At 39.2% G+C, this 144,179-nt stretch overlaps 5 protein-coding genes across 28 annotated transcripts; 2 read left to right on the forward strand and 3 right to left on the reverse strand.

Annotated features, from left to right (window-relative positions):
- The first annotated feature begins 13,249 nt into the window (after positions 1-13,249).
- SRD5A3 (steroid 5 alpha-reductase 3) lies at positions 13,250-20,498 on the forward strand. Of its 2 annotated transcripts, none has more exons than XM_074866211.1 (5): positions 13,250-13,470; positions 16,387-16,542; positions 16,962-17,152; positions 18,458-18,580; positions 19,089-20,498. In XM_074866211.1, exons 1-5 carry the CDS (start codon positions 13,265-13,267, stop codon positions 19,346-19,348), a joined length of 936 nt encoding a protein of 311 aa, XP_074722312.1. In that variant the 5' UTR covers positions 13,250-13,264; the 3' UTR covers positions 19,349-20,498. The 2 variants fall into 2 exon arrangements, with proteins under 2 accessions (XP_074722312.1, XP_074722313.1); XM_074866212.1 differs by having other exon boundaries at positions 16,387-16,526; positions 16,958-17,152.
- Positions 20,499-21,270: 772 nt separating this feature from the next.
- Positions 21,271-31,851, forward strand: TMEM165 (transmembrane protein 165). The gene is made up of 6 exons (XM_074866240.1): positions 21,271-21,559; positions 23,083-23,308; positions 25,370-25,545; positions 26,354-26,536; positions 29,349-29,454; positions 30,920-31,851. The coding sequence occupies exons 1-6, from the start codon at positions 21,395-21,397 to the stop codon at positions 30,994-30,996; spliced, it is 933 nt and encodes a 310-aa protein (XP_074722341.1). The 5' UTR covers positions 21,271-21,394; the 3' UTR covers positions 30,997-31,851.
- A 6,379-nt stretch (positions 31,852-38,230) lies between these two features.
- CLOCK (clock circadian regulator) lies at positions 38,231-104,782 on the reverse strand. 23 transcript variants are annotated; one of them, XM_074866214.1, is made up of 26 exons: positions 104,143-104,276; positions 93,206-93,305; positions 88,613-88,700; positions 84,297-84,387; positions 83,278-83,336; positions 74,184-74,298; positions 71,621-71,714; positions 69,853-69,912; positions 69,291-69,439; positions 64,975-65,066; positions 63,549-63,638; positions 61,938-62,058; positions 60,700-60,813; positions 58,019-58,137; positions 54,220-54,302; positions 53,890-53,996; positions 53,095-53,242; positions 52,799-52,874; positions 51,723-51,864; positions 51,228-51,328; positions 50,613-50,702; positions 49,535-49,693; positions 47,801-48,007; positions 46,322-46,530; positions 45,769-46,036; positions 38,231-43,794 (listed from the first exon to the last, which is right to left on the reverse strand). In XM_074866214.1, the coding sequence occupies exons 7-26, from the start codon at positions 71,668-71,670 to the stop codon at positions 43,612-43,614; spliced, it is 2,568 nt and encodes an 855-aa protein (XP_074722315.1). In that variant the 5' UTR covers positions 71,671-71,714; positions 74,184-74,298; positions 83,278-83,336; positions 84,297-84,387; positions 88,613-88,700; positions 93,206-93,305; positions 104,143-104,276; the 3' UTR covers positions 38,231-43,611. The 23 variants fall into 23 exon arrangements, with proteins under 23 accessions (XP_074722315.1, XP_074722318.1, XP_074722317.1 ...); XM_074866217.1 differs by lacking the exon at positions 84,297-84,387 and adding an exon at positions 87,571-87,671; XM_074866216.1 differs by lacking the exon at positions 84,297-84,387 and adding an exon at positions 87,571-87,674.
- Positions 104,783-107,531: 2,749 nt separating this feature from the next.
- Positions 107,532-113,943, reverse strand: PDCL2 (phosducin like 2). Its single transcript, XM_074864932.1, is given in 7 exon segments — positions 107,532-109,037; positions 109,370-109,438; positions 109,441-109,568; positions 111,180-111,220; positions 111,222-111,390; positions 112,509-112,633; positions 113,869-113,943. Coding segments are annotated over 7 exon segments (741 nt in total). The 3' UTR covers positions 107,532-108,903.
- A 5,661-nt stretch (positions 113,944-119,604) lies between these two features.
- NMU (neuromedin U) lies at positions 119,605-136,068 on the reverse strand. The gene is made up of 9 exons (XM_074865066.1): positions 135,924-136,068; positions 132,521-132,579; positions 128,612-128,659; positions 128,454-128,513; positions 127,878-127,907; positions 127,721-127,771; positions 125,573-125,647; positions 120,911-120,964; positions 119,605-119,640 (listed from the first exon to the last, which is right to left on the reverse strand). The coding sequence occupies exons 1-9, from the start codon at positions 136,066-136,068 to the stop codon at positions 119,605-119,607; spliced, it is 558 nt and encodes a 185-aa protein (XP_074721167.1).
- Between the last annotated feature and the right edge of the window lie 8,111 nt (positions 136,069-144,179).

Here is a 144,179-nt window from a genome sequence, read left to right on the forward strand (position 1 = left end):
CATAGACTTGGAGCACACATTTCTTCAAAAATGTTAGCTTGAATCTATGCCCTGTATGAATCTTTACTTTCTTAAAATCCCCTTTTCCAAAAGCAAAAGAGCTCCACTCTAGGCAAAGAGACCCTCTAATAAAAACCCAAAAGTGGACCTAGGATATAACCCAGTTATTTGTGAACACAGTAGAAACCCACTGACTTCACAAATTTATCCTCATACATTTTTAGTGACATATGATGTTGTCATCCAAAATTTCTGAGGTTTCAATTCAACTATCAGACAATTAGGTGGACCAAAAGAACACTAAACTGTATTCAGGTATTAATGGGGTACTGGCTGACAATCATTTAAACATGAACTCCTATTGCAATAGAATCGTCTTGTGCAATTCTTGGTCATATAATATAAACTGAGTAGGAAGATTAGATTTCTTCTTTATCTGTGCCATGGATGAAAACCAGCACACTGAGTTATAATAAGTCCATAGAGTGAGAAGCTGAAGCTGCACAAATTCAGACTAGAAATAAAGTGCAAGTTCTTTGCTTGTGAGGATAATTAATCACTGGACCAAGTTACCAAAGGCTGTGGGAATCCTCAGCACTGAAAATTTGTAGGTCGAAAGTGAATGTCCTTTTTTTCCTAAAAGATGTTCTAGGTCAAACTTTCATGGAAGTCTCACATCTTTGCTGGAGAAGAAGGGAGCCTGTATGCTCACAGTGGCTTCAGAGTCCATGGCACTGTCAAACTGAAGTCACAAAGACCCATTTTGATTAGCTTTATTTAAAATACCGTATAAGGAGAAAGTAAAAACAGAAACAGAAATTATCTATTTATTCTTTTCTCAATTAAATATCATGGAGGTGTTCACATTTTCACAAAACATTTCACCTGAAATGAATCCAAAAAAGTGTTTCTAAGTGCCGCACTGGGAAATTTTGGCCAGCTTTCGTTTCAAAATACAGCTTGAGCGCTCTGTGCTTGCTATTCCTTTTTCTATACAAGCCTCCAGTTGAGAGCAATGCAAACTGTGATGCTACAAGAAACTCAGGACTAAATTCTATAGGCAATTTCAACTCAGGCATAAAATAATAGAGGTGATATTTTATATGCAGCATCACTAATGTTCAACAGCTTCTTTAAATACAAACATTTTAAAAAATTAGTGTTCTGATCTTTTTTGTTATTTTGTCTCATTAAGAAACAGTTTAAAATTTGAACAAATGCTTTTATGTCTCCTCCTGAGATTTATCTTTTCATGTCTCTATGGTCTATATTTCTTTTGTTCACGCCATAAATCTAGGTTCCAAGCCAGATATTTGTAATAAGTCTATAAAGAAAACAGAGAGAGGTGTGGTAAGTTTATCAGCTTGAACCACACATTTAAGTTTCTGGTGTACATAAAAATTCCAGACTTAAGTCTCTTGACTCTCCCTTCCAAAACATTTCCTGCATGGTTTAAAAAAAAAAAAAAAAAAAAAAAAAAAAAAGACAGGGAGCAAAAAAGAGAAAGAGAGAGGGAGATTTTTGCACAGGAAATACACAAAATACAGGTCAATATTTTTAAAAAAGCTATAATAGCAGAATTTATTGGATCCTCAGCAGTGGTATGTTCAAACTAGCCCCACTGTCCTCCCATGCAGGTCAGGCTGGCTGCAAGACCCACCAACCACATTTGATTTCCAAAGCAGAAAAAATGGAGGTAAGAAGCAGTGGTATTTCTTGCTAAGATTATGCCTGTTCTTTATTTCCAGTGAGAAATGAAGACAGACATCCCTTTTGTTTCTCTGGGAGCACACAGGGGTTTTGGTACAGACCAGACTGGAGCTCCTGCAAGGTGAGATGTAGGGACCCAGCCCCCTCCGTGAAAGAGCACGGTGCTGCTGGTGGGCAGCGGTGGGATAGCTCTGTGTCAGTCCCACAAAGAGGAATCCAAAACCCCAGGGTGGAAAACTTAGTGCTACACAGAAACCACTTTCTTTTTCCCTCCCTGGCATCTCAAAAATCCTGTGTCATAACAGCTTAGTACTAGTCACAGAAAGACTTGAGGAAGTAACAGAGAGCTGTGTAGAGTTATTTTAATTTCCTCCTAAGCAGCCTCTTCTGATTCATCAGATCACTTTCCAAATCTCTTTAGATGTAAGTGGAAACAAATGCTGCATGCAGATAAAAGGAAGGAACCAAGCAGAGAAAAACATCCACTGTCATTGCATTTTTAGGTGTGACGAACGCTAAAGCTGCCTCTCCAGAGCAGACATCACTCCAGCACGGGTCACTGGTAATTAAACTATGCTTTTCCTGAAGTCCTCAAACAAGTTGGAAGCTGTTGATTCCATTAGGAGGTGAATGAGGCAGGACAGAAGGCTAAAACTGTCTGGATCAGGGTGAAATGAAAAGCTAGATGTTAGATGCATGTCGGCCAGGATGGATTTTCCAAGGAGCTCATTGAGCAGGTCAGGAGTTGAATTTAACCAAACGGGTGGCCTTTGTAGGAAATGCCAAATCCAAGGTTTCCACCAGACCCTCTGATCACTGAGAACCAGTAGACAGAGGGGATACTGTTAAAACTGATATTTGCAGAGGCAGGGAGGAAGCGAGTGCTGTTGTCTGCCAGACACCAGGCCAGGCAGGGGCTGAGGGCAAGCAGAGGGACTTGGCATGAGTGTTGCACAGATGGTCCCATCAAAATGCAGGAGTGACAAGCAGCAAGGTGGCCATTCAGTGGGCCTTCACAGTTCTTACATACACTGCTCATGACAGCCAGACCTCTGATTATCATGCTAATAGATATGATGAAGATCGTGAGCTTAACTCTATCCCTGTTCAGAAAGCCACTCAAGCTTGGGTTTAAACCTTTGCTGAATAGGGAGAGGCTCCTGAATAAGACCTAAGTCAGCCACAGGATAACTGAATTTGAAGGATCAGGGAAAATCACTCTTGCCCAGTTAGAGCTGTGACGTGCCACGGTCTGTCCTCCTGGCTAGCAGCATTCGTGCACCTCACCAGGCCAGCCCACCCAGCACCGACCCCTCATGCAGGATGCCCAGTGCTTGTGTCCCTACATCCCTGTCAACGAGAGCATGAGACAGGGCTACTTACACCCTTCTGAAATGGTGTAAACAACTAGCAGTGCAAGAGAGGTCTTTATCACTGATTGCCCTGTGCCCTGTCTACCCTGAGCACTGGCTCAGACAAGCCAGCCTAGAAGGTTTAGTGATCCTACCTTGGCTGTATTTCTTCTCGCACCTATGGGCTGCATGGTTGGAAAGAAAAACCTAAACTGTTTACATATTGGTCCAAATTGTTGCCATTTTCATTTCCCCCTTTTTTCTTCCTTTAACTACTTCAGGACTGGGAGTGAATTCAGTAGGAATAGTATTCTGCATGTAAATCACAGCAGAGCTAGAGTATAGCAGAGCCAGCGCATTGCTCTATGCTCCCGGCATGGACAGAGGCACATGCAAGCAATATGTCCCTATTGCTCTGACAGTTCTCTTGTTGCTCTCATTCCAAGGGTTTTCAATCCTGTCAGGGGAAGATTTCATTAAAACAGCCCAGAAATCAGCAGTCTGGAGAGCACAGCCTGCATCTCCTCCTAGGTAACAGTGCCAGCTCTGTGTGACCTCAGCTTTGTTTTGAGTGTGGACAATAAGAATATTTATTAACTGCTGTCTCCATTGCTGAATGGCACACAATGAATCTGGCAAGTAAGTCGTGATGTTAGCCAAAGCTGCTTGCAGTATCTGAACACAAGGGCTAAGATTATTTATTGTCAGGAGACCCCACACTCCTCATTCATATCTACCCGCTCATAACCGTTTATTTTTCTAGCCTCTAGTTCAGAGAGCAACAGAGCAGCCTATGTCAGTGCAAATCTGCAGGTAAGGCACTACAAGTAATTAACTTGCAGATGGCCTTTTATTTGCTTTTACCACATCCAGGCTTCTTTTTTTAAATTATTTTGCCCAGCACACAGACGCAAATGAAGTGGATACCAGCATGCTTGCCTAGCTGTATCACAAGAAGTCATTCTGGCTTCTCACATGTCTATCAAACTGAGAAGACTATTTCTTCTGGGAGAAGGTGCAGCGTATATTTAAAAGTGCTTTAAAACCAGTGTCAGCCCCCAGATTCCCTGGTTTGGCTGCTGCCATTTTAAAAGATTTGCCTCTTACTTCTGTGCCCTCAGCTCAGGAGCTAATCCTGTGCCATCATGCATATGATACATCTGATAGGTGAGGAAAGCTCAGCTCTCTTACCTAAAAATCACCAGGTATTTATCACCGATTAGCCACATCTGAACATGCTTGCAGCATGCAGTGCTCTTCAGGCACTGTTTCCCTCTCGGCTGTAGTCAATATTTATCACAATTCTACTGGGGTTTGTAGTGTTAAGCCTCTAATAGATATTTATTGAGAAAATTACTAATATAACACTTTCCTGATAAATATTTACTAGATATTTTCTGTCATGAAGCACCGGCAAAAAATTTTCCTTTAAAAATCTGTTACTACAAAAAATCAATTAGAAAAGCAAGCCAAGATAAAAATTAATTAAACAGCTGGCAAAAAGGAGTATGCAAAATTAAGCATATGCCAGCAAGGGAAGAAGTATGCAGCAAAGTAAGGGTTTGCCAGAATAAAAGAAGATGTGTGTTAAAGTGGAGCTGACTCCATTCCCACTCCCAGTGTCATTCAGAACTAGACTGGGATATGTAACCAAAAGCTACAGATAAACTTAATATTCTTTGAATAAAATTGCATTCTCTTGCACCTTCATTTGGAAATACTGCAAAGTCAGCATTAGTTTATCTAATTTTCAACATCAGACTGAAAGCTTGAGCTCAGATGTATTTAGGATCAAGTCCTGCTAAGATAACTTAGCAGTTTGAAGCACAGACCATGTACTATTAGCACACACCTTACACGCTATCTGTGCTATCACCTTTTTTGCCCTCTTACTTGTATTAATAAGAAACCAAAGATGTTAAATTATCTTTCTGATATTGCACCGAGTTAATCAGGAAGAGTTAATTTGCCAGAATGATATTTATACAGTAAGGATAAATGGGGAAAAAATTTAATATTCATAAACAGCTTTCATTTCCCCTGTGACATGTTTAAGTTTAGCAACACAAATGATTTTCTACAGCTGTTTTTACAGCTGTTAACTGTACTTGGTAGTTGAAAACCTGTATTTCTTTCTAGTTACAGGTCATGGACAGTAAGGGTTCATTGAACTGCTGTATCTTTCCCGAGGCAGGATCATTGGTAAGTATGAGCAGATACATGAATTAAGCCTATGTCTTCATGTTATGGCACAACTCAGCAGAACACTGATAACATATGGAAAAAAATACACATTTACATTCTGGAACGGCATAACAGCCTGGCATTTTCAAACCTAGTGTTTGCCTTGTTGAAGCAGGCAGTATCTCTGGAACACAGGCACTTTCTTTATTCTCCCATACCAAGGGAGAAGTACCCACTCTGGATGATGCCCAGCTGAGATGGTGTTTCTGATACTCAGTAACAGCATTCTTATAGGCCATGATAAATGTGGGTGATGTTCTTCATATGTCTTGGTACAGGATTTCTTATATAGATTTCATGTATAGATTGGGTATCTAAAATGAACTCAGTTGCATTCACAATTCTCTATGTTTATAACACTGCAATACAAAATAGGGAGTCTCTTCTTTCCAAATGGGGCCATATGGATATTTGAGATATGACCAGATCCACAGTTACATCTTGAACCTGTCTCTGTCTAGGAACACCAAAGCATGAGGACTTTTTTTTAAACCTTTTTTCTCTATGGCAGATGAAATCTCAGAGTTAGAACGCAAGTTCTACATAATATAAAGTAAATTCATAGCCAAGATTATTCTATAACAAATTTTAGGGAAAAAAAAATAGTGGTTTTCAGTCCTTGCTGCTGTGAATGATTCCCTTAGCTAATGAGTGGTAGAAGAGCAACTGCCCAAACTGTGCTCTCCATGACCTCTATGGACTATCTGTAGGCTCCTTACAACAGCCACTGTAGAGTTTCCCCAGGCTGTATAAGTCAAGTAAACTGTCAGTCTCACTCATGCACATTACAGGTCGGCTGCTCTGGAGTTTGGCCACACATAGGCCATGCTCTCAGGCTGTCCCTCTGAATGAAAAGCAACCTCAGAATGGAAAGAAGCCACAGAGTGGTCCACAAGGTGTGATCTAGACAAAGTATTTCTCTTCAGATAGTTTCAAAGCAAATTTTATCCTCCTGGAACAACTTCCACAGTCCCAGAGAACAGCAGCTATGTCCCAGACTCCCTTCTGTTTCCCAGCTGATTGTTATGAAACAGGTACCAGCATTAAAATACTTTCTGTTCACAGTCCCAGAGGTCATAGGAAAGGGCTGCTGATGCCATCCATTTCCATGGAGTGCATAAAGCAGCATACAAATAGTCTTTGTTTCCTTGAAGAAATTTTGATCCTTCCCAATTGTGAGTTATAAATGTTGCTATTACCTTTCTCATGGCCTGCCAAGTCTACTTAGAGCTTTCCCTCTTCAGCTGATAGCCCTCTTAAAACTAACTGCCCTCCATGGCTTTTATCAGCTTTTATCATGGTCTTTCTCCTCTGGCAGACAGTCGGTGCCCCTGAACTCTCAACTCTTGCATTTGAGTCTGAAAGTTTCAACAGGAATCTCAGGGAGAAACCTTTACTTTTGAACCCATGCCTGAATGCAGTCTGTCTACTCCAAGAAAACCCCCAGCAAATATGTTTCGGCATATTTCTAAAATAACATAAAATAATATACAGAAGACAGACATGGGTGAGTATGTCCTTTGAGGATTTTGGTACAGAGTCAGACAACTATTTGCTACTATTAAGGGCCTGAATTCTGCTCCTGCCAAGCCCTGGGGTTGTATCATGGGCCAGTGCCCTTTGACAAAGAAAGTATTAATGATTCATCCCTGAGAATTTTAAGTCATCTTCCCTGCTCTCATTTTAACCATAACTTACCTATAATCTTAAGACGTATATATTTTTCGTTAAGCTATTCTGCAAATCAAAATGATTCAAGTGATAATTGTGAATTTTAGGTAGTTTTCTCCCTTACAAACTTCCTTAGATAATGATAGTTTTTCAGGAATCCAAGTGCAGGTTCATATAGCAAACAACAACTTGCCCAGACTTAGCCTTCACAGCACATGACCAGCCTGCGATCAATATTATATCATACAAGCTGGAATAAAGCTGCTTTTATTCCCAGGGTGAAACTCCAAACTGTCTCAGACCCCAAGCTGACTATGTCGGCAAGGTACTTGCTAGCTATGATCAGTGAAAACTCAGCAAATAATATAGCTGAATAGTGAATAAATCATATATCTTAGTATCATGGCTCTAAAAGATGTAGAAGTCACACCTTGAAGTCTATAGATTCATGTGTATGAATTATGCATTAAGAGCTGTGCAAACATAAAGTGTTTATCCCAGGAGCACGGCACCAATCCTACACAGGAGCTCTCATTTTATCAGAGAGTAATTCCTGCTTTCCGTCTGCTAGTGGAAACACTCATTTTCTGATTTGAAAACCAAGGGCACAGTGATGCTTGAATTGTGGGAAGTGGGTTTCAGTGCAAGTTTCTTACATCTCTAAGTGCTCTTTTTTTGTGTGTTCTGATTTATGTTTTCTTGGCCCCAGTATCTCAGTATTATCTTCCAATGATAAAAACCAGTAAAGCACAGGCTAGTATTTTAATCTTCAAAATGTAACAATCTGTTGGTTTTCTTGCTTTATTTTCCCACAAATCACAGAAGTGTGTGACTTTGCCCCATTATGCTAATTAGATGAATTAAGGAATGCTTTAATAATTAAAGTTTCTAGACCTGCTGGTATGGACCAACTTAATTAACATAGATTATCATGTCCCATAGATGAGTATCTGGATTTTAGGATCCTCACACCTATTGGTTATAAGCATGTTCATAAAGGTCTGAAGGGCCGTGACCTCTAATTGTACTTTCAAGGTTGTCCTTGTGCTAAATTCACATGGAATCCTGTCTCACAGAAATTACCAAGAAACCCACCTGTAGCTATTTTACTCACAAAGCTTTTGGGGTTTTGTTAGAAAATTTAAATCTTTGTTGGAAAAAAATATCTGAACAAAGAAATCAGCAAAAAGTATGTAACTGAATATTTTCCCTATTCTTCCTTATAAATTAAAAAAATAAACAAAAACCATTACATATAATCAGTAGGTAAGTCTATTAAGTCTGGAGTTGCAGTGAAATCTGGTGTGGGCTGGCCAGTAAATGACGCTGATTTTTGTCCCTCACACAGACAAATTCCTTTGAATAATATGACAGTCTGATTTGGAAATCTCCAAAGCAGAGCTTTGCTCTCCCACCTCTACAGGCATTTCACAAAGCGCTATCAGACATTATGGTCCCCAGTCAGGAGTCACAGTCCAGCTTTGTGATATATAAATTTAAGCTCTTGTCTGTTCTCTTCAGCATTTTCTATATGGTTCAGCCAAACCTTGACCCTCCTTCCCACCTTTTGCACAACATCTTTCAGGCTCTCTCTCCATTCTCCTCAGTGAAAAAGTTTTGTTATAAGTGATGTCTCAGAGCAGCCCATAAACTGCCCGGTCAGGTTTCCTTTAACAGGCAGGAAACATGAAGCAGTTACATTTACAGATAACTCTCTTGTGTAGCCCAGGCCTTTGTGAAAAAGTGCTTTTTTTATCTCAGTGAAAGACTCTTTGCATGACTCTCATTGAACCAACTCTAGATCCAGGAGCATAAATAATTTATACCCATTTTTATTCTGGATCCTTTAAGATTCTTTTTCCATCAGGAGGATCTTAACCAGGGAGGACAATTCAGCTCAACAGCTGAGACATCTGTGTTTAGGAAGAAAAAAACTGGGACTCTGGAGGTACCTGTCTCCATCCATTATTTTAGGAATCCTCCTAACTAGTTTCAGCTAGATACATAATTTTTAGACGGGTAAAGTTAAGTAATTTGAACTCCACCCATCAAGATGGAATAAGCGTCACAGAGCTGAGAAAAAATATTTGCCACAAAAAGTTAACGCGCAGCCACAAACGTTTGCAATTGTCAAATTACAAAGCCTACAAATGCTATATCAACTGTTACAAACGGCTGACGCCAGGAGGGACTGCCAGGTGAGAGCCCCGCAGCGCTGCTGCTGGAAGGATGTTCGTAGGATGCTCGCGGGATGCTCGGGGACCTGCCGGGCCCTCCCGGGCAGCAGGAGCCGGAGCTCAGTGCAGGGCGGGCGGACTTCGGCGGAACCGAAGAGTGCTGGTGCCACCTAGAGGGAAGTATTCGCCTAAAACCTCGGAAAATCATTACCGCACATGGGTGATAGAATGTGCCACAGATGTACAGCACTGAGAAAAAATTCCTAGAGAGAAGGACTCTTACTGCTGTGCAAAAAATATACACAATTATGAGAAGCAGCAGCATACAACTTACATCTTCTCCTCAACATAACTTTCAAATATAAATATAGACGTTATATTTAAGATGACCAGCTGCTGATTCCTCTCACCTTCAAACCATTTCCCAGCCTCACAGCTGTATTCCTTCCCTTCTTCCTCCAATTATCTGAACTCTGAGGAAATAGCTGACAAACTGACCACATCTGAGGTCGGATCCTGCTTCCCTGTACTGCTGGAGCACCGGTGGTGGCTGGAGCCAGCTGGCAGCCAGCAGGGCCTTGGGCGTCCAGGAAGCATCCACTGAGCGGCCAAGAAAGCCTTGGGGTGCAACTTCACAGCCCTCTGCTGATCACTGGCTTTTCCAAAGGACCCACCTGAAGTCTGGCATTTGTTCATGTAACTTAAAACTCCTCTGCATTATAGGGGGAGAAGAACCAGCATCCATAAGCAAAGGAGGGATTGGTGCATAAATATAAGTCATCATCCCTCTCTCACTGTTAAATCTGTCACCTACAGCCTATGGTTCACTGTGATAACTACAGCGGCGATGATAACTTGCAGGGATACTATGGAGCTTGAGGGAGTGTTGCTGATGGGTGGACTCTGCAGCGCTCTCATAGCAGGTTGAAGTAATTCCTGAGCAAGTGTTCACCAAAATATTGTGGACCACAGTGCTTTCCTCACCTTTAAGCTGCTGCACATGGTTACTGCCATGGGTTGGTCTGCAGGCACAGCATTCATGCTGTGGCTTTTACTTGCCCCACAGGAAACCTCATGTGGTAGCAGTGCTAGATACAAGGAATAAAATATTAAAAGGGACCTGTTCTGGCTGTTACAGACATTAATTTCTCTCCCTTCCCACCTGTATATCCTGATAGAGTGCAGAGCAAGTCTTGGTTTGTGCCTACTAAATCCCTCTTTGCCTGGCTTTGCTGCTAGTAACATTGCAATCAATACATCATGGCTGGTGACACAGGGTGCCATGTAGAATTAGTGCCTCATCCTACCATGCACTACAGACCCATGCATAGAGGATTCATAAAGGTTAGTTGATGGAAGAGTATTTGATGTTAAACATTTCCTAGTTCACTGACTTCCATGAGAGTTGTACCTCTGAGGCTCTAGGTTAGTTAAATTTAGGATACGACTAAAAGTTGGGTACCTGTCACCCCAAAGGGGAACATGGCACGATGCACTGTGTGTTTCTGGGTGTGTGTGACTGTCCTGCTGGAGTCCTGCTTTATTAGCTTCATTGTCCAGCAGCACACCTGTAGGCCCTCTGGCCTCCACTGTCTCATGGGCACCATAATGGCCACATTTCTTATCCTTCACTTTACAAACACGCTCAAAGCCAAAACAGCACAGAAAAATACAACGTGAGTGCTGTGGAAGCCAAGGTCCTGCTCAGTATGCAGCAGGGCTATGCCATACACTCAGCCAGAAGTCTTCAGACCATGATTTCAAGAAAATGGCATCTGCACCAGCCACCAAAATTGCTGAGCTATTTTAAGTTTTATAAGTTTGCTGTTCAGACAAAGGAAGGGCCCTCTTTATGGACCAGACGGTTGTTCTCCCTTGCCTTATCTGTCTTGTAAAAGCCATAAAAGGACCAGCCTGCAATGACAAGGCTGCAATGTGTCTCCTTCATGTTTCAGAGAGAGCTGAGGCTGAAAAGAAAGAGGTACATCTGCTGTGCTTCACAGAAACATGCTGCAAGAGCGGACAACCTCCAGCTGTAGGTAATGTCCAGCACAAAAAGACATGGTGCCATGAGTCAGGACCTGCAGAAGCACATCACTGCCATGTCCCGCAAGCTGTCGTAGGAGGCTCCTGTGCCGTTGCTGCTCACAAAGCAGATGTGGCTGCTTCCTGCTTTCACACGGCCTGCTCTGCCCAAACCAGTCACCACAGCAGCACTTTCAAATGTGGGACGCAGAAATAAGCACTTGCCCACGCGCTCCCTGGGACAAGGGCACCCGCGGCAGAGCGGCTACTGCCTGAGGTCCCTGGGGCACGAGGCTGGAGAGCAGCGATGGCACCCCTCCCTCCTCCCCAGCGCTGCCCAGGCATGCTCTCCTTCCCCATGCCCTCACCAGCTGTGGGATTACCCGCACATCACCTGCTCCTCCCTCCCACTCCCCAAAAATGTCCACCCACTTGCCTGGTATTTTAATCTCCTGCTAATTACCCAAAACAATTAGCCGTGAAATCTGAATTGACAAGAAAATTAGACCAAACTCCAAACCTGGACATAAACTATATTGACATTAAAATATTTATTATAACACCTTATGCAGATACAACTGGAGAGCTACCAATTTATGTTTTAGCAGAAAATGTAAACTCCAACTATTTTTTCCTAAGCAATGTTATTGATGTCATCAGTGCCTCAGCTGAGCACGTGCTGCTTTGCAGGATTGATGGGATGGATTAATGCAGTCATAAATGCATCCTCAAAATAATTTAGGCAGAGTCTATACCTCTGTTTAGAAAGTACCTTGGTAAAATTTAAAAGTTTTCTTTCAATCAAGCCTGATCTACCCCCAAAAAAAGATACTATATGGGTTTGCTAGCTGGTTGGGATGCAATTAAAGTGCTTATGACATAATTCAATCCCATATGGGAAAAAGTCATCTACACCTTTAAAGACAGCTTGGGAGGTACCACTATAAAGGCAGCCACAGTGGATGTTGTGGAAGCACATCGGTATCAACAGAAGTTCCTCTTGAAGTCAAAAACCTATGTGTACTTCAGGCCTGAATCTCGGCGAGTTGCAAGGTGGTGGCCATTGCTTTATTCTGTTGATTTCATGCTGGTTTGAAGTAGCACTAAAGACTAATAAAATTAGGTTGCTGTGTATTTAAAGACTTGGAAATACAGTCCAACTATTTTTTCCTGAGAATCCTGATTTAAAATCTTAATTTACTTTAGAGCATTAATAAGTACTAGCAACTATACCCACACTAAACATCATTACTTCATATATACTCTGGAAAGTTTGAATTATCTTTTGTTATCTCCTTGGTGGCAGTGAGTTAGGTAATGGTCTCGGTGATATTTGGTGACACAGACCAACACCTGAACTCCTGCCAAGTAATGCTCGAGTTTCTCTGGCAAAGGGAAGGCTTGAGCCGCATCCCCACCTGCGTGCAAGAGGGGCACAGACTGGACATTTCCCACGGGGGGTCAGAGGAACTGTCCCTCTTTGGTGCCGAGTTGATTTGGCTTCTTGCTTTCTCAGGGCAAAAGAAAGGCAAAGAAAGCCTTTCCCTTCTTGTAATGACAAACCCAACGATAGTATTAGAATAAACTTATGAATGGGAGACGCCGCGTGCATGTAACACGGAGGAGGCGGCTGACGGGTAAGCAGGCAGTTGGGGTGACCCCCAAAGGGGAACCGGGTGAGCGAACGGGCAACTGCAGGGGAGTTGTTCCCGGGTTACCGGGGCGGACCGCGGCCGAACTACCGGGTTTGTCTCTCCCCGGCGCTGTTAAACCTGCGGCAGCTTCCCCACCGCCTCCGACTCTGGGCGCGGAGAGGCGATGGAGGCAGCGCAAACGCGGAAAGATGCACAAGGGAACGCTACAAACACAGATCCCACCCCCCTATTTTGGCAGCCAGCTGCAGGGACAGAGCGCAGCGGCCACCGGGCCTCCGTCCCGCGGGTCTGGTCGGTGCCGCAGGGTCCCCCCGCGGCCCGCTGGGGCGGGCCCCCTTGTCCCCGAGGGCGGGAAGAGGAAGGGGAGGTGCCGCCGCCACGGCGGTAGGCGGAGCGGGCCGGGGCCGGGGCCGGGGCCGGGGCCGGGGCGATGCCGGCGGTGCTGGCCGCCGCCTGGGCCCTGCTGGCCGCCGCCTTCCTGGCCGCGCTGCTGGTGCTGCGGCGGCAGCAGGCCCCGGCGCGGCGGCCCGGCGGCGGCATCTCCGGCCTCTTCCAGGATCTCCTCCGCTACGGGAAGACGAAGAGCGGCGGCGGGCAGCGCCCGGCCTGGCTGCGCCGGCTCCAGGTGCCCAAGAGGTGAGGGCGGGCTGGGGGGTGAGGCCGGCCCCTGCCGCCGTGCCAGGCCCTGGGGCGCGGCGGGCCCTGCGGCACGGCGGCACGGGAGGAACTGTAGATGCATTTCGGTTAATTCAACTGAAGATGTAGAAAATATGCAAACAGCTTTGCGTATTTTTATTTGGGCTCGTGGGGGGGTTTTTTGTGGTTTTTTTTTGTTTGGGTTTTTTTTTCCCAGAAGTGTTATTCTGCTTGTACGGGTGGGGAACTGAGGAGCATAGAGACCGCGATCATACAGAGTCTATATATTCCAAATTGGAACAAAAGCCTAATCCCTCCAATCCCAGTCCCATGCAGTATCTGCAAAACAAACCTTCTGGCAAGACTCGGGTGAGAGACCTGGAATACGGATTCCTGAGTGTTAACTGTGACTGTGCAAATATACTGCAGCTTTACTGTCTTAAACCGATTCTCAGTTGTCATCTCCTTTCTTCAAGGTTTCTTTTTAAAATGTGACTTAGGATACTACTAGCAGCATGTTAACACAACGATCTGGACCTAGCATAAACAGTCTCTAATAAGGTAAAAGAACCACTGCATTATTGAAACACATCTCTTAATAGGTGTTTAATAGGACGAAAGAGAGGGGAAAAAAACATTTACAGCTTTCTATACGTTACTGGTATTTCATCGGTTTTGATCAGCCAAGATTCACGACTAGAACTAGCCTTTGGCTTGAACGTAGGCATGACAGGATCTTGCAAGGCCAGCAGGACAGGACCATGAGGCTACTTAACCCAAATATCAGATCACCTCTAATGTAATGATCTTGCTATCACTGTCACATTTTATACACATAACTTTCAAACCAAGTGTTTAAAAAGAGTTTTATGACACAGCATGTTATTCATGGAAAGTTTGTAATGTAGTATCTTGGTTATCAGGCTTCTGGTTACAGAAAATACCCAGGGATGTGTTTAAGTTATGTGGTACCCTTGGTGAAAATAAGGGCTCATAAAGGCTTTGTCTTAATTTCAGTGTGCTGCAAAATGGCATGTTCTTAAGGTAGGTTCTTGTTTGAGTTGAGCTTTCTCCAACAGAAGTTTCCCGCCACCCCTTAGGAAAGATGGTGTCTGAAGAATGTGGCTTTTTCAGGGAATTGGTCTCGAGCTCTCAACATTTAGAAAGTGATTCTGTTACTTGAGTAGTTAGTGAACCCATAACCCTGCTAGCTGAAAGAAGAGAGAAGACCCTGAAGGTAACAGTTGAGGCATTTTCTGTTTCTATTCATCTGCATCTTCTTTCCAAACAAGCACTGTATTTTCACTAGCCTAGGCTTGTTTTTAACTTTCCTATTCCATCTTGTCAAATGTTATGATTCATTTTGGGCTTGTTTGGCAAATGGTGAACATTCCTCTCCTCGAGGGATGACGCATGTACTTAACTGCAGTGCTGGATTGCTCTGTAGGTCAGATACATCCTCAGCATAATCGGGATTGCTGAAAGCAATGGGATATGGGAGCGTATCTCTGCTAAGTTGTCAGGGCTTGTTTGTGCTGGTAGCAAAAAGCAACACGTGTGAAGAAAGTTCCCTGGTGAGTGATGAGACAGAATTCTATTGAGTAACAGGACAGCAGGGAAAGCTTGAAACTTGGAGATGGTGATAAGTTTTTATCAATATACAAGTTCTATTTGTTCTCTAAGCAGAAGATGAGGGAGAGGGGCAAAATTTTACTTCTGTTGCAAATTAGCAGAGCGAGTGTTGCTGTCTCTGCTTGGTAGAAGAAACCAAGGAGGAGAAGTGATCATCTGAAGGGATTACCAACTGCTAATGGGCAAGGTGCTCTGGAGCATGGCAGGGATGCTCGCTATCTCTGTGGTTCGGACTTGGCCTTTGTATTGCTGTTGAACCCGAGCTGCTCTGGGAGGGGATCACTTTATTTGGTTTCACTAAGTAAGGGTGTTGTACCCCTACACTCCCCCAGAAGAAAAGTTTGCATGTTCCAGAGAGATACGGTCTTCCCTGACTGTACAGTTACATCCTGGTTTTGTACCAATAGTTACATTGTCAAGACAAGGCCATCAGCACCTTCCCATGATACCTATTTAATCTCTTTGCAGGTGTTTCCAGAGGTCCTGGTTTTTATTCATAGCCGGAAGGACTTCTAGTTTTAAAAGCAAAAGGAAGTACTGGATCACCTAGTTTGAGCTGGATATCGTAGGCTGTTTAACTCATCAGGTTACCCGTCCTGACTGTAATGTCTTGCATTTCAGTAATGCATAATGTGCTTTTATAAGTGCATTATGGGTCTGGGGGATTCTTTGTTTTCTTCAAAAGAACGTGCGATCTTGCCTTGTAATCACCCAGTGGTATTGGTGGTCTCTCATTTTTTTCTGTATGACTGTTGCAGACCTTGAATTTGCAGAGGGACGAGATATTTTAGTGTACAGTGAGTAATTACTTCTGGGTGCCTTTTACTGTCTGCATTTGTCACTTATGAACTTTAACATGTCATGTAATGCATGCACTAGAACTGAGGAAAGTGGGAGTGCTGCTAGGTGCAACAGCCTGGAAATGCCCAGAAAATTAATTTGGATGTGCTTTCAGTGGTGTAACAACAAAAAAGTTGTGCACATCATGATTAATTGTAAGCATTGAGGAATACCTTTGCAATGTGTCATTTATGCTTTCTTCTCTTCAGTGCAGCTATGGTTAGTAAGGTAAGCTAAATTAGAGGTTATTCCAGGCAGCATTTTGCTGGAGGAAGAAGGCATTGGGGTTATTCCTGCTTGGTACCACTGGAGTCCTGAGTCCTCTGCTTACTGACGCGGGGACCAGAAGGGAATGTACTCACCACCAGGCAAGCATGGCCTGCAGCTACATTTCCAGCTAAGGAACAATGACAACATTAATGAAGACCCTTTTTTTTCCCACAGGTGGTTTACTCACTTCTATGTGGTTTCTGTGCTCTGGAATGGCTTTCTGCTGATCTGGCTTTTTCGAGCCGAGTTCCTCGGAGGGTCGCTCCCATCATGGATTCAGCACGTGCACCATGCTCCTGGCAGAGATTCTCAGAGTGAGGACACTGGCAAGTATTCCGGCTATTATGATGCAGCCATATAAATATTAGAAAGGTGCACTGCCATCCTGTGCTGAATTTGTATTCTTCAAGTGTTACTTGATTAGCTGCTTTTAAACTAGGCTTCAAGTGACTTTCTGGAATACCAAGTCCTTTTGTTATTATTCAAGGTAGAAATTATTCTAATTTATGGATATGATGGCTTTCATCAGCCCTTTTAGCAGAAAGGGCCATTAGCACCTTCTAGAAGTAATCTTACTGTGGTCAGCAGTGCCTCACATGTACCAATATTTTCCCCAGTGCTCAGTTAATTTAAAATGAGGGTAAAATTTTGCTGTGGGGAAGGGAAGAAATAGCCTTTTTGAAGCACTGTCAGGATTAAACTGTTTCTATCTGTCTCAAAGTTGCTATTTTTTATCTGCAAGCAGATAGTGAGCACTTCTCTGCGCTTCTGGTTCTCCTGCTGCTTTGGCTGCATAGCTGTCGAAGACTTGCAGAATGCCTCTGGACCAGTGTGTTTTCCAATGGCGTCATTCATATTGTGCAGTATTGCTTTGGACTTGGTTACTACATTGCCGTTGGCTCAACTGTGCTATGTCAAGTGCCTGCTGACGTCAGGAATGGTAAATACCTGCTTAGTTATTACCAAAGATGCAGTTTTGCTCCCATTTGTTTCCATCGCGGAAAGTGGTTTCATAGAGGGCTGCTTGTGTGAGAAGTGTGTTAACTCATGAGACATAAAAATACTTACTGGCATAGTTGAAAGTAACTATGTTTCAGTATATCACATAATCAACCAGCATTATACAGAAACACAGACAGACTTTCATGTTAACAATCCCTGTTATTTCCTGAAAGACATCTCCCATAGATACTTTCATGATCATTACCGATCGGTTTTGTATTAAGATACATACGCTCTGTGAAGGACAGTAATAGTTACGAGTTCTCAAATGCTAGTACACAACTTCAGTTATCAAACTGGAGTTTGTTTTTTTGTTGTAAGCTTTCCTGTAAGGTCAGTCTGCAAGGCTGCCCTGGCCACCTCCTTTGTTTTCCACTGAGAACTTGCCACTGCTCTGCCTTACATCAGTCAGTCTCTTCTTTCCCTCAGTACTATAATGTCTCCATTACTACATCAGAAATTTAAATTATGTGACTTGTTTCTGCCAACACATTCCACTGAGTCTCACAACTGAGCTGTTATTCCCCTGCACAGATGAACCATGAGCTGGTTGTAGCACTTCTTCCGTAACTAATTTTTGTGGGGTGGTCATTACCAAGTATGTAACTTCAGTGAAGTTTTTAACCACTTCCAAACACATCAGTGATTTTTTTTTTAAAAGAACCTTCAGATCTCCTATATGTAGATAAAGCCTTTTTCTTTCTTTCTGGACCTGTCTTCTACCTTTCACATCTTGTAGGTTCTTGGAGTTGGCGTATTGGTTTGTACATTGGAAATCATCCTTAATACAATTAACTTCTTTTTAAGGCTTAAGTGGTTCACAGTGTGCCTGTGTGTGTGTAGGTGTATATATGTATCTCACTTACTGTGAACGCAACAAACAACTGTGTACTTCTATGTTGACCTGAGCTGTGACAACATCATTGATTAGGATGATAAGAATTACAAACACCATTGAATAGTGAGGTCTTAGACTATCAATTATGTATCGGTCGTACATCATGCTGTACCTCAAGCTACTGGATTAAAAACTAGATATTTTTAGTATAGAGCGGTTAAGGGAAATGAACTACCAGCTGAGCATTTAAGTGATGCAGGATTTAAAAGCAGCTTTAAAGGTGTTAGAGGCTCACTACTAGAATTTTGTAAGACAGTAACATTTTGAAAATGTGTACGATTTTTGGGATGATGCTTAGGAAGGTGTTTGCCGGCTATATATATTAATGAAACATCTTTCATTCAGGAAAAGAGCTTTCTGTGCAGATCTGCTGGTATCACATTGTAGGAGTTACAATGTACATTTGGGCCTCTCTTCACCAACACAGATGTCTTGTGATTCTAGCTAACCTTAGAAAAAGTAAATCAGGTAAGATGTTTCATTTCTGCCAACCATTTCCTTAAGTAATTTTTTCCTTTCATTAGGCTTCTGTAGCTTAACCTTAGAACACGAGTATTTTTCAGTTCCTGTAATGTGGTGCTCTCTCTAAGACTTTCAGTAAATGAGGCTGTTGGAAAAGAGATTGGATGGCTGAATAGGGGGAATGTGTATCTGTATGTATAGTTTTATAGAACTTAAAATGAAGGTCTGGCTTCTAGTGTCTAAAGAACAGACACGTGCTAATGCTTAGGACTTGTGCCACTCCTCAGGAACCTCACTTCTGTCTCCATGTGGGCTAAAAATAGGTTTCCGTACTCTGTATTTGCACAAACAGCCAGAGGTGACATCTTATTTCATTAAGAAGTGCAAAGCTGCCAGATCAGATGGAGGTGGATGATGATGATAGCTGTAATGAGCATGTTGTTCTGTAATTGTGACTAGAAAAGTTTGTTTAATGAATGTTGTTCTGAACTAATTTCTTTCTGTTTGCTTGCAGGAAAGGTCATAAGTCTGAGCCACAGTATACCTTTCGGAGACTGGTTTGAGACAGTTTCTTGCCCTCATTATTTTGCAGAGCTCCTCATATATGTGTCTATGGCCATCACGCTTGGATTTCACAATGTGATGTGGTGGTGTGTAGTGATGTGTGTTCTTTTTAACCAGGCGCTGGCTGCTGTTTTGAGTCATGAGTTCTATCAGAAAAACTTCAGCTCCTACCCAAAGCATCGAAAAGCATTTATACCATTTGTTTTTTAACAAATGCTATTTCTTTTAAAGCATCTTTAGTGCAAACTGGGAAATGTTTTTTAGAAGGGAATAAGAGATATACAGTTTATTAAAGCTGAGGTAAAATCACACATTTTATCCCAATTGTAGCTTAAAAGCTCATAATTTTAATGATAATCTCCTCTGTGTTACCAGTTTATGTGGGGCAATGCAAGGTCTCTGCATATCATATAAGCTAAAAAAAGATTTACTGAAGACCTTAATTCAAACTGAAGAGATGCTAATTGGCTCTTTTCTGGTTTATAATTATATCTTAAGTGTAAAACGCTTGCTGTTGTGTAGCAAGCCCAAATAGAAATACGTGAAAACTGTAGTGAAAGGAGGGCGCAGGGAATCATTTGAACTACTGTATTTTATGCCTCGTCTAATATTTAAGCATATTTTTTCCTAGTCTCTTTTATTTGAATCACTTCAGAGGGAGGAAAACTGTGTATCGTCTTTCTGTGCTTCCCTGTTGATAATTAAAACCAGCCACTGCTTTATAACTGCAAGCACAAAAACTGGTGGAGAAAGCTGCGGTGGAGGAATGACTCATGCTCAGCAGTGGAGATAAACAGACCCATTCTCTGCATTATCTCTTCTGCACCAAACTGTTTTCATTCATTGATGAAAACTCCTTGTTTATCCCTGAAATGGGGAAATCATGGAAGGTTCTCTGTCTAGAGAGACAGTAGAAGAGAATTTGCAGAAAATCAGTGGTTTTGGTTATGGTTCAGTCACCCTTACAGTGTGTTATTGGAATCCCTTGTGGGTCAGAGGGGGCAGTTATGCAGGATGACTGTAACCACAACTACACTTTTTTTAAACAGCCTGTGAGAGCAGATGTAATGAACTGCCAAGGCAGAGAACAGACGGAAACCAGTACCTGACAAACATTGCAAAGAAATTCTTTACTGGGGTGATGATGTCACTCAGCACAGGGATTTTTTGCACTTAACCATTGAGTATTTTGATCCTTTTCATGATCATGGAGTGAATGATCAGTTTGCGTGATGTAGCGTATGGATGCTGGTATTCCAGTGTGTTTTCTTACATGCGTATATTTTGTATATGAGAATAATTTTTATATACTGAAGTATATCTTATGAATGATCTAATTAAAAGAGTTTATTACACCTTCTGTTTCTGTTTTGTATAATTTTTCGAAATTGAGCTCTGTGTTTGCAAAACATGAGCAATTACTTTGCACAGAAAGTTGTGCCTCTTCTGCCTCTCGCAACCTCCATTGACACGTCCGTGGCCTCGGTTCACCATAACATTCAGAAACAACCCTGTCTCGAGACCGCATCTTTTAATTTTTTTTATTTTTTTTAAGTGATTCTCGGGAGGCTCCTTGAGCCTGCCTCCAAGCGTCCCCCTGTTTTACTAACGTCCTGTTTACTAGACTGTGAATTGCTTCTCAGGGAGCACATTCCTGTCCTTGCCCTGGGGAGAGCACGGGGGTGCACGGCCCTCCTCGGGTCACGCATACCCAGAGCGCTGCTTCGTACCTGGGTTTTTAGAGACCTGGCCTGTGCCCAGGCCCTTCCTATACAATGTTTTTGCCTTCTGACGCAGCCGCTTCGCTTCCCGTCCCTCGGCGCCCTTTCCCTGCCCGCAGGCAACTCCGAGCGGAGGCGGGACGCGCTTCGACCCGCCCGCTCCCCCGGGAAAGCCGCACAGCCGCCCTGCCCCGCCCCGCCCGACGCCGGGAGCCGGAGAAGGGGGTAGAAGCCACCGCCTGGGTCTCCCCCCCGGGGCCGCGGCGCTGCCCCGGCCGCAGCAGGACCCGCATGGGACGCCGACGGGCCGCCAGCCCCTACCCGCTGCGGAGGGCGGGGCGTCCGCCCGCGGCGGCCGCAGCCAATCAGCGCGGCGCGGCGCGGCCCCGCCCCCCGGGCCGGGCCGCTGCAGGAAGCGGTCGGGGGACGGTTGCGGGGCCGCGCGGCTGGGGCGCTGCGGACAGGGCGGTGACGCGGCGCCTTTAAGAGGGGCCTCGTGCCCTGCCGGCCCCCCGCAGCACAGCGCTCGGCCGCCATGGGCTCCCCGCCGCTCCCCCGGGCCGCCGCGCTGCTGTTGGCCGCGGCGCTGCTGCTGCTGGCGGCCCCGGCGGGGCTGCGGGCCGCTCCGGAGGAAGAGCCCGCCAGGAAGAAGGAGCCACCGCCGCCGCCGGCGGCGCAGGGAGCCGAACCGCGGGCTGAGGTGAGGCAAGGCGAGGCGAGGCGGGGCCGGGCCGGGCCGGGCCGGGCCGCGCCGGCTGCCTGTACAACCCTCCCCTCCCTCAGCCGGGCCGCGACGGCGGGAGCGGCCCAGTCGCCCCCCACGGCAGCTCTCAGCCGGCGAGGCGGGCCTGGCCTGCAGGACGCCTGGCCGTTCGGAGGCCGTCGGAGTCCGAAATTCCCCTCTTTAGCAGAAAAAGGGAAAGCTGCAGGGCCACCTTAAAAGGCGGCTTTCCCTTTTTCTGCTAAAGAGGGGAATTTAGGTCCGACGTGAAAAATGGGCTAATGCTTTTTTTTTTCACCAGGTAAATATTGTCGTGCACCACTTGCTTGCATGCTGAGGGGGGAACCCACCTCTCCAGGTGCTCCTCACAGAAGCAGATGAAAGCACGCTTTGTTGTGACTCAAAACCTGCTAGTTTTTCCTGAATATTTAAGATTAATTTATTTGTGTTCAAACTTTTTAAATGCTATTCTCGGTTAGGGGATTCAGTGACAGGTGATCACACGGAGGGATGAAAAAAATCATTAACATATGGCTTGATGTAGCATGTAGAGCATACTAAGTTTTAAATACCAAAACCAAAAATTACAGCGCTGCTAAAGGTGAAGGAACTCTGGGAAGTCACTGTCAATCATAGAGAGCATGGAAACTTTTGAATACCAACACCAAAAACTTACAGCACTGCTGAAAGTGGAATGCCGGGAAGCTGCTGTTAAAACACGTTGCAGTCTGTCTCTGCTGGTAGATGTGCTGAAACAAGCTTGCTTAGCCATCTCCGGTCAAGCATGTGAACATCGACGTCCATGTTTTGGGTCTTGCTTTTGATTGTAGATATCTTAATCTCTGTAAAAGCAAACACTTCGGTGAGTAAGTGAGATCTGGAATGTGCAGGTCCGGTTTGACCACTGGAAAGTCTTAAAGCTACTTTCCAACAACAGCATGTACAAAAAAAGCTGATGAAAACTTGTGCAAAATTGTAACGTGGCTGAGATGCAAAGATTTTGCAAGGGAAGAAAGTGATTCTGACCATTTTTGAAAGGACTTTGTATTTCTCCTGAGGTATCCTAATCGCCCAATTTTACTTTGAAGAATTTAATTCTTAATATTTATATCAGAAAATTGCTTGTTTGGTTAAGGTCATAAAGTAAATGGCCAGGGATTATAAATACAGAAATATTAGAGCCGAACTAAAGCAGCTTTCCCCATGTTTTGTTGTAATAGTGGTTCTCATGTTCTGGTGATAGCGTGCATGGTAAAGTACTACTTTAATCAATGCGTGAGCTGATCTTCCTGCAAAGTGCCTAACTAGCAATTTGAGGTAGGTGGCAGCCAGTAACGAGTTAATGATCATTAATGCTGCGTGAGAGGTGTATACTTAAATGTCACACTACGCAGTATGGTATGACAGGAGAAATATGAGCCTCGGTACTTCTGTGAACTAACTATTCAAGCCTAATTAACTAGGGAGTTTTTTGTGGTTTTTTTTTTCCCGTCCTCTTACAGAAGGGGTCCTCGCAGGTTGCTCCAGTTCACATTGTCAGTGAAGAGTCAGCTGACAAGACTAATTTGGGCTTTATTCATGCGTTTGTGGCTGCTATATCGGTCATCATCGTATCAGAACTGGGGGACAAGACCTTCTTCATTGCAGCCATCATGGCAATGCGGTACAACCGTTTGACTGTACTGGCTGGTGCTATGCTTGCCTTGGGACTGATGACATGTTTATCAGGTTAGCACTCTTTTCATTTTGTTTCATCTCTTAAAGTGTTCTGGGTACGTATTTATCAGTAAATCTTAATTGAAATTAAAATGAAGGTAGTAGGTATATGCAGTTTTCTGTTTTGAAGAGATTGTGAAGGCTTTCCTAGGGACCATAGCTCAGATTGAATATTTAGGCTCTTACCTCTGGTGAGGTATTTGTGCTCCCTAGGCCTCAGTATGACTTTAAGGAAGAGGAATGGAATTGGGAGCCTAAGCACTTGCTTTGATTTTTTTTGGGCCACTGGTTTCCTTTTTATTTATAGCTCCTGTTAAATTAGTGTGCCTAAAGGGAATGTGGGAGTGACTTCTGTTTTTTCTCCTAAGGCAAAAGATTCTTAATATGATGACAAATTTGCCTTGTCTGACTTGTATCCCTGTACGTGTAGCTCTTTGGATTTGTGCTGGGAGCTGCATGTGTGGAAGATGACGTTCTACCACCATCGTTTGAGATGAGTGGTACTGACAGCCAAGAGGTGGGGGGGGCAGGGAAGTGAGGTGTCAGGTGGCACTTGAGGAACCTGTAGCTGTGGGTGCTTATGTAGCAATGATCATAAAATAGAGCAGCCTTCAGGTATATCAGATGCAGCATAAATTTATTGTATGTATGCTCATTTCTAACCATGCCCATTTCAGAAAAAATTGAAATAGTGTTTGTTGTTTTATATAGACTGGAAGGAGCCTTTTTTTTCTTTTCTTTTTTTTCTTCTCCCCTCTCTCCACTGCCCTTGTTTTATACAAGCTGTGTCTGGAAGTTTCTGGGGGTTTTGCCCAGCTTGATTTAATGAAAACACGCTCACTTAAACTCACTAGATCCAAGTAGTCACTAGTTGGGGTCTTTTTTCAAGCTGTGCTTGACAAAATAAGCTGCCTTACGGTTCTGGTCATTTCATTATGTCTATGCTTGTATATGCAAATAATGCTAACCAAAAAAAGAAAAAAAAAGCTTTTTGTATAGTTCTTTGCATTGCTCTACTTTAGTATTTTCAGTCTTTAAAAAGAAGTTTAGTTTAACTCCTGGCTTATTTAGCTGTGCAACTAATACTATTATTCATATATGTATGTGCCGTGTTTACTAATAGTACAGCTCAATTTCAGTCTCATAGTCTTACTTTTGGTAGTGGCAGTGAGGATTAATTTCCACATTATGTGGTAATTTCTGAGTGTGGTTTTCAACTAAGAAAGCGTGTGCAAGAAAACACACATGGTAATGCGCTTCCTTTTAGCTAATTGCATGTGGAGTAAAACAACAGAAACAGTTGTGAGTGCATGGTCCAAGCAGCCTTGAATGTTAGGTGTGGGATTTTAATTACCTCTCATTTATACAGGCCTTTTTTGTCCAAAAACACTTAACTAGTGTTACTTTGTGAAGAAGTAAGTACTTTGTCCTGGATACCTATTTCTTCTTATTTGAGAACTAGTTTTGACTTAGTTTGATCGTCCTCAATACATGTAAAAGTAGATGCACTGTGGAGGTAGCTTTTTGGTGTTTGAGTGGGATCAGAGCTTTTAAAGTAAAGGAAGATCAAAGCTGGTCACGTGTGTTTGGGGGGAGTGTGGGAGAAGAGGGAATAGTAATGTGCAGGTATTTGCACTTGGCAAAAGAAGACAGACATGGATTCACACAGCTGGATGATTTGTGGGTATGTCTAGTAGATTTAACTTGTAGAAAATCTTACTCTAACTTTATCTGATAAAGTAAATTTTTGGAAAGAGATGCCAATTCCATTTTTCTATATGAAACTGGACTGGCTTTTGGGAATAGCAGCACATCACCTTTGCCTGGTGTGCCTTGTCTGTGTTAATGGACTTCAGTCTCTGGCATGACCAGTAATGGTTGGAGTTTCTGGAGTGTCATTATCTTGCAAAAAAAACCAAAAGAAAATTATATAAAACTAACAAAAGACGCAATATTTATTTATCAGTGGATATTTGAATTGCAGACTTTGATGGCAAGCATTTCTTAGATGTGGGAAAAAGAATTACGATCCTCATGCTTATTTTTTAAATGACACATTTGTTTTCTTTTCAGTTTTGTTTGGCTATGCCACCACAGTTATTCCTCGTGTGTACACATACTATGTATCAACAGCACTGTTTGCAATTTTTGGCATCCGAATGCTTCGTGAAGGCTTGAAAATGAGTCCAGATGAGGGTCAGGAAGAGCTGGAGGAAGTTCAAGCAGAAATTAAAAAAAAAGATGAGGAAGTAAGTCATAAACTTTCTGTGGATTATAGCTGATGAAATAGTTACAGCCATGAAGCTGCAGAACAGCGCTGTTGTGTTTGGGGTGTTCAGCTGTGTCTGTGATTGATAATCTGACACAGAAAACGGGTGGTAAATGGGACAGAAGTGGCTGTTTCAACAGGTGATTTCAGTTCTGTAGCAAGCCTGGCTTCTCAGGAGAAAGGGGATTTTCTCCATAGAGTGGAGTTTTTTGGTTAGTTTGGTTTTTTAAAATGCATTACCAGCAGAGAGGACATCAACGGTTTACTCTTGCCTCTGCTTTTATTTCTTCTTATGGTCAGGCAGATTAATGCTGAGGTATACAGGGTTGCAGCAAAGTTCTGTGTTAGAATAACTTCCTAAATATACTGACCCACTCCTAAGGAATAGTGTAGAGTATTAATCTTATTTCTTTTAAGATTTTCTTTTCATTAATTTTATCAAATGCACCACTTGGGAAGAGGGGGATCCCTGCTTTAAAAATAGGAGGAAATCTGTGGTTAAAAACCAGGTGTCATTCCTACTGAAAGTGCTGTGTCAGTGCAAACAGTACAAGATGGACAATAACTGGAGGTTAGAGGTGATTACAAGTCTATATATGTATGTAGCTAGTTTTTTTAAATGATGTCTAATATAAATAATACATTGATAATGCAGCAGTCGGTGGCAAATACTGTTCCAGATACTAAATGACTAGCTTTACTGTTTAAATACTTCATTTGGGTTGTTTAGATGACATTTCTAATGTTATGGTTGGTTGTTGTTTTGCTTTTTTTTCCCTTCTTCACAGCTTCAGAGAACTAAACTGTTAAATGGGCCAGGAGATGTGGAATCAGGGCCAGGCACCACTATACCTCAGAAGAAGTGGCTACATTTTATTTCTCCAATCTTTGTTCAAGCTTTTACTTTAACGTTTTTAGCAGAATGGGGTGATCGTTCCCAATTAACAACCATAGTCTTGGCCGCCAGAGAGGTGAGTTTTGCGGAATGCCCGCTGTTCTTCTGCCCTTTTTGGGTTGCCTGCAGAGAAGTGGGAGAGACAAAATACTCTTGGAGGAGGTATCAGACCCCTGCTGCCTTGCTGTGCCTTACTTAGGGTTACAGCTGTGCCAAGACCTGAAAATAAATGCACTGAAGCCCTGTGTAGTGTGAAAACTATTGTTACATGGTTGGGACTACACAGGCATTTCTGGAAGTAGTTGGTTTATACCATGCATCTGAATACAGTTGTTTTTTGTTACAGAACAGATATTTCTTTGATCTGTGTGGTCATACAGTTTTAACACAGAGCTTTGAAAAGAGACCTTCATCCCAGCAAACTCACAGCTGTTAAAAAGATACCTCTTTTTTAAAATCTAAGTGAATATGGTATAGTGTATAGAACTAAAATAAACTCTAAACTGCTGTGCAGTAAGTAATACTGTAAATGAAATTATATTCAGCATGATGATTGGAATGTATATAACTATTATATTTAAAGGAAAATTAAGGTTTATAGTCATCCTTTTAATAAACATAAGTATCTTGCCTGTGCTTTTTCATGCATTGAGATAATTTACATTTTTTTCACTAGGACTCATGCTTCCTTCAGTGCATTTTCAGACCTTCCCTAGGGATAAATCAGGGCTATGTAATGAAGGAGGTATAATCTGTAGGAACCTCTTGTCTTTATTACAGTATAGGGAAAGTGCTTAGAGCTAACAAGGCCGGGAACAGCAGGATGAGAGGATGATCTCATTGTTCAGGCAGTTATGTGCCATCTTGGAAAATGAGGAATCATTACTGCCTCTGCTCAAGCTTTTATATGATGCTGGGCAAGTTGCTTAAGCCCATCTTTTCACAGGTGATGGCTGACTTCTGGTTTGCATTTTCTGAGGGTCCCATTAGGAAGTGTCCATCAGAGTCTGTGGTCTGATCTGAGCAGTGCTGAGCATTGCAACTAAAGACTGCGGGATGTTGTGCCTTTAGCAGATGAAGTGTTTGTATAAATGCTACAGAAACAAATGCTCCAAAAATGAATTGAAGGTATCTTGATCTTGGCCTTCAAAATCAGTGAATGATTATGATCTGGATCTTTTTTCATTTTATCTGTGGGATTGTGTTATACCCCTTTTTTTCATAATATATTCATGTAAAGCCTTGTCTGTGGAGTAGTAAGATACATAGCAGGAGCATTACAGAAATGCTTTTGAGGAAAGAAGTTATCTTTATACGGAGATTTGAGCAGTGGGGTAAATCAGCTGTGACCATACATTCTTCAGTGAAAAGAAAACAAAATACTGCATGACTGTTCATTGAGTGAGTAGTGTCCATCCTGTCACAACAAACAAACAGGGCTCCTTTGGAGGGGGGGAAAAAAAGGGTGGTAATTTGGCTGTCTCAGCGCATACACCAGCAGAATGAGTTATGTCTGTCTTCTAGGTCTGAACCTAATCCGGACAGCAGTCCTTAAGAGCTTGATTTCACACCTTAATAGTTTACTGTGTATGAAAATTGTTCATCTATTTAAGGAAACAGAAAGGAAACTCATGTAGCATCCTACTAGACTGGCTTTGCCTCAGGTGCTGTGTCTGAGCGCTTCTGCTCCTGGAGACACTCTGCTGAGGGAAGGTAACTTGTTACCTTCCAGGGATGGCTCTAGGGAATGGGGTGGGGGGTGAGATCCGCCCTGTGCCTGTGGGGGCTGTGCAGGTAACTGCCGACTGCAGGGAAACAGGGATTTCTGGGAACCTTGGGTCCTGATCCTGGAGGCAAGTGTGTTCTGCTGGCACAGCCCTGCTTCCAACCTGCACTTCTTGGTAGTTTTCCTACCTGTCCTCTGCTTGGTGCTCGCCACCTTTTCTCACTGGCTGGTGGTTTTGGTTCTTTTGGCCAGTCAGTGTTGTGTTCTCTTCATACCGTATCATTTCTTAGACAGTTTTGTTGTTTGCCTGTTAGAGCAATTTCATGCATTCCTCTTGAAGCTGAAAGTCTCACTTAAAGATGTGCAGGGGACTTAACTCCACTTTCCCTCATTCGTCTTTGTACAGCAGAAAGTCATGCCTTTGTTATCAGTCATTAAAAGATCATTTTCTGTTTCTAATGCTGAAGTCTTCTGTTTTATGAGGTGTTCAACATGTACGCTGCCCTTAACTGTCTGATTTGTAAGTAGATCTGAGAAACCTCTTTACGTAGTAGAGTTGTTCATGTGAGTAGCTGCTTGTTATGCAGTGATGTGAAAGCTGTCATTGACAATAAACTTTGAAAGGAGTTTGTTATCCTCTAGACTTAAATTCTTTCATGCTTTCCTCTGGATGATTGGGGAGGCACAAGCTTGTGAAACTGGACAAAGGAGTCAGAATGTTTTAGCTGCTGAAGGCTTTAATTTGCAGTTCATGGATTTATTTTTCTCTTTCTTTATAATTAGATTGGTGTTCTTCCAGCATACTGTGTGTCTCAACAGCTGCCACCTTCCCTCTAGAGGTTGCTTAATTGTTTAAGTACATCAGAGTGATTTCTGAATCTGTATTTAACGACTTGAAGATGCTTCTTGGTTGAAACATGCCATATGCTCCTATACTAGTCAGGTTTAGATTTAAGTCTGTCTTGTGAGCTGATGTACACTGCTACTGGTCTTTAAGGCAGTGAAGGATAGCAGAGCAGAGTAAACACCGGAGAGTATCATCTGTGCTTGACAGCGTGCAACCAGGGAATCTAGGCAGTGCTCCTTCATGGCAGGAGGCTGTCATAGGACTAGTGGGTTTCCAACTGTGCTGATGCTTTCCTCCTATGTTTTTTTTTCTCAGGACCCCTATGGTGTGGCAGTAGGAGGAACGGTGGGACATTGCCTGTGCACTGGTTTAGCAGTCATTGGAGGGAGAATGATAGCACAAAAAATTTCTGTTAGGACTGGTAAGCGAAAACTCACTCCAACCAGAAAAATGCGTTAATGCTGGTAATGTTTGTGGTGTAAATGACTACGGGCTTGGGAACAGTGTTTCTCAAAACTTTTGGAAAAAACAAAAACCTTTTTTGAGTCTGTGTCTTCCATCCCACCTGCCTCCCTCCATCCCCCCAACCCCCCACTGTCAGCTCCCCTCACGGGGGGTGACGCTGTGCTGTTCCCAGGGCTGTGTGTCTCTCCTGCCAGGCAGAGTCTGTGCCACCACCCTGCACAGGGTGCTCCTAAGGAGTCTGGCCTTCATTGAGCTTAAGAGTTCACTGACTCTGATTTAAGGAATCAAAATGGGTATTGTCACTCCAGGTTTAAAGATGGACACAGGTGAAGCACGTTTTGCTTCACTGTTAGCTAGTTTGTAGGTGACTAGAGGAAGAAAATACAGAATTTTGAGTAGTTGGTATGTGGTGTTCAACAGTGGATAATAGAAATTCTGTGGCCGTTCTGAGTGCAGACCTTAAGGTGAGCAAGAGAACTGCATACTTACAAGTTACATCAGACGTACGAAAGCTTTAAAAGCTACTCTCTGGCATAAATGCTTGTTTTGGGGTTTTTAATCATAACTGCTAGCTGTAGCAGGAAGGACCAGTAAGGTTACATTGGGTTGTTTGTTTATCTTTAGATTAGCTTGAGGCTTGCTTCAACTCTCAATCCTGTGATGTAGTGAGATTTCTTGCTCCCAGGAAGGATTCTGTGAAGCTGCTTCAGAATATTTGTTCTGTAGTGGCAAAGGTTGTAAAAAGCCAACTTCACTGCAAAAAGTGAAATGTGCATTCTGTCGTGTTTGATTACCAAGGAAATTGGTGATGCAATGCTAATCTAACAATGATTTAATATGCTCCTAATAAGCTCTTTGAGGATCTTTGGCCACAGGAATAGCCTTATTAGGTTAGACCAAAGATCCGTCTAGCCCATTAGTTTGTTCAGAGAAGAGTAGGAGAACATACACAGTGGTGCTTTCCCAGAATACTGTCCCAGCCTCTAGCCGATCGTGGCCGCTGCAAGCAGTTAATATTTTTGATACCATCTCTTTCAATTTAGTTACCTAAACTATGCAAAAAATGTTAATTAATATGTCACTCTTAACCAATGGCTTGCTCCAGCATAAGAATATTGTATTTTCCCCATACAGCCAAATATTCAACAGCAGGTGTCAACCTCTGTTTTATACTAGCTAAAGCAGTAAAACAAAACTTCCTTCTAAGAACCAGAATATATTCTTGTATATGTGGTTAGACAGCAGGGTGGCATATGGGCATCGTGACACTGAGCTAGAAACAACGTCCGCTGTTTGCTGCATAAATTTTAAAGTAAGGTTATTTGGGAATCAGACATTTTAAAAAAAAAAAAAAATCTGTGTCATGGAAGATATTTAACTTTCAGTATCTAATTTCTTTTTGGTTTGTGTTTTCCTTTCAGTGACAATCATAGGAGGCATTGTCTTCTTAGCATTTGCATTTTCTGCACTATTTATAAGTCCAGACTCTGGTTTTTAAAATTTTTCATCACTGCAAAAGAACAAGGATTGGAAGCATCAAGCAGCTATTCTTGTGCATTTTTGTATATAATGTACAGAATTATAGTTAAACAAGCACTGAAGATGAGACACTGAACTTTTTATAGAGAATGATTCATGGGACTGACACATTTATGGACAGCTTCTGCAGTGGAGATCTGCTTATTGTCTGGTTTGTTTATTCTGTGGTGCCTGCTCCCTTGGAGGGGTTTGCGTGGTTTTCTTGCTTGCTGGACCTGGCTCAGCTGAGTTTTGAGGATCTACTCTCGTAAGTATTGAGGGTTCCTCTTTTCTTCCTCTGTTACACATGGCCACCTTACCTGTTTCTTCAAGAGCTGATTCTTAAGGCTTCTCGAAGCAGACTGTGTCATGTTCCATGTTGCTCAATGGAAGGTGTTAAGGAAAAAACTGCTGGCTCCCACCGCCAGGGACTTCGGTTCCAGGGTGCACCCGAGGCTGGATAATCTCAGCAACCAGAAACCTGGGAGCAGCTCCTGTACCATTGAGTGGCTGAGCCACCGACAGAGAATTTTATAAACTTAATTTAGAGGGAAAACTTCTTAATCAGGGATTTTTATCAGAAAATTGATGTGTGGTGATTAACAACCTACCGTGCTCAATATGCAATCTCTCTGGAGCTAGTATTATTTGAGGTTTTTTTTTTTTACTTTTGAGATATTAAAGTATATGAAAAGTAATAAAATGGTCCAACTTAACAATGTTCCATTCCCAGGATTGACAGCAATGGAATTCTTAGATTTAGATATGTTCCTGTTTTTCTTTTTAGGAATAGAAATGTAATCTGGAAGACCATTAATAAAGCATAGTATCTCCAGTTGAGTTATTTTCAGTATTGTTTTTGGTTCCCATAATTCCTGCCACAAAGGTTTACCTAGTGATTATGTACTTAAGGTGAGGAAAGTTTACTAAATTTATTTTGGATACTGATAAATGGTGGTGTTTTAAACACCTCGAAAATGTTGACCACTGAAGATATGGGTTACAGAAATACATGCTTTTCTCTGCTCTTCAGTGATGATTTGGATTCTGAGCTAATGGCTTAAATAACCCGCTAAGATCTACTCAGTAGCAGTCTTGTAAAATAGAAGATACAGTTTCTAATATTTTGAATCTGCCTTTTACTGAAGCTGAAGTAGTATGGAGCCTTACAAACTTGACCATTCCATTTGTAGCTCACAAACTAGCTCACAAAAATTTGTAGCTCTTTCAGGTTTCTCTGCCAAGAAAATCCCTTAATGCCCCATTTCTCTCAGACTGCAGCAGCACAATGCCTGTCATGCACAGTGGTATGAAAACAGCCTGCAATTTCAGGCTCCGGGTCTAAATGTTCATGTCTTGGCCTGAAGGAAGGGTGCTGCTGACTGTACCATTGCTAATTACTAGGTCAGGCACTGCCTTGGTTTGGTGGTGTGGTTTTTTGGGTTTTTGCTGTGGGGTTTTTTTTTTTCCTTCTGAACCAAACATTGCAGCCAAAACCTACAGCTGCTCCTTTCCCACAGACTGGGAACACACACTCTGTCCCTGGTGTGTTTCTGTTGCTGTGTGGAGGGGGATGTGTAGCAGAGGTCATATTAAAACAGGGCAGGAACAGGGAACCCAGAATAGGGAAGAGCCTGAACTTTTTTAACTGTTTACTGCACAACTGCTTGTCAAAAGTGGTGCTGCTGGAGTACGGTGCCTTCACGGGGATGTGTCCTGGGTAAAGTTACTGTGGGGCTGTCGTTCATCCTCCTGAAAATTCTTGCTCAAAATCCAAAAAGCCAAACCAATTGGCCATATTCTAACGTAGAAAGAAGCCTTCCAAACTTCCTGTGTGCTGCTTGAAGCTGCTTTGATATGAAAACAGTTAGGATTTTTTGTAGTTGAGAATGGTCAGTGTTAGGTTAATGGTTGGACTAGGTGATCAAGGTCTCTTCCAACCTAGGTGATTCTGTGAGGATCAACAGAAAAGTGAAGCTATTTAATGTGTTTGTAGAGGTAAGTGTGAAGTTGCAGAACAAACCTCTGCAACTTCCACATTTATATTTTACTATTACAAACTTAACACATGATGCCAAGTACTGCTTTTGTCCAGTCACAGCAACGTGTCTGGCTGCTCTCTAGTGCTAGCTAGGCAGGTAGGAGTCAGTCTTTTTTTTTTTTCTTTTTCTAAAGCACAAACATTGGTTTATTCTTGGAAATCTATTATAAAATTAGATAACTCGTGAAATTTTAGTAAAAGCTTTGAAAGGTGCTTTAGGAGTTGCTACTAGTTATAGTGATTTAATGTTGTGAAGTGCCTGTTGGAGTTTTTCACAATTTAAAGAATCTAGTCGGGGGGTAACCAAAGCCAGATGAAGGTGATGGTGAACTCCACTGACGTATTTTCAGCAGCACGGTGTCTGCTGCACTGTCTCTAGCACAAAGGATGTCCTTCCACAGCGTCCCACAGCACTCACGCCCTGGGTATCTCTCTTGCCCACTGCCTGGTGCAGGGGTTGGGATTTTAGCAGCTTTCGTCATACTTCTTTCTTGTGCTTCTAGTGCGTTGCCATCAGAGAGGTGTGTGGCACTCTTTTGTCTTGAAATACCTGCATACCTGACATACGGGTAATATCTTAAGGAGTGTGTGCGTATGTGCATACATACAGATATATATATATATATAGATTAAAAAGTGTCTTGCCCTTTAGAGTGAGTTTACATCAAAAACTTCCAGGTTTTGTTAAAGCCTTTCCTTTGCCCATACTTTCCTTAAAGGAGTGGGTCTTAATTGAAGAGGGAAGTATGTTGTTGGTAAGATGACATAAGCCTGCTTACTAGAGCTAAAACACATTTGGGGAGCAGGGTAAAATGCCCTGTGCAGGAGATGTTGAAGGCAGATGAGAAGATCTGGACCAATGCTGCAGTGACTGTGGTTCCCTTTGAATTTGTGGGGTGGGGAGCAGAAAGCTGGTGTTTTGACGCTTGAGGTGCTGATGTACGTGTTCATTCCCTGCCCCTCCTTTGCCCACCTGTGTCCAAAGTGGAAGTTACTCATCTCTTAGTAAAAGAAACTGTCTCTATTTCTCCTTACACCAAGAGGTAAAGTGTGAGCCATGGAGCATGTCTTGAGCTGTGCGGTTCAGTCGGCTCGGGTGTTGCACCTCCTTCATCTAATTTCTTCCTTCAGGATCCTGGGGTGGTGCAGCCCCCCTGACCGGGGCTGCTGGGTGCTTGGTGTGGTTTCCCCCCCCATCCTGGGCCATGTACCAACCCAAGATGGATTGCAAAAGGCAGTGGACTGGGGCATTAAGGCACCCCCTTAATGTACCTGGCTCCTGCCTCCCCTATTGCTTGGGAGCAATAATGACAATCAATCACCTCCTGACAGCCCGTACATCTGTACCTGGGTCATGACCCAAAATGGGTGATACCAGAACTCCAAGATTTAGCAAGTTCTGGGCCTGTGCAACTGGTGGAGAGTACCATTTCTTCATCCAACTTGGGCTGAAATGGAAAATTACCTGATGAAAGTCAATTACTTTGGACCCTATAAACAGTGATTCTAAGTGAATCTTTGAGCTCTCTTGGATCGCAGTGGGCTGTGACCAGCATCTCCCCTGAGCTGGGACGCCTCTCAGGCTCAGACTTCTCAAAGTTTGAAGACTGTCTGCCCACAAAGCCGGTGGAAGACCAGGGTGAAGTCAGACTTCTTCTCGACTCTCAATTACCGCTCGTTGAGAAATACCAATGAATTGTGAGTATTTGCTCTGAACTGGAGAAGAGGGAGATTTTAACTATAGGCTTAGCCTCTTCCATCCACCTCTTTCCCTATCTATGTGTTTACACACATTTACCTTTAGAGCGTGGATGTTTATATTTCACTGGATATCCAAATATTTCTGCACTGTTTGTGTGTATGTCTGGTGTTTTACATATATACATATATATATACACTTCGATTCAGAATGCCTTGTAAGTCTTGTAATCTTGTCGTTCTCAAATCTATAATCAAATCACTATTCTAATTATAATATATTTTACCAAATCACTGTTAATTTTTAAATCAATCAACCATTAAGAGCTGCTAAAATTTAACCTTTGATCTACCTCACACCATTAATAAATCTTAAATTGCTATTAAATCATAACCGTGTGAGATACCTTCATCTACAACAGATCCTCAGTGAGCTGAAATGTGTTTAATAGTGGAGCTGGGCATATGGGAATGGATTATTTTGTCTTTTCAGCAGTTAGCTGTAGCACTGGCTTGCTCTCTTCTGAGATACCATCCTGACAACTTATTTGCCAACCTGCAGGAGCACTAAGCCTGTGTGTTCAGGCACCAAGGCTGAGCAGAATCTGTGCCTGGTCAGATCAGGGGCAGGGGAGATATGATGTTTGCAGAGATGCTCAAGCTATGAAATCATAGCCAAGCACTTGGGGAGGGCAGCTTTTGGCTGTATCAGCATGCTCCTGTGGAAGAAACAGAACTGCACCTGTAGTTCAGCCCTGCAGTAGCAGTGTTTGAGCTGGTCTCGAGTAGGTTGGAGGAGCCATCTTCAGGGTTGGGAACTGCAAGATCTCAAGGTTCAAGATGACAGAGCAGGCTTGATGCTGTACTGGTGGGGCAACGTGTCCCACACGACTTTATCATGCTTCTGTCCTGAGGCATTATGCATAGCCACTTCCTAGATGGTGGTACTTCTGGGGAAGGAGCTGGTTGGTACATTAGCCAGCCAAGGCCTGGCTTTTCAGGAAGAAAATATAGAAAAAATTTTAAATAGTGTTATTTCCTTTTTAAATGGAGGTAAGTTTGGGAGTTGCCTTGCACTTTATGAAAGAAACAATTAAAACTTCTGCTAGTTACCTTGCCACAGTCCTATGCAATTTCTTGTTCTTTTGTAGCTGGAGAATGTAAAATACAGCCAGTGCGTGTTTAGGTGTTGAAGGGGAGGCTCTGCAAATAATTGCATCTGCAACATGGGATGTAGCAACTGTCCACCACATGTTTCCCATCCATCCTGCAGCTCTCCCTGCTGGGTGAGATGCAGCTGATTTCAGTCGCTGCCAAAGGAGCCTCTAAAGCAGGAATTTGCATCTCTGACTGCATGTGCACACAGCAGAGGTTTAAAAGTGCACACTGCCTGCAGGTACTCATTTCTAGGCAACAGAAACAAAATGGAGATGATGGTCAGCTCTACCGGGATTAAAAAATCTTATGTCAACTGAGATGTTTAAAATGAGAAAAGCTTGTGCTTGTTATTTTCAAAGGTGCCTATTCCTAACCCTTAGGTAAAGCCTGTCTCATTCCAGGGTATGTGGCAAAGTGCAATAAGCAAGGATTAAGGTAAACATCTAATCTGCTGTCCTGCCAGGACAAAGTTTTTCAGAGGAAACCTATGGAACCAAAGTACAGGTCCAGTTCACAAGCAAGCCCGCTCTTCCTAGGGTAATGTTACCAGGTGTGTATGTGCTGGGCGGGTGCTTGGGCTTGCTGCTTTGAGATATATTAGCCAGATACCAAGCCTGGGAACTTGAAAGTTAATGAGGGGCGCTATTCACCAAGTGCTGTAAGAGGCAGGTTGCTGCTGCAGAGGCTTCCCCTCACCTCAGCTGCACCTCCAGCTCCGGGCAGGCTGCGCAGCAGCTGGAATGCTGCCATTGTATTCACGTGAGTGGATTTACAACACATTTCTAGAAAGGAGTTGGTGGTTGAGCCTATATGTGTTAGTCCCAGATACTGTATACTAAAAAAAAAAATCTCCAATCTTGAATTAAGAGGATCAGGCAGTTTCATCCTAATATAACACAAATTATCCTTAATTTCCAGAGACATGGAAAAAATGATGTAATGGCACTTGCCATACTGACATGGCATTTCTCCACAGATGACCTCGTACAAGCCTCTGAAGTCAGCACCCTTGGAAAGTTACAGCTACAGGCTTTTGCTAATGTAGATATAGGTTACATTTAACCTGTAACATTTTCCATCTATATGTGGCATGTACTATAGATGTGTATTTCTTCTGGATTGTTTAAATTTATTTCCCAAGTGAAAACATAGTTGCCAAAGGGTCTGACAGTGATATAGACCGAATGCTACAAAGAATGCTAGTAAGACTAGCTAGTGGAAATTTTTGTTCTTATTATGTTACCCTCCAACAGCTGAAATGTTCTGGAATTTATATCACTAATGCCTGAGACTCAGAAGTGCAACTAACCTTTGGATTGCTAATCTTTACAAGTACTTAACAGTTGCATTCTTGTATAAGCATGGGTTTTGTTTCTATGTTTGCACGACAGCAAAATGCCATTGAACAGCATTGCTTCAGGTGTGGCAGCAGTTATAATTACAGCTCTTCTTCTTGATAAGTTTATGGAAAAATATATTGATATTTCCAAAGTTCAATTTTAAGAAAACTGATTGTTTGCCACATGCGATTGGTCTTATCACTGGTGGGTGTTGACAGATTTTAACTACAACTACAGCACTTCTATAGCTAATTTTGTTTTGACTCCTGGGCACAGGGGGTTTATGGCATATAGAAGTAATATGCAACTTGGACAAGTACCATTTAATTCCCAGAAGCAAAAGATCAGTCTCTTCACATGGGCATCTAGTGTGATATTACAGAAAGAAAAGAACTGCAGACTTTAAAAATGGCTAAGCATATTTATCATTTTCTCCAGGCATCCAGCTTCAATTACAGGATTGCCTTCCCTCCCACCTTTCCTTGAACATTTAATTAATTTTGAATTATTAACATTTACACTTTGATCAGTGCAAAAGGATCAGGGAGGAAGGGCTGGATCACCCTGACAGGTTACATGTTATCACACAACTCTTCAAAGCAAGAGCGGTATGCTCTAAATGAGCTGTGCTCTCAGCTAAATGCAAGCCTCTGCTTCCTTTTTCAGTGGCATAGCTGACATTTCTGATCACCTCTACTCCTTTAAAAATATTGTTCTTTGACAATTCACCAGCAGAAGGATTACCCTGGGAGGGGAGTTAAAAGAATTAAGAGATGGGTGTTTTGCCCATGCCAAAAAGGGAAGGGCTATGCTCGATGAACCCCTTGGTGTGCATACAAACACTGTGCAGTGCTCCTCCATCGTCTGGAGAGAACAGGGATGGGGCATGTGAAGATACAAAAGTAGTTTTAAGTTGTGCATATTCAAAGAAGTGCTGCATGAGTAAATTCCAAGGCAGTAATGTAAATACACAAATCAAAGGTCTCTAGCCTTTACAGTGGGGCATCAATTTATAAAGAGATACAGAGAGAAGACAAGGAAAAAAAATACAGTATGTGTTTTTACTGAAATCTCACAAGTCATTTGTCCGGGTAGGGGAGAGAGGATAAAACCAACATCAAGCAACTTCTCACAAGTCGGTTCTGTGGGTGGGGGAGAGAGAGTGCTTTTGTTACAGTCGTGGGAAGGGTAAGAGAGAGATTCACTGTGAAACTGGGATAAAACTGACATCAAGCAACTCAGAAAAAAACCTTCTAGAACCTTAGAAGCTACAAAAAGCAAAATTTTAAATGAGTTACATTTATTCAGTTAAAAAATTGACAGTTAGTAATGGTCACATGAACACCAGGGAACTGTATCTACATTTCCTGACGTCAATATGAGCGGCACTAGGGTTTTTCTGTTTGTTTTCTTTTATGTATACAAATCTAATGCCAGTTAAAAAAATACAAAACTGAAACCCAAGACACTGTGAAATCAACACTGCTTAAAAACTCAAAATTCAATCTGATATATTTGAAAATAAATAATTTTTACCTTTCTTGTTAAAAAAAGACAACTCACCAACTGCTTTCAAAGCAGTAACATCTTTAAGACCATTCCCAAAAATGTTTCATAAATAATCACCCATTGATTGTCTATTAATGCAGCATCTCTCAGTCTTAGCTGGGGTCTTTAAATTAGGCCATACAGTATTTTGTTCAGACACAGTGTTTTGTGTTTCCTCCCCCCCCCTCTTTTATTTAGGTACATTTTCTTTGAATATAGCATATCATGCTGGCAAAGTTCATGCAGATGACATAGCATGAAGCATAGCAGAGCTTAAAATCACCTGTTTAAAAACAAAAAAAAAGACAAGGAATGTAGTGTTAAAAATCATGACAGTGAAAAAGCAACTATCCAGTCTCATGGATGACGAAGACAATTTCAAATGTCCTCTCACAGTTGTCTCATCTACTACGATTTGTTTAAATATGTCTTTTTTTAATCCAATTCATTTAATTCTCTTTAACTTTTTCCACCAGGGATAAGTAAAAAAATAAAAGGTTAATTATTAAAACTAGTCTCTTTTCCCTTTTAATCAAAATAACCATTTTTTCCAGCCCTCTGACTGTACATCTTATTTTAATAATGATTTCAAATAAAGAAACTTACGAATCTGACATGTTTGACATCTTCTGATGCCACCACATTTAAAACACTCATAACAATACCTGGGTTAAATCTCTGAAAATATAAATGGTTCTTGAATCAACTTCAACATTTGAAAAAGGCCACATCTTTAAACCTTCAGAACATTTTCACATAAATTGTAATCCCAAGGGACACTTAGAACTACTGAGCAGGCAAAGAAGCCTCCAGATGATTCTCTCTCATAGGCAACTGTGCAACTTAAAAAGTCTCCTTCCAAGGAAGCTATCATCATTAATCCCTTCCCCTGGCCGTATAAAACACAAAGCCAACTGGTTTTAGAAGCCTTTTTAATCTTGCACTTTGAGCCTCAAAGGATCACCATATTAAAGAAACATTTTCCAGAAATGTCTCTCTTTGACAGTTTTATGCATGTTATTCCTTGATGCCCCCCCCCCCCTTTTTTAACAGTTTCACTGACTAAAGAAATAAACTGTTTCCAAATAGTCTTTTCAGTAAAGTGCTTGTTATTACTCAAAAAAAAAAAAAAGAGAAAGTGCTATTTGAGTCTTAAAAGAATTTCTTTTTCTGTGAAAAACTGCCTGATATAGCTTTATTTTATTCATTTTTACATAAAGCTGAAACGAAACCTATCTCTTGTAAGGATACTGGGTTACTAATTTTGGTGTTTGGCAGTAGGCAAGATGCCCACAGAAGGTGGTGACACTCTGGAACCGTAGTGCAGAAGGTAAACCTTCTAGATGAAATGGAAGGCATATGGAGAGCTCCTACTAGAATCCTTTCATATTTATATACAAATATAATATATATTAAATATAATATAAAAATAGCTATATTCTTTTTCTCTGAAGTAATCCTAGAAGCTTTTCTTCAAATCCTCACCCATTGCGGGCAAACAATGTCTGTCTCCTAAACTCCATGCAACTACCCCATCTTTTTCACTCCATTATGTACCACCAGCCCGTTACTTCATAAATATAATCCTCTCCTTAACAGACTCCTTCCCTTCTGTCAGAGTCATTCTGTAACATTTACACTCCGGAACCTGCAGCATCACAGCATTCATTATCATGCTATTTATTAGGATGTTGCAAATAAGTCTATGCCTGTAGTAAATGAGTCGGGCAGAAGCAAAAGGCTGATTAAGAAAGAGGTAATAGCCTGGTCCTCTTCCCACTAAAAATCAAGGACAGTTCAGCAATTGGTTCAGCAACAGGGGAAGCTGCAAACCCTTTAAATATACACTTTTTAGTCACTAGCTGTGAAACAAAGCATCTGCATACTTGCACAGAATCTGGACCAAGTTCTACATACTTGCTTTTGTAAAAAGTTTGCCTGATTCGTGGCAGGAATTTTTCGAACGCGTGCTGTATTTTTCCAGTTTCTTTGAATTTCCCCATCTTCTATACTTTCTCTACTAGCTGGTAGTTCTGTAATTGAATGACCTCTCTCTGAGGTTACAGAAAGCTTCTTGATCAAAGCGTACATTTCTATAGTTCTCTTTCAGCAGCCGTGCTATTGTCATCATCTAATTTCTCCCTCACCTAGTTTAGCCTTTTTACTGACAGACCTATAGCAGCACACCAGAGTATCTGGGAAGGGGGAAATGGGAAGAGACGTTTAAATGAAGCTTTATATAAAAAGCTGCATCATTAACCGTCTGGCTGGTATCTCTATTTTCTGTAATTCTCAGTATAACAGCTTAATAAACCTATTTTACCACTATTCAATAGTTCTAACAGCACTATTAAAGCTCTCCCAGTTTTCTTTTTTAGTGCTATATTATTATTGTAATTGGTTAAAAAAAAATTACCTAACCTATTTTCCATTAAGCAAAAGTACTGATAAGCACAGACCTCTAGTCAACGCAGCTTAATTTAGAAAGAGGTGGAATGGCGTGGTAGGGATAGTAGAGCAAGGCAGGATTTCTTTACAGAGAACTTTGCAGAAGCAGGGTTCTGACAATTATTCTAGCCCAGAGAATGCCAGAAATCCCTTTAAAGAAGGGGAAGTGTTCCTTGCTATGTTTGGTGTTGGCTCCTTGCTCCAGGTTGCAAGAGGCTTCTTGGAGCAGAAAGCAATCTGATTCTCTTTGGTACTGTTTATCATGCTCTCCTTCCTTGTTCACTACTCTGCTTTTTGGTGTTGAACTCTTGCTTTATAACTGGGGAATAAGAAAGATCTAATGGTGGGACACGTGCAGAGGCAAAGGCTAGCCTCAAAACGTAACCAACTGTATCCAATGCTTGGCTAAACTGGTATTACCTTCCTGTGGGTTTGGTTCATCCAGTAATACAATCAAACTGCTTCATAGTACAAAATAGTCCATCACCATTTAGTTACATTCACTCAACTCCCTCCTCAGTATTCAAGATTTACCCAGCTTTCTCTCCCTAATACTAATTTTAACTGCTTTTACTGTTTTTGTTTTTAATTATCAGATCTATCAGCATTTATTCATTTTCTTCTGAAGTTCTGGTTTCCACAAACTAGTACCCTAAAAACCTACTGAACATTTACTTAAAATAGCACATCTGTTGGAACTTTTTATTTTCTTTATAAAGTGAAGTTGCCTTCTGAAGTCTTAGTTCAGTGATATCTCTTAAATCAATAGCCTGGTAGTGTTAAATGCAATCATGATCTCCCCCAAAACACACTTTAAATGCTACGAAAATGATTAAAAAAAAAAATTAAAAAAAGCTCCCCCAAAATCAGCTTACTATTCCTTCTCCTGCAAAAGGAGATCTGTACTTTTAGATTTTCTGATCTTTTAAGAGTATTACCTTCAAGATCTGAGATTTTAGACTCCTCTGTTTCTGGCTAGTGTTTGAGGGGGAGTACCACTCAAAAATGCTCATGGTCTCAACTCAGACCATTACTAAAATCAACACAATACAGAAATATCTATGAAGTAAATACACAGGTTTGGTTGACAATGTACTAAGACTTCAAAATTGAAAATGGTTACAGATTCAAGACATTGCAATTCAAGATGTTCAACATTATCACCTGAATTAAAATCAAGGCACTATGGGTTTTGTTGTTGTTGTTAAAATGACCCTGAATTAGTTCTGACTAATTTTTGAAGGAGAATAAAAAGATTCCAACATATTTTAACAAGTTACAATTCTTACCACAGAGAAAGTGGTTAAAAAGTGCCCAAAAGGTTATTAAATGTAAATATATTTTTGTGCAAATTACTCCTATAACTGAAACATTCTTGAAAATTACTGTCTTTTTTTTTTTTTTAAACCTTTTACATAAATATTTCCAACTATGAACTATATCAAAAGATAGCTCTGGGGAATAAAATTCCAAACCATCTGCAAGAAAGCAGTGCAAATTCCTATTTTTCAAATAAAATGATGAATTAATTATGAAATGATGGATGATATTTATGAATCTGAATGTCCTGAACCCTGATGCATGATCACCAGTTCAAACAGTTTCATCAATAATTTAACCTCGAGAAGTCAACTAACCAACACACTATACCTCACCGAACAAACCCTGACATCACAGACAAAGCACAAACAAGAGACTTGTGCCCACATTACGGGTGAAAATAATGATGCATCATGTTGTAAACAAAAGGGTAGAACAGAGGAAAACATTAGTCTGAGTATGGCGTGAGAATTTAGGGAAACATATTCAAACCTACAAATAACAGATTACATTTTCATGCATCATATAAAATATTTTGCTCTTTCTCCTTTTATGCAGACATATACACAATATTTTACAGCATCTGTACAACAGAGAACTGGATTTCACACAACATTTTCAAAATATTTACTGTCCCATAATCATCTGAAAAAAATTAGATGGTTTTTGGACTATATTCCTGGCATTTTTTTTTCTGCTAATTCAAACAATTGCTCCATGTCCATTTTAATACTTTAAAAATGTACAGGATTGATAAAAATACCAATATTTTCAGCATTTCAGTCACATTTTGCGATTTCACCTGGACAAATTAACACATGGCAGCAAATCCTTTAGAACACAGAAACTGGGGCAACTATCAAAGTTGGCCATGTCCCCAATCATCATCTTGTGGCTTTTCTTAACAGATTCCAGAAGTTAGAAGTAGATCTCAACACCATGTTAGAAAGCCCTCGTACTGCTACCTCTGTAGCCTCAGTGCAACTGCTTGTGGAGCAGCTCCCTCCTTGTAGTTTGCTTCAAAAAGAGGCAGAGCCCCACACTATTGTGGCTGAACTTTGGAAGGATCAGACATCTTGTCAGTTCTGTGTCGCGCAAGTTGCTGCTGCTGCTGCTGAGACTGATGCTGCTGGTGGTGGGACTGAGTAAAAGTGCTTTGTTGTAGTGGGAAAGCAGCAGAGAGGATAAGCTGAGCTGACTGATTTCCATGAAGTAACCTGGATGTCTAAAACATGGAAATAGAAAAAGTTTGTTTTTCCTGCTGTACTGAGAAACATAGGCCTAGCTGCTTTTTAACTTTTCATAAGGCTTCAATCAAAATAAACTTTTGATTTGGTTGTTTAAGCTGAGCAAACAATGCAAAGATTAGTTCATCCTAATAAAGTTAATTAGAGCATCTGACCAATTAATAAAGCAGCTGTGACTGGTCTTCGTAATTTCCTGTGACAGTGGGTAGGAACACATGGCAGCTTGTCTCCATTTCAAACCACAAGAGCATAACAGGGCTTAAGAATCTATTTGAACAAGTGCAGGTGGCTGTCATTGCAGTCAAATGAAAAAACAGTGCATGGCTTGGCACAGACCACATTTATCCCCTCCAGCCAAAACGAACATTCAAAGAAAGTGTCGCATTTGCAGACCCAAACATCCACTTTGAAGGAGATTTATTACTACTGGAAATAGTACTTAGTTTTAATATTAATCTTCTTAGAACCAAAAGATGATGGTTACTGAAGAAAAGCAACGAAGAATGGATATAAATGCACTTGGACATCTCAATCCTGAAACTCGTTCCGCAGCAGAGAGTAAACTACAACGACTGCTGCACCTGCAGAATCAGCCTGTAAGAAGCTCCAGTGACCAAAGGCAGGAAAAGCACTTTTTGCCCTTTTTAAAGAGCATTTGCTTCACTTCAAATTCTAGCACTGTAATAATTTGTATTAAAAATACTAAACTTTTGCCTAGAAAGAAATTCTAGGAAAGGAACAGACCTTTGGAGATCATCATCTTTTACAAAGCTTCTGTTTCACCAGAATTAAGCCAAAATTGTACAAACTTTTAAATTTAGACACAGAGATACAGACACTACCAACGTGCTAAACAGCACTGTTGTTACAGCATTTATCTGACTTGTCAAGGAACACATTCAAATCTGCGCTCTGGTTTGATTCAGTTCAAGAGTCTCCCGCTACATGAATGAGTGCTGAAATTCAAATCGCTAGGTATTAGTCAGCTCTCTTTTTGAGAGTCAGCTTGCAGCTGAAAAGCCTTTGCCTGATGCATGACTGAAATCGGTATGTTTCCATGAAAGGTTTTTTCAACAAGGCAATATTTTCTGTCAACGACCTAGTGAAAGAAAATTTTACTCAGCCCTAAACAGAACTGTAACCATTCCTTGTGCATATAGATGTAGGTTAAGCCTCCAATTACCTACTGCATTTGTATATATTCCACCTATGCACAGGATCCCAAATTTAGTGTGAATGGAAGACCACACATAGTAAGAAATACTTGCAAAATAAGGACTTTTAATTATGTATACTCTTAAAGAGTAAAAAAATAAATAAATTGACATTTCCAGAGTAGTTAAAGAATGTTAAGAATGTGCACAAACTACATCGTGACAGTTACACAGAATTTATCTTTCTTTAGAGAAGGCAACATCAGAGGCCAAATTAAGACTTTTTTTAACCCATGTCTTCTTGGAGGCACTTCCTCTCTAGTGTTCTAGCTACCACTACATTGCCCTCACGAACATCACCTGCTCAGTGAGCTATGTGCCAGTGATTAACTGGCATCAAGTGGCAACAGATTTCCTCATCAATTCTTTCTATCTTCTGGTTCTTTTCGAGATTTCCTATCTCTAAACTCCTTGGGTTTTGCCTTCCTTCTCTTCTGATCCAATCTCTCTTCTCTCTCCACTAAAACAAAGTTCTTCTCTACTCTCTGCTTACAAGGTTACTTGCTGTAGCCTAGACAGATGTTCATGCCTCATGTTATGGGGCCATGTCTTGCTTTGGTCTGCATGCTGCTTTCCAGCCCAACCAACTCTGTTTGAGATCATCTCTCATACCTCTTGCATTAATATGTGAATGCAAAGAAAATGCAAGCTGTTTTTTCAGATAAAGCACCCCTAGGATAAGCTAGCAATGCTGAAAGTGTCAGGACTTTGAAAAATTTGTAGAGAATGCTGCATTACCTGTAGGAACTGCTGGGGGTGCTGGGTCAGCTGTGGCTGAGCTGGTTGCTGAACGGTGGTGAGCTGCTGCTGCTGGTCTTGCTGACTTTGCTGCTGCTGCTGCTGCTGTTGCGTTATTGACAAAGTCTGTGGCTGCTGCTGTTGGGCAGCAAAAGTGGGATATGCTGTCACCACCTGTCCCATAAACATTGTACTTGGTACCATTACTGCTCCACATGCTACTGGGGCTGTGACAAGTTTTGTTACAAGTTGCTGACCTTGAGAAAATCTGTTGATAGAAAAAGACATTTGGAGTCTCTTTAGGAAAAAAAAAAATCAAGCATCATGTGCACTTGAGAAATGCAGGTTTGTCAGGTTCATACTTTGCTGTAACAACATGGGTTTTGGTAAGCCTGTGAACATGTTATTTTGGGCAAAGTTTAGTTTAACAGTTGCATCCATATATAGTTAAATAATAAATGAGGTGATTTTTTAGCGCTAGTTTACCTCCTTTTGTAGCTATGTAAGCCTATCATTACAGCAAGTCATCTGAGTATTGGTCTTGAAGATTTACCTGATTTGTCTATCCTGTGTAAAAGTGGTTACTGCAGCAGCATTCTGGTTATTGTTCTGTGGTAAGCTAGAAGGAACCTGGACCACGTTTCCTGTTGTTGGCTGAGAAATCACCATAGTGTTATACAAAGGTGCCGAGACTGTGTTCTGTGACTGACTGGCAAGAGAAGACTGTTGACTGTGTCCACTAAGTACATTTTGTTGATTATGCTGAAAAGAAAAAATATTTTATGAGATAGTAATTTGAAAACAGCCAGGTACTACGGCTGTCCTCCTCATTTTTATTGCCCATACTTCACAACTGCCCATGTTTTTCTATTACAAATGAATTCTTAATTTAAAGTACGGAGATATTTCTACTGACTGAGGATTTGGAGGTGGGACTGGCCCTTGGACATCTGAAAATCTCTTAGATTAACCACTTCTCCTGTTCAGATTATTTTTTTCCTGAATTTTTCAGCTACTTGCATACTGTTTGTTTAAGATCCTGTTTTCCACTTCTTTAGCATCTCTGTGCCAGACTTAAGACTAAAGTGCGCACATCACATCAATCAATTTCTTACTTGAAAATTTGGAACTAGCTTACTGCTGAGATGGTAACGCTGTCCACCGCTAGTCTGCCTCTTCACAAATCTCAAAAAGAAAGTATGGAATTTGGATAAAGGTACAGAGGAGGGTGACCACAGAGATCGGAGGCATAAGGAGCCTTTATACACAAAATGGTCAAACCCATCAGAAGTGTTCAGCTTGAAGAACAGGCTTCTGTGGGGATACACGTGACAGGGGACTTTGAAATCATGTATGACTGAGAAGATGAAAAGTGAATAGCTGCTCAATGTGTTTCCAACTATATGAGCTGAGTGACAAGTTTAAGAAACAAACATAATCACATTTCACAGACAGTAAAGCTGCAAAATTCCCTATGAGATACTGTGGATTTCAAAAGTTTACATGGAATCGAAAGAAACTAAGTAAACTTGTAGAAGAAAAAGGCTATTACATTACAGATGTCATACCTATGGCATCTGACTGAAATTGCTGAAGAGCAGAAAAATCAACTGCAGAAGCATCAACATATGCCTGTCCGGTTCCTATGCTTTTCTAGTTATTTGCTGTCTGGACACTGGGTTTCAAACTCACCTAGTACAAATCTCATGTTATGTGTTCTGTCAACAGAAAATTCATAGACATTCAAAAAAAAGGCAAGCTAAAAGTTTTCTTGATATTTGTCTTTCAAAAACCCTACTTGTTATTAATTATTTACATGCCTGAGTCTTACAATAAAAACAAGATCTGAAATTGCATGATCAAGAACATTGCATTTCAACTGTAAAACCTGGAACATGAAGAAATTAATATGACTCAAAGAATGTTGTTCAAAAAAAATTTGTGAGGGGGATGTCACGGAAGCTATTGTTGTGTTTCAGCTACGGTTTTGAGCATATATTCTATCCAGCAAAATCAATAATGAGAATTTCACCTGTGTTGCAGTAGTCTGCAAAGGCTGTTGCTGTACCATGTGTGGAGCACTTATATGGCCTGTGTTCATCCCACTTTGAGTCTGATTAGTCTGAACAACTTGACCTTGCATGTTTATTGGAGTAAGCTGCTGAACATTTGAAGAATTTCCAGAAGCAAGCTGCACAGAACCAAAGTTGAGTCCAGAAGTTGACTGCTGCAAGAACATCTTAAAAAAAATTCCACAAGTTAGCTTTTAAGAAAAATCTGTTAACTGTTCAAGAATGTTTTAGAGAAACTAAACTTAATTATTTTAAATCAATATAAGATAAAGTTTCATCTTAGTTATTAGAAGTGCTGAAACAGCATTGCAACCACCAAGAGCAAAAGGCCCAACTCCCATATAGTGTCAGTGTTCAGAGATGCTACTGTAACGGATAAGAATCAGAATCCTGATTTCTAGAGCCATAAACATTAAGGTTTAATATTTGTTCTTAAAGAAAAAGTACTATTTAGATACTAACTTGTAATGTAGTCTACAACTGTCTAAAGACAAAACGTATTTGAGATCACACTTCTATTTGTAGGATCTCCAGCAGTGAAACTAACTCAAACGAAGAAAATCTCAGAATCAATAGATCCAGGCATAGCACCAAGAACGTAATCTTCCTTGGCAACCAAGAAATCACAATGACTATATTGAACTTTCCAACATTTTTGCAATAAACTGAATTCAGCACAAACATATTTGAGTTTTTACAAAAAGTTAGGCCCAAGATTACAGGACAGGGTAATAAGGTAGAATGTGCAGCACTTAGATATTTTGCCCTGTTTCCACAGTCCTGAATGAGGTCCCTCCACAGTGCATGGGAAGAGAACTGTGAATCTCTCCTTTTGAGGCAGTCTACTGCTGGCAGGCTTATGCTAGACATGATAAAACACTGAAAATGGCACATGCCAGAAACTCCTACTCTTCCAACAGAATTTAAGTAACATACTCAATACTTCCAGGAAGTATTTTTTCCTACTCTTTATTCACAATCCACACCAGAAACATTTAGATTATTTCCTTAACGTCTTTTTTAGTTTTGCGTGGGGTTTTTTTTGTTTGTTTGTTTTTTTAACTAGAAAAACCGAATAGGGTCATTCTTTTCTTCCAGAGATAGCTGCTGAAAAAAGAATGAAAAAATTAGAAAAAAATATACTGGTTAAAATACAGAAATCAGGTAGTCACTGCTAGACTGAGTAATGCATCCTCTAGACTTCTCATCTTTCTGGCTCAGTAACTACTCCAGAATACTATGCAAAGTAGAACCACTTCACCAGGAGGGTGTGTAGGAAGACCACAGCCTCATAGCTAGGACAGTTTAAGGAACAAAAGGTATGAATTTGACGCCCTCAAGCTAAAAGAGGAAATAAATGCTTATCGTGCACATTTTGGATTAATATTCTAATGCAAAACTTTGCAAGAAGTAACAACCATTGCATCCTTTTATATTTAGGTTTAGGCATAAGCTAGGCTCGCGCTTCACAACACTGAAAAGATACGCTGGGGCACTTCCAGATACATTCAGAAGCAAAATGGCAGGTACCTTGGGAACAGTAGCTTCGGATGCTATGGATTTTAGGCACATTAGGTCCAGATGGCAGCTGACAGGGGGTAGGGAGGATCACCTTGTGGAATTAAGTGCCCAAGTCTCATTTTAGATGTCTAAATTCTCCACAAATCAAACCTGTAAGAGTTACACTGACTTACCTGGAGTCCTTGACCATGGACAATTTGAAGCTGCTCTTGAATCTTACGCAACTCTTCCTGCTGCCGATGAATATTTGCCTCTATCATGCGTGTTCTTTGCTCTAGCTGGTCCTTTAGATGCTGCATAGCTCCTAATTGAGCTGAAAACTGAAACACAGGCTGTAGTGCAATGAGTAAATTAAAAGCTGAGCAAAAATAATGACATTTTATTTACAAGCAGTAAATACACTCCTCCACAGTAGCAAAGAAATCAAGCACTTTTTAAACTGCTAATAATCATAATCCGAGGACAAATTAATTAGTATGAAAATGTCACAGAACTCACATATAATTGATGTCACATTTAATTGACGCATCAGAATTGGTGAACTAAAAAGAAAAAAATCCATAGCAAAAGAAATTGACTGGTATCTGAATCACCAAGACTCTATAAAAAGCCTTAGTAATTTACATGGTACTGCAGATGTTGAAGTTCTCTCAGGTTAAAAATTAGAATTATACCAGTTTACCAAAAAAAAAAATCACCCAGAGCTAAAACATATAAAAATGACTTGGGAATACCCTCAGTCACAAACTGTTGAAGGCTGAGCCCACAGAGAAGCTATGTTTGGCACTTCTATTCTTCCCTAGACATCTGCTATGGGCCACAAGTCAATATGACCTCTTGATACTTATATCCTATCTACAGGACATAGACCTTCGGTTGAACCTGATACCACTGTTCTTATTTCACAAAAGTGTTTCATAGACTAAGTTGCCTTGTGCTACAAGCATATGTGTGGAAAGTTACCAGAATAGTTGATGGATTTTTAAATTCATGTCCTAAAATATTTTACCTTAAATTGTGTTTATATCTACGTTTCTAATGGCCAAAGCTTAAAACTATATCCACACAAATAATGGGAAGAAAAAAAATAAAGGAAAAGTGTCAAATTTGGGGAATTTGATCACTTCAAGAAAGTAATGTTAAAGGTGACTTTGGCACCAAAGAACACAATTTCCAAAACAGGAATTAACCTTTCATTCAGAACAAGACTGTTTAAAAAAATAAAATACAATAAACCAACTTAATCCATACCTGGGACATGCCAGACTGGAGCTGTAAAGTTGCCGGCTGAGACATCGTTGGCTGTGCTACTGGTTGTCCAAGAGACTGGGAGCTTAAAGACTAGGATTTAAAAAATTGTTCCATAACTGGAAGAGAATGAACTTCATACTTGACATGAAATATTTCTTTACATAAAATGCCAATTCCAAAATAGCATCATATGAACATATGATAAAAACAAGTAAATGTTTCCTGAAATATCTAACCTTAAGTATTGGAGAATTAAGAACACAAGAGCAATTGATTATATACATTTTATATAGAGATATATATATGTATATAATTGCTTATAAACATACATATATTAAAAATGCAGTATCACAGAAAGAAGTTATGTGTGAGTGAAAGCAGAGATTCATACACAATCTTGCAAACCCTAATGTTTAATTATTGCATTCTCTTAAAATGTCATACACTGAAGTTGCACATTGATGATACAATTCTGATAGTCATGTATTTCAAGTGAAACTGTTACAGTTTAAATGTGTTTTCAGAAGAAATAAAACAAAGGTTATATGGATTTAATAATATCTTTTAAAGGTGAATGACACTGATTAAGTACAAAATTCTTCTCTGAAGAGTTACCTGACTACTCAGAGATGATCTTCTTTGTGCAGTCTTTTCATGACCAGATAAGCTTTGCCTTGGAGGAGTGCTAGTGTCCACCGTCATTTTAGTTGGTGTTGCTGACAATGGTCAGAATTACAACAGAAAGAGACATGTTAATAGTAATCTCAATTCTGCAATACAATAACCAAATCATAGGAAGCTTTTAATGTATAAAAAAAAAGCTTAAGGCTAGGACTTGTTTTTTTACCCTGACTATCCAACAATAAAGCAATCTGATGGACTGAAACAGGGTGTTCTAGGGTCTGCTAGTGTACTTTTAGAAGTAGAATTCACTAAACAACCTCTGAAAATCTGAGTGGTCAGCAGATCTCTGAACCATCAAAAAGGACGTTTTCATTTGCACACTTCATAAAATTTGATTAACTGCTAGTTATGCATTTAATTAAAGTAAGTAAAGTAGAGAAAGCCTTCACTAGGAAGGCAATTATATTTTCAACAGTTGGTGCTTACATGAATGATCTGATACTGCAGTATGTGAAGATTTTCTTGAACTCCTGGAGGAAGCAGAAGGTGTGGGGCTGGTATCAAACCTTTCCAGTGCTTCTTTCAGACTTACTGTGTTTATGTGATTATCAGACCCAGAGTCCTGATTCTGAAGGGACACACACAAACAATTATTTTATCTGATTCAGTACACAGTGTATATTTCTGTTAGTAAATATCTAAGACCATGCTGCTAATCAACCTTGTTGTACAGGTGACTGCAGAAGTAGTGGCCTGTTTGATATCTGTAAGCTCAGTTTCCATTTGCGGCTTTTATCCTTGGAAAAGAAACCAAACCAAAGCCATATAAGCCTAGAAACCAAAATGCATGCAGGTATAGGCCACAAACTCACTGCTGAGCTGACCTCCTTCTCTAGCAACTCAATTCACTCTGAACACCAGTGTAATGAGTCAACTGCTTATTCTTTTGAGAAAGCATGAGTTAATTCCACTAGAAGGAGCACTGTCAGATGAAACTTGCTGAACTGTCAAGGGAAAACATTTCTGAACTGCCAGGGGAAAACACGACATAGCATCTGCACAGGTTGGCTTATCTAAGTCTCACTGAGCTTCCAAGGACATTAATTCAAAATTAAGTTTGTATACTTCTAAGAAGTGGGACTGAGTCACACAATGGAACAGACTGTGCTTTCATCTTGTGAATTTTCTTTAAGTCATTTTTGTGTGTTGACCTTGTTTTTTCAGATTATGGGTGCTTCCAGTAAGGAAGAACATTTATTTATGAATCAAACTCTGCAGGAATCAGATCTTAATAAGGACTTACGGATGTTGCTACGTTATAACTACATGCATGTTAACTCCTGAAAAGAGGAGGGTAAGTGTTCAGGGCAGAATACAGTTAAACAAACACCCTTCCTAGACATCTTTGATCATTTTAAATAGTCGTATTATTTAGAGATCAAAATAATTACTACCTTTACTTACTTACTTACAAACCACTGTTTGCTGCTGTGTATTTGCTTACATATTATTTTTAGTATGAAATAAAGAAGAGGTAAAATAAAACTGTAGAAGACACTCACTTTATCTGCTGTTAACTCTGGAAGAGACTCCTCAATACCAAGTTCTCGTCGTCTTTCTGCCCTAACTTCTGCGTAACTAGAAGAACAAACCAAATATGACTACTGTATTCTTGGATGATTTAAAACACATACCTCAGAAAGCAAACTCCTCAGAGCTACCTTGCTTACAAAGTATCTCAGGAAGTTTCCCAATGAGTCTTTAAACTGCTATGATTTCTCTACCTCCAAAAAGACCAGCAATACAGCTCCCATACCAATAGAATTTCTCTAACATAGATTTTTCAAAAATAACTTACCTTACAACAGTGTGCGTACAGACAATAAACTCTGGCCTAGAATTCCACTGATGGTACGTGATATAGTAATGTGTTTGCAGCCAAATCCATTGTTGTCCCTTTGTAAGGAATCTGTAGTAACATGACTTCCCTTTCCCATATTGCATTACTGTAAAAGTGAAGAATAAAGTTTACTGTCTTTCCAGTCTGTAAATACTGCAATTACATAATAAACATTATTTTCCAGCTTCATATGGCCCAAACCCATGTCTAAATCCAGTATTATGACAATGACTAAGAACAGGTCTAAAACTGTAGCTTTCTACCAAAAAATATTTACACTGCATTTTTCAGAGAACTGCAGAATTCAAACTTCCATTTTTGTGGGGTTTTGTATATGTTGTGAAAAATTTATGTGTAAAAAAAAAATTAAATGCAGTTTTATAAAGAAAAACATAGCTAAACAGAAATCTTACTCTATTACATGTTTAAACATTATTTGCATTTATTAAATATCACAGAACCTTTTAAATGCTATTGGAAGAACTGCAGAAATATTAATCATAGTGCTGTGCACTCCAATTTACCATAGTGAAAACTCTAAATTATAAGATAAAGTTAAATCTGTTTTGTAGTTCTGTATCAAAAGAAAAAAGATGAAGATCAGCAGCACAATAATGTCAAATAAATGGGAGTAAAGATGCTTCACTCAAATATATCACAAAATTTCAGTACAACAGTTGCACAATTTAACAAACTTTAAACCAAACATCTATAAAGCAAACTTGCTTGTTTTAGCAACTTAGTCATACTCACAATGCTCATGACATTTTGCCAGATTATCTAAATCATCCACATGATAATAATCATATCCTGACGTTCCCAAAACTTCAAATGGAAGATAACCTATTATCGGAGGTGCCCTAAATAATACAAAAATCAATGTCAATTTATTTTCACACAAAAAACCCAAACAAAATTATTTCATTATATAAGTTTTCTTGTTTACAGTATGTGCTCTGAAAAAATTTAAAAATTAAACCCAACACAAGCTATGAGTAGTTAATGCTGATTAGTGAACTCTAAATATTATAGCCACCACTGGGATTCAGCTATTATTGCTGCTATACATAGAAGAAATTGCACCTGTGATCCAAGAATAGGAACTTCCATTCTAAGCTATGTCTAGATGTGAACTCTTCATTGGGTTCTTCAACAGTGCACATTTCCTAAAAAGTAAAAAAAATAAAAATCTCTCTCAAAACTGCTCTATTCTAATTCATAAACTCTTTCGAAATTCAGACTTACAGAAGGTAGTAGATAACTCCACAATAGTTATAATGTTATTTTTAGACAGTTTCATTGGCTTTGCTTGTTTAGATGCATAGTACTGAGGCAGAATCTAGTCTCAGCTGTGTCAGGCTGACACCCAGTTCATTTAAATGGAACAACCCCTGTGTGCGATTAAACTCAGGCTCAGTATCTACAAACACAGATATCAGAAACGCAGAAATCAATAGTTCCTGCAGTTACGCTTTTAACTTGTAACAAGCAAAAGAAGAGATGAAACACTCTCACCAGACACTCTGATTACAGTATATGTTTCCAATGGGTAAAAACCTACACCAGCAAGATGGTCATATTATTTTGAGTTTAGGAACAGGATTCTTCCTTTTATTGAACACAGAGTATTTTAAATCACTTTGTCTTAAGGGCACGGACACATACTACAAATAACACACTATTCTTATGTTTAGAACTCACGAAAAGTCAGAGAATGATTGTATTTCCACTACTACAACAAATCCTCAAGGTATTCTGTACATAATTTTAAATGTATTCTGTTCAGACATATGTGAAATCAGCGCTTGTCAGTCAGTTTCTATTGTCCCCATCCAGAGATGTAAAGATGCCCCACAAGTACTGTGCTGAGACAGTAAGGAAGCTAAGTACCCCAAGCCAGTCGGTTCTTTTGCAAACTCCTCTAGTACTGCCTTACAAGAAGAAAGATGGATGATGGAATACATACAAATACACCCCTCAAAGAATTACAATAAAGTTAGAGATCAGTAAATCTTTCTTTTTTGGACACCTGCACATGTTTGTCACACTTGTTGCTTGCAATGGTATTCCCATTGCCAGGAACACAGTAGACTCTATTGATGATCAGGCACCACAACAGTTTCCTAAAGGAAATGGAAACTGCTGCTGCACTGACATAATATTCACAACAGACATGGACAGACGAGCACACTGCTGCTCTGCAAACATCTATAACTAAAATATTCCTGCAGAAAAATACAGTAGAAGACTAACTGTTGTTCCTACAAAGGGACCACCTTCCTTTTCATTCTTGCAGGTTATAATACGAAGTTTATATGGATATTTTGCAATTCTTTAAATAGATATTCTAAGTTTTCTTTCTATGAAAGAAAAAACTGAACGTGTCCAGGCAATGTTTTTTCCTCACCTTCATCACTGTAAAATCCAAAGACCATGACTAGAAAATGAGTCAAATTTATGACTCTTGGTGTGACTTCCAGTCAGCAAGACATAACCTTCAAAACTGAAACTACCCTTAAAACCCAAAGTTCATTTACTTTCCTAAGATTACAGCATTTAATAAAGCACTACTCATAGCAAAGTAAAATATATGACAGAGCAAGTGTATATCCTTGAGATATACTTTTGGTTTCTTAGGTTTTTTTTAAATGTAATTATTTTGGCACAACTCAAAACAAAAGTAAAAATAACTTAAGTGCAGGCAGTAAAATCACAGTAAAAACATCATTGTTAGGAGAGGAGCTGACAGCAGGTTAGTATCTGATTTCTCAATGCATTTATATCAACAATTTGCAGATATTCCACTGTAAAATACCCCTGGGAAGAAGCTATCTTGTTCAACAAGGCATCTAGAAAAGAAAGGACTTTCATTTGTAACAAAAAGTATTCTGGTAGAATCCTTCTGGCTGGATTAATCCTGTCTTCTTGATAAGATTCAGTCATTCACCAGCCAAAATGCAAGACAAATGTTTCAAAGAATATGTAGAGCCAAATCCCTTCACTGGTGAACAAACTTTGTGGCTTATTTTTTTACAAAAGTGGTGGGGTCATATGCAGAAAATAAAAATGTGAACTTTCAGAGATTATTCTCATGAATACTACGGCTTTCTGCAAAAGCTCTGTATATCCTTGGCAAATTACATTCTAGGTTAAAAAAAATCCAGAACCATATAGCATCTGAAATAAAGAGAAAAAGTGGCAGATGAGCAGGCAGATTCTACATTAAATAAGGCAATCCAGTACTAAACTACACATCTCATTACTGGCTGCATCATGCATCTGTTAGTAAAGTTATTGGGATGGTAAAGTTCCTGATATAACACTTATTTGCTAGAGCCTAGTCAACGCTAGCCTCAGTAACAACAGAAGGTATCAAAAGAGTATAAACAAGTATTGTCAGATTAAAAGTCTTCATTCTAATGTTAGTCTTCTTCACAAGATTTCCCAGATGAACAGCACCAGTTGAAACCCTTAAGAGGATCTTAAAATCTCTGTACATGAAAGCTTCCTTAGGCACTAGGGGCTCAGAAGTTCAGGTAGAGGAATGAAACTTTGGCCAGAGTAAGGCTTTTGCTCTCAGGAGACTGAGACACCTGAAAGATCATAAATGGATGTTCCTCAACTTCCAAATGTCCTGTTCCAGAAATAGGAAACACAGAAGTTTTACTATAGTACATTCTAAACTCTCAGACTTTAAAAGACAGAAATATTTGCAAATACTGCCAGGTTGGTCTTCTTTCCCCAAGTATTTTATGTAGCAACAATCACACATTTAACATCTCTACTAACTGTAGGCACAATAGGAAGCACATTATTTAGACCCGCATGGAAAGATAAGTGTCAGATGGAAGATTTCCATGGCTTCAGGAAAAATAAACAACAAACTCTCTCTGGCACGCAGTCTGGAGAGATCCAACTCCTATTCAGCCTGACAGAACTGAAGAAGTTTATATGATTTCTCCACAGGCTCCCTACTATGCTTTCAAAGTGCAAAGTATATAGATAATGTCTTCAGAGGCTACCACCACCAATCTTCAGTTTAAGACACCAGTGCATTCAACTTACAGGCATAATATTTAAACGTTCATAGAGTTCTGCATGACAGACAGCATCCTAACCATGTGCCATATACATTTCATGGCATTTTTTTACAACTGAATTGCAAGAACAAATGTGAGATAGTAAACTATCCTGTACTGTGATCTGAATCACAATCACAGACTATCCTGTGCTGTATCCTGAGTATTTTGATTGATTTTGGTGAGGAACAGGATTAGTAAGCTACAAATTTCATTCACATCCAATCCTAAACTTGGAAAGATACCTTCATTAGCAGTTAAGCAAAATATTCTCTTTAAACAACTGAGTTACTGAATAACAGTACTGAAACAAAACGAAAGAGTTCTACTACCTCAAACCCAATTCTCAGTTACTGACAAGTAATGTAAGCTTTCATTAAGCCCTACCAGATTTGCTTCTGTGTCAAACTACAGCAAGACCATCAGCAACATAAAATTCACATTCAAGTGTCAACTAAAACTATTAATTTCTCCAGTGAATGTCGAATCTCAATGTTATCCTTCATTTTGTTAAATTTGTTAAATTACATTCCTACAGACTTCTAAATCTATTTCTTGCATATTATTATTTTATACGACTATTTAGAAATGGCATTCACCATAACAACTTCATTTGATGCTTTGCATAACATTTAACCTATTTGCGTGTGAATTAAGAAACACAGACACTTTCAGTTTCCTATATTAAAATTCCTCATGGTTTTCATTAGTAATATTTGAAATGTTGTGTGCATTCTCTCTGAAGTTTTCCTATTCAGAGTACATTTAAAAATGATACAAAAATTAATTTTATTTGCACATACCTTGATAAATTGAGGTGTAGCTAATCTAACTGTGGCTACAAAGCAAACTTTGTCTTCATAAGAAGGCCGGTGCGATCGCTGAATAGTTCCTTCAAAACCATTGTGCGCTGAGTTGGGAACTGAGGGAAGATAGAGGAGAAGAGGTCAACACAGATTACAATATAAGCATGGAGGAAAATGGCCCAATATTTATCTAATGTGGTTTGGCTATAACTTAACACGCATTAAGAAAAATGCTACATATAATATATACACATATATGCACAGGAATAGTAGTTGTACAGTAGTAATGGGAACATAACCATCAAGTAACTTTCTCAAATAACTAAGACTTGTTACAGTTAATATGATATTATCTGACAAAGCAGTTTTAAAAAACTAGTAACAATTCTAATCCTTGTTCATAACTACTAAAAATGACTGGAATACACCTTCTTCAAAAATATCTTTAAAGTTTCTCTTTTGTATCAGGTTTTGCTAACTTTTTCTTTTGAAATTTGAAGTAAGTATTTATTTTCTAGCCTCCCATCACATTCCAACAGCACAAGGTGAAGACATACTGAGTAACACAACAATCAAAGGCACAATTATGTACGTGAAAGAATCAGGACACCGAGCTGAGAACAAACAAATTCCAGTTACTGAATCACAGAGATGGATGGAATAATAAGGGGGCAAAGGATGGACTAGACCTCAAAACAGATTAACCTTATCTTTCATTTCCAGCAGATATCAATTTAGTTTATCTTTACTAAGCTCTAATGATGGTGACTCCAAAACACTGTCAGGCTCTTCCAAGCCTAACTGGTTTTAGTTCAACTCTAGATTAGAATTTCCCCTGAAGCTTCTTCATGCAATTTAAGCTTACAGCTCCTTGCTCTTTACATCAGAAAGAAAACAGGTAATTTTCTTCCTCTTTATTTTATCCCTTATCCTCTGTTCTTCAGAGTTTATCTTGTCTTGTAAATCAGATTTTTAAATTTCTGATTGCTTTCATTGCTCTACTCCAACTGCTTTACTTACTCCCAACAAACAGTGTCAGAAACTGGATGAGGACATATGGGTTCTAAGAAGTGCAGTGGGATTATTTCATGTGGTTTAGACTATATTTTAGAAAGGCTTTTGTATTTTCACAATTTGGTGATTGGTCATGATGATTTGGTCATATTCAGCTTACATTCCACAGTAACTCCTTTTCCTAAAGGACTGATATCTAGCTGACTGTAACCTTTTCCCCTGTTCATAGAGTTTGCTATTCCTAAATGTAGTAACTTGCATTTGTTCTTAGTCAATTTGATTTTTTTTTCCCAAAATAATTTATTTTCTAAATTTGGGGCTGAATTCTTATTTTGTTTTTAGTGTTCTTTCATCATTTCATGACTACAACCTACAATCCATACTCATAACATTAATGAAAATACTGATCAAATCCAGAAGTCCATTAAAACTCCATTTTGATGGTGAACCAGTAACCTTTCCAAACAATTTCTGCAGCTACTTTCCAGCAGTTTCAACTACCATGTGCTTCCCTTACATGTTTGTGAGACCAGAATATGGTAACTGTCAAAAGCATATTAAAGAAGTCCATCATTATTTGCGCTTTGTCCTTTTATCCACACAGTGTGTTACTCTTTGGTGGAGGAAACTGAATTGATTTGATGGTATTTCTACCTGAAAAATCTACAATGGTTGCTATTCAATTCCTTGCTAGCTTCCTGAAGCTCACATATAGTTTAGTTATTTGTTCTGGAATATTTCCCAATATTGAATTGCAGCCCATAGGTCTGCAGTTTCCCAACTCCTCCTCTTTCCAAGACTAGCACCATATTTGGCCTTTTCAGACCCGTTTCTTCAGACCTTCCTATGATATTACATACCTGCATTTGGCACTAAGACTCAACCTATACCCATTTTGTGAGAAAAATACTGGTATCACATAAAAAAGCATAGGTTTATTTACAAGATACTGGTTTTGACAATATTTTTGGGGGTGATCTTTATGAAGATCTGCTACTGACCACACTGCACAACCCATTTGTCTGGCTGACCAAAGAAACCTGCCTTTCAAGTAAATAGTCAGCACAGGCTGGTCAAACAGATAAGAGATGTAGTACAGAGGAATAATATTAGTATGTAACTAAAAAAAATATCTTCAATGGAAGGGAGAAGGAACTCAGTGCGGAAAACTACACTGGCCCATCCACCCATCTGGGTGGTAACTCCTGTCAGTGAAAGCACAGAGTTGAAATGGGGGGAAAACCTACATTTTACTTCCCAACTCACTGCATAATGAGAACTGCAGGTATTCAGTACCACTGATCTTCAAGTTACTTAGTCACCTGCTTAAGTATGGATTATGCTTAACTAAATTCAGGCTCTTTATTTTAAAGCATTCGCTTAAATTTCTCTTACATTCTTTTAAAAAATGTTTTACAAGACACTAGTTTTCTTTAATTGAAAGCATTAAGCACAATTACTACATTTGGTATTCAAATGCACAGACCTGTAATATCTGATAGGCAGTTTTTCTTCCTTTTCATTAAAACAATATAGAAGTGATAACTCTGCTTCTTTTGAAAGACTGATTTTAGTTCATTGTTAAGTTTTGCACAATGGTCCCAAGCCTGTTTAGCTGTGAAGCTGCCTAAGTATTCCACTCTAACATCACTGAAATTACTTACCATTATTCAAACACTTGAAATTTCCTATAAATTTTACATATTCATATGTAGGTTGCTCTTTTGGATCTATTGTTCCTCGCAGCATATGGCAACAGAATTCTAGTTGATTTTTTGCTGAGAAAAGAATAAACAAATTAATAGGCTACATGCTTGATGAAGCACACAGGCAACATGAAATGGAAAGCAGGAATAATTAAGCTGCATACTTATTGAGATACTGTAAGTATTGTGATTACAAATGGCTACAGCCTCTGCTTTTAACCAGCGTGATACTAACTAACCTAAAGAAAAGGAGAACTCCTTTAGAATTTGTGCATGAAGGGTCTGAATACTAACGATACAGAAAACCCCTGAAAACTAGAGCTATTTTAAAGAAGCAGCTGTCCTAAACTTAACTAAAGCATGCATTTCCAAAACCCCTTAGGCTGCTATGTTTTTATTCTTGCCAACCACTCCAACACAAACATTTCTTATACATCGGAAAGTCATAGAGTGAAATACAATGCAACACTGACAATTTTACTCTTCAGGGGGGGAAAAACCCACAAAGAAGTGCTACTGTTCTTCAAGGCTCACCCATATGTTTCTGCTTAAATAACACTGGAAGAAAAGTACTGATCACATATGATACAAAGCAGATTATTTTTAACACAACTACCATACTGGTTTCATCTGGGATAGAGTTAATATTCTTCATAGCAGCTCATATGGTGCTGTGTTTTGGATCTGTGACTAAACCAGCACTGGTAACACCAGGATGTTTTAGTTATTGCTGAGCAGTGCTTACACAGTGCAAAGGCCTTTTCTGTTTCTCACGCCACCCCACCAGCAAGTAGGCTGGGAGCGTGTAAGAAGCTAGAAGGGGACACAGCCGGGACAGTGGACCTAAGGGATATCCCATCCCATATGACATTGTGCTCAGCAATAAAAGCTGGGGAAAGAGGGAGGAAGGGGGAGACATTTGTGCTTATGGCATTTGTCTTCCCAAGTAACTGCTACATGTGTTGGAGCCCTGCTTTCCTGGAAATGGCTAAGCACCCACCTGCCAATAGGAAATAGCAAATTAATTCCTTAATTCACTTTGCTAGTGCACATTGCTTTGCTTTACCTATTAAACTGTCTTTATCGCAACCCAAGAGTCCTCTCACTTTTACCCTCCTGATTCTTTCTCCATCCCACTTCGGGGAGTGAGAGAGTGGCTGTGTGGGGCTGAGCTGCCTGCCACAATAATTACTTACATTTTAAGTATTCTGGTGTCAATGAATCACTTTCCAGCAGATGAGAAGACAATATTTTATAAATTTCTGAATGTTCCCCCTCTGGGATAAAATTAAATACACTCTGATCCACAAGATCAGACTGGAAAAAAAAGATTTAATAAGCATTAAACTAATGCAAGATGTACAATGTCACAAAGCCTACTATTGTAATGCAAAACAATTCCACAGTTCAGAAGAACATTACTGACTCAACAAAGCCACCTGCTGGAACAGACATGAATATTTTGCAAGAAAAAAATCTCGCTTTGATCTGTCTTAATTTTGACACTGCGAACCATTTAATGAAAAACACCACGAATGCAGCAGATATACATACACATTAAAGTACAATGGAGCTTGTATTAACCTCTCTGAAATGCAACAAGTCCAGCATAAAAGAAGCATTTTAATTAGAAATTATAGGGTGTTGTTCTAGGGCAATGTAACCTGTTGGTGGCATCCAAAACATTGAAATGGTATCTTGGAACAAAAGACAGCCCCTCCCTACAACATATAGGTTATTATGTTACCAATAATTGTATCCAATTGCAATTGATTTTATGAACACATTTTATAATCAGTTCCGCAACTATGTACACAAAACTGGGAACAACAGAAATGAATGCAATAAAATTTAACAACTGAACAACTGATTATATGCATAAATACATTTGATTAAGTATTCAGAAAAGAGAGGTCATAGAATGTATGTTTAGAACATATAAATCACACCTAAAAGCAAAGAACAAGTATGCCTCTGAGAACTTGGTGAATTCTACTTTTTTTTTTTAAAAAAAATGAGAATTATCTGTACATTTTTCAAAAATCTCAGGCTGATATTATGCATATCTTAGAGGAAATTGTGTTTTGCAGAATTTTTTTTAAATATGCCACTCCAAGTTTTACAAAATACTCTTATCACAGTAAGACAACTAGCCTTTAACAATAACTTGTCCTTCTCTTCTAGAAAAGAACTCACTGTTTTACTCATCAGTTGCTTGCATTTTTGAGTACTAATTTGCCTCATTTCAGAATAAATTATTCAAAGGTATCTTTAAAAACTAGAATGTTAAATTTACTAGTGAGCAATGCCACCAAGATTAAAGATGAGTGAATGTGATAAAACGCAAAGCATATACCTAGCTTAAAGAGCAGAACCAGCATCAATGTGTTTCTTATAAGAGTTCTTTGGCAAGAAAGGAATAAAAAAGTAGTTTAAAAATATTCCAAAGATATAGCTCTCTAGCAATACTCTTCTGACTTATGTAGAGGCTGTGACAGGTGTGAACTCTAAAGGGTCTCCCGCAGTCAACTGTGTTATTTCAGTTACGTTGAAGAGAAACCGATGCTAGTCTGGCACTTCATAACCCTGCCTAACAGAGTGCCAACTGCATTCTGTATTTCCAAAGGAAATGTTTAATATAGGAGACAGACCAGTATGAAGGAGTTGTGCTGAAGAAAAAGCAGAAGCATTAGAACAAAGCATGCATCTGTTCTATAATGCCCAAAAGGCTAACGATTAATTAGTACTCATAGCAGAACACCATCCATAGACAAACTGATATGTTACTGAAAGCAATTTGTACTTACTGGCAAATGTTCAAGTAAGGGAGTTATACTTTCAGATACATATATTATGTTTCCATCTGTCATAATTGCTAAAAAAAAACCATCAAGAGCCTGAAATTAAACATAATGGGCAGTTAAAGAAAAAGAAACAGAGCATATTAAAAATGTTAAGCTATGTTCAACATGGAAAATAATTTAGACCAATTTCTGTTTAGTTTATTATAAAAACGAGAATGCCTTTCACTGCTAAAATTTTTAGTCTTGCTTTTACACTATGAGCATTCCAATTCCCATACTGTTCTGTTCTTGGTTTCAGAAGCAAGTCCGTATACAGCTAGCCACTGTTTACCCCATCTTCCACTCTGCCTGCCTGTTATTTTTAATTTCATCATCATTTTAAACATTAGAACACTCAGAAAAATGAGCTAGTGACAAAAGCAAGAAGATTTTATTGAGACTTGAAAACTGTGAGATACAGTTCTGCCTGCCTTATCTACTACTTAACTCAAACTTATTTCTACTAAACATAACACGACTATGTTTAAGTCGAACGCTACCAAACGTATAAAGCACGACATTTTTTAAAGCTCACAACTTTGAAAAAATTTCTTATATCATATTGTTCTAGCTCAACAGTCACTAGTTGTGGACACTTATTTTGTAAGAGGACTTGAGAAACACCAAAAACATCTACAAAAAAGTTGAAAAACATAAGCAACTACTTCACTAACTTGTTGGAAAAAAATATGCAAATTTGCCACAGAGGATTTTTTGAAAATTTTTTAAGTACAGAAGAACTTTTTATTTTTAAATCTGTGCCTCAAAGAAAAGGTTTAATAATGGAATGAAAACAAAAAGTGCTTGTTCATTTACTTTAATATTTTTCATTTAACTATTATTAGAAATTGTTTCACTAACATGGTACAAATGACTTACCCTCATTTCCAAGGAAATGATAGCTTATACTGAAAGTTTATTTCTAGTAGCAATCCAACTATTCATGTAACCTTCTTTAGCAAAGTAATGCTCACACACTATTTTTGGAAAGCATAACAAGCAAAGAAATTAAACACTTTATTGCTCACAAGTTACATGGATGTGTTGAGCCTTTTTTATAATTAAGATTTTAATTTATGCATAACAATTCTTTAGTTAACTAGCACTTTCCTTGTGTTGATAATTTAAAATATCCACTTTGATAGTAAATATGTTCATTTGTGGACTTGCTCTGTTATAATGTTTTATGCAACAGAAAATGTAGTTAAAAGAAAAGCTGGTTTGCATTATACTGCATACATAGGAATTCTGACTGTTTATCTTCATGAAAATGTATAATTACAATTAACATATGAAAATAAAAAGTTATGTCATCAAACTGAAAAATTTCATCATGGAATGACTCCCTGTGAGGAAATATTCTACTCCCAGAAAAACAGAAACAATATACCTCTAACATTAACTGTGTGAACTCTTCATTACTAAGGAATGTCGGTTTCCAGTCCTGTCGAATCTCACTGGCATCTGATTGTGCAGTAATTTCTACAATCAAACATATATACAATATGAGGATTCACACTTCCAAAAGCCATTATTTTCCCACTGAGCTACACATACTCAGTAGGAAATAGCAGAAGGTTCTCCAGTCTCCTCTGTTGTTCGCTCATTACATATAGATGTTGTTCCTTAGAAAGAAAATAAATGTCTTCTCCCCCTTCTCTTTCCTTCTACCAGTTTGTGCTACAGTCCTGCCAGACTTCAGGGTAGTGCTGAAGTTAAGGACAGTAAGTAATGGATTTTGACAATGGAAGAATACTCTTTCCTCTGAGACTATAATAAAATGTTTTATTGAGAGTATTGTTTTTAAAGATTTAGAAAGCCAAAATTCCTGATCAGTTTAGGTCATCAAAATGCCTAACCCTCAAGTATCTCGGCCAATCCTGGTCATTCTAACCTTTGCACTAAGAATTGTCACTGTCCTTTCTCTTCTTCCCACTCTTTTCTGTAAAGAAATAAGGTTACATTGAAAAAGAAGTAGGTTCTCAACAAAGACTGTTAAGAGCTGTATGACAGACTCCACTGCAGAATTACTGTCTGATTCATACACAGAGACAAATTTTGAACAGAGATTCCTGTAGGACTTAAGATTAACTTCCCATACATAGGTGAGAGAAACAATGGCTGCTAAGCAAAACCAGACCCCAGGTAATGAAAGCTGATGCTTCCTTATCAACTGATAACTGAAACAAGAAGAAGCAAGACCGTGTAGTACTTCAGTTTTTATGAGTAACAAGGGCATTACAGAAGTACTGGTTGTAAGAACAACCTTGAACAAGTAATCATGAATCAAGTATTGAGATGAATTGAAAGAACCAAACCATGTCTTTAAGGCTTTTGATTTCTAAAGGGTAAGTCCGTACAAAGGCTGTAAACTAGTTTGTCAGTTCAGATGGCTCAAAGAGCAGAGAAAACCTGGAATTGACTTAAATATGCAAAGGGCTGGAACAGTTCAGAGTTTTGGTTCCCAGACTGAAGGGAGAAAACTTTATGAAAGAGCTTTAGACTTAACTAGAAGAGCAGTATACAACAGCAACATCATGCAAGAAACTGGCAAGAAGTGGAGAGCTGCAAGGTGGGGGGGGAATCAACAAATAAGATGGACCAGAATTTCCAATGATCAGGTCTCACAAAAGACATAAATTGATCAGGCTTTTGCTATCTGTTTTGAAACAGTATCACAAAGCAGTAAAGAGTGGGCTGAAGAATAAGGATAACCTAAGTATAACCCCAAATCTAACTTTTCAGTCAGAACAAATATATTGAACACTGAGAGGCAAGTCAAAGGACTCAAAAACAGAAAGCTCTACCACCAAAGCAGAGGCAAAATTCAAGGAACTTAATGCATTCAGTCCACAGGACACAGATAATCTCCACTTTAGAACTGGTAAAGTCTGATTCATTGGCTCATTCTGGTCCATATAACCATCCTACTTCAGAATTTAAAAAAAAAAAAAAGTCAGGCTTCTGTAGTAGAAAGGATTTATACTAAATAAAAGCTGAAGTTCATGCCTGTAATGAACCATTCTGAATTATCTTACCACAAATACAGGTGTTCTTTTACATTTCCCGTAATTAGAACAACAAGTATGATATTGAAAAATAGAGCCAAAGTAACATGGAAAGAACTTGTTTCCTTTGGTAACTTCAGAGAAATGCCTAAAAATCCTGGCAGAAGATTGCATCCAAAGATAAATGGCACTGAGGTCACGTTCCTGAGCTAGACATCAGGCAGAGGAGCATAACCAAACTTGCACATTGAACTTCAGTCTTCAAATCCTGGATCTGAAGCAACTCGGCTTCAGAGTTGCAGATCATCCTCAAAAGAAATTACCAGCTGGGCCAAGATCTGTAGCATTTATCCGTGGGTTGTATGAATATCAGTCTACCAGCTGTAATTATAAGCAGCTAAATTCTTCAGTATTTCATAATTTTCAAAAATTTCTTGTTTACAAATTCAAAGGAAGATGCTAGGCAATATTAGCCAAGGAGAAGCTCTCAGTAATATAATTTCAGTGTGTTTAGCCTGCTGTTTTTTCCCAATGAGAAACAGAATCCACACTGGCCAGTAATCAGCTCAAATAGTTCATCTGGAGTTGCTGCCAGAGTACCAAGCCTGGTCAATGTTGAAATGGTCCAGAAAGAACCAGAAGCAACGCAGTTAATCAAAACCTTGTGGCTGAACACAGTAGGATTTTCAACAATAAAGCAGCTAATCAGTGCTGAACAATTCATTTATTACTAGGGTCACTCTGCTTTATTATAACAGATCCAAGCACCTCAGGAGGCAGAATATGCTCCTGACCTTTGCCAACATTTTGTTCAAAACATTTTAATGTAAACCAGTGCAGAGCAATGCTAGTAAGCACTGGCAGCCAGAGCTTTAGAGTCCTTAATACATTCTGTGCAGTCACACAAAGCTGCACTCTTGTCCCACCAGGTGAAGGACAAAAGCACCATGCCCTAAAAGGCATCCATCTCCAGAGCTGCTTTTTCCCCCTTTATCCTAAAAAAAAAAATTAAATAATAACAATAATAATTTAAAAAGATAATCCCAGAAAGCACTTTGAAGAAAAAAGTATGACTGGTGCTGCTGGCTGGCTGACACACATGTTCATTCTACTCTCTGTATTTTATGATAGGAATCTTCAATATCAGATAAAGTGATTCTGAAACAGAACCAATTTTCACAAAGGCCTTAGAACCTACAGAACTGTCTTTTACAGAAAAGAAGCCTTCATACTGCTTTTCTTTTTGTCATGAGACAAACATGTCGCAGAGAATTATAACAGTATAATCAATATTTAATTGGCAAAAAAACCCCAAGCCTATGAATTCTCACATAAATTATTCCCCCCTCCCTTTCCATTTTACTTGTTACGTTTACCCTTTTAATAGCACTATTCGGTACGCATCTGGTGCTACCTGAACTATAACACTAACGGAAGAGACATGCTAGGGCATGAAAAAATATTTATCATACCTTAAATTGACACACATACTGTTGATAACTACATACCTATTAATCCACTCAATAGCTTATTTTATTTTATAACCTTATAGCTGCTTCTTTTGTCCCCACTGTTTTCTAGTTAGTATGCATGCTCAGAAACTACTCAGGGAAGTGGGTTAACTAGCGAAAGAGTTCACTTTCTTGAATTTTTAATCTTGTTTTTGGCAGTGTGAACCACAAGGTGCCATATTAAGAACAAGTGTAGGATCAGGAGCAGGGATTCTTTATATACATAACTATCAAACAGCCACAAATAAGTGTATGCTTGGTGGAAGAATTTTTTCATGACAGGAACAGCAACCTGTAATGAACTTCAGTACAACATATCTGGGTATATCCCACCATCAGCTGATGCAAACAACCAGAGAAAGAAAACATAGCAAGGATGTTCAAAGACATTGTTTTGACATTTCACATGATGTTTTACAAAACAACAAGCACACACTCATTGTCTTATACATTAGTGAATTCGTCTTGAAAATTAGAAAGTTCAGCTGAAAATATTTATAGTTTTTCTGGGGATTTTTTCCAGCTAAAAGGAAAAAAGAAAATGCCCATACTCCTGGTCTGTATGCCTACTGCATGCCACCCTCTCTCATTAAACAACCTACCCGATAACACTTGTTGGAGACCAAAATGCCCTACTGCCTTATCATCTTTGTTAAAGCAGCCAGTTGAGCAGATACCTGACATGAAGAGAAGGAGCATTAAGTTCCCTTGGACTAGCTTTTTCAGAAATTTATCTTGCATTACAGGGAACATGGAGAGACAAACCAACTGTTCGAACCAGTCTTATCTAAATATCAAAATAAGTACTTCCAGCAAGTACTTCCATTGAAATGGATCAGCAGTTTTCCTGTGAAGCAAAACTTTGACAACATGCACCTTATGAACCAGCTATATTCTAACAAAGAATTTCAATGTTATTTAAAAAATAAATGTTTCTCTTTATGAAACAGACTTCTTTGACAACTATGGGACAAAAAAAGTAATTAGTACTGGCTTTTGCAAAATATTAGCAAAAACATAGTTACATCTCTGATACCTAAATTATTATCTTAAGAATATGTTTTTTCACAAGCTCTTTACATTTAATTTCCTTAAAGGAGCTGCAAAATTGTTAACATTTTATGTACTGAGCATCATTTAAAAAAATTAAGAATTTACAAATATTTTTTTATTGCTCAAGTAATTACCTTTGTGCTTCCGTAAAAAGTCAATGCTCTTCTGCAGTACAGTGGATTTATCCATCTTCCGAGCATTACCTGGAAGCATGGAACCCAGCTCTTTGATAAGTACATTGAACTGATCTCGACGTTTCTTTTCAGACTTGTTTCTAGACACTCTGAAAAACAAAACAGAAAATGTTTTATAACAACTATGAAACTTTCTTATAATAAGCTGCATACTACTGACAGGTTCCTGATGCAAACAGCTGCTTAGGAATTTCTGCTGTGAGAACTGTCACAAAACCACCTACTCCGTATCTCAGACACCATTTTTGAAGAGTGGCTTCCTGCTTCTCACAGAAGGGTGCAGCTAAGCCTTTGGAAGTAAGAACCCTTTTACAAAAATACAAATCACTGAACCACAATTATAAATACACAACATATCTGAAGAATAACAGTGACAGAAATGCTGTGGAGTAATATGGTTATTTATAAAAGAATTACATTTTTATTGTTTAGAAATCACCATGGTAAATTCAAGTGTACAAGTATAGGACATCTCTTAGCTTTAAGTAACTTAAAAACTTACCTTTTTGCTTTATCTTTGTCATCTTCTTCCACCAGCCCATCAAAAATGCTTCCATCATTTCTGAAAAAAACAGAAATAAATGTTGGAATGTAAAATTGCTCTCTTGTGAAGTCCAATCACAATGAAGGGGTGGAGGGAAGAGCTCATTATTCATCTTCTCCACTACTTCAGGAAACTGAATCCCTGTTTTACTGTGATGTCTCACAAGGACCATCATCAATAACCTGAAGCCAAGTCTGCTATAAGTTCTCCTTGTAGGACATTTACTGAAGAGAAAGCAAAAAACCTTATACTTCTGACACAACTCAGATTTTCAGACTACTTCTAATGAGAACTTACAACCCTATGCAAACACTTAAGTGAACATTACTTAATTTTATTTTTTTTCTAGGTTATTTGCATTACCATACCCTTTTGAAAACATGAGAGAGCACATATATAATTTATTTTTACTTTCTGGCAACTTCTATTCCAATTATTGGAAATATTTATAGTAAGAAAGTACATTTTGCTAAAATACTGAAGTATTGTTAATGGAAGAGGGCTGAGGAATATGCTGTACTTCATCCAGGATTGTAATTTTATAAATATAGAATTAATATCAACGTTAAACAATAACAGCAATTATTCATTTAATTTGCTTCCTCACCAAGTATCACATAACTTCCTCAGCTTGACAACTGTCCATGTACTGCTAAAGAGGTATTAAAATATCAAAATGAGAATGTGTTTTCCTTTGAAGATGCCTCAGTATACTTCATACAACACCTTTGTTTCATTTCCTTGTTTTAAAAGACAAGTCAAAACTGTTCTTCTGTTTTCCAAAACTGCTGTATTCATATTTTATTCCCCTAACTTCTTCTGTCTGCCTTCAGTCTATGTAGTGCTGTCCACACTGACCTCTGTGTATCTACCCTAAATTTTTTTGTCCTAATGTTTTCTTCCCTTAAGGCAAGTAACCATCTTTCTAAAGAGCTTACTTCATCTCTCTGATCTATAACTGATAAAACATCAAGCAATTGTAAATGATGATAAGCACTGATGTTAGGAAGTAATTATTTTGTACGCTACTACACAAAAATAGAGCTTTTAAAAGGAATTTGCATATTCAAAAGGCTGAAGTTTCAGGGAAATGCCACAAAACTTCACTAAAAGAACTGACAAGTCAGACAAGCATTCTAAAAGTTTTACCCTTTGCTTTTATTGTTATTTATTTCAACCAGGTTTAACCTTCTGTAAATTTGATGAAAGTGTCATTTCGTGAAGTCTCAAAAATGGTAATACACAGAATATTAAGGACAGATGTTCACCCAGGCTGCTAAGAAAGTCCAGCTCAAGGAATCAAGTAGAAAACATCTCAGCTATTACTTTTCCCTTGAAATAGGTTAGCAGGTCACTTTACTATCATCTGCAGCATCACTAATCATTTAAATGTATTTGTTTTCCTTAATCAAATATGGAGGTACTAAAAAAAAAATTCACATAAACATTAAAAATCAGCTCAACTTGCACAGATGCTGTTCCATGGTTGAAAACAAGTAACACATTTTAAGATTCATCTCAAACAATAAAAATCACTATTTCCAATGACTAAAAAAACAATACTTCTAACAACTACCAAAATAACTTTGTCAAAAATAGCCAAAACCTCACCTCTCTTATTTTTTTCATAAATTAATATTCTCTATCTATTAACTGTAAGAAAAAGATTATTAAAGAAAGCATTGAACAGTAATTCCCTCAAAACTCTCAGTATCTATTAACATACCTGTCTGCAATGGAGCTCATTTTATTATGGGTGCTTATGGTAAAAAACATAACATATCACACTTTAGTCTTGTGGTAGACATTTGTACGTTTGCCTGTAAGAGAAGAAAAAATATCAAAATGTGACTCTGGAGGAACAGACAAGTTCTTCATTAGAGCATACTAAAGTTTTCATTTGCTCTATAAGCTGCTCTTAATCTTCCCTTCTCTTCCAACCTTCAGCTCTGCCCTCCCACCTTCTCTAATGCAGTCTCCATTATCGTCATAATCTGGACTTTAATATCTCATTTTACGTGATAGAGAGTTCAAGAGAACATTGTTTTATTAAATGCTACAATAAATAAGTCTGGAATAAACCAATACAAACCTTTTTCTGACTCTGAATTCAGATATAGATTTTCATTGTTATTTTAACTTTTACCTAAAAGACTGTCATAATTTTGAAGGTTGAACACATGTAAAATACACTCCTCAGTAATACATTCTCCTTAGAAACTGTGCAAACAGAAAGCATTTGCGATATAGTATTTTACAGCTCTAAATTATTTCTTACTATAATTTATTTACTATATTTTTTTGTTGAGCACATTGTTATAATAGACATGTGAAATGATAACAATAAGATACCTATTAGAATGTGATCTCCATACTGTGAGAAAGTTAGTTAACATAGCCATTTCTTAAAGGAGTCACTTACTCATTACAAAGTTTCAGCATGAAGGTTTTGGTTTTCCAGCTGTACATACGATTTTGGATAAAGAATATGAATGAAATATTAATAGTGAGAGAAGGAATATAAAATTAAAATAAGTATTTAATTCAACAAGGACCAACTTTTAGGTACCCAAAAATTACAGAATTACAGGGCTTATGGAAAGGCTGAACGTCAAACACAAATCAATGCAATCCAACCTTTTTCTCTGATATAGGAAAGTCAGTTGTCAGAGGCTGCTCAAATGGAGCAGCAATATTGTAACATTGTCAGTGATTAAGGAACAACTGCATGCAGCAAGAACTTTTATATGAGCTGAACTTATAGATCTTCAGGAAATTTTACTGTTACAAACTCAATAGTAAAAATGCATTGCATTTATTTCAAAGGACCTGGTTTTAGTCACTTTAGTGACTCATAGTTTCTGAGAAGGAAGGTTTTAGTTTTTTCTGAGAATGCCAAATCCAGTGGAACTTGCAGTGTTAATACCACAAGAAATATGGCAGCAACTCTATGATCCAGACAGTCTGCAAAATGTTCCAGGAAAATCTTATCCCAGTTTTTTAATATATGGGGAAACTGAGGAAGAAAGCTTATGTTTCAACCCGACTGTCTCAGAGTCTACAACAGACACATAGTATGCATGTTTGCTTCACAAGACTAGTATTTTCCCCACAAAGTTTCATGAGTGCAGCAGGAAAGTAAACAGGAGAGCTGTGTTGCAGCACAATCTCTTTCAAGGAGCACCACAAGGTCTGCATGAGGTTTTGCCCAAATGCCCCATGAGCTCTCTTAGCCACTTCTTCAATTAATACATCCCAACTTCGCCTTGCCTTTATTCTCCAAAATCTAGTGCTATGAAGACACACTGGAAGCAAACCATTCCTTCACTCCTATTCTTCAAAGTAACTATTGCACTGGTCATACTGACAAATTAAATTCCCAAAGTAGTTGGTCAAGTTTTAGAAAGTAATAGAGTTGCACTATTTGAAAACCAGCCAGAAATGGCATAAGGCAAGTAAATTATGTAGAAGTGTTTGAATTGTTGTCAAAAGCACATAAAAACAGACAGGTTGCTCAGCAGTAAAAGCAAACTATCATCACTGGCATGGAATTAAGTTTAAAATCAAGACACCAATTAGAAACTTGTTTTCATTTTAGCTTACATAGTATGCACTACTACAGGTATGCACTAATTACACTTCTAGCTGTGTGTTAACTTTTAAACTAATTTGGTACCTAACATTATAGAGATCAAGAGCAATATGAAATTCTGTAGGACAAATGATATACTGTTTCCTTGATTTGCAAAAAAAAAATACATGTACAGCTAAATACAGAAAACTTTCACCGTGACATAACTGACATCATTATGCAGAATCAGAATTTAAAAGTCACTATTTTCACTTTAACAAAGCACTCAATTTATAGAATCCAACAAAATCGTTCACTTGTTACAGTATACAGATCCGAAGTCAGAACTGGCAACTTAGATTTGGTATCCAAGACAAATAGTTAAAAGAACTTAAAGACGACAGGAAATGCACCTGTAGTACATTTCTTCCTCACTTTTCAAGGTCTGAACCTTCCGTCTTTGAATCCAAATTTGCAAGATGCTGAACATTCTCAGTGGTTATACATGCAAATGCATAAGACTGCAGAGATAATTCCAATGAAACCAGTCAAGTTTAAAGGAAACACTACAGACGTTGAGGACTATGTCTATTTCTAAGATTCAAATTCAGTCATGTTCTGGAGAACAAAGGACACTAGTTAACACTGCTACTCAGACCTTCAGTGTCGATAACTGAAAGCCATAGGAACTTTATTAGTTATAAGAATATAATTTTACCTTTTACACTTTGGGACTTGTTAAAGTATGAGGTTTAGGGATGAAATCCAGTTCCTCTGAAGAACAATGTGGAATTAGATGTATCCTCTTCTGCAGAAAAGCATTAAATTCTGAACTGTAAAAAAATAAAAAAGGAGAGTTTTAAAATCAATGAGTTTTAAAATGATCACTTTTTTTAATAAAAGAGAAGTAAGCATTTCAACACGAATAATTTATAAATGCAATATCCTGGTTATTAAAAATATCCCAAGTATTTCACTATCCGAATTCACCTTGTTCTTCTCCATGGATATTCTGATACAGTTTCATCTCTGCTTTAAGCTATCACTTTATGCCTACCTTTAATCTTGATGTCATTTTTACTTTTGAATTCAGTATCACCCACACCATCTAAATCTTCACTTCCACTACCTTTAAAGTATATCTTTATATCATTACTTAAACACCTTTTCTGCTGAAACTCTTACTTGGTTCTCTCCTGGCTTTTTCAGTTATGCCTTCTCCTCTCCAAGTCTCCAAAATTGCCACTCTCAGGACTCCAGAATGTGTAGAACGCTGCTGCTGGCAACTAGCAAAGTTGCCCAGCTGCATTATTGCTACTCCCTCAGACACAGCCATTAACCCCTTCCTTCAAAACCACTTCAAGAATGTATTCCAAACTTACCTCACAAATCCACTTTTTCTATAAAAAACCTCAACTCCAGCATAAGTGATCACCAAGTTCTAGTCTCTTTATATCATTACATTTCAGTTACAGAGTTTCTTCCCTTAAACCATGCTACTTTCCATGTTTTAAAGTTACATGAAATCAGGTTTTTTTTCTCATCTTTATCCCGTTTCTATCTGCCTTGCTTAGTGTTCTTAAAATAAAATGTATTCATTATACAATGCACTTGTACCACTTCTGAAAAAAATTTATTTTAAAGCATATTAAATTCTAAAAAGGTAACTGGGATCTAAAAACTAAATTTATGCTACTCTTAATGGATTAATGGATTTTATGGAAACACCAGAATTATCTCTTATTTGATTAGAAAAGTTTTCTCCTCCCCTGAACCTAGCAGAGGCTCTTAAGTGGTTAAAGTACAGATGCAAGTATTAACATAGGAAGTTAAAGCACAGCAGAACAATCTGCCAACAGGAGAAAAACAATTACAGCATGATTCAATGAAGCCACTCGTTCTTGTCTGGCCAAATAACCTGCTGGCCCATTGACCTACTTTTTTAGGTGCTTACAGCCTCCTCTCCTATTCTGATTTGTTCCGTTTGACAAGTGCAAACATTAATAGTGACAAAGAGTCCCATGGAAGTCTAGGTTACAGAGACTGCAACATGAAACCTGTGTTTTTAAACTGCTTGGAGTCAAACAACTCTGCCAACTCTCACCCAGTTCCCATTAAGAGTTCTAATGAGGAAAATTTCAGACCACATCTCTGCAGTATGTAGAGGTGTATTTTTTTTAAAAAATCACAATCAAACACTTAAATACCACAGGACTTAAGCACAAAACCATATTTGATAATGTCTAAAACAGAATAAAAAAAAAAGCTTTTAAGGTTATTTCAAAAAGGAATTTTAAGATGAGGAGGAAAGAAATATGTTTATGTCATAAATGAACATAAGCAAGCTTAAACGAGACCAAAACGAAAGCTAATCACAGTGCTTTTGTAACCAAAACTACATAGATCTCTAACTCAGTAGAAATGGCATGCGTGTGAAAGCTAGTAGAAAGGTTAAGACACCTACACACCAGCACTGTCAGCCACAAGTGTTCAAAGGTCATGGGTCTGTCTCCATAATTCATGAGGTTTTTTTAAATACAATGAATTATGTGTATTTGTCTCTAGATACTATGTATTTTGTACACATTCAGTCCATGTTTTCAAACTTTTCTGCAACCAAAAAGGCTAGAAACTTACTGTTTAAGAAAGCTGAGGGCCTCAATCAAAAACCTTAGCTGCTGCCATGGATAAACACACTATTAATACACCACATTGCTCAATCTGTAGCAAAATCACAAAAACTAGCAATACTGCAACTTCTACACTACACTGACTTACCACTCATGGAGAGGAAATATGTTACTGGGTGCCAAGTTATTGCTTGGCCAAAGAAACAAGGTTCTGAGTAAGTCATAGGGTAAAAAGCCACAATCCAACCTAAGGTAATAGTGAAAAGTTCACACCGTCTGATAAAACATTCCATGTCTTAGATTGAAAGAATTTCAGTAACTTTAGTTCAATTTTATTGTCAATACTTGTATGCATGTTGGCTATATTAAATATTAGAAACAAATTCAAAGATTGAATAAACTGTGAAATTACACTGCAGTCTTGCTCATGATAGATGTTCTGTCAGGACTGGACTGAAAAATGGATGGGACAATAGTCAATGTGTTGCTTGTACTTCATTTCATACAGTCAGTGACTGAAACCCCTACGTCTCCAGCACTTCACCTTAACGGTAACATTGCTAAGTATTTTTAGGAAGAATCGGTATTGCCCTTATATTGTAAAAAATATTTTTATATAAATGTCTTGACTTCATAAGTAATATTTTCATGACTTTACAGATTACAGTCCTCAGACGGCAACATGTATTATTAAGACAAATAATTTCACCCAGGAAAGATCACAGGAAAAATACAGGAAAAAAATAGTTTTCCAACACTACAGTTTCTTCGAACAGAAACAGATTAACTTCTTTAATACAACCTGATCTCTGTGCTATAATCCTATTTTGCCAAGAGAACAAACTAGTTATAATCACTGAGGATTAGCTTTAGAGAAGATCTTGTTTAAAGAATCAAAATCACAGCACACCAGTCTGCACCTCCACAGCACTTGATGGCCCCAGCAGAGCTCTAACACTAGTTACGTACCAGGGTAAGCAAGCCAAGGAGCAGAAAAATCACACTGTGAGCAAATAGCTGAGCCAGAACCTGACTCCCAATGTAAGCACCTCACCAAAAGCCCTATTCATTATACAGATTCTGAGGATAATTATAAACCTTCTTGATACTCGTTTCCAGGAGCAAAGAAACATTTGCTTCTGATAACCTGGATTATGAACTTCTGGGATTTTACTCTACTAGGACATTACACCATAATGGTCAAGCAGAGATCCATCTGTAATCTCATGCCCAGACCAGCACATCATGATCACTCATATTTTCCATTTTGCTCTTTGCTTCATAGGTTTACCTTCAGCCCAACCATTTTTCTCTTCAGCTTTTTCTTTTTTGGAGGTGGGGTAGAGGGGAGGAGAAAGGGAAGAACTGGCTTTGGTTTAGTTCCTCTCTAGTAACCACAGACTTTTGTAGAGAGCAAGAGATCTTTAGAAAGGTAAACCAAAACCTGCTCTCTAATCAGATATAGTTATAGAACAAGCTAGCAGGTTTTGAGATACTTGCTCCCTTGCTTGCAATGGTATACACACACCAACAAGATAGCAAATTAGGGTAATGACTGTTTGATCCCTTCTTGCTAATCAAAGGCTATCTGTTAAAATGCCGTGTTTTTAAAACTGATATATGTCTCATTTTCTACCTTAAAGTAATAAAAAAAAGGCAAAACACAAAACCATCAGAAAATAGGGCTGAAAGGAATTTCAAGAAATTCTGTCCAAACCTCGCAGCTGAAAAGGTTATTCTAGCAGCTGGGAACAGTCATATATTTTCTCTACCGTATCAATAAATCAACTGTAATCTTGGTCTGTACTTGTGCAGAAATGCTGACACATCCCAGAAGTGTCATTTTCTGTACATAAACATACTATAACAGCAGGTATACATCTTCACCTGTTTCACAGGAAAACAGAGTAGGAGAGGGCTGCTTCTAGCACAGACATCCACACAACTTGATCCCAGATGGCCTTTTAACAGGAAAATTTGTGAGTGGACACGAGTAGCCTGCTCTGGCAGAGCAGCTTGCTTAGGTCCATTACTTTTGCAGGGAGTAGACAAGGACACATCTGTGCACACTAGACAGATAACCAGTGGTGTGGGTTGCCATTGTCAGAATACCTCATCCACTCTCAAGTCTGTTCCTGAGGGACTTTTGGGAAAGAGAGTAAGTCCAAACAGTCTATAGGAGAGACAAACTGCCTGGCAGGAGGCCTGTTGTGGTAGTGGTCTGAGATAGCACATATTTAGCTGAGTTATAACGGCACTCAAAAGAGTGCATACTATTTGCCCACAGACCTATTTGTACATAGTTCAAAGAAACAGCAGCATTTGAAAGAGCCTACAGATCACTGAGTGGGAGACAACATAGCAACCACTGAGGTAAAAAGAGGTGAAGTTCTTAGAAATGGTTTGTCACACATATGTGTCCTTGTCTACTCCCTGCAAAGGTAATGGACCTAAGCAAGCTGCTCTGACAAGTCTGACTAAAAGTCACGGTAAATAATATCCTCATAGAAACACAGATGATGAGGATTAGAGGAAAAATCAATTCTCTCCTGTGTTCTTTACGTATTAGACTGTCCTGCCACGAGGAGAGAACATTTGCTCTGTCTTGGGACTGAATGCAGTTTGCAATTTCCATCTCTCTGGCTCATGGTTAAAGAAAACACTCCTGCCCACCACTTCTCTGTTCCAGATCAGTTGAGCTGATCTCTGCTTGACCAGCTGTTCTGCTGCCACTCTTCCACTCATCTCTGGAGCCGGCATGTCCTTCTCCTTCCTCACCATAGAGATGGGCCCAAAGCTCCCACCTCATTACAGTGCAGCTCTCTGATCCTGGTTCAGACTGCAGCAAAAATATGTGCAAAAGAGCTGTAAGAATCCTCAGACTCTTTGCCTGGGCTACATACCCCATTGATCTGGTTTCTGACTCTGATTTGACTTCTAAACTCATCCTCAGACCTGTCTGCTCACCAGGAACTTGCTGGGGTCTGGGCTCCTGCCTGAGCCTGGCTGCCCTGCCATGGGAGCAGCCTGCCCCTCCAGCTCCCTGAGAGTGACCAGGAAAGCGCTCAGCAGGTTGCCAGGCTTCTAATAACTGCTCCTTGGCTCTGGGTTGCTGAAGCACTTAGCAGGCTGTACCCGGTCTGGCTGAGCCAGAATTGGTTTTTCCCTGTAGCAGCCCTCATGGTGCTGTGTTTTATGTTCGGAGCTGGAAGGATGTTGATAGCACACTGGTGTTGTGGCTACTGCTGAGTAGTGCTTACACAGCACCAAGGCTCTTTCCAACATTTTTCCCCCCCCCCACAGTGGGACGGGGTGGGCAAGATCTTGGGAGGGGACACAACCAGGACAGCTGACCTGAACTGACCAAAGGGATATTCCATACCATATGACGTCTGCTCAGTATAAAGCTGGGAGAAAGGACGAAGGGGGTGGGGTCACCCTTGGTCCTCCGAGGCAACCACTACACGTATTGGAGCCCTGCTTCCTGAGAAGGCCCGACATCGCCTGTTCATGGGAAGTAGAGAATAAATCTGTTTTCCTTGTTTTGCTTCCACGCACAGACCTTTGCTTCACTTTGCTTATATTAAAACTGCTGTTGTTTTACCCACAAGGGTTGGTTTTTTTCCCTATTTTCTTTCTCCTCTTTGCCCTGTTGAGAAAAAAAGGGGAAGGGGGGGGAAGTGATAGAGCAACTTGGTGGGTACCTGGCATTTAGCCAAGGTCAAACCACCACACAGGCTTTTCTCCCCTCCATCCCTTTCTAGGCTGCCTGTATTATCTCTGCTTTCTAGGATCCAAATTAACTACATTGGGAGATACCTGAGGTGTTGTTTATGTGCCCCCTTCAAATTATTAATAAAGATATTAAAAGAAAGTGGTGATAATACTGATTTTGAGAGTTTCTCAGTGAACACGCTTCCTGTTCCAGAAAATCATAAAGGATAATAAAAAAAAAGTAGTACAAACCTAACTAAGTTTGTAAGATAAATTTGAAAGGCAGTGTTTAATGACCTGGCCATCAGAAACAATTGTTCTTCTTCTGTATTCTCATTTAAAATATTTTCTCAGTCCTTTGTATTCACAGTTCCTTACTGAAGATCCCCTTCCTTCAATAACAAAGCAGTAAGTGTGGCAGAAATAATGCTTGTAAATCCTGAGCAACAAGTCTAGTCTGTACAAGAGAAAGATTGTGGCTACATGTTAGGATTCCGCTTGCACCCGTTTTTATAAGGCTCCACCCTGCTTCTTGCCACCCTTCCTTGGCTCTCACTGGAGGTGTGCACCCCTTCAGCTCTGGCCACACAATGAAGCAGATTTGTGAAATGATGTGTCTAAAAAAACCCACATATCACACAGTTTTAAATACAATCTTTATTATCTTGTTCTTATTAAAAAGTGTGGCTTCATGTACCTTCGAACATTGGCACAGCTGAGGAACAGTACCCCTCTAAAAAGAGGAGCAGGAACCTCTTAACTACATCTGCCACTGCTGGATCTGTAACAGGGAACCATGGGTTAGACTTAAGAGTATGCATTGCATTTGCACATCTAAAATACAATTTAGCTCATAATCAAGCCTGGCCAAAAAATACACCAACTGCCTCCTTAAATGGTGTTTAACAAGAAAAAGAGTACTTCACAACATGGTTTTAAATAAGAGAAGCTAACCTGTTAAGTGTTACAATTCAAACCTGAAAATCTTCAGGTCTGTAAATCTCCATTTCCTTTAAGGGGATTCTGGGCAAAAACTGCCTGCAACTAGACAGCTCAAGAACAGATCCTAAATTAATGTTCACCATGCTGTGGAAAAAGTTCGGTAGATGGTATAAAATCTGGAGAGCCTGCTATTCTCTCTCACAGGAGGCATCTAAACTTGGTGTATTTTACAATGAACAAATAAAATTCCAGCTTCCTTCTTCCAACCTCTTAAATGGAATGGAGAAGGTAGGCAATTGACAGCGTTTTTTCAGAAGTTCAAAAGGGGAAAAAATACCACACGCATATGATCAAAAGTTTAAATTCCCACCGAATATTACTGTTTTTCTGGGATAATTTTCTGCTACATATGAAATAATGATTTTCTACAGAATAAAGTTACCAGACAAAAAAAAGTTCTTCACTTGATTCAAAAGAACTTTAAAATAGAGTACCCAGGATATCTATCCTGGAGTTAACAACACTGTGAAGTGACTAATCCAATTATAAATATGCATATTTATGAAATGGAACATTAGCAATTTTAAATGTTTTGTATCAGATACAGATGTTAGTTTAAAGAACCATTTGTCTAAAATAGTTTGTCACATTTTCCTCAGGGCATAAACAATAGCAAGAATACTAATAAATCTAGCCAAAGAGAAAAAAATTTATTAAATACTTTATTCCTACACTCAAAAATATACATGAAAATTCACCAAGAAATGAGACAGATCAAAGAGTAAAACACTGGTTTTCTTCTACCCCAACAATAGGAGAGAAGAATGTCTAGATATAGAAAGTAAACTGATTTTTGAAAGCTGTCTTGGAGAAAATTCATTATCAAATCCAACAGACATAATTATTACACTTTCAAAGGAAGATAACACCAAGTAAATTCTTCTTTCATTCCATACAAAATTTCTGCTTGGTGTTGATATAAACTCATGTTTAAATTTAGAATTAAAAGTAAATTTAGAATTTAGCCTCTGATTGTTACTCTGACCACTCTTTTCCACATCCATATTAAATTCCCTCTCTTCTGCTAGCATTAGTATCTGTGATCACACAGTCAACACAGCCTAAAACTGGTCCAGCCTAAAACTAACCCAAATATTGTTTCATTCAGCTAAATCAACTACATTTGTTTCACCATATGGCTGCTCAAAAGCTATGTTGGCACAGGGGAAGGGGAAGCTGTGAATCACCAGGTTAGACATCTTTTGGCAACAATGCCATTTCATGCTGACCTACACCATGTGTTAAATTACAACCAGAGAACAAAATTAGGAAAAATGAGATTCAAATTTGTGCTCAAAGAAACGAGCATTGTACCTACTACTTGAGAAGTCTGCTTCATATTTAAATGAAACATCTGTACTCTGCCATGCATTGCTGCATCTCATGTGGCAACCCATGACAAATGAAATTTCTGGACAGAATGATGTTTCTTTATATACACTGATCCAGACTCATGGATCAGCTTCTGGATATGAAAACAAATCCAGAACTCAGCCTTAGAGTCAATGGGAAGCTCAAACAAAATGTAAAGTACAGGAGTATACATACCTGACGCGTTGCTAAGTAGTTATCAACCTATCTATCAAGTAACATGTTAATTAGCATGAACTGTGTCTGTTTTAAGATGATCCTCAGTACAGATACTTATACAAGGGTATTCACCTAAATGAATAATATGAAACTAAGAAAATTTAGTGAAAGAATGATTTATACCAACAGCAGCTATTTGTAACTCTTAGAATAGTACAAGTGTACCAAATGGACATATATTAAAAAAATTAGGATAGTTGCTAACAGCAACACCCAAGAACAAGTGACAGATGTTTCAGAAAGCTAATATTTAATCTGAAACTTAATTATCCATCTCATGAAGAAATGCAAACATGTAAATAAAACACTTTAAAAATATTCAGTGATGGGCATCATTTTTTTTCCAATTTGATTGCACAATCCTCGATTTGTGCAGCTGTGGAAGTGCTTCTGATGCTTAGACTTCCCAGCGCGGGTGATTCATGCACAGCTAAATTATTCTGTAAAGCTTTTGTGAAGAGTGCACTGCTTGACTGCCTGAAGAAAGGAGTAGGCAGTGCACTTCACTGAAAAGCTTCTTCAAAAAGAAGTAAGTGAAACTTCACATTCATACTTCCATAAAATGAGAGAGTAGGAACATTTTAGGCTCCAAAACTGAAGCACAGTCCAAGTCAAAAATTACCAAACAGGCAGCTCCTCCTCCCTGCCTCCCCCCATCCCTTTCCCCTAGAAGTCCTGCACCTTATCCTGGAGACCAGAAAGTGGTAAAAGAACACAGAATGATGTAGCAGAAAAAGAGAAAAAACAAAGTAAGGCAAACACCAGGGGATGCTAACTTCAGCATATTCAGAAAGGTGTGCTGAAATACATTTCTGTATTAGCACACTTACTATTACATTCAGAAGACTAACAAGACTAACAAAAGTAAAGACTTACTTTTCTAAAATTCTGGTGTCTGCCAGTGGATCCTTCAGTTTTTGCCCCAATACAACTACCTGTTATAGAAAGAGAAAGTTTATACATTAAATAAAAACTCAGTACTATAGTTACAGAATTCCAAACCCCTGCATTGCACTACTCCTTAACTTCATTAAACAAAACACTAGAGTACTCTTTTGTCAGAATTTTCAATATAACAATCTACACTCAACTGGAATTACAGTGATTGCATAACCTGAGATACAGGACAAGTACTTCATATTACAAAGGCAAGAAGTGCCTCAACAGGAAAGGGAAAACACAAAAAATAAAAAAGCTTTGCAATTGTTACAGCGAGGAAATGTCTTAATTTTTGTCTTGACTAACGAACGGACAAAACCAGGGCAGAAAAACTTTACTTTTCTTCAAAACCCTTTGCAAATCAGTTTGTAACCACTTTGGGGGCAGATGTTTGGTATCCTTTCACCACCCTGCTATAAGCAAGAATCAAAAGGAAATGGAACATCAACCAACATCTAGTCAATAACTGGACTTGCTCAGGCAGGAAAGATGGTTCATTATTTTAACAAAAGGGATAGTACTGCATGAACTAAGCAGAACTAGCAATGCAGCAATAGGAAAAAAACATATAAAGTCTACTCTAAATTTAACGTAACTTTACTGTAATCATTCTGCATGTATATTCTTATATATATGGAAATAAAAAAGGAAGAACATCTTTACTTAAGTATTCAAATATCAGCACTGAACACAATTGAACTTCTGAATGTTCAGTAAACATTATTCAAAGGAAAATTATAGCTTGAAGTAGTACCGTAACATTTAACCAACTGTTTTTTAGCATTCTGGATTTCTAAAACATTATCAATTTACATAGATATCAAATTTGCTCAAATCCTTTCATCATTCTGAGCAGCAGCAGCATGCATTCCTGCTTTGTGGCTTGCTACTGACATAAGCAGAAACTTTCAGAGCTTGTGCTGACTAAGGAAGTCCAGAAAATCTACCGAATTCACCTTTTGAGGGTCACCAGAGAAGCAGCAAAAGATGACCAACAAACTCCTTGTTCCCACAGATGAGTATGATCTTCAAAATGTTGGGCCCAGTCTATTTAATCGTAAATTAAGTTAATTATGATGACAATATTACTCTTCAAGGATTGGGAATTTTTTTAATGAAGGCTTTTGGGACCATGCAGACTGATTCAATAGTCATCGCAGCAATTATGCCAATTATTTCCCATTCTTCCAGCTCTTTCAAAAATATTTTAAGATCTTATTGACTGAAAGACATAAAACATTAATATAACTGAGGAATTTCTAAGCTAAGCTTTTTTAAGCTTTGCTGCTATCATATTTGAGACAAGAATTTTCAGGATTATGGGGAAATAAAAGGTTACAAATTTAGCTCCTTTTTGGAATTTCAGATTCTGTCCCAGTAATTCCATATAAACTTTAAAAAGTTTCAAATAAGTCCTGCAAGTTATTTGTGTGAGAACTATTAGTCCTTTTTACCATCTACAATATTCAACACAAAATCAACTACTTGGGACCATACTTAACTACATTTGCATAACTTTAGAGTCTTTTCCTCAGCTTTTTTCTTTTTCTCTTTTACCACTTCTCAAGCTTTTCTTTCACAGAATCATCAGACCACGCTATTTCTATCTACCAAAACACATCTTGGTATGCTCAATTCTTGCCCCTCAAAGCCTTCTCTGCACTCTCAAGTTCTCAACACCTCTCAAATTAGTATCACCATATTTTATTTGCAAACATTTAGAACCTTCCCTTCCAGGTTGTTACTGAAGATGATAAAATTAGCACTGCTTAGAAGACTGTCACTTCAACTAGCTAGTAGGACCTAGTTAAAAATCAAGTTGCACTACATGTGTTTTACAACTAATATTTTAAATCAAAGCAAACGTGGTAATTCACCCCTTATAGGCTCTTTTCCCACTTTATTAACAGAACCTGACTTAGATCATCCAGCACTTAAGTCCTGAAAAGTAACATTAAGAAAGTATTTAGAAAGGCATTATAGCTATTCCAATTTTCAATTAATATATCAGTTACCAAAAAGTAAAACTACAATCAGGTTTTATTTTCAATAGCAATTCTCTTCTGCTCATAACATTGTGTATATGGTTTCAATGACCTAGGATCTTGCTAGTAGACCAATACTGGTATCAAGGAATGGGATTCCAAAAGCTATTCACAGGAAATCCTGAGACTAATATAAATTATATGTTTAGGCCACATGCTAACAGGCTGATGAAAACAGCTGTATTGTATTTAAGCATTAACAGGTTGATGAAAACAGCTGTATTGTATTTAAGCATAGATTAAGGCTTGAAACAGTTTAGTTATGCCTAACACTAACAAATTATGTAAATTCAACACAACAGTGCAATATTCGTAAGGCAAGATTACTTAAAATAACGAGGACTCTTCATAACTTGCTGGCTTACAATTCTCATGTTTTGACCCTCAACATTTTTCTTCATTTTAAATTGAGACTTGTACCTGCCCCAGTGAGGTCCCCTCCCACAGCTGCTATATGAAGCAGGTAAGTACTAAATTTTTATTTTTACTTAATACATGGGTTTTTTTAGAATAGAATAATTTAGGTTGGAAAAGACCTTTAAGATCATTAAGTCCACCACTATACCATGTCCCTAGGCATCACATCTACACATCTTTTAAATACGTCCAGGGATGGTGACTCAACCACTTCTCTGGGCTGAAGTGCTACATACACACGTGGCAGTAATAACTGCTCTTTTAGAAAGGATTATACAAGTTGAACAGAGGGATGTTTAAGTCCTGAATAAAATATGTTAACTTCTATATGCTTATGCTAGTTACAACATGAGGGAATAGACTGAATAAAAACAATTTAAATAACACTACAAATAGCTTAGTTTGAAAAAAAATCACTGGCTTTAATAAAAAAAAATTAAAGTTCTCCAAAACACTGCTGATACTTATGCTGCTACAACCTCAGATTTGTGGGGTTTTTTAATGATTATATTAAAGGACTGTTGATTTAAATACCCCTATCAATAGAACTCTTACTTGAATCTTGGAAATTTTGTGGAAAAAAATGCCAAAAGCTAGACTCTGCAAAGATCTAATTAACAAGAAATATAACTGAGTTTAGCCCTAACCATTGGCTTAGACATGCAGGATATTAAACTAGCAATAAGTGTGCAAAATTCATGGGAATCTCTGAATTTAAAATTACACAGGGCAAATGAGAACTCTTACAACTGTTACTTTAAGAAAAAATTATTTAATATTGGCAACTAAATATTACTTAAATTTTCAAAACCTTAACAACTGCCATCTACAACCTCAAATTGAGGAATTCAGTCCAGAGGGAAAAAAAAAATCTGGCTTGATTCATGACAGTTCAATGCACAGAAAGATGGTAATAACTGCAAACACCTGTGAAGACAATCTCTTTTTAATTTTTTGTCTTGCTCCTACTTAATGACTGCAATAAAACACTGGACCTGGGTTTTTTTCAATGCAGATGAGCAGTTCAAGCAAAACACTTGGGGTGGGAAGTATATACAAATTTTAGAATTCTATATAAAAATTAGGAAATGAAATAAATCAGAAGACTAATTTTTAACAATTTAAGAATATAAGCAGGGAAGAAAAACAGACTAAACAATCAAAATTTCAAAAGGCAGTTATGATGTAGTCAGTTGATTCACTGTCACTTGTAGTATTTATGTTTCCTTGACAGTTTGTATAAACAAAAGTTGCAAAGAACATTTGTGCCACTTAGAAAGTTGTGAATATTATCATTGAAACTTATAACTGGATTTGTAGAATAGATATCTATCACAGATGTTCAGTGTCTTCATCTACTGATCTATAACCAAAATGAACAATTTTGGCTATGTCTCCATTAGCAAGTAATCTGGAACAGTAGAAATGGATCAGTAGATCAAAGCAGCTGGTGCTATGCTAGCTGTTCAAGAGAGTTTATTTTGGATTAGATTTCATCTGGTCTCCAGAAGCAAACACAACCATCACACAGGCCATTCAAAGTCTTACAGGGATTTAATAATTAATTCAGACCTGTATGTCCCCAGTAGAGACAGAAGAGCACTTTGCACCTGCAGCAGAACTTAGAAACTAGTTTTCTGGGAAAGGAATGCAATTCAAACACCCTGAGCAAGTATGTGGTAAGGGGAGATAATGGACAGATTTTCTGTAAAACAGTACTAATGATCCAAATCAAAATGGTAATGCATACACCGGAATTATATCCTACCTTTGCAAACCAGACTAACCAAAGCAGGTGTCATCTCTCAAAACAGAATACTTGAAGGCACTGAAAGACTCTAGAAGAATTCTGTAAGCTTTTCTTCATAACTCCTCACCACAATAAAAAAAAAAATTAAAAAAAAAGGGATAGATCATGGTACATGGCAATCTACTGGCGACCACAAAAATAATTTATTTTCTCTATTCCAGAATTCAGCAGAAGACATAAAACTGGGTATGTCCATCACTTTGGCTACATTTCTCTTTTCTTCATTTCTTCACTTCATCTTTTATGTGCTTTCTTTCCCTTTTAATATTTTACTTTTCTTGTTTGCCCCTTATTTCTTTCAGATTTTTCTCTCATTTATTTATTTCCTCCCATTACCTGTGCTATTAAATACAGCAAGAGAAAACTGAGGATTCTGGCATCTCTGAATTTTCAGACAGAGCTGTCAGCGTTGGTTTTTACTTGGAAATTCAGATGGTGCAAACTGAGACAGGCATGTAGGCACTACCACTGTGATTTAACTTGCCCCTAACTCAAACAAAATTTAAAAGGGCTAAAGATGAACATGTGTTTGCTTCAATCATTCAAATTGATATCTAAATCCAGTGCTAAGCAGCTATGTGAACTGAGAAAAATCAGATTAATGACACAGGAATATTAGTCTACTGTAAGACTGAAATTAGCCTGGTTCTAAACATCATCTCAGAAAACAGCCACAGGAACACAGAACACAAAAATGTTATGGGAAACTAAAAAAGCAACTTATATTATGGAAACACTTAATTACAGAAACACTAGATAAAAATATATTTTGCGTATACACAACTTTTTACCTTAGGAGTAAAGCCAGGAATATATTGCTTAATCTTTGCCTTTTTTTTTTTTCCTTTCTGAGCGATGTCATTTGTTTATATAATAATTTAATCTAGATTTTAGGTTAAATGCCAGAGTTTCTCTTAGCATTGTAATTTATAAACAGGATTTTGTCACACACAATTAACTCGTTAGTTGCTTAGAACAATCAAAATATTCAGAGACTCACCTAGTTTCACTGACATTCAATATACAACATCCAAGTAATTTTCCAGAGGATTTTTGCTAATGAAAGAATGGGCTTCACTCTGCATTTGCTAAAATTTAGATGAAAAGAAAACCAGATCTCTTTAAAGCAATTCCTAAAGAAAAATTGCCTTTTAAGAAAAACAAAAAACAAACCACAAAACAACATTATACAAACTTTCAAATGTACATAAATTGAAAATTTTAAGTATAATGACAATCCTTTTCATTTCAGAAGCTTCCTTCTGTGTGGACCTGGGCTTCAAAGCAAAACCCAGAGTTTGTAAGTAATTCTGATTTTAATAACAAAAATCAGTTCACAGCAATTTTCATCAACATTAAATACAACTTATTCCATCATTTTTTAAACCCTATTAAGCAATTACAGAATTTTAAGATTAATTCAATACTACATTTTTAATCCATAAAAATCTAAGAAGCAATAAATTATTCCATTTACTCCTACACTGAACACAGATTTCGTCTTCCTGTAACTCATGAACAGAAGATGCTCTTGTGTCACCTTCAACACAAAAAAACCCAAAATATTTGAAGAGGAAGTTCAGTGCAAGTCCTACAATAAGCAAAAGGGAGAGGTAGAAATGTTACCTCCACACTATAAATTCTAGTTTCAGCAAAAGAAAAGTAGAACTAGAAGTCCCCAGCCTGTCTTGTAAATCTGTCTTCTAATTTGAATCTTTAGACAAATAGGGTGGTGATTTCTCCCACAGAGGACCTCTCCCTCCTCTCCACCTGGCCCAGGGCATACCTTTGCTTTGGTCAGCAACTCCGCTACTTTATTTCGTTAATTTACGTCAACTCCTCTGATCCAAATGTAAAACCTAGGATAATCTCTTAGCTTGCTCAGAAACAATCTCTTTTTCCCTTTAAATCTCAGTTAGGAACCAAGAGATCATTTTCAGATCATTAGCTCTCTATACCCTATTAAACAAATTTTGATTTAATGAGTTGCAATTTTTCTTTACTGTGATAGGCAGAGCAGCCCCAGTAATTACAACCAAGATAACTAACTGCCCTACAGTTTCCCACTCCTTGTGGATGGGCTCTGACTGTGCTGCTGCTGCTGCTCCTTATTCACTGCACTTCTACAGCTGGTGTACAAGAACAAATCAGAGTAAGACAGTGATTTGACTTCACTGTTCTCCTGAGTAAATGTGTTTTTGCACAAGTAGTGACATGGGCATGTTTCCAGAGAAGCACAGAGCCACTACTGCAAGCACTCACACATGTACACAAGTCAGTGACAGTGCAACAACTTTCAAATCTCTCTTCTAGTTCTACAGATCAGTGTCAGAAGTATTTTCTCTCTATTTAGTTATTTACTTTTCATGTTTCTATAAAGAACATTAAGAAAAAGATGCATAAAAAGATTTTTTCATAGAAGTAAATACAAAATTTATGTAACTTAAGAACAGTTTTAAACTAAGGATTTTCAGCACAAGTTAAAAAAAAAAGCTCTGAGGCAGAAACACAAGTAAAAGGACTACTGAAAGTGTATAGGTGAAGGAAAACAGCCCATGGAGAGACAAGGTGATAAAGGTGAAGTATACCCTGGAGAACACAAATTCTTAATAAAACAAAGCAGGTCCTCATGGTCTGAAAAGGTTACTTGAAAAGCAACACCAAAGATGCAGAGCATGCGTAAGTTTTCAGGATGCTCAAAATGAAGTCTTTTGTAACTTTTAACCACACACAGTATACATTGTTCTAAACAATCTATTTCATTATGACTGCTCTGAATACAAGAGCAGCAACAAAGAAGAAAATTCAAAGAATATAGAAAAGTTGAATCAAAAACGCACAACAGTTATGGAAATATGCTAGTGAAGCAGCATTTGAAGGACCGCATCAACAGTAGAGGAGGAGTGGAGTTCAGAAAAAGCACACAGAGGGCAGAAGTCTCCTTACTCAGTGTTCATACCTGACCTTACAATGTAAGAAGAGATCAGGCCTGTTTACTTTACCTCTCTCAGTCCAGCTAGAACATGCTCAGTAGCTCTGTCTGGTTATGACTAAAAGGATTTGGAATACATCTACCTCATCTGATTTGGACAGATGAAATGGATTCAGGCAAGTCACTGAACTCGTACAAACCGTATTTTCAGAAATATATCATGCCACCTGACATAAGAGTTTGAGATGTCACCAAAAAAAAAAATTAGCCTCGTTCTGCAGCATAACAGTTTTAAGTTTTCTCCTAAAACCTCAAGTGCTTCCTGTAACATATGCAGGTGCTTCATCTTTCCAGTGGTAAGATTTTCATTGCATTTCATTGCATCAAGAAAAGAGTACGTTCCTCCACCTCATCTCATTCTCAGACAGAGGCTGACTTTTCATAAAATTTTAGCTGAAGCAGATATATAATGCAAAGAATTACTGTTCAGTGATTTAAGTCTTGCTAAATTATAAGGAACTAAAACCAGGGTCTTGGAATAGAAAGTGTCAAGCATCATTAACTACCAGCACTGCTATCGGTAACTCCATTCATGACCAAACTTCATGCATGCCTGAACATCTCCAATGCACGATAAGCCATTAGGAATATAGGAAGGCTTTCTGCCAGCAAGGCAAAATAATCCAGTTTCAGTAAGATTGCCACAATGTCTGATCTACATAAACAGACCCGTTTCTCAGGGGTTTCTTGACCCAGTAAAAAAAAAAAAAACAAAACAGAATATCTGAAAAAGTTTAACAATAATATCTACTTAGAAAGAAAAAGCATATAAATGCATACATGGAGGCTACAGAAGGCCATGGCCAGATCCTCGTGATCTATTGAATCAAAACCATCGAATCAAAGTCATCCATAAGACGAACCTTAAACAAACTACTCTCTCTGTTCTGTGCTTCTCTTTGCATGACCATGGATGTACAGAATCATCAAGGTTGGAAAAGACCTTGAAGATCATCCAGTCCAACCATTAACCTAACATTGCCCGTTCTCAACTACACCATATCCCTAAGCGCTATGTCAACCCGACTCTTAAACACCTCCAGGGATGGGGACTCCACCACTGCCCTGGGCAGCCCATTCCAATGCCTAACAACCTGTTCTGTAATGAAATAATTCCTAACATCCAGTCTAAACCTTCCCTGGCACAACTTGAGGCCATTACCTCGTGTCCTATCGCTTGTTACTTGGTTAAAGAGACTCATCCCCAGCTCTCTGCAACCTCCTTTCAGGTAGCTGTAGAGGGCGATGAGGTCTCCCCTCAGCCTCCTCTTCTCCAAACTAAACCACCCCAGTTCCCTCAGCCATTCCTCGTACGACATGTGCTCCAGACCCTTCACCAGCTTCGTTGCCCTTCTCTGGACACGCCCGAGTAATTCAATGTCCTTTTTGTAGTGAGGGGCCCAAAACTGAACACAGTAATCGAGGTGCGGCCTCACCAGTGCCGAGTACAGGGGCAAGATCACTTCCCTGTCCCTGCTGGCCACGCTATTTCTGATACAAGCCAGGATACCATTGGCCTTCTTGGCCACCTGGGCACACTGATGGCTCATGTTCAGCCGGCTGTCAATCAACACCCCCAGGTCTCTCTCTGACTGGCAGCTCTCCAGCCACTCCTCCCCAAGCCTGTAGCGCTGCTGGGGGTTGTTGTGGCCCAAGTGCAGCACCCGGCATTTGGCCTTATTGAAGCTCATACCGTTGGCCTTAGCCCATCGCTCCAGCCTGTCCAGATCTCTCTGCAGAGCCTCCCTACCCTCAAGCAGATCAACACTCCCACCCAACTGGGTGTCATCTGCAAACTTACTGAGGGTGCACTCGGATCCCCTCGTCTAGGTCATCAATAAAGATGTTAATCAGGAGTGGCCCCAAAACCGAGCCCTGGGGGACACTACTCGTGACCGGCTGCCAACTGGATTTAATTCCATTAACCACAATTCTTTGGGCCCGGCCATCCAGCCAGTTTTTTACAAAGCAATCCGTAACCTTACTGTAAGGTAAAGACATGAACAAATCTTGCAAAGATGAAAATCTGCACCTCCTGGCCCATCTTCAGCTGGATAGTACATAATGTCCAATCAAGGAAGTGGGGAGATGCAACTCTTTCACAAATAAGATGACATACTGTGAACAGAGATATTGCTACTTGAACTTATGCATTCTTTTGCTTTCCATATATTCTTACATCAATGGGGTGTTAAGACCATCTCCACTTTAACAAGAGCATCTGCAAAAAAAAAACCCACCCACCCAAAAAAGCTGTGAGCATGGCTCATTCACTGCAACACATCCCTAGAAGAGAGATTAATTCAGTCTCCAGAAACCACAGGGCCAAACTAGCACACTTCGTTGCTGGGGACAGTGCCATCATGGCTTTTTTTTTTTTCCTTCTACTTTCCAAGGCAGCTCAGGTACAGTTAGTTCAATTGTTTCATTCCCTGATCCATGGATGAAAGCTTATTAAAAGCTTAAGTTTATTCTTGCCCCCACACAACATTAATTTCAATCTCAAATTGAAGTGGAATGTCTACCTTGCCTGAGGTTGAAAAAGAGATGCTTCTGTTTAAAGCATTACTGTTCTAGTAGCAATAAAATCTACATACTTACTTAAATTACCTAGAAATGTATTGTGCCTTGTAGAGTGGGTGGATAGCATTAGTAGTCCAAATGTGATGTCATCTGAGCAAGTCTTCTTTGGCACAGTCTTCTGAAAAACAATAACAAAAAAACCCCACAGTTCTAACGATTAAACCATTCAAAACAACTTTTAGAGGTGAGCCTTTGATTGCTGCTCTCTGTTTTCTCTCCTGCCATTTCAGTCACGTTTTTTGCATCCCTAAACTGTCCACAATTTCACTTTCCAATTCCTCTATTCAGCATAATGAAGCAAATACACATGAAGGAGAACTTCAAAACTGCATACCACCTTTTACTTAGCTCTCACACTAAAAAAATCTGCAAGACAAATGCAACAGCCTAATGGTAACATTAAAGTTACAATTCTAACACTGCCTACAAAACGTTAATATTACAATTATCATATTACAATTGCTTTGTGGTATATTATGACCTTGCACAACACCAATAATACACCAAGCAAATTTCTGGAAAGAAAATACATCAGTACAATCATAACTCTGTGTATTATGATTCAAACAGGACATGTGATCTACCTCAGAACGCAGTTTAAAACTCTCAGAGAACATGGCACACAACAGCATAAGAAAGACAAACATCTTCCCCTCACTAATGAAAAACTAATTTCAGTAAGCAGTACTGAGCAGAACCTAACTATACAACAGAGATTTCTATACACAAACACCCTACTTATGTCACAAAGAAATAGCTCCCTATCTAGCACAGATCACAAATTCTGTATTCCTACATACTGTGCTGTGTGTTAAATACGCATGTATCATTTTGGTCATATAATCTCATTGCTGAAAAACCTGCTGAGAAAACTACTGCTAGTTATCACTGTTGATACTTTCTATTCAGTACTCCCATGTGGCAAAGTATATCCTTTAAGGTATACATAAATCTATTTTCATAAATTTATTTCCATAAATCATATGCAAGGATAGGCAGATTTCCTTTGACATAATAAAAAAGAGGAACTTCAAAACCCTTGTCCTTTACCACCTTGTCCCTCAGTACATACAACATAGAAAGAAGAAGCTGTCAAGCTGGGGAAGAAGAATGCCAATGTTTGAAGAACGTCTACTGGACAAGCCTAATGGGATAAGAAAGGGAGACCATTATCATCTACTTCTCTATTTTTCTATACAGTGAAATGAACTATTCTGATGTTAGAAATGAAAGGTTTGAATGAAATACTAGTATATAGATAAGAAATAGCAAACTATACTCTATGGAGCAGCAAAAGTGTCTAGGTGCCATTTTAAAAAACAATTTTTACAAGTTTATGAGAGATTATTTTTCATTTCTTATGCCAGCAATACAGAGATTAACATAACTCAATATAAATCAACAGCAAATTGAATTGTCCATGTAAAGGTAGTATCAGCTTAACTAAAATACTTTTGAAAAGCAATTTCAGTTATTTTAATGAAAAAAAGTTTGTGATCCTTTTGACTTAAAGTGGTAGTGCCTCAATTAGCTTTGATGTTGGAGGCTTCTATAGCCCCACCTCAATTGTGCTGAAACTCATAAGAAGTCCTCCAGTTTATACAGAAACTGGGTGTAATAGGAGGTAGCAACAGAGCAACATGAATGCTTGAGATTGAATTTTCAGGTACAGTTGCCTGTTGTTTTGCCTTTAACTTTAAAAGTAAGTTAAATCAACAGCTAAATTTCTTAAGGGGTTAAAAAAAATTCTCAGTACTAGAATTTGTGTCCTGACTTTCCTGTCAAACCGATCAAACCAGCACATTCTCAAATACTTTTCCTGTCTCATCTTTTTTTTTCATAAAAGCCAAACCCATCATCATAATTTGTAAGTTTCTACATATCTGTTTCCTGCCCCATTTTCTAACACCTCCTAGTTACTCTTCACCTTGATTCAGACTGCTCTTCTGATTTTATTATGCTTTCCAGATCCTGCAAAGTAACACATTTTCCCTCTTTTCCTCCAAATCCCTATACTATTTGGACTTCCTTTACGCTGTCTTTTGCTTCCATATTCTCATCTTCTTCCTTGCTGATCTACCTTATTCTGTTCTTAAAAATGACAACTTGTTTAATTCACTCACTATGACTCACTTATTCATTTGAATCCTTGTCCCCCTTTCTGAGGTCATTCTCATTTTCTATGTCAGTGAAATTCAGATCACAAGCTCTTCAAGGCTGGAACTGTATCTTATTATCTATGAAACATCATGAAAAGCTTTAGTGCAGCACAAAATGTTTAACTAATGCTTCTGAGATGGAAAAAAAATGAAAAACACTGAAGTACAGTATTTTAACAACAAAAACATTTTCAGAAAACATATTTTAAGCAAAAATGCTGAGATGTTAGAGAGTTATCATTGGAACTACCATACTAGTTCCAAACTCGAGTTTCATCCTCAACCATGCAACTGCTAGTAGTAGCTTGATTACATATAATGAATGTTGCTCCTGTGGATGGCAAGAAAAACTATTAAATCACATTACTACATTAAAATTGGCAGCAAGGAAAGTGTGTATGTGTGTGTGGGAGAATCTGCATTCCTATTCTGACAGTTCTTGGAAGCTGTGATTCATGCTGCTACTTGCTTTTCTACTCACAGTCAGAGGAAAATCCTGTTTCCTTTAGAATATTTGTTGTTACTATGAAAACTACTTTAAAATAAGCACAAGTCAAAGTCACCGAAGTATTTTGCAGCCCATTATGATATTTTAAACCTGAAGTATTTTAATACTTGAAGTTAATGAATGAAAATTTCTGATTACTATAACATTTGTGTTGAATATGTTGGTTACTGAAGGCTTGAAAAGTATATCTGATGTTATTAAGTAGGGAATTCTCCAGTAACAAAAGTAGCAAGCTAATGAAGTTTTCTTCACTTTCACCATTACTAAGTCTATGAGAAGTTTCTCTAAACCTATCAGCAGGACACACTACAATTCTCCACCGAGAGTTGATAAAATCTTACAAGTTGAACATAATGAGGCAAATTTCAGTCTGCAGTTTATCATGACTAACATGTAATGCAAATATAGGCAAGACAGGAAAGAAACAGAGAAATGTCATTCTAGACAGAAGTCCAGCTCCTCCTGCTTTTCAATTAATTAACCCCATGTTACAAGACAGAGGAGTGGGCTTACAGGAGATACTATCTTTTGTTCTTATGCTGAGAGAAAAATCTTATTCTTTGGCTATTAGTGGACATTTCATACAGTAACTAGTATAAACAGAAATCTTTAGATGGCACCCTTTCAGCTTTATCTCTTCACTATTTAAAAGCACTTATTTGCCATGGCCTTTAAAAGGAAAAGTCTGATTTCTTAAGCTTAAATTACACTTTCTTTTACTCTTTACTACTGAAAGCCAGGTCTAAGTTCTAGCCTTTTCAAAGACATACACCAAAAGCACTTTTTTTCCCCATAACAATGGGAAAATATGAATTTAATCACAGCTTAAAGCTATTCTTTGAACTTCAGGATTTATTTTACATACTAAACCAAACTAAGAGTCAGGCAACCCTGCAGTCTGCAAAACATAGTATCATCTAATTCCAATCAGGACAGTAATTCCCTGGTTAATGGTCAAAATATCTTTTGCCAGTTTATCATTAGCAAGTTCTTCAGTGGGCAGTAAAGCACAGTTCTGATAGCTCTCTATCCCACCATGAAAAGCCAACTTCCCTCCTGTCATCCCTCTGACTCACACAATACTCTCAGTCCCCATCCCCTTCCAAAGCAGTCCAATGTTCTGCCTGTCTCCTCAAGCCCCGTTGGCACATCCAACCATGTCCTGTTCTCCTACCCAACACAGACCCAGCATGTGCTGAAAAAAACAGGTCAGTACCAAACTTGCATTGCATTCTCTCTCTCTCCAAAGAGAGCGTAGTGACACATGTTTCTCTACCCAGTTTGTCTATTTTCCCAAAACCTGTAGGAACATTACAGTCTTTGAGATTTCTATCCCTCCTACAAATGTGGTCGCAATTGGTCAATGATTTCAAAAACTACTGGCGAATACGTAAGGAAAGAATGAGAGAAAACAAGGAAAAAGCATAAATCACGTTTTCTTAGGAAATCAGGCTTAAAAAAGGCAACTCCCTACAGCTTTTAATGGAGAAAATGTCATGGTTGTTTACTGAGCCAAGGGAAATAAGCAGATTTTGGCAAAACATTTTCCAATTTCTCTGACTTTTTACAACTTCACACTTAGGTTTCAAATATACCTTTAGCGGACTAAGGACTAGGAAAGTTACTCCATGTAACAAGACAGTTTTCTCCCTAATATATCTTGAAGCTTTTGGATGATTGATGAAAATCCAAACCTTTGACACTTTCCTAACAAGATTCATTAGAAAATTTACAAACCTTCTACCTTACCACACCAGCAGGAGTTTACCCTCTCTGAATTCACAACTACCTTCTCACCAGCAGCTACCAAACTGATGGAATATTATTCTGTCAGGGTGCCTGTCGGTAACAGCCACAACTCAAAAGGTAAAAGCCAGTCTCTGGATTTTTTTTTTTAAACTCTGGCATGTTTAATTATATTAAACATGCAATGAAATAGCCAAACACATCAAATGCTCTTAAATGCCAGAAACTAGTACTTACAGTCTCATTAGAAACTTTAGTCAAATGTAAAAATGGTGACTTATGTTTTATTTACAACAGCAGCATTCTCAAAATTGGAAATATGAAATCAGCTATATTAACACAATTTACTTTGAAGTATCCTTTTTTATTAGGCAGCTTAGTATCTCGTACTCTCATTCTCTAAGATCATAATTTAATATGTAAAAATAAATATTTCCTCAAGACTTCTAATGTAGACGTTAGGAAATTCACACATTAACTTTCCTCCCTCCTACAAGAGCCACTTGTTACAGGCTGGCCTGCCTCCTCTTATGTTCATGAAAGCTTGCCCTGATGGTATTTAAAAGAAAGTGCTGGAACTTTCTGGATATCTACCAGTTCAGCAGATAATGAAATGCTTATGGGATCTGAGATCATCTTTCTGCAGGATAGATTGAGACATACTCACAAACCTGTGGAGCTGCAAACTAAAAACTCTTGTAGACAATGCTGTTAGCAACACTATATCCTCCTATAAAGCACTTAAAATTCAGACATCATGCTTGGATGATCACTCTGTTCCTAGTTACTCCTTCTCTTCCAAGTGTCCCACAGCAACACCACTACCATGCAATGAGTTAGCAATTAAGTTCTGCTGCCTGCTTTGGCTGTAATAGTCAATACTACCCCAAAGTATAGTCTTGACTAAAACAGATTATCAGCATGGCACAAAAAGGGGATTTCATACAACAGGATCCACAATGCTAAAGTACCAAAGCCAGGAAGAGTTGCATTGCTCAGCAAGACTTTTGAAAAAGTTAGTAGAGATGAAAAACATAAAGGTAACCAGTGAACACAATATTATGCCTTCACCTGTTTCTGGAGGCCTACGACACAAGTGACATTAGTACTCACAATCCTGGCCCTGTACTTGACATACACAGCTAAGCTTTTCCCATCAACAGCAAAAGGACACAGATGTGCTCTCATTTTGTCCAGCAGCACAGGGTTACAGCACAGTAAACTGGAACAGAGAAATCCGGAAGCCAATCTCTAGTCTGCCAGAAGGGATTCAAACCATAATCTCTCAGCAGGCTCCATGCTGCACTGGGAAGATGGATCCACTCATAACTTCTCATTTCAGTGGCAATCTTCGGGGGGGGTGGGGGGTGGGGGGGAGCTTTGCTGGACAGAGCAGTACCAGCAGTGTGCATGCATCTCTAGGGAGAAGGGCACCCAAATGAGAGAGATGAATCCTGCTTTCCAGTTCCCTAATGGCATTTAAAATTTTAAATGGAAGAAAATACAAAATAGTTTTTGGATCATAGGCCAGAACACAGGTACTCGCCTCCTTTTTCTTCAATAACTGGCCTAGTGTCTCTCTTTGACCCAATTAGACATTAATCATCTTGTACAAAAGGAAAAGTGGATTTTTAGGGCTTGGGGTTTTTTTAAAGGAGACGATCAACAAAGCCTCTTCCTCCTCACCCCTTTGTGTTTCTGAACAAAAGGGAGAGTCACCACAGGGTTTTGGTCTTAGTCCAATCCCATAGGTGTGCCTGAGGTGTGGTTTGAACATGTCTTTGAACAACCAAATGCCTAATCTACAGATTGCCTAATTTATGAACAGTAAACAGATTTAGATGCCAAGATGCTCAGTTGTGACAAGATTACAGAAGATCTGAGTAAGAACAAAACTTTAAGGCATTTAGAAAACTTTACTAGTGAAAACCTAGAGGCCTGTAAAATTTAGTCAACACATAGCTACAATTTTATCTGGGGCTAGACACCCAAAATCCATGTAAATCACAGTTTTGACTCCTCTATATTACTTTATGGATCTGGCCATATATCAAAATAACATACATCAGAAACCTTCTCAGAGATACTGCAGATATCCTTTTTAATGGAACTCTAAAAGGACCTCTATAGAAGAACAAGGCCACATATATTTATTTTAAAAATCCACTTTAAATTGATCTTACTCCAGGAACTGTTTTCTTCTGTTTCAGCGTAAGCATAATAGTCTAGCACCATTCATCTTGTGGTACCAGGCTGTCATTATGGGTAAAATGATATTAGCTTCAAAACCAAAGCTTTCTCACATACTTTTAAGCATTTAAGTAGGCACATTTGTGTCTAATTTGGCTACATTTTTATCATGAAGATGAGGAATGCCCATAGTATCTAATAAACTTCATAAGCTTCACTCTCTAAATATAAGTCTTTATCTGTCTTCAATCTCATAGGTATATCTAATTTTTAAGGATCTGTATTAAATAAAATATTAATATACTAATGACGATTTTATAATGTATTCAGCGATGCTCCTCAGAACATCAGTGCAAAATAAGAAAACTAATTCAGTGATTTTAATGACAAAATGTAACAGCTGGAAAGAGTCCAAAGTGTGCAACACTAAACTGCTGAAAGAATCTGAGAAGCCTTGTTGCTTCCACATAATAATAAATATATGACAACCACAGAGCACTGAAACATTTGACATATATGATTACATATTCTGAAAGCGGCTATAATTAAGAATTTATATTATACACAGAAAGTACGGCAAGAGAATATTAAGACTATAAAATTAAACACTCAGGCATGAGGTATGCCAAAATTAAAGTGGCTTTTGCATTACAAAGGAATTTTGTGGCAGCAGTAGGGGTTGAGAATTCAATCCTTCAGGGCAGCACACAGCTGCATTAACCATGAGTCTCCTTCCTCTTCCGTGATTTTGCATTTCACATCTTCTCCTGCAAGAAATGAACAGGGGAATGTGCAACAAATAGTTTCAAAGTAATCCAGACCCTCATTAACTGAGTTAACAAAATAACCAGCTGCAATAGTAAGGTGTTTTCCCCAGGTGGACCACCCACAGAGGTGAAGGAGATACCTTCCCCATGGATATAGCCGAATCTGCTTGTGCCAGTGACATTGAGACACTGGAATCTTTCATTTCAGACTCTGCTACATGACTGAAGGTGTGCTTCCTATATCTCTTTATTCTGAAAGACCACTAAATTCAAAATAATAATGCAAATACTACTAATAATTCAGTATTAGTAGAAGATGAGAGAGACAGTTGAATGGTTTGGCCACTCTGTCTGTAGTCTCAGATATTTTTTTCCCCTTACGGAGATAAAGCTACCTTAAAGGAGCTACTGTTCTCCCAGCAGACTGGCGACTCTCTGCTGTTCTTGTGCCACCCCTCTTGTGCCAGTACAGCTTTCTACAGGGTGAACCAGCTCAATTAATGTAAAAGGTTAAAAAAGCTTTGCAAAATACATAAATAGAAGGTAAGAATGGCACGAACAACTACTACTGTGTGCTACCTAACTGTCTATTAATACAATCTATCCTCAGAAACATTTCTAGATCTGCTTTATCATCCGGCCTTTACAATTTCTAGCAGTCATATGGAAACTAGTACTTAAGCTGAAACACTAAAATGAACTTTTCTTCAAACATCTACCAAAGTCTTTTCCTCAAAAAACCCTAACTCATTACAATGCAATGAAAAAGAAGGCACCTTAGCTGTAATTCCACTTCTTCCTAATTATATTGTGTGTTTTGTATTAAAAACTGTATTAGGGTACTAATTTTCTGCTCTAAGAGAAGAACTATCCATATTCCTCAATCTGCAATATTAGGCTGAAGCTGTGAGGCTTTAGACAGAAAATTATACATATCTCCTGAAGGGATGCATAGCTAAAAAAGGAACTGTTTTCAAATGATGAAATTACCTAGAGAAGAAATTCACAACTATTCTCAACACAAATCTACTTTTTTTAGTAAAAAATTCACAACTTTTCAAGTTGATAGAACATTTCATATAAAGAACATGTGGGGAAGATGGGAGTCAATATCTCTACTACTAATTTATATCTCCAACTTTTCACACAAATTTAGAATAGGGCCAAAAAAAAAAATAGCAAAAGCTCAAAGCTCTTGAAAGCAGCAACTTCCTTGGCAAGACCAATCCATCCATGAAGATTCATGACTTCAGTGAAATTCTATACTAACAAGATAATTAAGCAACAGTACCAATTAAATTTAAAGTAATTACCGCTCAGTTTTTAAATTGCTGAGTACAAAAAGAGTAAAATTAGCTACAACAGAGTTTATGGAGTCCTTAGAGCATTATTAAAGAAAACAAACTCTGCTTTCCTTGCATCCTTTTATTATACCTATGTGTGCTAAATTTTTCTATGCAAGAACACGAAGCGGAAGAAATAAAGAACAAGACATGGCTGAATGACATCTTAAACTATTAAATATCAACCCAGGAGTTATTTTTTTCCTGTTTGGACTGTTTCTTGAGAAGAGGTAACTCTTGCCTAACCAACAAAATTCTCAGACCTTAAAAACACTAGCACCCACATTCAACCAAAAAAACCCCAACCCAAACATGTAATGTTTAGTAATCTGAAAGCACTGTCTGTAACAGTTTTGAGAAAGTATCTTAAATGGATATATATGAAAATCAAGAGTTTATTAAAAAAAAATTTGCAGTTACTTGTCCTGTCAAGTAGAATTAATTTCTTGTAACAATCAAATAGTGTCTAATTTCAAATAACAGGCCAAAACCCACAGATATTCACAGACAAAATCAACTTTATTCCTGTAAGATTGAACAGTATGAAACAACTGCAACTGCTCATATTGAACTTTGCCAGGGCTACCACAGTTGAGGTGTATTTCTCAAGTACTTCTTTCACTAGAGTATTTGCTTAAACAATCCTTTTGCCTTCTGGCATACCTGTCACCCAGAGAAATGATCTAGGTTAAATATAACTACATTAAAAAAAAGGTAGTTAATTTTAACCTGGACCATTTCCCCAACCCAGTTATGGGACAGAGTGCCATGGACCGTTGTGCTGGCACAGCTGAGGGTGGCAGCAAAGAGGTGAGAGCTGGGAGCAAGGAACAGACAGGCCTGTTTAAGTCAACACCGCCACCAAAAGCACTGCTTGTCAAACTATGTCATCAAAAAAATACTTACTTCAAGGATTTAGAGGATCAAGATCTCTGATCAGTCACTCCGCCTCTACATGCCACTTCATATCCCAGTTAGAACTATATCTGACTTTCCTTGTGCCTTTTAGTAGGTCAACTTTTAACATGTACATGAAAACAACAGCCTTCTAAAAATCTCCCTACAAATACATTTGATTCGTTTACAAGCACTCCTCCTCATGAAAAAAAACATTTCAAATTTATATCCAGGCCTGAAGTACCAGGAATTTGAAAGTGAAGCCAACCGAAAATCCCAATCTACCTTAACAGAAACACAAAAATTAAGTACCACGGATTTCCAGTCCCTCTTGGTCGTATTTCACGCACGCATGGAGTATCTGACACACTGATTTTAAGGATGCACGTAAGTCGGGAGAGGACTGGAGGCTACCGAGAAGTCCTCACGTTTAGGAGCACGAATGCGTTGTAGGCACCGCCATAAAGTTATCGGTAGGAAAAACCAAAATAAGCCCACGAAGCGCGTACTCAACCCGGTACCCCGCAGCTCCAGTCCACCTGCCGCAGGGAGACTGGGCGCCGCAGGAGCGCCGGGCTCCCTCCAAGCGCCCGGAGCCCCGGGCCCCGCACAGCCGTCCCGCCGCGGGGAGGGCCCGGCGGCCCGGCCGTCTCCTCACGACCCAGCCGCCGGGCGGGCACCTACCGCCACGGCCCCCGCCTGCCCGCCGCGTAAACACCGCCCCCCCCCCCGCTCACCGCGCTGTGCGGAGCCGCCGCGGAGAAGCTCCCCCACGCGTGGGGCAGCGGGGGCGGCCGGGCCCCTCCGGCACCCGCGAGACGAGCCGCCCCACAGCGGGCAGCGGCGGCGGACGTGCCCCGGGGAGAGGCGCCGCCCGCGGCTCTACCCGCCCCACCGCCGAGGGGCCGGCGGCGGCGGCTCGGCGCGGTTCCGCACGGCCCGGCCCGGCGGCGGGGGATGCCGGGGAGTGCCGCGGCCGCCCTGCCTGCGCGCAGCCCGGGCGGCGGGGGCGGGAGCGGCGCGGGCGGGCGCTGGGCCAGGCGGGCAGGGCTCCAAACGTGCCCGGGAGTTGTGACAGGAGCAAAGTGGGTCACCGGGCCTAGCGGGTGCCCCGCGAGCGCCCCCCGCCCCCGGCGGCGGCCGCCCCCGCCCGCGCCCTGCCCAAGGGCAGCCGCTGCCCGCCCCGCGCGCCGCCGCTGCCCCGGCGGCGGGGGACCCGCCAGCGCTGTCAAACTTTAACGACTCCCCCCCTGCGCCGTCCCCGCTCCCCCCCGCCGACGCCGCCGCCGCCGCCGCAGTCGGGCCCGGCGGAGCCACCCGCCCCGCCCCGCCGCGTGCTCCTCACCCGGCGCCGCACGGCCGCTGCCCGCCCGACCTCTCCCGGCGAGAGCCGCTCCCTGCGCGCAGTCCCGAGCCCGCCGCCGCCGGCACAGAGCCTCCTCCAGCGGCAGCACCAGCAGCCGGGCCCGGGAGTCCCTCCCGCCGGCCGCGCCTGCGCCGCCCGAGCCCGCCGCCGGCAGCCGCGGCGCCTCGCGCCACCGCGCGTGCGCTAAGGCGCACTGCAACCGCAGCACCACGGCCCCTCGCGCGGGGCCGCCGCCGCCGCGCATGCGCAAGCGCGGCGGCGGCGGCCGGGGAGGGGATCCCCGCTCTCCCCCCGCCTCTCCGCGCATGCGCGCCCGCCCGCCGGGAGCCGACCGGGCCGCGAGCGGCTGGGCACGGGGGCGCCCGCGCAGGCGCCGTGCGCGCCGCGCCTCGCTGACCTCGGTTCACCTCGCCTCACCTCACCCCGCTCCGCTCGGGGAGGAAATGGCGGCGGCCGCGCTACCGAGCGGGGCGGGGGCCTTCGGCCGCCGGGGGCGGCGCTCCCGCGGGGTCGCGGCCGGGTGCCTCGGCGTCGGGGAAGCCCGACTTGGCGAGACCCGGCGCGGTCACGTCTCCGGCTCGGAGCTCGCCCGGTCACTGGGCTGATGGTGGCCGGGCTGCGAGGTGGGGAGCCGGGAGCGGGGACGGTGCCTGGCCACGCTCCGCCTCCGAGCGGCGGTGCCGTGGGAAGCCGCGAGCGCGGGTGCCTTGCGGCGCGGCCGGGGTGGCCCAGCGGTCGGAGCCGCTGCCGCCGCAGCCAGGCGCGTTGCTGCGGGGCTTGTTTTGCAGGTGGGCGCCGAGCCCGGGGAGAGCGTCCCGCGGGACCGAGGCGCTTCCCTACTGAAACGGTAAACCTGGTGCAGAGCCCCGTGCCGGGCGGCGCCCGAACGTATGACACGGTCCCCGGTCATAAGTTCATCCCCAGAGGGGAGTAAGCAGCATCTCGGATGCTCTCCGGGAATAGACGTGCCACCACAAGTTATTTAGGGATACAAGCCACCCGTCCTGGCGGTGGTTTCTTTGGTCGGTGTGCGTGAACTGGTAAAGCTTAGGGGAGTGGCAGAGAACACAGGTGACCGTCTGAGTCATTTTGGCTGCGTACAATGCTTTTAATACCAGTTTTATAAAGCAGTCTTACCTAACGTTAAAAATAAGAAATGAGCCTAACCGAGTTTAAAATTTCAACACCTAATAAAATCCTGTAACTTTTAAAATACTGCACTAATACGGTTTGTACAATTTGTGTTGTACAGTACTAACGCTGGCTGTTGAGGTCTGAGACATTTCTGGTCCATCAAACTGATGGAAGGCTCACAGCAGGTAAGTTTCCTGCTTTCGGACTGAAAAGCAGCAATTTAAGTCTACTCCTGTTTGGGGGTTTCTTTTTGTGTGACTGCAAGGTTTTCCTGAACTTGATAAACTGAAGTGCCCTGTGTGGGGTTTAAGTATTTTTGTTAGGCAGACTACACTGTGATGAGGCATAGATTTGTTAAGAAAATGTATCATTTCAGGACAGGAAGACACAGCCCTAGTAGGAGTTCGCAGGACTATCACTGATAATGAACGTTAGCGTTCTTGTGTTTGTGTGTTGGTAAAGCTTATAAAAACTGTGAGGTGTGCCTGTATTATTGACTTTGCAGAGAAAGTTGTGTAATAGCCCAGCTAATAAACACAAACAGCGTCAGGTATCAGAGTTAATCAGAGATGACTGATACCGCAGAGTCTTTATGTACAGCTGTAACGGATTCCAGCCATGCTGTCTACTGCAGGACTGGAATATGCTTAAATGTGCACTGATTATGTTAGCATAAACCTGTTCTGCATGCAGCAGAACATGGCAGCAAACTGTTTTCTGTAAAATAAAACACTGCTCAATGGTAATAGTATGTAAATATTCCCAGTTTTCTTTCTCGATTACAAGGATGTTTATTTTCAGTTGATCTAAACAGCATTATATCTAAAAGTATAATGACAAATGTGTATCTATAGAAGCTTACTTAGTGTTTGTGTCTGGAATGAAGTAAAGAACTTAACTTGGTTGCAAAATCTCGTGGATTTTTCTTTCTGGATTACTTATCAGGTAGATCAGTTTCTCCGTTTGATTTACCTTGTGACCAAAGTCTTATGCAAAGGTATTGCAGGGACAGGAACCTCTTTAGCAGTAATGCTTCTAAAGAGCTAACCGTGAGCTCAGTTTTTCCACTGGAAGAATTTTAAAAAGCGTTGGTAAAACCACTTATTGTTACTTACTGATTCATAATACTGTTTCTAGCTTTCAGTTGAGGAATATGTGATATAAACAAAACTAATCATTTCATTAGTCATGCAAAGGATAATGTTCCTATGATGAAATGTAGTAAAGATAACAGGATACACTAGGAATGGAAGATCCAGGAGAAAATGCAGGAATATTTTCAACAAAAATGTGTAATTACCAGAACTAGAATATGGCCAGGAAATCAGGAGGCTAAAAATAGCACCAAGCTGTATGTATCAAATTTGCCACAAGATCTTTAGTAACCAGTACTAGTTCTTCAGAAAAGCAAAGTAGAGATATTGTACTGTCTCTCTTCACGCTCGCATGTATGGGAGCGTTAACACCTACCTGCTGCAGTGTGGCAGTAGCAAATTACTCTTTGTGGCTTGCACAACTTGGGATTTGAAAAGATCAAAACAGGTATCACAGCTGTGGAGATGACACACATTTGCATTTCCTGCCAAAGTTATGGCCTTACCAAGGTCATTTTTTTTAATGCTGCTTCTCATCTGAAAGTGTTTTAAAGGCTCCTGGGGGAACAGGACAGAAAGTTTGGAAATGGTGTGGTGGTTTTGTGAAACTTCTCCACTTAGAAATACTATTTTCCTGGCTCTTACTGTCAATGTGAGTTTGCTCTGGTGTGTAATGATAGTTTTGTTTCACTCACAACGGTTACATGAGAGCCAACATATTTTTCAGACATTGTCAAATTATGAGCAGCAAGTCTCTTGTGAATTATTGAGTGATGGGACTAGATTGGGCCAGAAATGCAGAAATTTCCAGTGCACTTTCATTAACTATAGCCATATTTCTTACAGAACTGTCATCACCATGATACAGTTCATGAGCCATAGAAAAATCCTCTGCTCAGAATGTTCCTTTTTGATCCTCACTGGCATTGAAAGAGATCTGTTTGAGGAAGATCATTTTGAAACTAAATTTCACATCACTCCAGAATACTAAAATTGGTGGATTTAACAAAGATGCTGACTTGAAAGCCTGTTACAATCTACATAATCCTTGTAAAGCAAGGTTGACTAACAGTTATTCCTAGACACTTTCCTTACAAATGGTGTAACTGACCAAGAATCATCTGCTTTTAACCTGCAGATTCCCTTGGATTTTGCTGCTGCTATGTCACATCTGATGTCTGTAATCATCGCATGGTCCCTTCACTTGGACAAAATCAGGGTCACCGGAGGGGAGGTTTGGCCCTTTCCTGTCATATCTAACGACATAGGCCCGTTACTTCCCATGTGACAACACGAGCATTTGGACACTGGCGTGTTGTGCTTGTGTACCCCACGGCAACCACAGCAGCAGGAGGGAGGCTCACCGCTAAGAGGGAGCAGGTGGTAATACTCCTCTTCTAGCAGCCAATGCTGATATTCACCCGAAGTGACTGTACAGTCATATCTAAGGTCACTGATGACCTATTTACACTTAAAACTACTAGTTAGCTTTCTAGTTTGAAATGGCAGATAAGCCATTATCTCTGACAGGCATCTACCAGTTATCTCTCTGAATCTGCAGAACAGAAGTTTCTGGAACTGGTATCTGCCAGTAGGTATCTACTAAAAGCACAGCTGTATCCTACTGGGTGAAAAAAAAATGGCTAATGTTAATTTTCTTGTTCATGGGTATCTACATGCCAAGTGGTGTGAGCTGCTTCTGTTTCATTTTTCTTTCTGCATCCTGATGCTATAAACCATGTCAACTGTATATAACTAAATCTTTATTAGCACATTGAGATTGGTTTTTTTATGAGCAGTCACTGGAAAAATAACATTAATTCTATACAGTTTGGTTTACTAGTCATAGTAAATATGCTGAATCAGGAGCATGGTCCTTCATTCACTCATGTAGTTTTGCTACAGTTGTACTGTAAACTATTTTGTGTTAGGAAGGAACAACTGATCCAACTGTCAGTATTCTAAAATAGTGGGAAGATTATCCTTGGCACTGGAGAAAAATCTTGAACTCCTGTCAAACAAATGGAACTGTTAGTCAATGGGTTCAGGGCCAAATCCTGATTTTATATTGCTATACACATCGTCTTTGGGTCACCTTTTCAGTGGGGGGAACTGAGAAGGTACTTAGAGCAGAGTTCCACTACAGCCATTTCACTGAGAATTAAAGTGTCTTGCACACACATGCTGGGTAAAAGGAGGAAGAAAGTATGGATTAGAGCCCATCAGCTAATACCCGCCCCCTCCCGTTCCATTTAAGATGAGTTTGTGTGAAATAAATAGACAATCCAGGCTCTCAGTGTCAGTGACAACCATCTACATGTATCTAAAGGCAAGCATGGCTTTCATTTACCACATCAATTATCTTCCACAAATCAAAATCAAAAAGTATACATGTGAAACAAAAGTGCTTTTTTTTAAAAAAAAAAAAAATTGTTTCAGGCTCACCAAAGGAGTAAAAAACTATTTGAGCAACGGATTATCTGCATTAATATTTTCTCAATACGTGGCTTCATCACATCACTGCTCTTTGTATTTGCGTCTTCATATTTCGCACTGACAGTGCGATCATATTCATAATGTCCTTTTTGGGATTTTCTTCTAAGTTGGTTTCTATTGCTCCAACTTCTGCTAGTTTCCATTCAAGCTCTGTAAAAACAAATTACAATTTATTCCAACAATTGCAATAAATTCTCACTTATTATTAAAGATCAAGCTCCATCTCAACAACAGCAAAAAATAGGGGCATCCTTGCAACAACCCAGCTTTATCTCAGTAAAATGTGTAACCGTGAAATTGCAAAATACCCATGTTTATCCAATATTCTTACAACATAAATGAATTCTTTGCTTTTTGTAGACTTTTTTCTACAAAAATAATCAAAAAGCTTTTCCACCTTTAAGCAGTGATCTTTAGATCTAATGATTACAAACAAAATAAAATTTTCTATAACATGAATTATTTAAAAATATTTCTCATACCTACCACTTTAAGATATATTCCCCCCCATTCAGGCTACCTGCCTTTTATTTCACCAGTTTTATATAAAGTATTGTGGGTAAACATCTGTCATGGTAATTTGGAATGCAGCTGTTTACAATGGCTTTGAGAAACTTGACTTCTGGAAGATTTTTGGCTAGCAGGCTGAGATGTTCGTTAACCAGTAAACACACTGGGATGCTAGAAAAGAGTAAGTATGATGACACCTTCAGTGTAAATGTTTTGTAAAATAACTGAAGTTATTAAAAATAAAGCCCTTGAAGAATAAATGTACCTTTTCCTATAGTCTGCTTCTATGTTCATTTGTTGTAAGAACTGCACCACAAATTTTATTTAGCCTCTTCTAAGATCATTGTGATTTAAAGAGCTGTCCAGCTAACAATACATAATAGGCATGGTCTATAATATGTCAATAAAGCTACCAGACGCTTCAAGCATTGTGCCTCAATTTTGTTCTCCACCAAGATTTTGAAACTCATTTTGTCCATTTAGTGTAGTTTAAATGACATTTTTTAGTCTGTAATATACATTTTACTTTAATTTATTTGAACTGGCTGTCAGTTTAACACTTAATTACTTCTTCATTCTTTTAGTAAAATCCAAGTAACGTCAGAGAAACTGTTACATAGTTGTATTACCACCACAGGCCTGTTCATTACTTTCATAGCTACTATTTGCAGTACAATCACTATATAAGCCTCAGTAAAAAAAAACCGCACACAAAAAAAAAACAAAACCAACGGGGTTTTTTTGGTTCACCTCCAGCCCGTTAACCTTTTAGAAGTTAGGATCTTTGTTGTAACTGACTGAAGTTAAAGCTGATTTAGCCTACGGACGAGTTCCAGCAGCACCCTCTGGTGGCCAAAGGCAAGCGAGGCAGTTTTGTTACCAGCCGTAAGAGACAGCGGAGATTTCGTATCCATTCCTAAGGAATTACGAGTTTCCTCACAGACTCGTATTTATGTAATGGTGAAATACAGAATTGGTTCTCCAGTAAACAAAAACAATGACAAGCAAGAAAAGCTGATGCTTTGTTCCAAAATATTCTAATTTGAACAATTTCATTTGATTGACCTGTTCCTATTGCTCCTGGAAATAATACTCAATTCCTGACAACTGAGGAGAATCAAAGCAGCTTCCTCCCAACAGGCTTAAAAAGCAGGAAAAGAGAAAGCTGGCCTGAATCTAAAAAAATGCATTAAACATTCCATACTAATCCTCAGTGCTTTTCAAAAACATCTAATAGAGTTGCTAACATATGCAAAACTAATTATGGGAGTCCTTCGACATTTCTGCAGGATCCTGTGAAAACTTCTGCTACCATTAGAGAATTTATTGGGGAACAATAAACTAACAATTTCCCTAGCTTTCCTCAGTTTTCATAACCAAGAGTCTTCCTATTGGGCTTTTGATTTGTTCAAGTCAAAGGGGGAAAAAAGGTAGACTAATCCTGTCAGAACACTCCTGCTGAGACAAGAATCTGCAAATGAACTTCCCTTAACACAAACAGTGGACACCACTTAGTGAAATTCAGAAATCTCAGTGAGGTTATGTACATGGTGATAAGCATACAAAGCAAAAAAACCCTTTTGTATAACTGAGCAAAAGTGATTAACTCTCACAACGTGAATTATCAAATCAAGGAGGTCTCATGCTCTGTGATTGCATTGCCTCCAAACAATTGCTATTTCATTAGTCTATTGTATTTAATTTTTCTTGGTATTGCTTTTTAATTACCAGTTCAATTCTCTGTATTGAAATATTCAACATCTTAAATGAGAATGTAATTACCTTGACTGATAAAGATGAATTATAACCCAAACATCCTCTTGGAGCATTTGTAACTTCCTTCACGTACTGCTCTCCACAAATTTCCCTTAGTTTCCCATACTTTTGCCTCCTCTGAAGACATTTCCATTCTTGCAAGCATTGCTACCTAATTAAAAGGTAAGAATAACAATAAGCATCTTTGGAACATTTAAAATGCATTTTAAAATAATATCTAGTGCATTTTTCTCAACTACTTTAAAAAATGCTTTGAGTAACCTTTTAGCTCAAGGTCTTCAAATGTAATTTCAGAGCTAGAAAGGGTTCTATGCTAATCTTTATTCAATAAGATAACATTAAAATACATTTTCTTAGTTCATTAGTATCAGATTTGGGAAACGAGTAACAAACACGTTGCACAAGGGTTTATCATTTGAGACAAAGCAAAAAATTAAAGCAGGTACTGTTTTTCTAATTCTGAAAATGAGATTAGTTTGAGGAAGAACTACCAGTATTTATACTATTATTTACCAGACAATTTAAAAATAATTCATGAAAATTGAAATGTAAAACAGTAGATGGCAGTCCTCATCTACAAAAATACTTGCAAGGTAGAGTTGTTACTGAGAGTTGTTGAACTAAATGCAGCTATTCACTTCACTAACTGTAAATCACTACCAGAGTGGCTTTTCCAAAAAAGATTAAATCATATCTGTGCAATATTATACTCTAGCAACAATGCATGATAAGTTAGGTTCACAACTTTCACATAATTATGTGAATTACTGTCTTCCTATGAGAATACAGCACTAGATACACACTGTTAGCACTAGAATTATTTTAGTCATTTTACCAATGCAAAAGCAGTAAGTACAGGTAGAATCTAGCCACCTTTTGTTCTCCAAAGTGTCTGCAAACATTTTAAATGTATGACAAGTATTACACAGATGTGGGATTAATGAAAGAAAAAGATGTACTAATTTCAGAAATCAGTCAACTTTGGCATAACTCTGGTTAAGACAGGGGAAAAAAAATAAATTTATTTAACTAACTATACAGGAAAATATAGAAATACAGGAGTGGATTACTACCAATTGTTCAGAATGTGCATCTTGCTTATAGTGACGGGTTCATTTACGGAATTATGAAAATTAGTTATCCATACATGTTACATGCCATAAAGTTTGTCATTAACTGTGTTGTACGTTTAGTTTGGAATCCCTTTTAAAATAGCCAAGTGAAAATAATTAAAAATATAATTACTGTACAATGTTTAAGTTACAAAATGCATTCTTGAAAATACCTCTGCTTTTCAAATTTTGTTATACTAATGGCATGTATTTTTAATTTTACTTGCCTTCTGCTTCTTTCTGCAAGTGTAAAACCATTTCTTCGATTTCATCTTCCGGTTTTTCTTTTGGAGGAAGAACTCCAAAATCTCTCAGTATGTCATACCATTCAGTATCTTCATTTGGATCCTGTTTTAATATTAGGGGACAGAACTAAATCAACTGATCAGTCTTGTGTGTCTTTTTTTAAATCACAACCAGCCCTTTTTCACTTTGACATGTACTAATGATGTAACAAAAGGGAACCATTACTTAGAGGCTGCAATACCTTCATGGACCATTCTCTATCATGATTTTTCATTTGTCATTTTTCACTTCTGAACAGAAAACAGCAAGAAAATAAGAGAGAAAGAAAACTGAAAAGGTAAGCATAGATAAAATATCAGTCTCCAAAACATCAGCTAAAAAATTGTCTAAAAGATCTATGGAAACCAACTTCAGACAACCCAAACTTTACATAGCTTACTTAAACACACTTAAAAAAATACCACTTCATACAGGCAAGATTTTTGTATCAGTATTTTTATGTTACTACTAAGAATAAGGTATTGACACTGTGAATAAACATGTAAAAGCATGCCTAGAATTGGAAAAGACCTTTTTATTTTACATGAATTATTAATATTAATGTGTCAACATAAGCTACTTCATACACTATGTTCATAACACAGGACTTCTGTAGGTGTTAAGTCTACATTTGTGATAATTTTAATTAAACTGTTAAAGGAACTGTATGCTATTTATAAGACTGCATATAAGGCTGAAATTATCACCTTAAAAGAATCTGTTTATTGTAACTGGACTGCTGTTGGAATAGTAGAATAGCAACACGTTAGAAGGCCTCGAATATGGATTAGAAGTAGTAAAGTAGATTTTAAAACCTGTTGTTAATCAAAAAGTGTGGTGGTTTTGGCCCTGAAATAACAACCTGTTTGAAAACCTCCATAAAGAAATCTCTGTATAAATCTGTGTATATCAGAAATATTTAGTGATATTCATAATTCCTTAATAATGCAGCACCAAATGAACAAAAACTACATTACAAAAATTTTACCTGAGGAAACATCCAGGATTTCCACTGGATTACTACCATGCCCTTGAGTACTACACTGGCCTTTCCAGCTGACAGCTGCCTTATTTTTATTCAACAAGGCTCTTGTACAGAATTTAGCATGAGTATAATGAAACAAATTCTGATGAAGATCAAATGCTACACATGCCCCAAGGAATTTCACACAGGTAAAAAAATTGCTTTGCATTATAGATGAAAACATACTTGTGAAATCCACAAAGACAGTAAACAGAATCATGCTATATCACTCACAAGGAAGTTAAGTACTGTGGGTTTGCAAGAAGACTCTTACCTCTGCCAGCTTCTCTGGCAGGAAGAAGGAAGGCTTGGCAGGGTTTGGAGTGGAAAGGAAGTGGCAGTAGTTCATGACAGCTCCTCCAACGCTCCTATTGCATGGGCTCAGCAGACTGCTGGCAAGGGTACCGCTACCAATACTCACTACTACTGGAGCACTCTGGCTTTGCAAACATCTAGTGCCTTATTGCTAAGATAAAGCAGAGGTTTCATACCTGAATACTTTAATTGATTCCTTCCACAAAGGTCCAATATCCAGATTTTGGACTAGAAATGACAAATTGATTGTAAATAAGTTAATTATAGTATTTGGAAAATTATTTTCTGCAATATTCTACCTCTTAGAATATGATTATTTCATCACCAAGTGTTTCAAATATATTAGCAAACTTTAACTTTATCCACATATGAAAATGTAGGTAAAGATAAGTGATGTTTTCTCCTTGATTGAAAAGTAATTGATATATTCCATTGGAAAAAATAAAAGAGAAGCTCCATATAGAATCTAATGAATTAGATGGTCACTAATGGGTCTGGAATAGGAAAAAACCCAAATGAAGATTTTGCCATAATGTAATTGCCCAGGGTTTACTTACATAAAAAAGTCTTACACTCAGTCTTACTGCAAGTTTTCAACCCTTCACCAAAGCAGAATTTTGACTTAGGTATCAAAAAAATCCACAGAACTAAGAGGACTACTCCTCCAAGGAACCACTGAAGAAACATGAGTGATACGCATCCACTTTGGTTTGACGTTCACGTAAGTGCTTTACTGTACGATTTCCTGACTTAAGTCAGGATCAGATTTCACCACTTCACAGACTACAAATCCTTCTCATAGCAAAAGGATTATGAAGAATCATGAGACATTAAAAAACATAATAAAAACCATCATCGCAACTGGACAGATAATTTCAAAACCATGCCACAAAAGAGACTACTGAAACAGAATTGGAATGTAGGTAACTTAGAAGATAAGATCTTGCCAGCTGTTGCCAGGAGAGATTTTGACATTTTGTGTTTTCTGTAATTTTGGTTCCTACATCAAATCTTTCAATAATAATTTACTTAAATTATGTATTTGATACTATTTCTATTTAATGTTTGCAACATTCAATAGGTTTGTGTAACCAAACCACGTTTGTGTAACCTTGGACATTTTCTAGATGCCATTTCATCTACAAAATGTAAAAGAATCAAAATGGATCAAGAATCCTAGATCACAGTAAATATAACAGAAACTGGTGTCTCTGATCATGTTTATGAAAGGCAGGTCCTGCCTGACAAACCTGATCTCCTTCTATGACAAGATGGCCTGACTGTTGGACAAGGGAAAAGCTGTGGATATTGTTGACCTGGATTTTCCAAAACCATTCAACACAGTTCCCTATAGAATTCTCATAGAAAAACTGGCTGCTCATGGCCTGGATGAGCGAACGGTCTGCTGGGTCAAGCACTGGCTGGATGGACGGTCCCAGAGAGTGGTGGTCAATGGAGCTAAATCCAGCTGGCAGCCGGTCACAAGTGGTGTTCCTCAGGGCTCGGTGTTGGGACCATTTCTGTTCAACAACTTTATTGATGATCTTGATAAGGACATAGAGTGTATCATCAGTAAGTTCGCAGATGACACCAAGTTCAGCAGGAGTGTCGATCTGCATGAAGATAGGGAGGCTCTACAGAGAGACTTGGAGAGATTGGATCGGTGGGCCAACGTTAACGGGATGAGCTTCAACAAGGCCAAGTGCCAGGTCCTGCACTTGGGCCACAACAACCCCATGCATCGGTACAGGCTTGGGGAGGTGTGGCTGGAGAGCTGTCTGGAAGAGAAGGATCTGGGGGTTCTAATTGACAAGCAGCTGAACACGAGCCAGCAGTGTGCCCAGGTGGCCAAGAAAGCCAACGGCATCCTGGCTTGTATTAGAAACAGTGTGACCAGCAGAAGTAGGGAGGTGATAGTCCCCCTGTACTCTGCACTGGTGAGGCCACACCTGGAGTATTGTGTCCAGTTTTGGGCACCTCAATACGAGAGAGATATCGAGGTGCTGGAGCGAGTGCAGAGGAGGGCAACGAAGCTGGTGAAGGGCCTGGAGAACAAATCCTATGAGGAGAGATTGAGGGAGCTGGGACTGTTCAGTTTGAGGAGGAGAAGGCTGAGGGGAGATCTCATCACTCTCTACAACTACCTGAAAGGACATTGTAGAGAGGTTGGTGCTGGTCTCTTCTCACAGGTGATTAGTGACAGAACAAGGGGGAACAGCTTTAAACTGCAACAGGGGAGGTTTAGACTGGACATTAGGAAAAAAATTTTCACAGAAAGAGTGGTCAGACAGTGGAATAGGCTGCCCAGGGAGGTGGTGGAGTCACCATCCCTGGATGTGTTTAAGGGTCGTTTAGATCAGATGCTGGGGGATATGGTGTAGGGGAGAACTTTGTAGAGTAGGGCTGATGGTTGGACTCAATGATCCCAAGGGTCTTTTCCAACCTGAATGATTCTGTGATTCTGTGATCAATCTGAACTGCAATCTCAAGGAAAAGAAGATCAGAAGCTAGCAAACCTTTAACAATTTTTTAACAAATTCAGTTAAATCAATGTTTAAAAAGTTGGTGTTAAGTGATTAATTCAAGGTTGCAGCGCACAGATGAAATAAATGAAAATGTAAGTCAAAAACTTCAGAAGACACTTGATGGTAAGAGTGCAAAGGAGCCAAGCAGTGGCAAAAGTGATCCAACATAAATTGGTTTCGGAGTATGAAGCTGGACTACCGAAGCAGGCCACAATCCCAAGCAAAAAAACTTCTCATGACACTTCTCACTGCTGCCAACGAGTAGTTACCACCAGCTTTGCCAGGGGTGATGCACATACTCCGTTTGGGAACCCACAGGCTGGTCAAGTTCAGTCCTGAAGTGTAAATAACACTTCTGATGGATTTAGTTTGCAGTTCTTTTTTTTTTTTGGCGAATGACATGAAACAAATTCTCAGTTATGTTTTTAAAATTTGCTACACTTATGATCGAAGTGTAGTATTTTATTATTCTTACAGGGCAGTAACAACGGTTAATTCTTCACCGTTAGAAACTCAGGGTTTCCTAAGGTTTTCTTACACGCAAACCCACACAAACTGCCCGCCCACCCGCCGTTTCCCGGCACCCCCGCAGGGCGGGAAGGCTGCGCAGCCTGGGCAGCGCCCGCGGCTCTCCCCGCCCCGTGGGACCCTGCGGCGGGCTCGGCCGCGCTGAGCGGGCCCTCCCCGGCGGCGGCGGCGCTCCTGCCCGCCCCGCCACCTCGCCTTTCCCCGCTCCCTGCCCAGCAGACGCGGCGGTCGCTTCAGGTGGCACGACACGGCTCTCGCGGCGCCCAGCGCCTCCCAGGGCTCCAACCGGAGCCCGCTCGCAGCATCCCTCCGTTCCTTAGCGTCCCCGCCCCGACTCCCTCATCGCCCTCGGTCCCGGCCGTTGCCCCGCAGCGCTGGGGGGACCCTGTGCGCCCGCCTGCCTGGCTGCCGCCGGGCACCGCCTGCCCTCACGGAGGCCGCTGGCCTGAGCCGCGGCGGCCTTTGGGGCAGAGCCACCCGCCCTCGCCCGTTCTGACGGCGGCGGGCAGCGGGGCGGCGGGCGCCGGCCTCTGCCCTGTCGATGGCTGGTTACTGCTGATAAAACTGGTCCGTTTAGAAACGTTTCAGAAGACAAAAACCCCGGAAAGCAAACAAGAATAAACAGAATCTAAACAAACAAAACATCCGAGGCTTTCAGGCAGGGCCAGCGGAGGTGGCGGTTCGGTGCCGGCTGGGACTGAGGGAGGCAGCCCTGCTCCCCGCCTTGCCCTGCAGCCGCGGCCTGCTCACCCCGCCGCCTTCCCAGCGGCAGCGGCCGGCCGTGGGGGTAAGGCAGTGGGGGGGAACTTAAATCACCTGACTTAATATAATACAATGCAGTCAGTGATTTGTGGCAGAAGGCCACGTGTTGGTTCTGACCAGCGGTCATATAAAACTGGATCCTCAGTTCACAAATAATTGCACCAGTTCAACTGGAGACACAGCGAAATGCAGAGTGCAAACAGGTGGGTAAGAAGAGGAAAAGGACAAGGATGTCTTAAGCCCGTTTCCACCTCCAAGCCATTTGTTTTCACAGCTGCCTTCTGAAATTTAGCTGCTCATCCCAGTTTGCAGAAGCAGGAGTAGTAATGCCAAGGTCAATTCAAACTGTGACCAGCCAATACAATGTTAAAAACAATAATCTGCCGCTACATTGAATGATTAGTTACTTTCAACAGGATTACAACCTCAACATCATATTTTAACACAACCTCGCTATGAAAACAGAGAGAGAAGCTAGGAAGATTGTGAGGCTAACTTGTTCTTTTGAGTGGAATTTCTTTAATTCTACATGAAAACCACCTGAGTTTTCAAATAGTTTCTAATTCTGGAAGTATGTGAACAATGCAATTAAGTCATCTTCTGAATGAGAACCATACTGCATCTGTGTTCTTAATAGCTAAAAAAAAATATTTTTGTTGAATTAAGTAAAGATACTTCTTCAAAACATGCAACTTACTCAATTTCCTTTAGTTAAGGGAACAGAGATTCTCATTTTTTTCAGCCAACAAAACACTATTAACCTTAAGGCTTATTGAGGACTGCCAACTCCTGTATCATCAATATAGTTCTGTAGACCACCTGCAGAGCACTTATCTTGACCCTGCAGATTGCCAGCCATCCACAGACAACAGTGAAGGAAGTACCCGAGTAAAGAACATCATCTTGGAAAGCAAACCACATCTTTTGTTTGCCCTGCCTAGATAAGCTGTGATTTTAAAGACTGCACAAATCACATGCAATATATTCAGAAAAAATGCAATAGCTTGCATTACAAACATTCTCATTAAAACAACTAAGTGCCTTTATTTATAAGGTAAAATAAATGTACGTAACAATGTTGTTAGAGGCAATGTCTGTTGCATGCATACACTGTGACTTTTTTACATACAGTTGTAAACATCATAACACTAGGAAACAAATAATTTTAAGATGCTTTTAATATAATCAACAAAGTAAATAAACATTTGAATCCTTAATGGAATAAAATTTAATAACATTTACATTCTAATGATTTTTAATTGTACATTAGTAACAAATTATTTTTATAAGGAAAACAGTATGTCCATGTACTCAGCATTCCTGCAGCATTAGCTCTAGGTGAGGAATGTAAAATCCTGAAAAATAAGAAAAATCTTCAGCTGTTGGTATAACAGTACTTAAAATATGACAAGAGATGTAAGATATATTAGAAAGCAGAGCACTATAATATTGTGCTTTTGTATCTCTCCAGACAGCTGAATGATTTGAAATTAAATCCTGAAGTCTGTACTTAGTTTCAGTGTGAGGTTTTTTTCTGTGTAAGAACAGGGAGATGTCAGTATGCATTTGATAGGTAGTTGAATCAGTTCTTCCTGACATACACTTATCATCGTTAACTTTCCAAAATGTTTACAGATCTGGGATATTTTCCATTTCTTGCTGCCTGAAACAGCTCTGTGTTTTCTGTTCTAGGAACTAAGTACCTACAGCTTTTATTCAGTTCAGCTGAAGATACGTGAATTTAGCACATCTGGGAGAAGTTTGTCTGCAGAAATCTTAAGCTGACAAAACAGTTAAAGGTTTTCTGAGACTAGTCCTCAACATAAATATTGTGCCCTATTTGTACAGATTGTCATTAAAAGCATTAAATAAATACCTCCTTAGCGAAAATCCACTGATCTCCTTCCATTGCGTGGCTGAAAGACAAATATCCAATAAGTGCTCCATAAAACTGACTGGTTTCAGTAAGAAAGCCCCACCCAAATCAGTATGTATAGAAATTGGAAAATTTCTCAGTTCTGTCAACATGATCATCATTAAAGATAAACCTGAAACCAGTTGTTGTTTAATGTATATCCACCTTTGGAGGAGAATCATACAGCAAAAATTACTGTATAGAGATTGAAGAAGAATTATGCCTATCTTGTGGGATTTTATAAGGGGGAGAAAGCTACAAGAGGTCACTTTAAGAGACCATTATCCCTCATTCTTTTTGCATTTTCTTAACGTGCTTCCAGACTGTTGTCATTATTGCATTGTAAGTGTTGTAATTAACAAAGAAATATATGTCACTGGATTATTTTTTTTTAGACTGTTCTTTATCATAGGCACAAAGTTTCTCTCTTTTCACCATGGTCATTTCAGAAATATTTTGCACTACAAAGGAACTTGATCCAATGTCTACTAAAGCTGATAAAAATTCTCTTGCTGAGCTTAAGAATTTGCTTGTTACTCTGATATCATGAATGCATCGATGTTAATATTACCCATAACTTTGGCCTGTCATAAGAACTGTAAAGAGCCAATCCTGATACATAAGAAATATAACTATACAAACTTGCCTTCTTTTCATTAGCCACTTCCTTATTTAAATAGAAAAAAAGATTAACCAAAATCAAGATAATTAAGTTTGACTTGCCATCTTTAACTTGCTCAGTTTTGCAAAAATGGAGTAAAAAAGCTCTATGGCATCAAAGATGAACAAAGTAGTTTCATTCTCATGAGAATTTCTGTGCCTTGTTTCTAATCTTACTGGTCAAAACACAAGGAAAATGGGAAGGTCAGGCCCTGTAGCTGTTTTGATACAGTGTATAAGCATGGCATTGTATTTATATCACATGCAAATGTACCATATTGAACAATGCTTTAGAAGAATTGTCCAAGATGGCATATTTTCTAGAACTTCAAGAATTATATACATAATAACCAATGACTTATTAAGACATGGCATGGCATCATGTATACGCAAACATTAAGATGTATACAAAAACTCCTAATATGCCTTTATTTTAAGCCAAGAAAACATTTGGAGCAGATCTGGAGTAGTCCTATATGGCGGGATGCTCTTACTGAAGCAAGTTTCCTCAGTCACAGTAATTCTTACTGTAATAATTCACTGGTTTCTCTACTTTTTGCTTTGTAGCACTCATCACTAAATGAAAAGAAAACAAGTGAAACAAACCATACCCTGTAGAAAAAGTAGCCTCTGCTTTGAATCGCTCCAGGTCCTTGAAGTTCTTCCTGAAAAAAAGTATTTTAAATCGTATCTACTCTTGTAAATGAATACATGTAGAGGGGTTCTTTATGTACATATGAAAAGTGTTTCTTCAGTACTACTATATATTCTTGCCCCATAAGGTATGCTTTGTATGTATTTCTCCGTGTCAGTAACAAGAAGTTCATGTTGTCATGTAGAAGGAGCAGAAAACACATGAATGAGGGCCACATTCTTCAAGTTTTGGCTCAGTTCAGAATGCTTTAGAATGGTACTAGTAATGATGAGCAGCCTTTGCCTTCGACTCTCCAGGTTTCATTACCTAGACACAAGCAGAGTGTCTTTATGGTATCAGAGTCTCTACAGACAGAGTAGAGCTAGTCTTTGCACTTCGCAGAAGGACAGCAATGCAAACCTTAAATATCAGAAATACTTGCACTCTTCCCAAGAATGAGATCCCAGACTGTTCCCAGAGGTGTACCGTGATCACACCTCTCACATTAACTCCCAAACAAAAGACCAGTGCTTATGACATTCTATACTGCCAGTGCTGCACACTTTGAGAAACAACTGTCTACTGATCCATACAGCAAGAGGGGAGAAAGAATGATAAAGAAAATAAAAATTCCATTTCAATGTAACAAGTACAAAGCATGAAGTATCCAGTTGCTTTAATGAGACCTCTGTGATTAGAGAACACATAAACTTAATCCCAGGATTTTCATTGCTTGTGGTAGTATCAGATATATGAGTGAAGTGTCTGTCCTGCAGGTGGGGAGACAGGTCAATTGAGAGACAAAATAGTTCAAATCTTGTGTTTAGCAGAACATAAAATTTAGTTGGAATTTATTTAGCAATGATAGTGTTTCTCAATTAAAAACTAGGGTCATGTGATCTCTTGGCTCGTGATCATAACCTGAGTTGTCATGGAAAGAAATCACTCCATGCTCTACTCTAATGCTGTAAGAATTGTGTAAAACAGGATGACTCCCATCATCTCCAAACACAGGAGTAACTTCAATCCAGGGAAGCTCTCTGAGTCTTGTTTTTAATTTTGACCTCAGTTCACCACATATACCATTATACTCATTTCTTTGAGTATATTCTCATTATTCGCATTTCTTTACGTAAAATATCAGTATGATTTTTATTTACATTGTCCATCTCATTCTAGCATTACCTGGGTTTGAAATGCCCATCTCAGATCTATAATCCATTCAATACTATAGTTTTTATATTTCAAAAGGATAAAAATTTGTCTGTTAATGGAGTCTTGTACATTGCCATTTTAGTGTTTTATTGTATTTATATTTCATTATTTTTCTACTTTTTCTATTCAATGCATGAACAAAAATAAAAACAGAAACAAAATAGGCAGTTGCTGCAAGTTAAGGAAATTGATCTAGAACATAAAGGGAATCAAGAGTACAATTACTAATATGGAATTGTGATTTGTGTTAATATGTTATTCTCTGCTTACAGCCAGATACATCTTAAAGACGATTACATAGTTTCCTTGTGTGATTTCATGTCAGAAGTTTGGTATTAAAAAACAACTGAAGCTAAAAATCTGTCTTCATTGTAACACCCACCTTCTAAACTTCCAAGGGTTTGGAGATGTTAAAAAATAATTAATACATGCTGTAACATATATGCATGTGTATTCACGGACCTGCATGTGTATATGTATACATGCATATGTATATATGTATATATATTTGTGAAGTATGGTTATTTAGAGTTTTATTTTAATGCCTGCCCTCTAGAAGTTATCTTGTTCTGTCTCTTAGATTGACTTGGCAACAAAATGCTCTTGCGTCTTCTTTCCTGGATCATATTGTATCAGCCAGGATATAGCTCAAGAAGAATCAAATTCATGATAAAATCTGTGTCAGTCCAAACTGGGAAGAAAGAATAAATTTAATAAAGCATGTTTCCTCCTTCACCCATCCACCTTTTCAGTTCCTTGTCTGGTCGGGGAGAGAGGTGGGTGTGTTTATGTATAGCAGGTTCTGTTTTTCTTCCCTGTGGAGGAGGAAGAAAATGAGCAGCAAGCTAACCCTTCCTGTAGCAGTCAGTGACACCAGAGTCCGATAGTCCAACCAAAGGTGGGCAGCCCACAGGAACATGGGGGCTTCCTGCTCCCCAGAGGATCAGAGTTCTTCTGCACGTCTTGGGCAGAGTTGCTTTGATCTCTACTGGCTTTAAAGTTCACCTGTGTCACTTCCCCACTGGCCCTTCCAGGAAAGATAGATGTATTTCTCACAGTTGGGGAATACTTGCACTACTTTTATTACTGATGTCAGATTATTTCAGTATTTTCTTAATTTTCTTATAAACTGCTATGACCCTCAGCAATAACACTTAGAGAGGATTTTAAACTCTTGTACTAAAATACATCAAAATCTGCCATATAAACAAATATGATAAGTGGAATATGGATGAATTTCAAAGATTTATTATGACATTAAAATAGATAAGGTACACGCAAAACCACCAAACCAAAATGAAATTGATTCCGGAAGAAGCTAGCGTTTCGTAAATGTCTGGTGTTTATGCACTGTACACCAGTAAATAACACCTTTAACAAGGTGACTACTACTCACAGTAGGAATTGACAAGAGGAAATTTTAAAAGTTGCTTTCTATAAAATGCAATTCAATTTAGAGCTGTTTTCATTGTTTCCTTAGATTTTGTATTGGTTTTATGAATATTTTAAAATGGCTGTATTCTGTAAGTGTTGACCATGTCATTACTTCTCTTGGCTTCAGCCTTACAGAAGAAAATGTATTCAAGTGCATATTTAATATTACACATTTTCCTTGGGATTTAATGAGCTCTTCACTTTGTAGGCCTAAACACCAAATGTAAAAATGTTCCAAAATAAATAATCATTTAAAACATATAAGGAAAAATCAAAGGTGGTTAAGTCCATTAATGACTATTTTATATAATGGTCCAGATGAAGCCTTCAGCTTGGAAGGTGTCTAGGCTGTGCCTACCAGAAGCTAGAGAGTATACCAGAGGACTGGTCGCTCCACACTTCCCCTGGTCCTTCCACCTTTTTCCTGTGTATGCACAGCAAGACACTGTTAAACACAGGATACTGGACTGATGAGAATATAGTCTGAACTAGTGTGGCTTTTGTTATTACGCCTTCTTTCTTAGAAATTGTTACTATGATATGACTGTGACAGCTCTATGTTCCATTCCTTTTCAAACAAATCCTAGTTAGACTACCACCCTTATTCTGCTTAAGGATTGATGAAGTTACTGCACCATCTACTTTAATCTAATCCAGTCATCCACAATAGCATTGACTAATCTAGAAGATTCCTGTACCTGTAGTTCACAAAACATGGTTTACTGTTACTCAACATGGAAGTTGAAAGTGCCACAGATTCTGTGTTCAAACTTTTAGCTGGAACTACAGTTCTTACGTAGCAAAGAGCCCAGCACTGAGGGTGTGGACAGTCCCACTGAAATAATGACCTTAGTTATGCGTGTCCTTATGTATTTAGCTGGGTTAACATGTAAGCATAAATGTAATATCATGACTGCAAAATGAAAGACTGCTAGTTATCACAGTGCAGAATGATTGGAATTCTAACTGTTGCTATTTCTGTGTACTACTAGTTATGAGTACAGTAATACAAATAATAGGAGAGAGGTCTTTTAAAAATGAGACAGGGAAAACAATGGCTAAGGAAACACATAATATTCATCATCCTTCATTCATTTCTACTTTAAAAATGTGATGAAAATAAGGTACCTTACAAAAAGAAGCTTGACAAACTGTTTGCCTTTTGCTACAAAGTTATATCTGCCTGCTCTGGGCTCATTCCCAAACACTATAGCTTTATAGCTTTTTTTTTTTTTTTTTTGGTCTGTTTTTTTAATTTCCTTTGCAAGAAATATTTCCAAACACTATCCTAAAGAAAGGACTTTTTATATCAGTATATGTTTACACTTTGTATCAGATAGCTAGTATACTTTTTTTTTTCCCCTAAAGATTTGTAAAGTATGGACTTTGATGTTTCTTTGATGTAAAAAATAAGCCTTTAAATTGTTTGTCACATGATGGCTTGAGAGCTCTTAAACAGAAACAATTTATTAAATTTCATTTGTGAGTTGTTATAAGTATACTGTTTAGCAGTAAAATTGGTTAACAGTAGAACTGCCTATAAATTACTTGGAAATTCTTAATGCTGTAGGTCATAAATAATATATGTTTAAGGAGTAGATAAGGTTTGAATTCCAAACAGGGGAAAAAAAGAACCTCCCCTAGAAAATATAACCCAACTGCAGTATAATGGTATAGATAAATTTGAAGGTATTTTCTTTTTATAGAAGAACTAACAGATCCATTTTGATACACAGGCTCTGTTTTCTACCACTGTTCTGTGTTAAGCGTATATTACTTCAGTGGTTTTAAATGTTAAATATCAGCAGAATTATTTTTCCCTAATTAAAGAATTGAAAAACCTCATGTTTCTAATGAAAATACACTAGTGTGATATTAAATCGTGAAAATAAAAATGTTATGAGCAGAAAGGTCTACATGGACATTTTTAGAAGAGCTAACAAATCACAAAGTGTGAGAATCCAAGCATGCAGAGTTTAAGATTACATACGTCCACTTTGTATCTCTTCAGTCTTCTCTCATTAAGCTGGGGAACGAGTTGCAGCAAAGGATGCAGGACAGACGACTGAGAGGACACGAACACAGACACATGAGCAACAACGAAACTCAGACCTTATGATGCAAAAAAAATCTCTTCCTGCAGTATTGGCTTATGGACTAAACGTGCATCAAAAAAGGTCTGAAGATGTTAATTGAGAAACTTTTTTCTTTTTTTTTTAACATTCTGACCTAACCACAAACAGGTACCAACAATTATATTTACACTATGAATGTGACTCACAGCATGATGGAGGGAAAAGCTATGCGTCCTCACCTTTACTCATTGAAAGTTCAGAACTGTTTACAGACTTCTTGCCCAGGCAATTGCAGATATTCAGATTTTGATCAGCCTCTGTGAGTAGTACAGAGGATATTTCTATACAGTACTCCTACTAACATTTCTATGATTATCTACTATGGAAGTTGATAGCTTCAATCTCCATTATACTGAAAAGTTCATTTTACTTCAGAATAACTTAAATTGCAGCAAGATTTTTTTTTTTTTTTTCTCCAAAATAGTGTGCAGGAGGGATCCATTCTCAAGTAAAATTTGTAACCATGGCACTGGACACCCTACCTAAAAGACAAGGTCCAGTTGTGAAATTCCTTGTTTTCAACAAGACTTTATGCTTACAGACATAAGCAAGCATATGCAGTAAGCAAGCATAAGTTAAGCACAGTGGCATAGTGTGCAGCACAAGTGCCTCCCTGGCAAAACACAACCATGTGGGCTTGTGGAGAGAGGTCCACAGTGAGAAATAAAGTAGAAAAACCGGTGTTCCATCAACCAATTTAAACCTTCAGCTCATGTAAATGTAATTTTAAAATAATGCATTTTTGATACAATAGTTCTTAGAAAAGTAATACGACAAAGAGAATTATAATATATGGAATAACTGGAGTTACCAAAATGTTAATGTACTAAATAGGTAAAATGAACTTGCCTACTTGGAGCCAATTTTGCACTGTCTGCCTAAGGTAGGCAATGTGGCATCATAATATCTAAAGAAGTAGAAGTCTGATGTGAGTGGAGGAGTTAAAGGGCATCCCAGCTGGCCACTTTGGCTCTGCTTTGCAGTCAGTGGAGAGAGGTTAATAGACCCAAGGAATGAGGGATCTCACCTAAGTTAGTATCTCTGAGAACTGGGCTAGAAAACAGCTAAACCAGAAGAAGTGAGAAAGCAGTAGTCTCTGGGGGCAGGCAGGGACAAAGGTATTCAGGATGGGGACAAAGTAGGATGCAATAACCTCTTAAGCAGGAGCAGGAGCAGAAATAGCTCATTTCACTGTGCCCTGATTACCATTAAAACCTCCAGAGAAGCACAATCATGACCCCAATATCAGCAAAATCACTTTCTGGGAAATATGCCACATATTTCTGAAGAAATGTAAAGAACAAGGCAAAAATGGACATTGATGTTTAAGAATGATTGCTAAGAAATGAGAAAACATGAATATGTTTAAGTTTCTCAAAATCCTATGGTGCACAGGAAAGCCACATAGATGCACAGAAATAACAGATTATGTTTGCACTTTAAAAGCAAGAATGGATCACACATAGTTTATATATTGGTTTATGAGAATATTTTTATAGCAACAATACTAGGCTATTTTTAAATAATATTTTCCATCTAAAATATAATCCAAAGTCTGAGTGAGTCTTAAATACTATTTTGCTTGATACACATTTATGACATGCACAAATAAGTACATACAATTTAATTAATAATTGATATAAATTCATTAAGAGTTCTTAATACTTATGGTCATGTTCTCAGCTTCTATAAATCTGCATTATTTCACCGTGTATATTATGTTCCAGTACCAGAAAAAAATACTTGGTCTCGTATTTAAATGTTGAAACTACAAGATTAAGATGCAGTTGGGATTCCATGAATGTTTGGTCGGGGTTTTTTTCCATACCTGTACAGTACTGATGATCCTCTCCCATGTTATTAAAACACGTTCTGTATCTTAAACATGAAACTCCCAGTTCTGAGCTTGCTGTACAGTTGGAGAAACTGCTGCAAAAAGGAACATTACCTTGTTTTTATGTACAAGCACACATGTACTCACAAGGAGGTGCTATGCCACTTACCATGGTGTCTGAGTTGCCTGAGTCATGAGTCTTAGAATAATGAAATAAGAACTGTTCAAAAAAATTAAAAGTGGGGTTTTACTACAAAACAGGGCAAGGATCTTATGATTTTCTTGACAATTTTAGTGCGATCATAAAACATACATAGAAATCTTACCCTTTTGGTGTTGTCTTTTTCATCTAAACCCTGTGGGAATAATAATCAGTAGAGAGGCTTTTATTTGTTAAAAAAAAAAAAAAAAAAAAAAAAGAGAGAGCAATGGACAATTTTGATTACATTATAAACTTTTCAATACTGGATTGGAATATTGTACTTCCTTGGCAGATATATTACATGTCTTTACTTATTGTAACTACTTCTTTCAAACTCTGCAGAGACCATTGATTACTCTCCACTAGGAGAGTAGATGGGTTTAGTGGATGATCCTTTGTATATGCCTAGACTCTCCTGAGTAAATTTCTTTCTCCACTGAGAGCTCATCATTTTTCTAATCTAGATCAATAAAACCACCTAAAACCTTGTATCCAACCCGGAGATAATTTTCCAAACATTGGAGTCTCCCTGTTATCTTTAATAAGTGTTGGACATACAGCATTTCAGAGTAAGAACTGATAGTATTACTCCCAGCACTGAGTGACATTTCAGATACTGGGTCTTCAGAATTCATTGTAGACGCTGGCACACTGAGATACCAGGTTTCAGAAATGCTACATAGTCTTTCCTGTATGTTACCTGTGGTTTCTGGAGAAATCCCATGACCAAAAAGCAAAGTTCTTCCATTGTATTGGACACCTAATACAAAGAAAACATGAACTCAGGTATCACACTTTTAATCCTACTGCATATAATAAATAGCATCAAAAAAATAAAGTAACCTCTGTCTGACTCACCTGAAGCTGAGAATCTGTAGACAGGTAGGCAGAACATGCGTCGTCTATCTGTAAAAGTTCACACAGTCCTTTTTTAAGAAGTCACATTAATAAAAACAAGTGAAATATGTATTTTCAGAAACAGTTCAGTGCAGCTAAAGCCATGGCAAGCTTGTCCACCATTAAGGAATCCTTACAGGTACATTCATGAAATATTTTTCATTCAAAGAAAAAAAAGACCTTAATAACATAAAAAAACCCGTATACTTTATCCAACAAACACATACATATCTGTGTTTTTTATTCACTTACCTGTGTCATGCCCCTCTTATTTGTAACCTTCTCAGACTAAGTCATATTTTAAATTACGCTTTTAATCATCTGGGATATGGACTATGAACTTAAACCTCTTCTGTGATATCTTTGGATTATACAAAACTGCGAAGAAAATGATAAAACTAAAGCAAGTGATTCAATGAGCAGCCCTCAAATATAACTCTTCCAATTGGATTCCAGCATCCCTGCAGGTGTATGACACACACATCTCTTGAGTGATTATGATATGTGCCAGCACATCTTATGCATGCCAGTCAACTTGTGTGAGTCACCAAGCAGCCAATATCTGAGGTTTGCACTGATTTCTTTGGCAAATGAGGAGCCTTACCCGTTTTTGTTTAAAGGAGGTGATTCCCAAATCACAGTACTAGTAAGAGATGTATTCAATATATTTCAAGGGATCTAAACTCAAAGAGCACTGTGGAAGAAGTAGTTGCTGATGAACATAGACAGTCAGCACAGAATGGAATGTGACACACATAGACACAAAACCAAAACAAATAAATCCACAAACCAAACCCAGAAGTCCCAACTCCCATTTCATCTGGATCAAAACAAATACCCTTTTAGCTCTACATCTTATCTCCAAAAATGGCCAAATGTCAACACCCAGGGAAGAGCCTAAGACAAAGCCAGTGGTTGAGTAAAACCCATGATCTCCAACCACCAGCTATGTGTAGTGCAAGCACTGTGAGTTGGAAGCAGCTCCTTTGTAATAAAGCTCAGTGAATTGTTGTGCTGTGAATTTGACCAATCTCTCTCTGAACCACTGTAAATTATTAGCATCCATAAAGTCCTGTGGCAAGGGTTTCCTAAACAGTGCATGAAATACTGCTTCTGTTTGTCTTGATCAGTCTTGTCAAAGCTATCTTCATTCAGTGCTATCATGGTCTTGTCTTGGAAGAAGTAATGAATAAGTGATTCCCACCCATCATCTCCCTACTGTTGACTACCTTGTGTAGTCAATTAATCACATCCTCCTTCTGTTGTCTTTTCCAGGATGAAAGAATTCCATAATATGGAATCATTTTTAGTGGAGTTATTAATCAGAAAAGGAGAAGAAATGGAATAAAGGATATTTGAATTAATGGAAGTAATATTACCAATCTTGGAAGTAATATTACCAAAGCTGAAAACTTTCCATAAGGAAAAGAAAAAATCTCCAGTACTCCAACTGAAGTTGCACAGTTTAATAATAACAAAAAAAGAGGCTTAACTTTTCATTATATAAATTTAAAATTGTTTCAATAGCAATTTCCATTGGTATGTGCTATTTTTTTCCCACTGAATATTTGATACTGTTAGTCCAGGTGCCAAAAAGCTCTGCCAGTCATCTTGTTCACAGACTGCATAAAATAAAATAAAGAGCAGGCAATGCAATGGGTCTTATAATTTTATTATAGGTAAAAAGCCCTAAACAGCACTCTTTAGCAATTAAAACATTAAATGAAGAAAGCAATAAACAAATAATGCATATCTGGGTACTTCAAGACAAGACATGATTCATTTCTCTAGAGACAATCTATGAGAAAGCATTAGCAGAGATAGTGGGAAAGCTAATAGCTCACAGAATTCCCCCTTCAAATAGTTTTTGTTGGTAACACATCTTTCCCATTCTCTTTTCCCTTCATCTTGCTGTTGTTTGTCTCTGGGTATATTGGTTCAGCTTCACTACTTTCAGAGGAAGAAAATGTAGAGGGAGAAATCAGCAGTGAATGAGATAAACTAAACTGAAGTAATTTTGGTAACCTAAATTAAAAATTTGCTGTTTCTTCTTGGTGAGGGATTTTTTTGTTGGGGTTTTTTGTTTTGTTTATTTGCCTGTTTTGTAGTTGGAGATGACTCTTAGACAATTACCATAATTCAGTAGCAGGACAAGCCAGAGACTGCTTTGTGTTGGACACAATGCAAGGCAAGGTATCTCTCAGCTGAAGCCTGCATGGACAAAGAAAGGGCTGAGGAAAAGCCACAGTTTCTGTTAATTCCTTTTTTAAAAAATTTAATAGTTTCAATCATCCTTGATGCATCTGCTTAGTAATTTTCTCTGCAATCTCAGAAATGTGGCCTGAGGGTGGGAGCTTATGAGTTGTTTGGTGCTGATTAAATAACAAAGAAACAAAAGGATGCGAGAGACAAGTACAGGAGCACAATACTTAGTTACAAAGTTCCCGTATTTATAAACTCAGAGTCATTCCTGGAAAACACTATGTTAATTTAGTGGCAGGGCTTCTGAATAAAATAACAAACTGAAAAAAGTAACGAACACTAATAAAAGTAACAAACAGGGAAGAACTGATTCTTTTCACTCCAAGAGAGTGGTGAACTGATATGATTCTGTAATCAGGTTGATTTAGGTTACACACTTATGCATCTAATTCTCTTTCCTTGGACCCTCTCCAGTCCTGCATTATTCTTGATATAACAGTAAGTTTTATATTGCTTATGTTACATAATTTTACACAGCATTTAGTATATTATGCATACTTTTTTGTTCACTGAAATCAATGGAAACTTTGCCTTTGCCTACAGTTGGCATAGGGGCAAATCCTGTGTTGCAACTAGCAAATCATAGCAATAAATGCAGAAATGTATAAAATAGGGTTTTTCAATCCAGAATGTAAATAATTTTCATGAACTCCTTAAAGCTATCAGGACCTTACTTCCCAGAAGACCATTTTTCCCCAGGAGATAAGTATCACCAGCGCTTGTTCAAGTGCCAGTCTAGAAATATGTTGGTGTTTGAGACAACACTTCCAAAATGAACTAAGGGGAGCTGACAGTAAGGGAAGTGTCTCCTGTAATGGCTGCAATAGGAAGAAATTTACTCTCTGCATCTGTACCCCTGGTGAGTCACTTGCCTTCTAATGTTATCAGAAGCTACAAAATTAAATGTCAACAGAATACTTGAAGGTTACAGCAACACCAGGGCCTGCGAGTTGCAGGCTAAACCCTCTCTGCGTGTTATGCCCTGTCGCTTCATCTGTTCCAAAAGTGCAAGGAAGAGCCCATGTTAACACACGTGTCACATCCTAGAGTCAAAGCGAATGTTCATTTCAAAGATGAGAGTGGAAGTTATAATAGTGATCAGTAGCAAAATGTTAGAGGGCATAATTGACACATTATCCTTTACCTAGTCAACTGAGAGACTAGGATAGGATTAAATACAGTATCCCAGCCCTGTGTGCAGAACAGAAGAAGCAAGAGGTAGTTGAAACAATCCCTGCATATCGTGTACGAACTATAAAACTACCAGACAGGACACTGTGTTGCTTCCAGGGACAGTGACTGGTCATTCACAGTTAAATGACAACTCTTCTCAAACGTAGCTCTCCATTGAGCCAAGACAGTCTTTTCCTGGAACGACATCTCAACACCCAGTCTCAACACCCTACTAGAACAACTGTTCAGATAATCTGGAAAAGAAGATGTTTCACTTCTTCACTGATGTCAGGATAGGAGATGTACAGGAGAATCAGGACTGGAAGAAGAAGTGCCTGAACTCCATGCAAGAGAAATACTGGAGAGTGAGGTGTGACTGTAGCAAGGACGGGCACAGATGAAATGGGAGTATACCATATGGCAGATGATGCTTACCTCTTTCCACAGTTGCAAATCCTCATCTGCCTCAAGTGCTTGGGATGCCATTGGTGCACCTGGAAGCACAAACCACACTTAGCAATGCTGTACAGCAAAGGTATTTTGTATAAGTATCCTGTGTCAGTGATTTAAATAAAAACCCTGAACACAATATGATACCTAGCACACTGATTAACTGCAGAGTCTGAGAGCTTCATGGTCCAAGGAAGTCTGCTGCCCCGGGTGTTGTGGGGTTTGTCCAGTAGTTTCTACCTGCTCTGTTAGCAATACAGCAGGAGGCTTCTTTGCAAGGTCACAGCAGATATGAACACTCACATCTCTTAGCAATAAACATTGTGGAAGTTACACAGGTTTCACTGAGGCTAGCATTAGTCTGTTCTCAGAGATAAGTAGCAGGCAAGAAAAATTGCATGACAGATTTTGAATGCTAAGACCTGCTCAGGAAAACACATTCCAGCACCTACAACCTTGAGGAGCTTTCTGAGAACTCGGCTCACCTACAGCACATGTATTGCAAATTGAGAATCTGGATCATACCTCTTGCTTTCTTGTATGTTACAATTAAAGAATTAAACATGTGCTATGTAATGTATGCTTGCATATGAATAATGCCCATGATATGGACATGATGTTTTTGAGAAGGTGGTAGAACGTACATATGTAACTGGCTTTGTTTCCTCTGTTTGGTGTATGTGATGTGGAAAAGCTCAGTCACTTAGAGGATTAAATATGTTATTAATTGCATAATGCTGCAGCGATGCTGTGCTTGGCTTGGGGGCAGTTCCTTTCTCCATCTGGAAGTCACTGTCTCTGAGTCCCTCCCAACTCAGCTCCCAGAATATCCACCTTTCCACATCATCATTTTATCTGGCAGTGTATTTATAATAGCAATGTATTATTAGAATCTCTGTAAATAACACAAACGAACATCACTAAATTGTGTGTACACTAGACACCATGCAAGTATATCAGTGAGGGGATGGATGTATTGTAACTCACCTGGGAGGGAGATTGGTGCGGGTGAAGGTGGTGCTTTATCTGTACAGTCCTAGCACTGCAGGAAAGTGTATGAAGTCATCTAATTTATCTCCCCGCCCAAAGTTGCTGCCCATGAGCCATGCCTGACCAGTTTATACACTGTTCTTAAAGACCTCAGATTAATAGAGATCTTATAACCTCCCAGTCTATAATTACCTGTGGTCACATTTTTTTCAAAGAATTGAACCAAATTAAAGAAAAAAAAGAGGTGGAGGTAGACTTATCTAGAATGGCCAGATGAGCAGGATATGAATGCCAATTATCTCCATTTGTTTATGTAAAACCATGTAGTGCCACTAATAACAATAATTACTAGAGTAGTTAGTTCCAGGCATTAACGGGTGGATTTCAAAACCACATTTTGCTACTGGCACAGACTTAAGGTGGCTAATTATTCTGGAAGCTTGTTTCTCCAAAAAAAAAAAAAAAAAAAAAAAAAATTAGAGGGGCTCTTAATTTCGCACTATGTTGAAGTGGGATATTTTTGAAATATCTGAGATGTTCACATAACAAGAAAACTGCTTTCCAATGAAAAATTTGCTTCTTTGGATGTTTGTTTTAGTTCAAGGAAAAACACCAAATAAAGTAAAGTTGCTAAAATTCTCTTACTTTGTTTTCTATTCTTAAATTAGTATATTCAAATTGGAGTATTGCCTAAGACTGGTATCCTGGTTGCAAAGAGTGGAACTGGGCAACACTTCAAATTAACACACCTTCTCCATTAAACCTTTGCCTGCCTGGCTCTGAACACTGCTCCTGCCCTTGCCTGGTTCCCAAGGCTTTCCAGGGGGAGCAGAAGAAATCCAATAGCCTGTAAAGCTTAGGACAACAGACAAGAAAGCCTGAATATTACAGTTTGCTGCTTTCCCTCCCCCCCCCCGAGCATAAACGTTTGGACAGAGGAGATGCGATTATTTTACTAGCAACTACGTTTCCTTAACCCTTCTCCACTTACTCACAAAACTCTTATTTCATGTGCAGTCCCATCTGTTTTGTGCTCACACCTAGGACTATGTTCTTCCCAGTGCCGAGCGGTGTCCCACCATTGCTCCATCCAGAACAGTGCTGCAGTCCCCACAGGACTTCACTCATTCACAGACACAACCGCACACACAGGGAAACAATAAGTTATTCTGTAATGTACACAAAATGACCATAGCGGGGAGGAAAAAAAAAAAAAAAAAAAAAAAAAGAGTACTGTTGAGGAAAGCAATTCTATTCAAAAGGAACATGGAGGAGGAAATCTTCCTACCAAATTTACACTGTCCATGACACATTTGTTCTCCTATCCTTCAATTCTGCCAACTTCTAAAAACTCAACTTCTTCCAAGGCATCAGAATGCCAGGTGCACAGTTTCAGTCACTTTTTAGCATGGCATTCACTTCCTACATCTTCTCTCCACTGCTCTCCCTAGACAAAATTCTGGCAATCATATCTATAGGAACAATGATGAAATACTGTGTGCCATTGTCCTTCCTTGCTCTCCCTTTCCTTCCCTCCCCTCTTCCACATCTCCAGAATTTATTTTTAACAGAATATTAAGTATAATGAACTTAGATTTCTTTGATTCTTGATATTAAAAAACCACAACAAATCAGAACAAAAACTCCTGATGAAAGTAACTCACACACATATAATACAAACAATACGCCTTGCACAGCAACTTATTTTGCAATGTTACTTCACAAGGTATAAGTAGTTAATCTATCTGGAGTGGGAAAATAGCATAGAAAAGAGGGTATGTTTTGTTAAAAAACCCATTAGCTGTTCTTGTTTTACAAACACTTCCTGCCACAAAAATAGCAACTCTCAGGTGTAAGACAACATTTCCAATAAAATCAAAGTAATCAAGCTCTATGCCTAAAGAGTTCAGCAGCTCTGTCCTTTCTCACTTAACCCCACTCGCAGCAATTCCTCATGCAATAAATATTGCTTCAGGTTGGACTAAGTGGCTTCCAGAGGGTCCTAATTTTCCTGCAATTCTGTGACACATCTCGTTTCTCTTTTCTTAGCTTTTAAATCAGAGTAAATGATACTTAAAATGAAATCGCTTTTAACAACAGCCGCCTCCCCAAGTTGCTGGAGTGTAGTTTTCCCGGACAGGGTAATCCTGCCGGGCACGAATCCACACGAAGTCCCCCCAAACCGACCCCCGACCCCGTGGCCAGCAGCTGCGAAGTCCCGCGCATCTCTCTGCCTGTCTGCCAGCCCCGCGCCTGGCCCCAGCCCGGCGGCCAGCTCGCTTTGCAGCCCCTCCCCACCCCCGGCAAGGCTGGCAGGCTGCTGGGGTCACCTTCCCCCCCGCCTAAATATTGCAGGGCTGGCAGTGCAGAAAGGGGCTGCGAGGGGGATGCTCCTCACCTTTGCAAGTAGATATCGAGGAGGCGAGGAAGAGGAGGAGGAGGAGGAGCAGCGGGGACCCCGGCAGCGCCGCGCCGTCCCCAGCCTTCCTCGGGCTGCGCTGGGGGGGTGCCGCGAGGGGCTGCTGGTGGCAGAGGCTTCCCATGTCCGCGGTGTCCCCTGCGCTGCCGCCTCCCTGCCAGCCGCTCTTCTGGGCATGCCCTCGCCGCCTGCCCAAACTTTTTAAATCTCCCTGACACGTGGATGAGCATCAGGCTGAGTCAAGGAGGGCGCGTCAGCCGCCATACCCGGCTCCCCCCGGGGAGACCCCCCTCACCTCCTCCGCCGGGGTGACTCAGCCCCGCTCACACCCCGGGGGCTCCACATGTGACCTTGCTGGGACGGTGGGTGCCTCTGCCTGGCATCGAGACGAGGGACTGGGCAGGCTCCAGGCCCATTATTGCACCCCCTGTTAGAAAAAAAACCAACCCATGTTATGAAAAACCTGTATAAAACACCCTGAGCCCTGGTAGCAGCCGCGATGGCTGGCGCGAAGGGTGCCTCTTCTCCGTTTCTCGGCAGTTCGGAGTGATGGAATGGGGGTGGCAGAGGGCAGCATTCAGACACTGTCCCAGCCTGCTGTGGGGAGGAGAAGACGCATGATTTAAAATGGGGAAATCTCACACAGATTTGTCCCCAACTAGCTGAACCTGGGAGTTAAAACTTGTTTGTGGGAGAAGACGGTGGCTGGGCTGTGGGGCTCTAGGGATGTGCACCCATCTGCCCTGGCACCTGCCAATCACTGAGTTTTCTGAGGGACCCCCTGCTGCAGGAGGGTGACTGATTCCTGACTCCCTATTCCTTAAATACACACACACAAAATGCTTCACCATGAAACAGAACTCAGTAATATGGTGATATTTGGTGATTTAAATCCTAATTCTGTGCTTAGCAAGGCATTTTACTTAAAATACAGCTGCAGACCTTGTTCCCAGGTGTCATCTATGCCCATAGATAGCCAAAGCAACTACATTATAGGATATTCAAAAGCACACAGACCCCTAATCTGTAAAAACAGTTGGGCAGTATCCCAAGTGGGTGGTCCAGCCACCCCTGAAACACAGCCAGCCCTGGCTTACCAGCCCTGCTACCCGAGGCTGCCAGTACCTCCCAATGCCCCAGCCAGCAGATCATGCCCAGTCCCAGCGGGATGCTCGGGCTGGTGCTGACCTGCTCCTCACATCCAGCCCAGCAGCAGGACCTGGCTTTCTCCAAAGGCTCATCTCTGACTGTCTCTGCTCCCTCATCACGTGCTCGAGGAAGATCCTGCCCAGCTGAGGTGCTGCTCCAACGCTGAGGTGCTATGGAGAGCATTTCAGGGCAGCATCTCCCAATTTACAGCCTGTCTTTATGATTTGTTTCCCCTTCTTTTTCCATTCACTCCTATTTTTGTGCTTCGTTGCTTTTTTCTGACTTTCAAAGGAAATATTACATCACAGTCCAGCAATGACACAATGATACAATATTAGAGATTGTTATTTTCCAAAACAACATGCCGTTCTTTTTGACCATTTCAGTGGGTTTTGACTGGGGCTGAATGGTGGGTGGTGAGTAAAGCTGCCTGACAAGAGCAGTGTCTGTTACTATGAAACAAAAGATAACTTTGATTTGTAACCGCAGCATTGCTGTCTGCTCTTTGCCTTTACCCTTATCAGTTGTATGTGCTACAAATTGTGCTTTGCCACCCTGAAGACTGTGACAGGCCATCAAAATTTTGAAAGCTTTGCCAAGCAGTGTGCTAAGATGCAATAAAATTCTCTTAGTAATAGAAGTATCTTCCCTATCAGATTCAGTAGCAAAGCTTTCCTTAATATGCCTGGGGACAGAGCTAATCTTTGTGTCAATGGAAAGCCAGTTATTAGACCAGTACATAAATTAAAGAAGCCTGTGTTTTGTATGTATTATTGTATTTCTATCTACCTAATTAAAAGAGTTGTTTTAAAACAATCCAAATCGAGGAATTGCATTTGGTTCTGGTTTCTGTTAATAAAAATAGAAGACGTTTATTTAGAAGATATTGTCATAAATGGGAAGTCATAGCACTGAAAGATATCTCCCTAATCTATCTTGATTCAAATGCATGAATCAGTGTCCTAAGCCTTGGCCTAAGGAAGGATTTAATTTGTTATGAATTTTAATTATTACCTTCTTGTTAAATATTTAATAGGTTGTGAAATAAAATAAATGACAGTCTTGAGAGTGAGATACCTGTAAACATACTGCACCCGTTGAATGGTACAGTATGTTTTAAGAATAGTGAAGGAAAGATACCTCTTGAATTAAACTTTATTTTCAGTTGAAAGGGTTCTGATTAGCCCAGAAATTGCGGTTTTGTGCAATATGTTTTAATACTGCAGACTGAAAAATTTTGCTGAGTCCACTTGCACAAAAACATATTAAAAGAGATTTTGAAGATGACAAGAAAAATTTCCAGGTAGAAAAATTCTGGTCTTCCATTTACCAGAAAAAAAAAACCCAAACTTCTCTCTATGCTTGTATTGCTCCACAATCCTTCATCTGAAACCTGAATTGTGTTTTCAGCAGATTCCTGTTAATGGGCAAAAGCAGTAGCCATTGAACATGCATTTCTATTTGCTCCATGAGTTACATTATCTGAATCCTAGCAGGCTACACTCTTCCAGTGCTACCAACCCAGCATGAACTGCATTTCATTTTAGACTATGCCTTTTTACTAAGAGCATCAACGTAGTTTTGCATTTCCTGATATATGGGTGAGGTAAATGATTTGGGCATAACTAATCCTCTTAGTCATATACTAGAAAAAGCAATATAACTTTTAACAAAAATGTATATTTGCATTAAGTCCAAGCTCAAGTTTATACCAAGACAATATTTCTACTGAAATCTGTGCAAATTTTGACAGAGCAAGGTCTCCAAGCTTGAATCTCAGTTTATAGGAGGTTTACATAGCTTATGATGGTCACCTTTACACAAGGAACTAATTGAAATACAAGTGAACATTCTTGTAAACAGGAGAAAAAATACGTCTTTTTCTATTGTATCTGGTTTTGTTTTGTTTAATTGCTTGATGAAATTAATGTTACACTATTGCAGGAACAAAACACATCCTCATTAAACGAATAGCTTGGAGGATGTTTTGGATACTGTAATTAGCTGCTTTGAAATATTTATGTTCTTCCTAATGTTGCTTGAATAAATGTTAATTATGGTTAGTGGAAAGGAAATCAAACAGCTGAGTATGTGAAAACATCATCTTCGCCATCTTCAGCGAAGGCAGGGTCAGGAGGTACGTCACTGAATCCGCTCACTCACTGCGTACACGCACACACAGCCTGTGAAGAGATTAATGCGTACTGTTTTTTCTATGACTACATCTGAACATAAGCACTAAGGGAGCTTTTATCTGTACTGTACTTTCTTCAACAATATATTCCAGACTTACTGGAGAGTGTTTGAAAAGTGTCATTATGTGCAAACATGCTGATGTCTCTCACGACTTCAGATGGGTACATTAATATCTTTCCTCCTTCTGTGCAATGAACAAATTGCGTACATGGGTTTTCTTCTTGTTTGTATTCTATGGAATTAAACTTTGTAGAGGCAAGTCTTAATAATTAACTAATGTCTGCTCAGATATTGTGCTCCTTCAAGGTATTCTCTCCTGACTAACAATGCACAGAAAGGTTGTGTCAGAACAGAAAAAGTTCCTGAAGAACTGTCACTATAGATTCAATTCAAGAGTCAGCATCTCTGAATGGGCTTTTTTTACAGTGTTGACTTAACACAAAGATACCCACTCCAGTAGAAGTCTTTAGGGATATCTCCCTACAAATAGGAAGCAAACAACAAAACCCAAGCCATATAGGCATGATAGGTCCTGTATTTTCTCAGAATATTATTGTTTAATTTTATCCAAGAAAATGTGTAAGCTCTTCCTTTATGATTAAGTAAAATTTAAATGACCTTAGGACCCTCTAATGAACTAGTGAGGGCAACTTGTCTGAACTACTGGAAATGAGCACAGAAACCCCAGCCCCTGGGCTAAGAGAGACTCTCACTAGGGAACAGTGATGGGACTGATTGCAGCAAAAGTTCAGGGCTCTCTTCAAAAGTTTCAGAATATTTTGTATAAAAAGTCCTTGAGTAAAAGAGAGATGTCTGAGACCTTTAATGACTAAAGAAAATTTACTCAACAGACGACAGTGACCAAATTCAACAAAAACATAACAATCTTTCCAAAATAGTGGGTACCTGTTTAAATTAGGACTGAATTTGGCTCACTCTGTATAGGGAGTCTGAAGTCTCCCGGTCACAGACACACAGCATGGGCACAAACTGCATAATTCCTCATTCCTTTAACTTGCAAGGAACCCTTAGTGGTAGAATAGATCTCTAAATTTCATCTTTGCGTTGTTTGTAGTCTCAGCAGAAAGATCCATGCTCCTATGTGCAAAGTAATGCATGTGGAGAAAAATAACCCTGTGCAGTAATAGGCAATAGACTAGCTACCATCATATAGAAAAGGGATACCAAAATCACCATGGACGGTTCTATAGGGACATCAGCTTACTTCTCAGTGAAGTTTAAAAAAGTGAAATAGGATGTTATGAATCATTAGGGAATAAATACTATTACTACTGTTATAAAGACCTGGCAAAAAAAAAAAAAAAAAAAAAAAAAGAGGAAATCCTCAAGATAAAAACCACTACTCGGCCTTTCCACAAGCCCCTAGTCCTTCCACATGTGGATTACTGCAACTATGATCCCATTGTTCCTTCCAGATGAAAATGCAGAGAATTGTAGTGAGTTCAGTGCATGGTAAGTTTGACAAGACTGGGACTGTTCAGCATGGAAAGCTGAAACTTAGAGAGGGATACAATAGAGGTCTATAAACATATATGTAGATATGAACAATGTGAAAAAAATTGAAGAGTGACTTTTAACTAATTCTTGCAATAAGACATGGAAACCATGACTCCGTATCTCATTTATTATATCCTGAGATGTTTCTGAATCAGTCCTATGGAAATAAAAAGCTCTGCATTTCATTAGACATCCCTTGCCTAGTCCATGGTATTTAATCTCCATCTTTGGAGTCAGCAGATTTCATAAGAAATACACCCATCAGAAACATGTAATTTTTATGGACCTGCATTTGTTTTAGAAGCAGAACTGGTCGAAGATGATAAATCTTTCCCACCACATTCACACTTCCAAATTTTCCACAAACATTCCTCATTAATTCTATACAAACCATGGGACTAGAAACTTTGTAAAGTCCTAATAATTGTACAAAAAATGTAAATTTCTGTTCAAAGGAAAGCAATAATCATCTACTATCATTACTGTGTATATGTTGCATAAATTGTTTGAAAAAAGGCTAATCTTCAAGATACTTCCATCTCACTTTTCTCTAATACATACCAAAACACATCAATGGCTGTGATGATTAGATTTATCTGGGGAAACCAGATTTTGAGCACCCTGTCAATTATTCACACATAATTAATAAAATAATAAAATCTCAATATCACTTTCAAAATCTACAGGTTTTATAACTTTATAAAAAGACCTTAAACAAGAAAGAAAAGAAGTGAAGATGGATGAGTAGTGAAACTTAGAAAATGTCATCCTGCCTTCCACAGGGCTCTGAGATGAATTAGTTTTACAATGGGATCGTTTATCTTTTAAAGAGGGACAAACTAATATTGTGACCTTGCAATGGTTTAGTCTATTTTATTCACAATATGGACATAAATCCAGCAGGAAGAAAGGCATCCTGAAAATTTTACTTATAAGACTGCAATATATTTGCCAGAAGTTTTGAATCCCACTGGCTTCAGAAAAAAATATAATCCAGGGCTGAATTTTATATATTGTCTAAACTCTGATATTTCACCATAGGTTTCCTCCCAGCTTGCTAGTGAGGTACAACTGACGCCAACTGCAGGAAATTTCTTTGCATAGATGCAATATGTAATCATTTGCTCAGAAGTCTGAAGGAAAAGACCATAAGGAAGGAATTTGAAAAAATGGACTAAACCCCCCTGAGTCTCTTCCAGCCCAAATTGTTCAGAGATTCTCTGCCTAAAGTGTTAAGCAATGGGATCCTAGTAGTCTGCTGCTTGGCCTGTTTATCTGTTCACTGTTCTCCTAAGACCAGAGCTTTCAGTACATGTCAATTTTACTTAGAAATCATATTTATTAATAAAGCAATGAACAGAAGAATATTTAATAGATTTTGTTATGTCAGAATAATGGTGAACAAAAATCAATTCTAGCAATCCCATCATTTTTCTCCCAACACCACAAATCTGATCTTACTGTGGGTTAATCGGCAAGGCAGCTAACCTGACAGGATATTATTTCTGGACAGAGCCTGCAACTATTTTTTTATTATACCAACCACCAAATGCAGAAGAATGACGAAAAAACATCAGCAGAGTCTTTGCACTCCAAATTTCAAAACTCAAGAAATTTCTCTTTGCTTAGTTTCAAGGTTTTGGAGTTTATGATGTTGCCAGCCCTAATTCTGAATTTTACTAGATAATATGGTTTTCTGTGCAAAGTTGGATTTTGAAAGGGAAATTCTTCTATTCACTTCTCTTGAGATCAACTGCACTGCAGTCATAAGCCTACATGACAGTGACTTGATAATTAAATATCATGAGGAGTGTTTCGTAATGTGTTTTACCTGTCTAATCCCAGTCAGCATGATCAGTCACATGAACTTTTCAATGGCTTTACAATAATAACCTGCAACTTAGAAATGTCTAAAACCTTTATACACACCATGTTTTTTATTATTTTAAAAACAGAGTAGTTTTCTGTGCAGACTGCTCAAATATATCACTGCTGATCAGCTCAGCATACCTTGCCCACCCTTTCTAGATTTTGACCTTCAGGCTGTCACCAGCTTCACTTTCAGATTCACTTAAATTCTGCAAAATGCTGCGTATTCATGATTTCTTGTAAATTGAACATGCTGATCCCTGCAATTCCTTCCAGTCCTCGATGTTTCTAACACTCACCTGCCAGGAACATACACTTGCCTTTAAAGATTCAAGACTTGTGAACCTAATCCTGTGTCAAATGCCTTGTGAGCTTAGTGCTCAAACCTTACCATTATCCAGAACTGTGGTGCACTGGGAAGCCATGAATTTACAAGGAGTCCAAAATTTACGAGTAGTCTTTGAATAGAAAGAGAAGCTACATGGAGGAGTTTGAGGCAGACCTCTGAGCTGATTTGTTCACTAACAGTATGCCCTGGACTTGGTATTTGAGGCACTTGACTTCCAAACTGCTTTAATTTATAGCAAGATTCTTGGGTCAGGTATAATTCTTTCATTATATGTATATGTCTGTCAAGTACAGCACAGCAGCAACCCTCATCCTTAGTTACTGCTTTCTTTGCTGTACCACACTATTAATTTGTAATATTTCTTTAGGTTATATATTACACATGGCACAGATTGGGAAGATGTAGTAATAAACTTTAAATCAATTCATTCTTCTTTCATTCCAGAGAACAAAACCCTGTCTAACTCAAGACACCCCATAGTTGTTGACATTGAGAAGCTGTAGCCATGTTTTCGGCTCTACTCGGCATCTGACCACTGTGACTGGCTGGACTAGCAGAGCTGCTAGATTAACTCCTTACAGAAGTTCTTACATTTTGGCAGACAAAAGTGACACTTTCTCTCTATAATTAGCTCATACTTCAGCATCTGCATGAATATACATGCAGATATATATGTAACTACTTACAGTGTATGAGCAGTAAGAATGACTCCACAGAGCAAACGTCCAAACGAAAGCTACATGAACTGCATGTTAAAAATCCTCTCATTAAAAATCCATCTGCTTGTAGTATGTGGTGGGTCACACGGGTTCCTCCTGTAAAAACAGAAGGTGACATTCTTCATGAAAAATGCTACTTGGCACGAAGAAACATTCACAAATGCTGAATAATATAGGCTATTACTGCTACTATGAGTGACAGTTCTCTCCATAACAGCAAATAAAACCAAGTCATCTGCGCCACTCTTGCACTCTACGTCTCAAGTGACAGCCCTGGAGTGAGCAGGATCATTATTTGTTATTCTTATCATGGAAGTGAGCCTGTAAGGGCTGTAAAAAGGACTCTTAAAGGTATTAAAGGTATGAAAATTGTATTTTCATACAAATACAAATCTGAAAAAATATTAGTTCTTGCGTAGAAGATTTTACAAGCAG

Source organism: Strix uralensis, chromosome 4, assembly GCF_047716275.1.
Source record: "Strix uralensis isolate ZFMK-TIS-50842 chromosome 4, bStrUra1, whole genome shotgun sequence".
Classification (NCBI taxonomy): Eukaryota; Metazoa; Chordata; class Aves; order Strigiformes; family Strigidae; genus Strix; species Strix uralensis.

What these genes read in the sequence shown, in the direction of transcription:
- SRD5A3 (XM_074866211.1), top strand. Translation starts at nt 13,265, where the DNA reads ATGCCGGCGGTGCTGGCCGCCGCCTGGGCCCTGCTGGCCGCCGCCTTC. An exon ending in CGGCTCCAGGTGCCCAAGAG is followed by an intron (nt 13,471 to 16,386) that starts GTGAGGGCGGGC and finishes TTTTTCCCACAG; the next exon opens with GTGGTTTACTCACTTCTATG. An exon ending in CAGAGTGAGGACACTGGCAA is followed by an intron (nt 16,543 to 16,961) that starts GTATTCCGGCTA and finishes GCAAGCAGATAG; the next exon opens with TGAGCACTTCTCTGCGCTTC.
- CLOCK (XM_074866225.1), bottom strand. Translation starts at nt 71,670, where the DNA reads ATGTTTTTTACCATAAGCACCCATAATAAAATGAGCTCCATTGCAGAC. An exon ending in CTTTTTACGGAAGCACAAAG is followed by an intron (nt 65,067 to 69,290) that starts GTAATTACTTGA and finishes GTTTGATTGTAG; the next exon opens with AAATTACTGCACAATCAGAT. An exon ending in GGCAAAATGTCATGAGCATT is followed by an intron (nt 53,243 to 53,889) that starts GTGAGTATGACT and finishes TCACTTTTACAG; the next exon opens with TAATGCAATATGGGAAAGGG.
- NMU (XM_074865066.1), bottom strand. Translation starts at nt 136,068, where the DNA reads ATGGGAAGCCTCTGCCACCAGCAGCCCCTCGCGGCACCCCCCCAGCGC. An exon ending in CTCGATATCTACTTGCAAAG is followed by an intron (nt 132,580 to 135,923) that starts GTGAGGAGCATC and finishes TTGTGCTTCCAG; the next exon opens with GTGCACCAATGGCATCCCAA. An exon ending in CAGGCAACTCAGACACCATG is followed by an intron (nt 125,648 to 127,720) that starts GTAAGTGGCATA and finishes GTGTCCTCTCAG; the next exon opens with TCGTCTGTCCTGCATCCTTT.
- TMEM165 (XM_074866240.1), top strand. Translation starts at nt 21,395, where the DNA reads ATGGGCTCCCCGCCGCTCCCCCGGGCCGCCGCGCTGCTGTTGGCCGCG. An exon ending in ACTGATGACATGTTTATCAG is followed by an intron (nt 23,309 to 25,369) that starts GTTAGCACTCTT and finishes TTTTCTTTTCAG; the next exon opens with TTTTGTTTGGCTATGCCACC. An exon ending in TAGTCTTGGCCGCCAGAGAG is followed by an intron (nt 26,537 to 29,348) that starts GTGAGTTTTGCG and finishes TTTTTTTCTCAG; the next exon opens with GACCCCTATGGTGTGGCAGT.